Here is a 122372-nt window from a genome sequence, read left to right as displayed (position 1 = left end):
AATGACAAACCCATGGTGTTTGGTGGAGTGGAGGCATTCAGGTTAAAGTTATTACACTTTTCTTCCCACACTCAGCTGCATAACTCAGCTTTAGTGTGTCTCCCACAGGGACACTCCAAGGACGATTGTGTGTCTCCAAGTAAAGCAGCTACCAAACTTGTGTTTGAAGAACTATTCCCAAACTGTTGTCTCCTCTGTAACGAGGACACTCTTCCAGCATTCCTGGCTGCTGGTGCCATGAAACAGAAGGGAACAAAGACTGAGTGAAGAGGATGAATGAGTGAGTAATTAGGGGTGTAAGGCTGATCTTGAAGTAGCGAAGGAATGACAAGTGTGAAAGCCGACTCTTTATTTCGGCACAGAGAGAAACCTAGTAAGTGGGCAGAACACAAATCACAACAGGCGGTGTCAACTGCTTTCAAGAGACAAAGGAAAAATACATAGTATGAAAGCTTTTTTGCATCCTTTGCTGTGTCAGAATAGGGTTAGGGTTATTCCTCAGTGAACCTAAAGGCCAGTTTGAAATGTAAAGAAAACTCTACATATTTACCTTCTTGTAGAATTAAATGTGTAGAGCATTGCTACTTCGATGTCTGTATCATAGATTTGAAGCTATAAACAAAAGGGGCCACAAACTAGTCTAGCGTTACCTGTTGCTTTTACATAATATTTATGAGATTAAGATGTCCTGGTTGGTGGATGTATATGAATATTGATGGCTGAAACACAAACTCTGCTATTTGCAGAATTATCAGTCTGGTGGATTTCACTATGGATGATAAGAACAAGAAATGCTGCTCAAATTCAGTCTATCTGCAAAAAGAGAGTGCATTTTTCCAATACAAAAGTACAAATGTGAACCTTAACCCTAACCATGTTATGATTTTACAGGGCAAAGTTCAGCTAGATGGCCTGCAAGTAAGTTTCCTGTAAAGGTGAGAGTAGAGTCAGGTTTGTCACATAACAAATAGAAGTTGACGGGTTGAGTATTTATACCTTAAGAATGTTTTTTTGCAGATGCAATGGCCGTGGTAGAAAATGGAAAAAGTATTATAAAGCAACGTTTCCAAAGATCCTGTCTGGATTTTTTAGGCCGTTCTCACTCGTCTATATTTCATCTCTTGGCTAAATGAACAGAGTATTGAAGTGAAGGACACATAGTGGTTGATTGTTGTGGCAAAGCTGCTCAGCAATCCACAGTGTAAAGTAATGACTTCCAAATGAAGTGCAGCCAAAATTATTAACCGTACTTGGTTGCAAATTAAGTTGGTCTTCAGACGTATCAATAGTCTGGTTCGAATGTAATTATTGTTTACATTTCCTGGGCCTGCATGTTTGAATAGTTATCAACTGCAGTGTCAGATAAATGGCAAGGTTTGTTGCAATAGCGTAGACAATAAAAGGTCACAAGATGTAAATGTTCAAATTACTTCCCCTACTTATTTTCCTGGAGTGTATTGTTTTGAATGAGAAAATAATAATGGTCTGAGTGGCCCAGAAGTAAACTGTAGAAATTTTATACATTTCACAGGGATGCTCAGGTTGGTTGTAATATTCAGTTTATTATTCATGAATCATACATAATGCAAGTAATGTCACAATGGGTCAGACACACCAAAATTTGGAGGAGCACTGAGGATTTCACACAGTATGCATTTTTAATATAATGTAGCTTTCTGTTCTCTGTCTGCAATGAAAATGATTCTGTGACCTTTCTGAGTGAAATGGAAGTCAAATAGACTTCTGCACAGAATCAAACACAAGGGTGAGGAAAGACTTCTGGTTTAATTTTAAATGCCCAAATCTATTCATAATGAACAATTCCCACTTGGGAATGTGGTCTCAGACTCCTGGAAAACCAAATACACTAAAAGGTTTGGCAGTGCTTGCGTTGGATGGCAAATTCTGTGATGAATGACAAGAGAATGATTTTTTTTTGCCAGTTAACCACCTAGGTGTGAGAGGAAAAAGATCCCTGGAAACCATGCAGAGAAATCTATGAGAGATTTTTGTTTACTTTTAGATTCATACTTGCATTAATCTGAAGACCGTTCCTACCACACTGCTACACACAAAAACGAAATAATTATGAAATTAAATCATTGTATGTTGTATAAAATATACTGCCCAAAGCTGTATAAAAATAAAAGTGATGATATATGTTGAACACTTTGGCTGAAGGGCGCTCAGTTAAAGGAGACATTGTTGGAAGGCCAAAGGCCACATTGGGAAATTATTGGTATAACTAACTTCTATGATAATATTCAATAGCACATTATTCTGCTTCACGGCAACTTTGACCATGAAAATATTTAAAGTATGATCCTCCCAACCAAAAAATGACCAAATAACTAAATTGTGTTCACGGACAGTGGGTTTCAGGTACGGCACAGAATGAGGCATAAATAAGTTCATACTGTAGTCATACCAAGTGGCAAAACACCATGATGACACCTATTGTTTTGTGGATTGTATTATGACTCATACTAGCAGCTCTGTGAGGCTATATTTTACAGTGCTAATGTCAGTATGCTAACATGGTCACAATGATGATGCTACATGCATACACGATGGTCTGAATAATTTAGCTCGTAGGTAGGCAAAACAACTATTAGCAACATTTGGTCACTAGGCAAATGCAAAATGGGCGGCAGCACAAGAGGAAAAGTGCAACTGGGTCAATCCAACCAACTTTTAATTTATTGGCCAGATTTCTTTCAACACACAGCCATTTCATGTTCAGCTGCCTGTTTTAAAGTAAAATCAGGAAGAAAAGTAGCAATCAAAGCTGTTGTTCAAAATGGGTGCGGTTAGTAAAATTTTTTATATTCATATTTATTTTTAGTTTTGAAATGCAAGACATCAACTTCATTGCAGTTAATTCTGGTGGATAAATTACTTTGAGGTGTTTGCTACGAAGAAAACTTGAGCATAGAGACACATTAATACAAGATGAGTTCAAAAGTAGCTGGTTCTCTTACGAATATACTTAGCACCAATATCACAGTGACAAAACAGTGAAGATCTACCACATCAGCATATGAAGGCCATGATCTGTCATTTAATGGCATGATGGATGAGTGTTTCTTTGTCTCTACTTTTTTACATTTATAAGAAAGGGCGCATCATGCCCACCAGGAGCCTTTGAAGTGATAAGCTGCATTTATTTCCCAAATGATATTCTTTCTATGTACAAAGCTGCGGACGTTGTTTAAAGCTGATTACCAAAACAGACCTTTTCTTCATGCGTTCCTGTTTTTTCCCTCCCCGTGTCAACCTTTGGGATTGTTTATCGAGAAAATTATGAGCAGTGAAAGGAGCTACCCAGGGAGAGGATGCGTATGATAAAACACAGATGGTGGCGCGTCAAATTCTTGATGATGTCAGTTTGTATACTGCAGACAAGTGTGTTTGGGAAGTGAGGAGTTCACTGGCTCAGAACTAATGGACGTGACTAATGTAAAGGGCTGCATGCTGTTAATTATTTCATTATTATCCAGTGTGACTTCTCACCCAGACTCCACCCAGATTTTAACGCTTCATACATGTAACATACAGGATAATAAAATGTGAATGAACTCTCTTCTTCTGTTACTCTGTGTGTGGAAGAACACAAAAGGACATCTTTTCTCCTGTGTTCATTTCTGAAAAAATGTAAAAGCTCCACCGCTCCAACAGTTCCACATCATCTCCCCTCATTTTGGATAAGGTCTTGCAGACCAGTAACCATCTACTTTGGCTCAGTGCTGAACATTACAACAAAATGATGTTTCTTTAGTCAATCAAAATGGGATCTCTTAGATCTCTACCTTGAGAGCTTTCCAACACTCACGTTGCTCACTCATTGGATAATCTTGCCATGATGGTTCATTTGTTCTGCAATAACCTGTGGCAAAAACCCAAAAACCAAGGAGAGGAGTCATACGGTCGTACAGCAAACCTCAAAAATAATATCAAAAATGCTTTTAAATGTTAAAGGTCAAAAAAATGTAATATTTTACCATGACTCACCATCATCTTTCACTCCTTCTCCTCATCTGCTATATAACTTATCCCCATGCGACTACATGTAACAAACACGGAGGCGGGCACTGCTTCATGTTTGTGTTTACCTTACAGATTTACACTATAATCTTTTCAACAAAATTTGAACCATTTGAGTTGGATCGCAAACAGAAGATTGCTGAGATTATGTTTCACTGCTTGCAATGTTTTGTTTCCATAAAAGCAAACAATATGGACGGAGTAACACTGGCATGCAACAGTTTGTTTATGAAGCGAAGCCTGTGAGCTCATCCCAGGCTTTCAATGTAAATCTGTTAATACTTTTATTTAACATACTTCTCATACCCCATAACCAGACAAAGGCAATTAGTTGAAATGAGTTTTGAGGATTAATACCAACCGTTAAAACCTGATTCAGTTTAGTGAAAAATTATTGATTTTAATAAATTAAATATGGTCATTGAGTCTCCAGAGAACAGACATGTCATCATTTCAGTAAAAAAAATGGAGTAATTAGAATGACGGGAAAAGTAGGAAGGGATTAAATAGGGTTGATGAAAGGGGGCACGAATAAAAGTCAGTTGAATGGAGGACACAGGAATGAAGAGGGTTGAGGGGTTGAATAAAAATGTGCTGAGCCAAGGTGATAAATAAAGAGCTGAATAGAGATTGATGACACACCAGGAGGTGTGAGAGAGGAACCAAGACAGCAAGGCTCATTTCAGTGAGCTTCATGGCCTCATTTTCCACCTTTTGGTTCATGAAATGACAGCGTATTCTTATTTTTCTTCAAGGACACGTGAAACAAGTGACTGTCCTTTTGGATGCCTGCCATAAGAGTTGGAACTGTACCAATCTCCACCATTGAAGGAGCTTGGATCATTGCAGTGCCTTGGTGGAGTACTTGATCAGTGCTGTCAGGATGGTTAAGATGGTGGGTGAGGAGGTGGCTAAATAAGGCTTTGAAATGAAAAAAAAAAAAAAAAAACAAAAAAAAAAACCCAAACAAACCAATAATCAAAATGTTTCTTTTCAGTCTGTTATCCAAAGAAATAATAACTGCGATGATTAGGAGATTCGTTCAAATGTTTATGTTAAATGTTATGTTATGTTATATATGAACGAGACTGAGTTAAAGTGTTTTCTCTGTTTCTGAACCCAAGTCATGATAGATCAATTCGGGTGAGGCAACCAAAACACCTGCTTAAGGTTCAGGAAGCGTTGGGAAAACTATGTCATCATCTGAAGCAATTCCTTCTGTAATGTGCAGCATAAGGGCCATGTTGCTTTACCCAACGACTGTATCTACCACCTGACCTCTACATTTCCTGCCTTGCTGCAAATAGCGTACACTATGTCCTATGTTGAAGGTCACTTCTGCCATTTCCCAATCCCTGCTGAATTTGGCATGTAGGAACTGACAAGGTCAGAGCCCAAATGCCAAATATCAACTCTGAACGCCACATTAATAATTAATCATTCCACATGAGTTGGCTGTTGTACTGGCTGTAGCTGTGAGGTCACAGAAGCTGGAGTGTAAACAAAAGGTCACTGTGTTAACTCCCTCGACCAACAAGAAAAAGGGCAGGAAAGACAAAAAAAAGCTTGTCCCTTACTTTTTTTCATCAACCATTATTACAGCACTTTAGAGCAAAGCCAGACCGGCAAACTCCCGCTGTGGCAGAATATAAACTATGTTGTTTTTTCATCTCACCTGCACCTTTTTATTTAGCCAGTTGTGAATCACAAGCACCTCTCACATGTGGTCCCCTGTACTTGGAGCTAATGGGGAAGTCTGCCAAATATGGCCCACAGATGTTCATTTGATGGGTCATTTACTGTTGCTGTTGTATTAAAACAAGTGTGTTAGTTGACCGACCCAACTGTGATTTATGACCTCTTGGGATTTTCAGGAAATTGGGGTGAAGATGTGATGGTGGAGGAACATTTTTAGCTCCTCGCAGTTCACTGGACATTATTGTCCAGCCAGAGGTCTGGCAACCACAGTGGCAACTTATGTCAGAGAGGATTGCCGGTGTGTTCCTGAAGCCATTGATATAACCTCATTTAATTGGAGCGACCAGTGCGGTTGAAAATGATGAATGTTTACATACTGTCCAATAACTCATTCAGTCCAATCAGGGCTACAAATCACACAGTAAATCATATATAAAACAAAGAGAAACAGCTTTCAAACCACAAACCATGCTCTGCTTCTGTGGCACCTCCATCCTCCTTCACTATTTCCTCCAGGTGTCTGCCACACAAAGAGCTGCTCTGTGAATCAAACCATACCTGGGGTCATTACACAATGAAACCCTTTGTTGGTGTGCTGCATGTTTTGCTGCATTCAATAAAAGAGAAAAAAGAGAGAGAGAGAAAAAAAAAACTTCAAATAAATTAAGAAAAGATCACCCAAAAATTCAGTGGTTGTAAATTCAGCAGGAAGTCTCAGTTTCCTGTTGAGAAAAGGCGCGATTAGGAACAGAACCAAAATGAATCACAGCAGCAACACTTTTCCTCCCTCTGCAATTTTTATTTTGGTGAAATGTGAATTAAAGCTTTTAGCTGCCTTTGTTACAGGCACTTTTGACGCTTTGTGCTCCCGTCTGCAGATGACAGCTCGGTGTAATAATATTTCCTTGGTTGAGTTGGCTTATGTTTTGAACTAACAGCACTTGGACTGGGTGGGAAACAGTTTTGAACACACAATAATACAACATATCAATCATCATTGTTGTTTTCAGTATTGGTTTTAAGATCCAGTGCACAACAGAAACATTTTTCCACCTAATCATAAGCATTGTTTCTAAAAAACAGAAGGCAGTGAAGGAAGTTTAACACAGGGCCAGAAAACGAACGAGTTCTCTGTTTGTTTTACAAATTGAGCGAAAATCCACTTCCATGCATATGTGAGCGGTAATGATTTGGGAAGGTTCAGTGAATCTAAACTCCTGCTAATTAATTTCCTGAGCATGTAAGTCACCATGGACTTAACTACTATTTTTGAAGGACCTGCATTCAGCACAACCTGTTTCGTGAATTATATATATGATTTTTATTTATTTTTTTTGCCAAATGAAGTAAGGATGAGAAAATCTCATCCCACAGTTGATGGCGTAGTCACCAGAATCCACGCCAGATTGCTGGAAAAGTCCAGAAAAACAGAACAAAAAAGATATGATACAACTTTGTCTAAGAAAAGTACTTAAAAGGTTCTTACCACATGTTGCAGCCCTAATGTAAAAAAAGTGATTAGGTTATTGTCATATAAAAGTGCACTTGTTATTTACTTACAACTCCATCTGTTCATATTCAAGAGCTGGAAGGATAGAAAATAGATTTTAAATGGAAATGTTATTTGATGCCGGATTACTACACATATCTCTAAGGTTCAGCGGTCGTGTTGACACATTTTGTTGACCAACTGTGATCTGCCTACAGAGAGACAAACCAAAAAATGAAAAATGGACACAATATAAGAAATACTTACATGCCAGGCAGCTGGTTGATACAGAGGGTGGGAGAAGGTGGTCACAGTACTGCACACACTGACCAATAACAGTTACGCTCTCATCATTAAAAGCCTTCAAAACCCAGTAAAGCATTGCGGTTCAAACTGATGAAGAAATATGACTGGTTAAAAATTGACAGCCAAACGGCTGCAACAGCGAGCAGTCAACCGCCCTGTGCCTCAGCTCCATTTTACACTCAGCATCAAGTGAATATATTTTTGCCAAATATATAAACATATCCTGATTACTTCCAGATCTCTCCTTTTTGCGTTTCCCACCAGAATGGAGTAACTCACAAAATCCCCTTATTTGACAGCTGATATGACGAATGAAACATGGTTGGTGTTCGGAAACTTTGGGTTGGCTGAAGTTCACCTGACGTCCAACAACAACAGCGTCACGGTGAGATCTCAGAGCAATTACCTCTGCAAGAACAATTAAGGTGATAATATATATATATATATCAGAGGAGTGAAGGTCCAATTACTGGGATTCAATCTTTTTTACTGTATATTAATGAATTTCTACTTTAAAATCATAGAATTGTGCAGTTTTTACCTGTGAGGATGGCTTTCCTGTTGATAATGAGTGTTTGCAAAGCCTGGATACTCCTGGTGTATTTTGGTTTTGCTATTTTCTCCTCAGTCCGGCGCTGGTGTGTGCTGTTGAGGAATTCTCCTCACATGATGAAGGTCCGTGGCCTCAAGCTACAGGGTTGGCTGTCGGATGGCAAAGCTTGACACAATCAAAGGCATCAATTACAATCAGGCTGGTAATTGGGGCTGTGAGCATTGTTTGAAAAAAAGCAGACTTGGAGAAAAAAAGATTCTTCCACTTCAGAGGGGAAAAAAAAGGGATTTTTGACAGAAGACACATTTGCGTGTGAGTAAAGAGACTGAACATGTGTGAGGCTGCATTTAGGTTTGCTATAACAGATGAAAAACACAGACACATCTTGGCAAACAATGAATCAAAGTGGGGCCTTGTCCGTTAATTGTTTTTACAGCACTGAATGTATTTCAGCCAAGTAAACACTTCACCATTGTAACAATCTGAAAGTTAGGCAGCTACTTTGCTTCATTATCTAAAACTGTAACAGCATGATTTTGTTTGTGTGCTCATACCCCTTCAGGGCAGATCCAAAGACCTTATCGAGAGTCTGTTACGTGAGCTGATCCCACGAGGGAATTTATTCATAAAAAAAAAAGCATATAAGAGATCGATTTAAAAGGTGTCCGATCGATAAAATACATGCAAGCCATTTCCTCTGATCTGTTGTATAATGTTTTGATGTCAAGAAGTGAATTTAATATTCTCAGGCTACATTCAAATGTAATGACAGATATAATTTTCAGCACAAATTAATTTCATGTTTGAAAAAGCATTAAGAAGAGAGAACATACATACTGTTTTTGTAAGAATAAACGGCCCTCAGGATACTTCTGGAGCTCAGTCAAAGCCCACTGGTGGATATCCAGACCTCGGCTTTGAGAGTTTCCATTGGAATTCACATCAGTCCTGTCAGGGGACCTCCAGGCTGGAACCTCGGTGCTTAGCGTCCTGAAGCCTATTTGCAAATTACCTCCTTCACCAGAGTCCAGGGTAGAATAACACACAGCGGCCCGCCGTCTGTCCAAGAGCCAGCTACCTGGTCAGCTACTGCAGGGAGAAGAGATATGAGACAGGACCTGTGTTTGGGGGGGGGGGGGGGGGGGGGGGGGGGCAGTGGTGGTGGTGTCCAACCTGGCTAAGCGAACTGTACTGATATGAGACCTGTTGCTCCTTCCACACTCAGTCGTTGGTGTCCCATTTCTGTTATTATAAGATTTTTTTTCAAATAGGAAGTGTCCAGAGTTGTTAGCAGCAGACTTTTTACTGGTTTTTGACATAAGGGTATAATAATGCAGACTGTGGTCGACTTGAATGTGGTGTCCGTGCTCTAGATTTGCATGATGAATGGTGGCAGCGGCTGGACAGGACAGGTTGCCAACTCTAACGGGTCTCTGAGGAATTTAATCAGCCATTCCCACTCCGCTAAGGATAAATAACAAGCTGAACAGCGCTGCTTTGGGGGTGGATCCGGCAGGAAAAGAGCTGACTGATGGTACGCTTGCAAAAAATAATAGTAATAATTATAAAAAAAAAAATAAAAATGCAAAAACGCTTTAGCAAGATAATGAGCTTAATCAAAAGCAAAGGCTGAAGGAAAAACCACCCTTAAAATGCATCTTTATTTCCAAAACACTGAGCCAGATGTCTAAGGTGTTCCTGATCCTGATCTAGCCAGCGGTATATTACGTGAGGAGCTGGACACATCACCATACAGGTCACTCTCTGATTTGCATGTTCATGTCGAGTGCGTCAACGTGATCAGCAGCACAAACATAGCTGTGGCTACTTGAAATAAATTGCTGCAGCTGCCTAGGATGTATTGACAGAGTGCTTTGAAATGATTTTTAACAGATGGCTGCAAACGGCAAAAGAGGGAAGCAGAGTAGCCCTCCTCCATTGGCCAGCCTGGCCACGAGCTGCATTAATGGACCCACAGTTGACCTTAATATTTGCAGGATGAGCTGATAAACTGGGAACTGGTGCTAATCAATGACTATGCTGGAAAACAACCCATTTATTTTCGTTTTAATTCACTGGTAATAAAATATTTATAAAATATTTTGTGACAAGTGAAATATATTACTGCAGCAAGGCAAAGCTAAAAAAAGACAAGAGAAAACGAGCCACTATAAGAAGCCAACATTCACAGTGTAAAGTCAGAAACAGCCATGAAGTCACCTGCTGAGGTCACGCCAGTCTGTTGGGTATACTGCTTAGATACAAAGTAACACAAGTAACCAGGAAAACAATGTTGAGAAAATATCAAACTGTGTTTCGGAAACCACCGAAGCCCAGAGAGATAAAGCGTGAAATTTAATTGCACCGTAAACACATAAACTGGGGTGATAATTTGCTGTTTGATCTGTTGTTCGGCGTGGAGACTGACAGCTTCCTGTTCCTGTAAAAAGTAATAACAGAATTCTGGAGCCAGACATATAAGACGAGTGAGCTGTGAAAAAGGCCTGATTAATATTTCTTCTGACACAGGCCCTGCCTTTCCATCTGCCACTATCTCTTTGCTCTAATGAAGTCAAACTTCAACCAGTAGCTCTTCTGTATTTTTAACATGCTCCCGTAAGTCGGTAAGCCGGTTCGAACATTCAGATAGTGAGATGCTTGCTTGAGCTTTTAGCCGGATGAGAAACCTGCTCACTGATGTTCTTTCTTCTAGATACACTTCTAGCATATTGACCTCCATACAGTTACTCTCTTTGCACTATTTCACTGTCACAGTATTATCTGCTTCTATTATCTGCATTCATACGGTACCCTCACTCTGGACCATGTTTCCATTTTAGGCTTCATATGTATCTCTTTACGTGTTGAGAAAGCAGATTGACAACGAGGCCTGAGGAGTGAGAAGATTGCTGTGATGCGTGTGTGGTTCAGTTCATTCCTGTCAGAAACTCTCACATCAAAAGGCAAATGACGATGACAATACAGTTTGACTTTGCTTTTTTTTTTATTTCTCCCCTTGAAAGGACTAACTGCCACAGCAGCACTGCAGAACACCGTGAAAACAGCCTCAGTGGGTATCAGGTTAAAGTAAACACTGACCGAGATGGAGCGACCAACGGCAAACTTCACAGAACAAATCAATTCAGTCCGTGAAATAAACTTACCACAGCTTTGCAGTGTCAGACAGCAGTCTGACTGTCGAGCTACCATAGTGGAGATCAGCGATCAGGACGTCTTTCATCATGCTGGCTGCATCTTCATCTGGTCACAACCTAGATTTATCTGATGATCTAAGTTGAGGACTGAGTAAACGTGAAATCTGATCAACTTTATGCAACCAGCAAAACACACACACATGCCTACTGATGAAACCTTGTTTTACATTTTGATATGCAATCTGTTCACCTGGCGAAGCAGCTGCAGACCTCTGCTATGGCTGTCATTAAGTGTTAAATCACCTGGAATCACCTCTCTGTAGGTCAAATGAGTAATTCCTCTCCATCCTTCTATTGCATGACATTGATCTCTGGCAGCAGCCAGTACTGCTGAGAGGACTTATGGGCCCACAGAGTCCTTCCCCCTTTAGCATGCATGCGGCCCATGTGATCGTCTGAGGGGAAACCCAGCTGTCTGGAGAAGAGCCTGTTGTTTTGACAGTACACTGCTGGATCTTCACATCTTGTCTCTGTCTCTGAAACTAATCAATTCTGATGTCGCGTTACGCACAGGCCGCACCTGCTTCCTCTTTGGCTACCACACACACACGCACATATACATATAAGCAATTCTTCACACACTGCACTGCTCCTGCTCAGAGGACACTGCAGCTCTGCCTATCCACATTCAGTGAGGGAAGAGGGAAGACAAAGTACATTCTGTCGGTTAAGAAGGAAAAAAATGGGTCTGTTTCCTTATATGAGTCGGCCCCAGCTGCCAAAAAGACACACAGAACAGTATGTTGCGAAGGTCTCTACAGTTTGGCTGTTAATAGCGCTCTGTAAATCCTCAGGGGTGGCCTTTTTAGGTAGATGGTGATCTGGGTTGTGTCTCCGACTCCTTTTTTTTTTTTTTTTTTTTTAATACTTTAACATTGTACACCTGCATAAGCACCCACACACAACCCAGAGTGTGTGTCGACTGAGGTAGCTGGTGTATGTAGACACAAAGTCCAAATCAGGAAATAAAATAGACCAGTGCGTCTGCCAACAATTAGTCAAAAACCATAATGGGTTTTGAAACATTCTTGCAAGTCTGTACTGACATGTTGTGTGAGACCTGGCACCAAAACTCTAAGCTTGAATTCTGGGAGGCAAACTTTTCAGAAGGCCTGTGCACTATGTACACTTGTCAGGAGCCTGGTGTGAAGGCTAAAAACCAAATATAGTCTGCTGAAGCCTTGAATAGAAAATTGATGGCCCAGTGTGTTCATTTCCTCTTGTGTGCCAGCGGTCTCTCCACACACGCTAATTTCAGTGATAATATCTAAAATTCATTCCAGCCAGGTGTTACTATGTGGCATTGTTACAAGCACATGTGGTTCCGATGATATGACAATGTCATTTTTGACAAATACGTTGTTATCTTACTGGTCTGAACTCTGGATGTATGAGCAGGGAGGATTAGGACTGGAGCTTTTTTTTTTTTTTTTTTTTTTTTAGGTCTGCTGCTTGATATTAGAATAGCTGCAGAAAGCAAATGCTCCTCAAAGAACCTGAGAATGTTCCGCAGTACTTAATGTGGCGAAGGCAACAGCAGGAGAGTAACAAAACTTTTCGGTTCATCTATATCGCAATTCAATTTTCCATTTCACCTCGCCCGTTGCCGCCATTGAAAGAAAGACAATTTCCTCTCCGAACATCAAAACGCTTCAATAATTTGAAGCAGAGTTTGCATCTCATGCAGGAGCTTCATCTTAATGCTTCTTCTATCAAGTAATAACAGGGGCTACTGGGTCCAGAGGGGAAGGCTTCGGAGCATCATGCGCAGCCAACCACTCCAAAGAAGCTGGCTGGGTGCTGAGAGCGCCTGGCTCAGGCTCCTCAGATCAAAGTGCTGATAGTTCATCAGCACATACCACAAAATATTTGCTTGACAACAGCAGGAAGATTTTCCAGATCATGGCATAATAAGAAAAATTCCTTTCTTCCAGTTTGAGCTTTCTGGATATAAGAGGTCATATAAAACATTGAAGCACAGTCAGTCATGAGAGCTGAAGACTTGTCTTGCGTGCTGAACAGGGAATCCAGGTTTTATCTGGTGTCATGAGAGAAACAGGAACATTCGGACTGAGAAACAGTAAAGTTGCAAAGACTTTCTTGAGCTGTATTTTTATATCTCACTTTTGCCTGACATTTCTATTTTACATCTTTCAGAATTAAATATGCTCAAGAGCTTTATCACTTCAAGAATCATTTTGTTACTCTTCTTTGCAGTTTCCTCCTGCACATAGAAATGGTGCCAATGAAAATGGATTCTTGACACAATTCATCATTAACACTCCCAGCTGCGCAGCACGAGCAGTTACAAAAAATTATACGCTAGCGAGTGTTGAGAGGTTTAGAGGCAAATGAGGACACATAACAGCCTGGAAACAATGGTTTGTTTAAGGGCCACTGACACGGCGGTTCAAATAAATAAAGCTCAACATGTGTTTGCTTTAGGAGAGCTAGCATGAGTGTTTGAGCAAAAGTAACCTATTACTGTTGGATTTGTACAGAGAGAGATCTGGGAAATATGCATCAGTTTCCTCGGGATTAAATATCCTGAGGTAAAGGAGCATGTGTGTAAAACAGCTTAAACTTTCAACAAGGCTTATATAACAGACAAACAGACAAACTGCCACCCTGCCCCTGAAATTTTTAATCTGACTATGACTCACCAAGGTGATTTTTGGGAATATTACATTTCATGACAATACCTCCAACAGTTTAGGTCTTTCCCTCAAGACCACAACTGAGAGCTTTGTAGTATTAGAGGAAAAGTCGGGGATTACCAAAACCATTTGGGTACATGAGCCGGGAATAATGTCTGTAAAAGGTTGCACCTTTTCTTTGGGTAGACGTTGAGGTAGTGCCAGAGGAAAAACAAGGGATTTGCCAAAGTTGTTATGAATAATCATCTGGGGACCACAAATGTCTAAAAATGGCTATCAATCTTTTAGCATGGAATGTAGCAAATTATTTGCATTCATGAAAATTCCTGCTTTTCTACTGCTACACATCTTCAATGTTCGTGGTATATGTTCGTACGGGAAGAAACTTTAGTGAGGTGTTAAGCACAAAATGAGAGCACAATTAGATTTTTAGCGTGACTCTGAAGCACAACAAACCAGCAAGCTTCCCTTTTTCATTATTTCTTGACATATGTGAACTGCACCTGTTTTATTAGCAGAAGATTCAAACTCGACAGGACAGTCGAAGAGCAGCGTCGGCGCATTCCAGTCCAATAAGGAGAGCCGGGCACCATGGCGAGCTCCGATCACGGGAGCAGACCTCTCATGTACACATGTGAGAAACATCACAAGGCAGACTGCTCGGTTCTCAGGGCAGGGCCTTCTGCTTGTCAGCGGGGACTGAATTGTGGGGGTAGTTATAATCGAAACACACCAGCCACATGCACAAACTGTGCTACCCCTTCCATATGGGAATATTTATGTGCTCTTTGTTGTCCAAAGATCAAGGCAGCGGAGATCCATTTCAGTTGATTTTATGACACGATTTAGCAAATTTACAGGGGGGGACTTTAAATGCCCTGTAAAACCTGTTCCACAGCATGCAAGACCACCCCATTAAGTCTGAAGTCCCACATGGATATGAGGGAAGTCTGACTTAGACCTGATGTTTCTACAGTGTGTTTTTGAACACTGTTGAGCGTTAAAAACCCACATGAAACCCGCTCCATAAATTCATCTGAAATCTACAGAAAAATCAAAACAAAAAGCAGAACACCATAAATTTATTGTGGAGGAAAAAAGCACCATCGGGAGAAAAAAGGTCTACTCTGGCACATCATTCATGGGCTTTGTTTTTTATATTACAAAAAGGAGGAAAAGGCCTACAAATCTCCATAATTTATACAAATACAACAACTTTCAAAAATAAATCTTTAATTTAGTAAACGCTCTGTGAACAAATTTCTGCAATAACCCACCACTTGAGATCCCTGAGCAGAGACACAGAGTGAACCACTTGTTTTGTCATTTTTCTTTTTTTTTTTTTTTTTAACATTTGCACTCAAGCAATAACAATTATCAGTGTTTGTTAATAAACACATGAGAACTCAGCACATGGGTTTTGTGAGATGTGAGTGGAGTGACCGTGACCTGTGTTTATTTCACTGAACCCAACACCAGTGACTATTACAGCCAAACACAGAACAGTGCTGACACCATTACGACTGCAACACATCACACATATAGTCAATCTGTTCTGCTCTGTTGCGGGTGTTATTGTGTTTACCTACTGTGGGCCACATATCCGCACACTTCCTTCATTTTACATGTACTAAAAACACAGTGCCAGCTGCTTCTGTCGCTAAGGTAACACAATGCAATAACTTACAATGAAATGAACTAATGATACAGAGAGTTGAAGTTCGAGGCCGGTAATAAACAGCACATATTCTTACCTGTGGGAAGGTGCCGTTTCCATTTACTGTGTGCTGACAACAACAAGCAGATGTTAAGGACACAGAATATATACAAAATGAGGCCTTAAGATTCCAAACAGAAAAAAATACTTCATTTAATGAACCAAACTTTTGATCAAAAAATTGATCTGAGCTTCCACTTTCAAGTCTGGCTACTTTTTTGCTGCATGATTTTTTTTTTTTTTTTTATAATATGCACAATGCAGGTATATATTAGGATTCATTTATACAAACACAATGAAATTTGTTTTATGCCAACATAAACATTGGCGAGAAAACATTTCCCTCGAACGGGCTACGCTGTGTTCTGTGATGAGAAGTTGTGCCTCGACATAGCTCTCATATTTACTTGGAAGAACTCCTCCATCTATTTCCACTCACATGCACGTTCCTCCTGTAGATGTGGCAGGTATGTTGGCAGATGATGTGCAGAGAACTGCCGTACCCCCGACTCTGTTTTCTGTGACTTCCATGGGAAGCTAGTTTAATAAATCTGTTTATAGCTTCTTAATGTTGTCGACAGAAACAGGTTAATGTGGTGACTTTTAACAGTAGGCTGCAGTAGTAAAAAAAAAAACAAAAAAACCCCACCTGCATGCTACTGTTCACTGCTATAAGAAGATTCACACCCTTCATTATAATGCATAACCCTGTGAAAGTCCCACTTCCTTAGAGGCTATCGCTGTGCTGAAATGGCAGAAATTTTAAATTCCCTTTTTCAAGTTTTCACCAAATGTCAGAGCATCTGCTACAATTGGTCAACAAGAAAGCCTGTGAAATTTCACAAGCAAAACTGAGGAAAGTACGCAAACTCGAGTATTTCACTGATAAATTTGGAGATTTTGGATGGTGTCCACTATTTTCCTTGTTAAGTTTCCTAGTTCAAGATAGAACATCTGATCAAACCAAGAGCTTTATTAGATGGCGATGGAAAATTGCCTCAGGACAGTGCTCTGAGATCTTCCTCTGCTTTATTTTATCTTCCACTGCTCTGGGAGAGACTTCACTCTTTTGTCCTACAATTGCTTATCTTAAAAAAAAACAAAACAAAAAAAAACCTCAACTCCCCACAAACATGTGCCTGGTGTTACCGCAAGTTCAAGTGCTGTGGTTGTAAAAGACAAAAGAAGAAAAAAAAAAACAACAACCCAAAAAACATGGTTCCTGTGAGAGCACTAATTTTAAGGAGAGTTCTTAAGAGTCCAAATACTGTGCAGTGATGGCCAAACTCTGAGCAAAGCTCCTGGCCTGAGGTGTATGCAGAACTCAGACGTCATTAGGAGGTCTATGCAGCACAGTCACAGCCTCTAAGAGCAAACATCCTCCCTGAGTCTCCTCCATCTCTCCTGGAAGAGAGGAGGCAATGAGGAGCGCGTGGGCATCCTTTCCTTCCAGGTCTGGCGTACAGATGGCAGGTACTGCAGACAGGCAGGATGAACTCAGGGGCTCGTGGTCCTCAGGCCCTGTTTCTCCATAATGTTCCATAGCTTACGCAAGTTGGACTGGGTGATGGTGTCATCGGGTTTCAGTTGAAGTGCTCGGAGGTAATTGGCTTCAGCTTCTTTCAGCTTCCCGTTGAGGTGCAGGATTGCCCCCAGGTTCATCAACGCTGCAGGATACTGAAAGCGAAACAGAGATTTTAGTCATTTTAGGGCGCGCTCGGTTTCCTGCTGAGTGCACCTCGGGCGAACTCAAAGCTTTTTTCCAAAGTTACACTGCTTGTTCTCTCCGAGAATACCGATGCGGGACTCTAACACAGATATTCAGTATGTATAGGGCCGTGGGTGTAAAAACAATGAACAATGAATGTATTTACCAGGCACAGACGATCTTAAAATATTCTACACAGAAAAATTCAAGTCAAAGGCCATGAATGGACGTCGTGAACGATGCAAATTAGCTGTTTTCATTTACAAGTGGTTGTATAAATAATTCAACAAAAATGGATTTTGACCAGAAATGTTTCATATCTCTCAGCCAGATGCAATAAATTACTGCGTGGTCACTGAACTCCGAAACAGAAAAACTTTAAACACTTTTGAATACTAATCTTTCCATGCAGCCATGGAAAACATCAAAGCGGCTGAGTAAATAAAATATAGAAATAAACAGTTGTGTAGTGTTTTGAAATAAAACAGTCCAGTAACAGCACATTTGGAGATCAACTGAGAATACACTGGATGCTATTGGTTCCTGTTGGCCAGATTACCCATAGTGCACTGCAGTGTTTGGAGTGCAACCACCACTTTGAAGTGGATCAAGCTGAATATACTCTATATTGCTGCCGGTGCCTAGGGCTGAGTGGGTGAGTCATGAGGACGTAACTGTCCAGTGCGCAATTACGGTGAGACCATGAAGTATCCAGGCTAAGGGCAGGCCCACATCTGATCTCTATTTCAGTCTGGAGTGTGGAAAGGATTTCTAATCTTCTCAAGAAGCTACTGTTTTACTGCTCATGACCATTGTAATTTCTGTCATTGTTAATTCCTCTGGAATGCTGACACAAAACAATGTTGGCATCTACTGACGTGCTCTACCACAAGGCTCAGTTTCTTTCTTGCGGCCTGTTCACAAAGAGAAAAGCATTTTTTCTGTAAATGTTATGAGAAATCTGTGGAATGTCATGTGAAATGTGGAAATGCATAACATTCACATCAACAGAAAAAAAAAAGCTCATAAAAGCTCCCTTCGCATAACTGAATAAAACCTTTGATCCAATGCATTTCATGGATTTATCTTTACAATTATAATATTCAATAAATAGACATCTAAAAATTTGGTTTATTTTAGGGCTAGTGTGAAGGTTAGAATTTGCATTTTCAAGGTGTATTCATCCATGTATTTTACCTTCTCCTTCACATTAAAACTGCCATCTCGTGTCGGGCTGTTAAACGCTTGTCTTATAAAAACTCACAACGCAGCCCTCTGTTTATCCAGAGTCAAGGCTGGATTAGTGATGATCCACGTGCGAGAACTTCATTGGGAACACAGACTCTACGACAATCCTATCGTCCCTTGAGAGGAGACACATCTAAAGCATGCGACACATGCTTGGCCTGAGTAACGGCTGGCAGGACTAACACCAAGACTCCAAATGTACAGAGTACATGAAGCACTGGATACCCCTCGCTATTGTGCAATTTACAGTCCTGTAGAAAAACATTTCCCCTCTCAGTGAGTTACTCACAGGAGTTCTTAACTCCAACGGTCGGGGTAATTCTGAAGCTATTTTAGCTATAAATTACCTGCAGTCTGACCTCACCATTCGAGGGTCAAACCGCAGAAGAACGCAAGGGGATCAATTTGCAAGTTTGGGATTTAAACTAATCAAAATAAATTACTAGCCAAAATATAAGTGTTTATACATATGGACATAGTTGAAAGTGGCATAATTGCTGGGTTTGCGATGTAGAAGTGACAAGTGGTTTAGGTGTATATTGGAAAGTGAGTCTTAAAGTCATTTTGTGGAGTTGTTGAGGGTTCTATGTTAAGTGAAGAGCAATCATCTCTTGGCCTCAGTATGTTTCTAAGAGGTCAGTAAGTTCATAAGTTGGTAACGTGGCTCAGAAGGACTGTATCCAGCAGAGACACGAATGACAATTGTCCAATAATCCAATAAAATATCTCCTTGGCCTCTTTCAGATTTCTGCTGTCGGCTGATTTAGTTGCTGGCGAAAGTACACAGGAATGTTTCAGTGACAATTTATGCTTTTTGTGTCATTCTCTCTAGCCTGCAGTAATGCAGTGATCTCATAGGGTACAACAATCTTTTGCAAGTTTTCCCTTTAGAGATGACACAGGTTGTGGGGGAAGCCAAAGTCGAAAACAAAACGCCAGTTTCTTTAGTTGCTGGAGAAACAAATCCGACAGGAAAGCGCACGAGGCGCTGACCTATACGGACAGAGGGCAACACGCGTGTAGAGCCAGCTTTGTACATTCCTTCTGATGAGTGGCATAACACGTGAAGCCTCCTGGTTGGAAAAAAAAAATAAAAAAATCAAGCGACTCCTGGTTTTCTTCTCAGTGCAGCTGCATCTGAGGTTCATAAGATCTCTCTCTCCGCCCTTGCAAAATTTATCAATTCTCATATTTAGTTTCCTTCCTCCTGTCTCCCCTGTCGGCTCCCACCTTTCCTCACCCAGGCCTTTATCCCCCACTTCATAACGTTAAGGCTATTGTAATTTATTCCCCATCTTTGCATTCTTTCTTGCCCTTGCAACACTTGCAATACTCTGTAAAATGTTCTCTTGTCAAAAGCTTTAATTTTTTCCTCATTTCCTGCTGCTCTGTAACCTCTCTGCCTTCCTACCCTTCCTAAAACTGGCACGTAGCTTGCAGAGGCATGGCCAGATGTGGAGTATATTAGCCTTGACCGTAAAGAAGTATATGCTATTAAGACGGAGTGCCAGAGTTGAATGTGAAGTGAGGTTGGGGAATGACCTGACCATAATGACTCCAGATAGGCACTTAGTAAGGAATATCTACACAGAATGGGAAACTCTCAAGAGGACTGATGTGATCGGGCGCAGAAAGCAACCAAAGCAAACCAAGCATCCGGTAGGATTGAGCTTGTCTAGATAGAGGGGATTGTAAGACTAAAGGACTAAATCCCCTGAATGGAGGGAATTGTCCTCTCACTCGGAGCAAGCAGACATATGTGCTTAATATAAACCACCGGTGCCTTTGGAGAGTGAAGAGTCAAGCTGCAGTAAAGCATGAAATGACAAATGAAGACGGACAGGATACATGGCTTAAGTCAAGTTGCATCGCAAAGAACAAAGGATAAAGGTAAAGAAGACGGATGAGGATGCTAAATTATAATTGCACTTCAGATGTAAGTAATGTGAATTCCAAAAGGCATCCAGGCAAAAGTGACCAAGCAGAGGAAAAAAAGAAAAGGTTGGATGTGGATGCAAAATGTGTCTTTGTACAATTACAGACGCCAAGAATTGGTCATGTGAAAATTACATGCATTTGGCTTTGAAGTAGAGCTGTGGGAAACACAAATGTTTACAACATGTATTTTATAAAAATACATCTTAAAGACATTTCTGATGTGTTGCCTAATGCTCTCCAAATGGGCAGAAGAGATTAGGTTGTTTTTTTTTTTTTTTTGTTTTTTTTTGATTAGCTGGGCTTCATATGCTCCCAGCGATTCGCCCATATCACAAAAATAGAAAAAGAAATGATTTTTTTTTTTTTTTTTTTTAAAAAGGGTGTACACGACTAATAAAGCAGAGCTAATGGGAACATTCCCACACTTCATCTCCAAATCTATGGGCCCTTGATATTATTTATGTATGAGTTTGGAGCAATGGAAAAAATGATTTTTGTTACCTTCCATCTGGGTTTAATTAAATCTTAAAAATACACAATGCTTTGGCAAAAGAAGAGCGCTGCATCAACACTGAGAACAACAAAGGCGACAGGAGCTCAATTTCATGGTTTTCTGTGGAAATTTTAAATTTTATCCTTTTGTTGTACTCAAGTTTAGCTTGTCATTTTGTTTGTATATATATTGTACTAGGGTTTGTGTGCTTGCAGAACTAAACTGTAATGCCTGCATAACGTGGTCCAGATATATTTTTATCATTAATCCTGAGCTGAATTCTTTAATCAAGTCGCAGGAACAAACAGGGTGACCACATGCCAAACATATTTTGATCCCTCTGCGGCCTTCAGTTAAACCACCCGCCCCCTCCTGTCAGAGCTCTCAAAGGCTGGACCCCATTCATTTTCAAATGCCTAAATCCTCTGGCCGAGTGTCACTATCATTATTCTTTTTTTAATTTGCTTACCCGGGCCCCTCCTTTGAAACTGATGATGGATTTTGCACAAACAAACTTCTACGCTTCAGACAAAACCTTGGCTTTGTTTTTCTGAGTTCTGCTGACAATGACGGCTGTTGTGAGAAGGACCGAGCGGTCAGCACTAATATTGGAAAGCCGTCCAGACTGTGATTGCACAGTGCCCATCAGGGTAAACAGTAATGTGGGTGATTAGCTTCTTGTGGCTGTACTCACATTAGGTCTCAGGCTTGCTGCTTGTTCGTAGTACTTCTCAGCAGCCTCGTTTAGGCTGGCTTGTCTGCAAAGGAAAAACAGAGAGAGGCAATCATTATTCATCTTTATTGCTCCTGGCTTAGGATGAGGCCTTAAACCCTGTGTGTTTACTAGCGCTTAAGGGTCACTGAGAAAATAGCAGGAGGGAACAGCATGAGGGATGAGAACATGCGCTCCAGTTGCCTGTAGGTTTCTCTCTCGATAGCATTTCTCACTTGATAACATCTGTGCCGAGCAGTGCACCGCAAGCACTTTCAGTTCTAAATGAAGCTCGGGGTCAGGACATTTGGCTTATTGAGGACAAGACGGAAACCCATCAACAAATAAAGACTTAACTGGGATATTCATCCTCCCACTCTGCAGAGCTGATGCCATGTGGGTTGACCTACTGGGCTGAGTGGTGAAGGATGTGTAAACAGTATGGAAGCAGAGCATCATTTAATCATACTATCCTAACAAACAAGAGAGCGGAGGAGATGAGAGAGATGCACCACAGCATGGTAGAGCACGACAGAATAGGATATTGGGCAGATGGCTGTTCAGCATGAGTCCCTGGATCCAGTAATATGTTGTTCTGGAGGCCAGTAAAACCCGCAGTAAAGACAGGAATGTCCTCTATTATGCTTCTTGTCTTGCCATCATAATCCTTCACTGTTGTGCCCAAATCTGTGGCTCCTATGTCACAAGTCCTTTCCTGATATTAATATCTCTGCAATCACCTTCATGCGTCGCAGCTGCATACTTGTCATTTATGGTAACTATTGTCTCATTGCAAACAAGCTCTGACAAAGTCAAGGTCACTGACGGCTGGCTCTGGAGCCCCTAAAATTGCAATGATCAAAGTAAGTCAGGCCATTGAAACCAGTTTCATTTTGGCTGTCACAGTTTGTTAAGAGATCGTCACCGTACTGTTTCAGATAAAAGGCAAAGGTTTTATTTTCAGATTACCGGCTCATAGTAGCCAAAGTAAACACCTAGTATTTGTGTCTGGTTTTAAAGGAACTGTCAAACATGCTTCATGCTTAATTCCTCACTGATTTATTAGTCGAGAATCTTTATTTTTTCATCCAACACATTATCCACCAGCATAATAGTGATAGAACAAGAACCCGCCACTGCTGTTTTTTTTTTTTTTATGTACAAATGAATTTTTCCAGCTCTGTAAAAAAAAAACAAAAAACAAAAAAATTCCAGCATTCCAGGAAAGACACATACACTGACTCTTGTTGCTGAATTTGTCCTGAGATTATAAATGTGGGTTTCATTTCCAACCACAACCATATGTTTGTTTGCCAGTATAATATTTAGAAAGCACAGTCCTCTGAGGAAAAATATGTGCCAATCAAATTCTATAATATCATTATCACATTTATAAACACATTATCAGAGGAGAACTGGAGAACTGCCACGCCACAACCAAAGGAGCTGGAGAACCTCATCGGCTCGTCCGAGTGTGGGTGTTGAGAGTGCAGAAGACAATGGAGGCCAAGTATGTAAACCGCCGCCTGGGTTTAAACCCGAAGAAGACGAAGAGTGTGAGACAACAAGAGTGAAGGAATGAAGGGAGGGAGAGTGATGGGAAAATGCAAGAGAATTATATATAAAAGGAAAACCCCCAGAGGGAAGAATTCTTGAACATTTTTCAAATCGGCAACTCCTACGCTGATTCTTTTACCCCGACATCTTGTTGATATGCTTTATTAACCTAAGACGTGCACAAATCACAACAGTTGACAGTGCTGCATTTTAGGGTGACGCTGCTCGATGTTAATATCTGGAAGAACAAATTGCATCTCATATTTGCACTTGTATCAGTCATTCAATATTACCATTCGATTTTTTTTTTTTTTTTTGAGTAGCACCATCAGTATTAAAATGCAATACTGGACACAGGCATCTTCCCTGCATGTGCCTTACACCTCAAGAAACTGACTGCCACTTTTTCTTTTTGTTTCCCTCATTAGGCTATTAAGTCAAACCAATTTATACACTTTTCAACAGCCAAATATGCACAAATTGGTGAAGCCAACATCATGACAGTTGGAAAATGTGCAAAGCAATCTTAAAGTTATGGTCAATTATATTACCACTTCAGACATGTGGTTGTTGCGGGAAGCTATGAGGTCAACTATGAGGACACATAATGTGTGTGTGTGTGTGTGTGTCTTTTTTAAGCTTCAGGTGAATTGAGACTACAATATATGATGCCAAGTGTAATATTCACGAGCAAATATATCCTCACATGCTCTACCATTACCTGGCCTCTTCTAGTATTTAAAAAACAAGCAAAAAAAACAAAACAAAACAAAAAAAAAAAAACCTGGGGAGTTAAAGAGAAATTATTACTTTGGAAGCAAAATGATCAAAAACTCAAAAGGCTCAAGAGAGCAATAAAAACACATTTGCACATCTGAGCGCATCTGCCCCTCTTTTAATCTCTTCCCTTCCCCTGAGTAGATTCACTTATGTCCCCTCCAACCGAGGGCCTTTCCATGTCTGCATCCAAGACAAACAGCATAAAGACCGTGAGCTGTGGAGGAGAAGGGACCCCATGCCAAGCAAGCGGAGGAAAGATCAGCCCTGAACTCTGCTTGAAACTCTTCGGCTGCCAGGGGTCTGCTCCCTGGAAGAGGCTCTCAACACTGAAAGCTGCTGGTGGTGAAGATCCTGCAGGAGTGGACTGGTGGGGGGAGCACCACGCGTAAAGCAGCTGGGTAGGATTCTTAAATAGAAATGTGTAGCTCTTGGGAAAGACTTTATCAAGCAGGCGTTTCAAGATAAGTATGACTCTTTTAAAGTCTGCTGTAATTTTAATCCAAAAGCCATAAGCTACCCATGATGACTTTAAACAGGGAAATCTTTATACTGGCTAATATAATTTTGTAGGTTTATTCAGCTCGCAGTGCAGTGGACTTTAAGTTGGCACATGGGTGTATTTACACATTTCCGTTCATGGCTTGCGAAACACAACAGCTTGTGGGCTGCTACAGCTTTGCCGCTTGAGCTCATCATCAGTTGAACCCTGCACTGATTTGGAAGCTGGTTTCCAAGTAGGAGCCAGAGACAGCAGAAGAAGAGTGAGACAGAGTGGGAGAGAGGTGTGGAAAGACGCAGAGAGAGCGAGCATATGAAGATACATAGCTGCACAGCAAGCTAAGACAAACCAGCAGCTCTCAGGCTGGCACTGCAGCGAGAGAAGAGGATTACGAAGTACAGCCAAGAAAATCACACTGGCTGAGTAGAAGTGTAAGCCCCTGGATAAATTGTGCAGACAGTAGACCTCCTTGTCATACACAACCTGCCTTACTATTTGGCTTTGCAGAACTGCACAGAGACTAGCTCATCTACAGAAAGTGAAGTATACACAGGCTTTGAAAAATGATCAAATATATATATATAAAAGGAATTCCAATTAAACAGTCACCTGAGCATGTGGGCTGCGCTGAAAACCACGTCGAACTCCCCGCTGTCGAGACGTGCAGCTTTTTCTGCCATCTCTGCCGCTTCCAGCAGCCGCAGCTCTTCCAACAAAAACTGACCTGGCAGGGCAGGAGAGAACAGCAGCACAGTTAAAACGCTGAGGGATCCCCACGGAGGCACTGACGGATACTCAGCCTGGAAGTGTTTCCTTTGGCCCCAGCGGAGGGACAGCCTGATCTGCCCATGAAATATTATTCTGAAACACGAGATACGAGGTCCATCACCTTTTGGCCCATTTTCAGACACATTTGTTCCGATTAGCTGATGTTAATTGACTTGTTTTTCTAAAATGAAAATTATGTTGAATTGAGGCTTTGTGACTTTTTACAGGTGTGGCTACTTTTGCCATGAACATTTGTGGACCCACTCAAAGAACTGGGATTATGGAAGGCTGACGGGGCCATGAACTAAGGGTGGATCCCTTGCACAGGGCCAGGTTTAGAGAGGAATGAATACCCTGTTGACTTTGGTTAGCCTCACCACTGTACCAGGATGCTAACCCACCAAGTGAACCTTAACATATTTTCCTTAATAACTGTGGGTGAAACTGAAGCTGTGAGACCTGTGGAGAGACGGACTGAAAATGAGAAATAAGCACGATTGAGTGTAAAGTAGCTCCAGGTTACAAACACCTCTGCAGTTAAAGAGGGTTTATGACATTAAAGCAAATCAAATCAAAACAATAAAGGGAAGAAAGTACCTGCATCGATATGTATGTATATATCCAAACCTAGGAGTGTACTGCAATATGTAAGGCCAGGGATAGTTTGAGTCATTCTCATCATGGGGACATGTGACTTGGAAAGTCTCGCTTTGAGCACAGGCCTCAGCCCACGGTTTGTGAGAAATTAAATTCAATCAGAGAGTGCGTACATCCTTTTAATGCCACACAGAATGCAATTCAATACCTATTTCGCAATCATACAGGAGCAGAATGAAACCCTGTTGGAAATCCAATAAGGTCAATGAAGCCTAGAATAATTCATTACTGCACTTTAACAAATATATGAGAATTGTTTTTGGAAAAAAAAAAAAAAAATGCCACTTTTAAATTTAAGACCATGAAACAGTTTCATTTTTAGAACTACATTTTTTTGTGATGGTTTTATTTTCTGATGATTTATATACAGTACTTCATCAAAAAGGGCTGTCCACAATGCACTTTGTTTGCTTAACTGTAAATATATGAATCTGTATCGTACACCAAAGCCCTATTGTTTAGTCTACTGCTCTTTTATGTTTAATCAAATCAATCAAATATCAAACAATCAAATCATATTCTTTGCCTATGCAACAGTGTTGTCTGGATCAACACAGTTCCACATTAACTGATTTCCTAACCTTTAAACTGTGACAACTTAGACGTGTCTCGCTATAACACAATGCAAAAATCCACCATTGACGTGGTGTATTGACAATTTTAAATACCACATGTGAGCTGGTGCAGTGACAGTTAACTGACATGCGTGTTCATCATAAAATGCCCTATCAGACAGCCAAGGCTTTCAAAGCATTTAAAGGTGGGAACTAACAATCGTCAGCTCAAACTCACTGTCACTCTGACAGGAAGAAATCCATAAAGTTAACCCTTCAAGTCAAGAGTGAGCCAGAGAAATGTGAGACAAACGAGCACGCTGAAATTGTCACGTTCTGTATTTCTATCAAATCCAAGAGAACAATCTGAGGAAATCTTCCTCTCTTTTTGTGATCCCTGACTTCCCACGTACAGCCCAACATCACGGCCGATTAAAGGAAGACAAGGCAAACAGGGTCAGACAACACTATTCCTCCAAACAACCTGACAAGGTGTGTTAGTTCCTGCCTTTGTGCACACAAGTGCAACGTGTCTGTGTTGAACTGCCAAGTGAAACACTGGTGCTTATAAGCATAAACGTCGAGAACTGTTAGATTAAAAGTTAAAAAGGAAAATAAAAATCAGTGCTTACCATAATGCATGTAACAGTTGCCTTTTGTGGGATCAAGTTGGATGGCCTTCAGGAAGTACCGCTCTGCTTCTGTTTTCTGTCCCTGAGAATGATGGATTACATACAGCGCCATTATTGTTTCAACTGCTTCTTAGAACAACTCATTATCAAAACACCACACTCAGCGCAACGGTCGAAATACCTTTGTGTCCACCTCATGTCCAAATCTGAACCACAGACCTACTTCAACAATAAATCTTAATAAATGGACATGAAACGCATGGACCACGAGTGTTTAATGTTTTGGGGTTTTTTTTTTTTCAAGCTCGTGTGTCATTCTCTTAAAGTGTGCACTGTCATCCTTGGCATGGAGGAGCAGTCAGGGCAAAGGCTTATTCATTATGCACTTTTATCTGTGCAAATAGCACTTCCAGAGCAGAGCCGCAGCTTTCCAGTGTGTGTGGCCAGACCGCTGTGAAACAAGACAGAGAGTGGTGGACTGAAATGGGAGGGAGGGTGGGAAGGCACAGAGGTGCAGAAAGAGACAGAATCGCTCATGTGTCCATAGGGATGTTTAGCTTTGCATAGACAGAGAGAGTTACCACACACACATTCACACACATATCGAGGTACAGGGTTTTTCTGATTAAATAATCCATTGTGAGAGTGTGTGCATAGCATGATGAGGAAAAGCATTGCTGCAACCCTGTGGGCCTTAAAAGCTCCCTCAGGTCCTCAAGACAGTGACACGTAACCAATCACAGCTCCAACAGAAGAGAGCAGCTGGCCAGCAGAGGGGCCAGCTGGGACTTTAACACGTTCCCGTTCTCAGTTGGGCACCAGATGCAATCTGATCAACAATTAAAATTGGGTACTCATCTATGGAAGCTGATGTTTTAGCATTAACAATGCAGCCCATTGGTGTGTGTTTCTCTCTAAAGGAGGCCTTTGCATAAACAATACAAATAATTGAACTGGCGCTGTACCAAACATATGAAAGCTGTGGCATCAGAAAAGATGGGGGAGGATCAAACAAGGACTTAACAAGTGAGTAAAAATAATGTATACAAACTCAGTGTGAAACACAACAAATGACTTTGGTTTACTTTAATAGCTTAACAGATTCAAATCCAATCAGTCCACTCTACTATTAATGACTGTGTACTTAGGCAGTGAGCTGTAGATTCAATAAATATATAATTTTCTAATGTAAACACATGAGCTGAGGTTTCCCTTGTTGCTGTGGAAAATCAAACCTACGCTGGGTTTATGCTTAATATAACTGATGACACCCATATAGCCATCCCAGTTCCAGCCTGAAATTCACCTTCTCTGTGTATTTATATACTCTAATTCACATATGGAGGAATGCACGTGTTTTAGAGCGGACTGGGCTTATGCTGGCAGAGGCTTAGGTCTGTTTGTTAAAGCTCCAAACGAAGCTTTCACACGCTAAAATGAGTTCCAGTTGTGAGTGGACAGAAGATTTGGTTTATGTATATTAATAGAGACGTGTGCTCAGAGTAAGTTATATGGGAAAGAGTAAAAAACCCTAAAAACGTAACCAGTTGCTCATTTCTCATCGCTCCTCTTAAAAAGAAATGGTATTACAGTTCTTATACAGTTCCCTAGACAGGCAATTTGTTACACGACTTGTTATATTACTTTGCTGTTGCACTCCCTTAAACTGGCAACTGCTTTCTCTTTCATCTTCAGATTTTTGGATTATAACTCATTTGGCTCACTGTGTGCCTCTATGAATAATCCTGAAACTCAACCAGTGCTTATGTTCAGTTCTCTTGTCATGCTATTTTTTTTTTTTTTTTGGGTCAAGTCAAACGCATGTCAATGCCTCCGAGCCAAAGCACGAATGCCCCTCAAAACTACTCATAACAATGAGCAAGAAAATGTCCTGTATCTTCCTTCCTTTTCATTTTTTAATACTTGAGTACTTGTGGCCAAACTATTGCGTAAAGCTTCGGCCCTGAGTCGGTCAGGATCTAAACGAACTCTCTTCCTCTCTCGGACTGTACCATTCATCTGCCGTCAGACGCGTCGCATGCTGTAACAAGATATCTATTGTAAAAAGAGGGAAACAAACCAGAGAATAGCCAGTGTGTTGCTGAGTGGGTTTACAATTTGGCCAAACAAATCAGACTCTGCCAGACTGGGCCTTAAAGATTTGGACAGGAACCAATTCCAGCTCCTAGTTTAGGTCCCGAGCAGAAAGACTTGTACTTTGAGCCAGATGTTATAGTCTGCTAACAGTGACAATACCAGCTCACCTGATGTTCAGCCATAAAGGTTTACAATCGTCACCATCTTAGTTTAGCATGCCAACATTTGCTAATCAAACAGAAAGCAGAGCTTTGGCTAACGTTTTGCAAAGTACTGAAAGAAAGAAAATATTAACATGTGGACTGCATGAAAAGGTAGAGGATCAACAAGCTTTATTGCAGCATATAAAGATTTGAAAACAAATTGTTTAGTGCCCTCAACTTCCATTCCACTAATATTTACTTTAGTCAGCTCATTGTGTGGAGGAAATCCTCTCCTCTGTCACACAAACACACGCTATTATTTCTGTGCGCCTCACACCTCAACTCTACGCACACCATCTGATAAACTGCAGATGTAGCCCAGGCTCTGCGGGTGCTCATGTGATTATGCATTAAGCCTGCATCTTATTAGCAGCAGAAATGACGAGGGGGTGACTGAATCCAATATTTCCAGCATCGACAGCCGCCGCGTCCAACTCTGACCTATGATATGTCCAGGGGAGCCCAGAATACATCCAGCTCCCCCTCTGTGTCAGCGGAGGTGTGGAAGGTCAGCACAGCAGGGATGGTGATACGGATCTATGTGATTAACTCTTTCTTCCCTTCTCATTTTGTCCTCCCCTCATCCACAAATCACAGCGACTCTTTGGTCTTTCTGTGCCGCAGCTCCAATCGTCATCCTCTCGTCCTACTCTGACGCCGTGTCTGAGCCTTATCATGGCAGCCCCTCCGCCTCTCCTCAAAATCCCCAGACAGTACCTAACGCATCTTCATCACTTGCAGTTGTGCCACAAGGAGTGTGGAAGTATGTGAGGATGGGGGAGGGGGTCAACTTCCCGTGCTGGTTTTGATCAGGCTTAAGCACTGTTGTCATCAGGCACGCAGCTGGCCCATGGCCACAAAAGAGGAGCATGGATGAATTATTAATCTGACTGAATTATAGGCAGGAAATTTCAACAAACAGAACATCTAAATAAAAATGTGTCCACTCGAGTTTCAAATATATGTGAAATTTGATGCTTCTCAAATGTTTTTTCTCTGGCTAGAGAAGCTCTAAGGACATCCTAACAACTCCTCTGATGAATTTGTTTGCACTCAGAGGATCACAGGGGCCCAAAACGCCCATACCAGCCATCGTGGTCAGAGATCAACAGATAATTAGTCCTCCAGGTTTGAATTCAACTCTTCTCCAGGATCAATAACACTTTCTTAAATGAAATGGGTTTCTCTTCACAGCCGAATGAATCCTTACCCACGTCCACTTCACCAAGTCCTAACTATCCTCCAGAGAACTGTCGCTCCTCTTAAGCTGTTCTTACTGACAGCACTTGGCCTCAGATACTTTCTGGGGTCTGATGGGTTTTTGTTCAGCGAGGAATTCAAGTCAGTTTAACAATCAGCTTCTATCTGTAGAGTCAGCTGAACTATAATTCAAGATGACTGTCAGCCTGGGCACAGATGCAAAAATCCATCCAGTGTGGTGCAAGAGCTCAATTTAATTTAAATAACCATCATCCACTTCGCTGATGTATATGGTAGTATTTTTGGAGTAATACTGCCAGCAATTAGCTAGTCTGTCTTAACACAAAGGTTAGAAAAAAACTAGCCTGGCTCTCTGCATTGGTTGGTGGAATTTTGTTTTTAGACTGAAGTAACTAAATGTCTAATATGATTATAATATTATTAGAATTTTGCTACGCTGGTCAAAGTAAAATTTTTCCATAGTAATCAGAAAAAAATACAAAAACAAGTGGTTCTTAGAAAAAAGTACCAGAAAAATAAGTGCTGTCAGCCTCATTCAATCCTAGCCAAGAGATGTCAAACTAACATTTTAAATGGTTGAAACTTCCAAGAAGGCAAAAGTGGGCCAGTAAAATTCCTCTACAGAACTCAATTTTGATAAACTCAAAATCATACATTTTGGAGAGAGCACAAATAAAAAGAACTTGAAAAAGCCTCAGTTTCCATCAGGGAAATGAAAAGGGACGGAGCCAGGAAGAGTCTTGCCTTCCAGATACCACTGCTGAGGCATTCTGAACACATTTACGTCCTTTCAGACTGAGGGCCCTGACTGTGGGAGAGCTGAGGAGGAGGCCTTCGCCTTTCTTTTGACCTTCTGTGCTACTCTTCCTCTGCTTTGTTTATTTCTCTTATGACAGTCCTTTCCAGTGATGCTCCTCTCAGCCTTGTCTGTTCCAAACACGCCTATCTAGCTGCGATCCGTAACGGATGACTGTATGACCTGAAGACATGACCATCCCCTTGTAAGCTTGGGGACTCTGCATCTGTCCCGTCCACACAGACAGTCTTTGGTAAGTGAAACGAAGGTCAGCTGTGTGACCCTGAACGGATATTATCCCAGCAGGCCAAAAACCCAGAGCAGATGTAGATTTGTTTCTTTACACGTTTCAATTGCAAGAGTTAAACTACTTTATAAGACTGAAGGACAAGTGATATAGAACAACAACAAAAAAAGGTAACCGTGACAAGATTTATTCCCTGACAGAGAGGATCATCATGAAAACTACTGCAATTCCACTCTCTTCTCTCTTGCTCACTCACTTTCTAGCTTTTCCCTCAGCTTCATTCACCCCTACACTATCGATTAACTGTAGAAACTTCAGGAGCACATTATGACCGTCAGTAAAGGGCTGAGGAGACATGATGAAAAGCCTTGGGAGGTCAGAGAGAGTGTAATAAAAAAAAAAAAAAGAGTGTGGAAAGATGTGCACAGAAAAAGGTATATAACGAGAAGTGGTCTGGGAGGAAAAAGTCAGACATGTCCAAGTCCACACGGCAGCCAGCAGACTGGAAAGACCTCACTTCAACACACAAAGAACTTTGAATAGAGTGTAATGCTTGTCGCACCACACCAAGAGAGCTGTAGCAGCAGTGTACTGGTTTAAACAAATGTGTGCTTTCTCTCGTCTATAGTTTTAACATAATCCAAAATGAGGATGACACACACAAAAAAAGCTGAAATCTTACTGTCATAGCAAGGAGTTTGCCGTAGGTGAGGTGCGCAGGGATGTGGTCCGGCTTGGCTCGCAGGGACTCTCTGTACCAGTGTTCAGCGTCAGTCAGCTTGTTCAATCTCATGTAGGCCTCTCCTGTGAGAAGAAAAGAAGGGGTCGAGTCAGGGGTCAGAGGTTAAGGCATCTTCCCAATGTTCCGCTGAGGATTTGCATAGCAGAGCAGCAGTGAGGCTCGACCTCACACCGATGGGTTGGAGCTCATGTTGCTCATCAGCTGGTCCTGTTTTTTTTTTTTATATACGGTAACTGTGGCACTGTAGAAGGATACAAACAATACACACTACATTCAAGCTGAAGAAATTATTTATAGATCACTTTCAGCATCTTTCACAAATACAAACAAATCTCTTTTGGCTTGATTTTTTTTTTTTTTTTTTATTTGAAAATAACTTTTCTGTTGAGTTCTGTGTAGAATCAAACTGAATGGAAATAAGCCAAGTTGGATCTTTTGAGGAAGAAGTGAGTCTACAACACACACCCTCACACTCCCTGATCTGTCAGACATCATCCGATACCTCCCCCACTGCAAAATCTGACCCTATGCTAGCTAACACCTGAAATAACAATGACCTCCCTTTCATAGCTGTCCAATAACACTTGTATTATTGCAAGAATTTGACAACATCGGCATGTAATTGGAAACAACATGGGGAGAAAAAAAAAAAAAAAGAAAAAAAAAATCAACATTATAACACATTTAGGGGCAGAGACTGAATGCAGCACAGGTGGGGGATATTTCACTAGAACTAAGTTACATGTTTATATTTCAATATGCCAAGTCTTATGAGCAGCAAAATGAGTTGACACATTGTTTAGACTAGAGTGGGCTGAAACTTCAATCCTGTGGGGATTAGCACTAATCACTTCCTTAATAAGAAACAGTGATAAGCAACAGGTGACACACACATCTCAATACAACTGCGATAACGTTGTACTGTGATAGCTTGTGACACATACTGTGGGCATGTAGGAGATCCTGAATTTAAGATGTGACTTCACTTCATTGTGGAAAAAAAAGTCCCTAAAGTCCCTTTGCCTAAAATTTAAGGTAAGACATGAGCGCTTTAAAGATGATGTCCATCTGTGACGTCTCATTTCTTTGTTTTCAGAGTTCGAAATCCATGTCTCTAAAGCCAAAGGAAATCAAAATAAAAAACATCCACGTCAACAGCTAACATCAAACAGAGCATAAATGTTGGTAATCTCAATGTGCTCCCATTTCATATGGCTTTTTCATTGCAGCTGATAGCACTCAAATGAGTTAAATCTTCAGTTGGGTTACACATATTATTATAGGAAACTTCCAATGAACCCCAAGACGCTGAATCATTTCTAAATCCATACAAAGGCTTGTTTTGACATGACCTCTGTTGACGAGGTTTAAAATACTGGCCCTCTTGGCAGCAGATTAGCACAAACATCAACGTACAATTAGGAGTGACACTGAATCTGTGCAGCTGAAAACCAGAGGAACATTCCTCGGCCAAACAGAGAGAGCTGGAGCGGGACCAGTAGGGCGCAAATTACCACCCAGGTCTGCCTCTGGTGAAAGCCTCTGCTGCTTGGCTTCTGACAAACAGCATGAGAGCAGCACAGCGAGTGAAACTGGAAGGAAACAGATACGAGCAGGTGTGCCAAATGTGCAAATCAGTTCAGCGAGGAAACAACGCTAAGCTGCAGAAATCACAGCTCGCTGGCTCAGTGCTTCGGTTACAGATGCAGCGCTGCTCCTTAGCAGTGACTGGAACTTTCATCAACATTTTGACATCATCTCGGCAGCTCTGTCAAATTGCATTTTGCCAACACGGATGCAAACCTGTGGCACTACCAAGTCTGGATTACAGACGCTGCAGGTTTGAAGTGTGCTTAAGCAGCTGCACGTGTATAACAGAGAGAAAGCATGAAGGAGACTCAGAGAGGGGGAGAGAGAAAAAAGTCAAAAAGCGGAAAGAGATCTGCTATAATGAGCCTGCAGCAGCTGTTCTACAGCTGTAATCCTACAAAGCAAATGAACTCTGTAAAATGATATTGTGAAGCTGTTCAACATTGTTTAATGGCATGAACTCAAATTACGTTTTACTAAAAACATCACTTTCATTAATATTATTTCAAGAAATGGCTTTATCTGATACAGATTTTATAAATCTTCTACTTCTTTCAGATACACCCTAAAATATTTTTACATATTTTGCATCGTCTTAACCCTAACTGTAGGCCACACAAAGCAAACACAAATATCTTGACCTACAGTACATACGTTAAAGATTCACAAGTCAACCTCTCAGCCACAGAATTAACATTGTCTGAATTCTGACAGCACTACTCGTACTGGTTGCAATTAATTACTATTTAATTAAGAAACAAATCTACAAAAATCAACATTGATTGAGGGGAACTCCCGGTTGCATAGCAGATGTTAGTGAGTACAACTTCCCACATTTAAAGATGCATGTTTGGTGGGGCTGTAAACTGAGTTTGCATTCCTATTATGGACAGAAAGTTGTATCAGAAGACAGGAAAAAAGTTCTTTAGTGTAAGATACTCTAAAGAATCCAAAAATAAACTCTGACCCTCAGTGCGGACGTCTATGCTTAAAAACAACAGCTTCCATGCTTGTGGTCCTGAAACAAAAGCAGCTCTTACCCATCATGTTGTAGAGGCTCTGTGGCGCAAATTGTCTTGGCATTTTCTGTATTGCTTCTTTAAATACGGAGAGGGCCTCCTGTGAATGAGACAAATAATAAAAAAAAAAAAAAGGAAGGTGGGGGATGTTTGCATTAGTGAGCAGAGAGACCCTCGCCAGAGAAACTGGAGCTGGGGTAACCAGTCATTCCTCCCCTGCAGCCGGGGCCCTTCCGCAATGAATACACAGCGTGGAATTGGGGGTCGCCTGGAGGCTGGTTCATACAGAGACCAGCTGACAGGGTCTATCCTCAGTGTCATGGCTGTTAGGACGACCACAGTGGTGTCACATATAGGCTCCATCCAACATGTGTAGTATTTAGGTCGAGCAATTCACCTCAGAATCCCTCCAAATTAAAACGGTAGAAGGAGGTGGAACAGCTTTATTGCTGAAGCAAATGTTGTGGTTAGAGGTCGGAGGAAGTGGGACTGTTCTCTTTCACCAGCATGCCAACTATTTATAAAGGCCTTTATTGAATCTGCAGTTCTACTGCCTCATTCCTGATTGAATCAGCAGCAGCAGCATCGGTGCTTGTGTACAATTTAATGTGCAGCGTTGGAAAACCAGTTCCTTTAGCCAGCACTGTAGGTCTTTACGAGCAAAGAGAGTGAATTTGTTGGAAACAGCCTGAGGATTATCTGCACACAACACTGCGTCCCCTATGACCAAAGCAATTCTGGAACATGTCCATTTAAAACCTTTTCACCGTGTCCCCCGAAGGCTCCTTGGACATTTTATCTCAGTTCGCTATGGGTTTACATTTTTCCGCATGTACTGTATTCAAACAACTGCACCACGAATTCCGACAGCAGCTATTTCTTAGATGAAATATATCGTACAATGAACACTGTAGATTTAAACTAAAACAGGACTTAATGAGCTACAATACATGCATCATGGTTTCATCAATTTCATATTTTTAGGAGGCGATAATTTGGTTGTTATATTTGATTTAATGGAAAGAAATACATTGGTTTGCATCGAAGAATTGAAAACGTGTTAGATTTTCATTTCTTTGTGGAAAACTATTCAATGTTACCATTACCAAATCTGCTGGGATGTCCTGAATGTCCTGAAGCACACATTGAGTGATTACTCTTACCTCCTGATGTCCCTGCTCATGGAGAAGCTTGCCCAGGTTGTACAAGCAGCTGGCAACTGAGCTCTTATGAGCATGGGGGTCCTTCAGGTTCTCGTCGGGGATGTCAGCACAGGTTAGGAAGGTGCGCTTGGCTTCATCTGTGCGACCCTGATTCATCAGGATGATGCCTGTATTCAAGTACGCCGCTGAGGAAGAACAGAGCAGGAAAGGGGTGCATCAGCTGGGTAGCGTTACTTGGACACTTTTTGCTGTTACTATTATACCATGTCTTACAGCTTTTTCTTCCTAGATTGCCTTCCTCAAAATATCTGCAACATTTTTCATTGTAGATTGAGCATGGCATTGATAGATCAATGCTGCTGAAAAGGTGAGCAATGACCATCTCCATATTAAACAGGCCTTCAGGCAAGAACTATGGCCTGCTGTTCGTCCTTTCCATAATTTATTGGTCTGTATATTTGACCTTTACATGCACACTGTGGGATACTTTGAGTGTTTGTTCAACTTTTTCTTGAAAAGTTAAAGACAGCATCTAACGATTGATACCCAGCTAGACAATAAAACAGTCTTTGTGAACCAGATGAGCTGTTGGAATGAATTCACTCGATTGGGGAGATCGCAGTGAAAGGGTCTTCTATAGAATGACATAATGAAAGGGGGGTTGCTGAGATTCAAGGTGCCTTTTATCCCTGCAAGGGTGTTAACTTCTTCTTCTTCTTCTGTCCTTACATTTGTTTTTCTCATACCTCAAGTATTATCTGTCTTTAATGGTATTGCTATCAATGGTCAATTTTCTTTTCTTTGCACAGATCTACAACCTGCAGCGAAAATAGAGCAGATTAAAAAAAAAACAAAAAAACAACACATACACTCACAGACAAAGGCAAGATTTTTCCATGTCATCACCCCTCGAATTGTGATTTCCTATATGCACAAAATGTGATAGCAATCAATAGTCGCAAAGCAGAATTGCTTTACATATTAAATAAAAAGCTACAGTTTGTATCAGGTAGCTCCTAACTAGGCAGTGAATAATGGGGTAACCTTGAAAAGAACACGTCACAGTCACATTCACACACCATAGTCAACATGTCTGCTGCTTAGGATAATTAATTAACCTTGCTATCAGCAGCAACAGATTGGATAATTGCAGGCTGAATGGAAATCTTCGAGTCGAACCATGATCTTGATTGGGCCTATAATTAATCCAGAGGAAAAAAAAAGAAGAGACATTTAAGGTTCCCTGTTTATCTGTCATTGGCTAATGCCTGGAACAGTGGGGAGCTAATTTGTTTGTGTGATCAGATAAGTTCTACTCAGGGAGTACAACTGGGGCAATTTTTTATGGGAAAGAGAGGAAGCTAAGATAGACAGCAAAAAGTGAGCGATGGACGGAAATGTCTGGAAGCTAGCGGGCATAAGCCAAAACGAGTGCCACAGTCTGGATCCGTAATAAATGAGATAATGCAGTTATGTGATCAGTTGATCCATCTCGCTACAGACAGTCAGTCAGACAGCTGTTTAATTTAGCCGTATTCACAGTGCCCTTTGCCACCTATTTCTCTCCCTTCACATAACCACAGCTCATGTTCACTGTTGCCTGGACACAGCATGGCCACAACCACAAGGCCTGTAGATTGTCAATAAAAAAAGAAAAGAAGAAGCTGTACTTACAAGCCAGAGTTGGCCGGCTCCCAATGGCCAGCTTATAGTAGTGGAGTGCCTCTGAGAACTTGTTGCTCTCCTGTAGCAGCAAGCCACTGGAAAAGACAAAAGAGAGAAATGATGGCTGGAAAAACTCAAATGTTTGGAAGCCTCTGTTGTGCTTAGACAAGAACACAAGAAGCTGATGAAACTGAGGGGGAAGATTTAGATCTGAGCGAAACCCAGACATTTGAGCAGGCTATGAGCGTTGGCTGAGGAGGCTTTTCATTTTCTCCCTGCGGCTAAAACAGCATCATTAATAACCTTGTCAGACAGACAGCACTCTGGGGAATACAAGACACTTCCTCTGAAAGAACAGCTCTGATCAACACACGCAAGTAAAAGGACAGCTCGTCCATTTGTTCACACACACACACACACACACACACACACACTCTGCTACGTAAGTAAAACAGCTTGGTGTTGAGACATGCTGCAAAAAAATCATGTATACAATCACATAAGATAATTCTAACTCGAACTGTCATGTCTTAGAGTCAACAGGAGCATTGAACAAGAAAATGTAAAGCACAATGAAGGAAGACATAAACTCACAGGTTATACAGCATGTCAGCCATGTTGCTGCGGTAATACAGAGCGTTCCTGTATGCCTGTTCAGCCTCCTCCATCTTGCCTTGGCTCTTCAACACATTTCCAAGGTTTCCCCATGCTGGCAGGTTACAATAGAAAAAGTTAATCAAGCAGGTTAAATAAATAAAAGTTTTTGCAGCTATCTTAAGTATCAACTTTTTTTTCCTTTCTTAAATCTGAATCTTGCAATGCTCTCAAGTATAACACATTTCTGTGTCAAGTGAAAACTTCTTTTTTTTTTTATTCAGAACCTCATACTGACATGGGATCTGTGTTTCAGGATGCTCTGCTGTAGCTGGTACAACAAGTCATATGCAAGCATAACAAGACGACCCACTCTACGAGCCCTGTTTTGTTATTCTGCCATGCTTTTACCCCCAAGCATAACACTCGTACACCGTCAGATCCTGCTCCTTTTTGAATCTCCACACATCTTATGAAACAGAGGAATAAAATCGAAGCTCATGCTGCCTTTGTTGATGTGTTTAAAGTGCTACTATATGCAGTGGGCATCAAAGCAACATTTACTGTGGTTCAAAGACTAACATCTGTCAGATTCCAGAAGATAATTCAGCATAAATAAAATCAGGCAGACAAAAAAAAACAAAAAAACAAACAAACCCAAAAACAACAACAACAAAAAAAAAAGCTCAAGCTTCTTTCATTCAACTCTAAACTTTATGAAGTTGTTTTCATCCCAAAATTTCACAGTTCAAACAATCTGGTGGGTGTGTCAAGCGTCTGAGTTTTATTCGATTCCCATATTAGCTGTAATGAATGTGAGTCAGGACATTGCTGCTGCTCGGCTCGGCTGATGGCCTGCCAAAACAAACAGCTGTCATGCCTCAACTCCGCTACAGAATCTGAAAGGGAAATTAGCTAACACAACGTGTCCTGCTGCTGCATTTGCGAGTTCCTGCCCTGCTTCCCTTCTCGGCGGCTCTGAGAACTTTCCTTTGGATAGGGATCTGCGTCTGATGAGCTTATCTTCAAAAGCTACTGAATATTCTGTCTCTTGTTGATGATGCCAATCAGAAATTGGTCAATGTGAACTTGCAAGTGAGAGAGGGCATTTGGTTTCATGAAACGCTGCAAGCTGCAAATAAAAATATAAATAGAGAGAAAAAAAAAACCCCACAAAAAGAAATAAAAAAAGAAAATTTGTCAGCAAAAAGTTATTTTTGTTGTTGTTTGTTTCTTAGACAGAATGTGGCCTCCAGTTGCAGGATTCACAACAGTCTCCTTGTCTCTGCGGGAATGAGTTCAAAGTATTGAGCACACAAACATCCTGTGATTCAGCTGAGCGATGAAAAGGAGATGCTTTGAGGCAGATTGATTTTGAATTGGATGGCAGTAGAGTAAAAGAGAAAATCGACATAATCAAATTCAAAACCGAAAAAGCTTACTCATACTCATACAGACGACCAAATGTGATGGAAAGAAAGAGGTTTTGATGTGGGAATAGGCATAAAAGTGCATAAACGAGCCTTTCAGTTAACTTTTGTGTTTGCATGCCAATCTGAATGTTAGCGTGCATCGGGGGTCCAATCTTACCTTTAGCAGGGTTGACATAAATCCCTGATTTGTAGAGCATCTCCTCATTCTGCCAGTCTCGGTTCCTCAAAACGGTTTTGACGCCGAAAAGAAGAACAAGGGTAGCACTGCAGTACACCAACATCGTCCTGAAGGACTGGCGCCGCAGTCGGATGTACAGTGACCTCATCCCCACCGCCACCAGCAGACAAAAGCCCATGCTGGGGATGTAGAGCACCCTCTCTGCTATCACAAACCCCACGTAGAAGAACAAGTTTGTGGCAGGAAGGAAAGGAAGAGCCAAAAGGCCTAAAGAGAATACCACTACATTTTCAGTGGTGGGCAGCGGAGTTCTGCTCTCGTGGTGCTTTTTGGTACCATTTTGCGCACTATTAATGTGAGTGCCTGTGTTGGAATTGTTTGTATGTTCGTGGTTGTTATATTGGTAACTGTGTCCATTACTGTTTCCATTTCTGCCGTTGGTGTACTGTTGAGCTTTGCCGTTCATGTCCTTGCCCCTGGGTTTGTGGTGCATCCGCAGGCCAAACCAAGCCAGCACGAGCAGCCCAAGGTAGAAGATCGCTGTATAAAAGTTCCTCCAGTCGGCCACGCTCCTGATCAAAGGCATGGCGTCCATTGACCAGTCGAAGCTCAGTGTATCTGGGCAGAGGAGGAGCCAAAAGTTGATGGCAGGCAGGTAGAAGAAGGTCAACGTCCTGGTGAGGAGCGACGGGGAGTCGGCTGCAGGGTTGTCAGAGTTGGAGAAGTTTGGGGGTTTGTTGCCCATCCAGTAGAAGCGGCAACCCAACAGGACGGCTCCCCACGCTGCCAGCAAAAACACATTCAGCAGCAGGTGGACGTTCTTTCTCTGAAAGACAAAACAAACACAGAAACAGGACTGAATCTCTCAATCCACTGGAGAGGAAAATGTTCAGCAACAAGCCAAATCTAGTTTTCTGGGTGGTTGTAATATTTATGACTCTTATGCCTCTTAAATTTACTCTGAGCAAGATTATGAAGTGGAAATTGAGCAAGGGAATGTCTGATCTTACATTTCTATGTGCCCATGACAGTGCAGCTGCTTGATGCCATCTGGAGCAGAGAGAATGCTCAAGGAAAATTTAGAAATGGTTACATAAGCGATCAATTTGTGATCCATCGAGCAACTTTTGCTTTTGGCTGCTATGATCTATTAGGACATGTCTGAAGCAAGACCAGCCATTTACTTCTGTCTTGTTGTTGACATCTTAAAAAAAATTGCCACTCCTTTCACTCATGGCCTCCATAGAGGCATGACGGCTAAACTCAGTTCATTACATCATTAACTTTATACTTAAAAGATGCTCCCAAATCCTGTTAGGAAACTGGAGAGCTTATGAATGATTTATTTTACTTTGTAACTGTGTCCAGTGCCTGGACATATCTTCCCACAAGCCACTGTTAGGAACCACTGACCTTTTATTGTTTTCATGTTGGGAATTCAACTTAGAAAAATGTTGAACTTTTCCATCCACAGCAGTGTCTGCTCTTATCCTGCATTCTTCACTTGTATTGTGCTTCAAAACATACATCAAGAAAGGAATACATTTTAAAAAATAAATAATTCAGTACCAGAGAGGCCAAAATATGAGATGGGAGTTCTAAACCTTTTCATTATTTAAATGTAAACCGAAGCAACACAAGCCAACCTCTCATTACTTTATACCACTGGATGTGATCTCTCTCTTGTCTACACACATCAAAAGGCACCGTAACTCATCTGTGATCATAAAGTTCGTACCACCACTGCTTTGAGGATGTACTATTGATTTCCTGGCTGTGTCCAGTCTTATTTACGGCTTGTATGTGTGCAGAGATGCTTTGATAACCACTGGGTACATCTGACCACAGGAGAATCCTTTTGCTTCCCTTCAAAGATTACTGCTAATGTAAAGTGCTGCAGCCCAACAATTAGGCAACGGAACATTACACTGAAATGACAAAAGACAACATAATGACAATAACACGAAAATGTTCTGCTTGATAACAGGCACACCTGAAAATATAATGCAGCTATATACCCCAACACCTTTCAAACTTTGCGGCTCAGAAATCAACAATAACATCACTGAGAAGCTGTCATCCTAATTACAGGATGATACGTCTTGGGTACTGAAAGGAGCACCAACTGCACTCGTTTTAAAGTGCAAGTCTTCCAAGATAAAGGTTGCTATACAACATTCATAGCGGTTATGAAAGAGACAGAAAAACGAATAAATAAATAAATAAATAAAAATAAAAAAACAATATAAGGTCAGCTCTGTCAAAACCTTCCTGGGAGACCTGGCAGCAACCTGCAGTGCTTCAGTATGTGGTGAGGACACGCCTCGCTGAAAATGTTGTCATGAATTTCAGCAACTGCCAAAAGTGTTAGCAACAACTAACATCAGCAGCTTAAAGAGTAAATCACAAAGACATGTCATGTTAAGTGTTACACCAGAATTATGAGGAAATTACTGTCAGATGCTTCTAAATAGTACTTAAATAGGAAAAAAAAAGTCCAGGTGCTGTAGTGCAGGGAGATCGTCGAACCTCTTCAACCAGTCAGCCGTACGCGAATTTACTTTAACTGGCAAACCCGCTGAGTCCAACATAATAACAATAGCTAAGCAACTGAACACAAAACAGTGGAGTCTTTTTTCGAATCAATCCCAGTTATCTCTGAGTTATGAAAAGGTAAAAAGAAAAAGTACAAACATCTGTCAGCACATACAGATACAACCGATCAAACAGTACAAACACCCACAAACTGGTTTCAAACGTGAGACAAACATGGTTTTCGTCATGTGGAAATTCCATTTGAGAGACATAAACTTTTCCAGTTTAAGCAAACGGCCAGAACAGAAAGCACCCGGGGTCATAAAGCTAAAAGTTATGTCAAGTTTTCCTTTAAAAGTCGAAATAAACAAGCCCCACATCCTGTAGAAGGTTAATACTACGGCCATGTATCATTAGCCCTCAGTGACACGTTTGGAAGCAGCATCTGTTACTGCTGATCTTCGGATTAACCACTGATGTGTGTTTGGAGCAAAAAATAACCAAATCCAGGGACCAGATGAGATCCTTCATTCCAGTTCAAAAGAATAGATAAATATTTTGCTCAGATGTATTGTTACCCAGAGATGCCAGTCTCGTCTGTATAAACATCCGTCAAAGGGTGCATCTTCAAAAGGGCCAAACTCCATTCTTAGTTTAAAATATCCCCTCAACAGCCAACCATCTCACAACAGCCTGGTTATAAATTAAAAGATCTACAATAGGAATAAAATTATTTAACCCTGCCAACTTTTAATTACTTTTGGCATGCGTGAACATTCATTCATGTGTGGCATTAAAATTCAGCACTAACCCCAACTCTCCGACAGCCCAGCTTTAAAATCTGTCATCTGAACTGTGTACGACCTCTCAGGATAGACGGACGACTATTATCTTCTTCAAATCTCACGCACCAGGTTTCAATGTGGTATTTAAATTCATCCCTTCAAAAATTATTCAAATGGAGTAGCTCCATTCAAGGAAGCTACTTTCCAATCCATGCAGATGAGCAGGAACTTCACAAAGACACGAAGTGCCCTAAAGTGCCCTGTCGGGCCCAGGGGGCTGCACTTCACTCAGGCTTTGCCAGAGGAACTTGGCGAGCAGTGTTAATACATCTCAATCACTGCTTCGGGGAATCCAGCTCGGATTTATGAGGCTCTTCTGTAGGCTCTAAAGATGGCTCTCTGGCCCATGCGAGGGCTTATGAGGCAGTACCTCAGTGCTGACTCAGGGCACTCTGTGAGGCGGACTGGAAGAAAACTTCCTCTATTTTTAGAGAGAGCTGGTTCAAATAAAAACTGGTTGTTATGTGGACGGAGGCGAGGTGCCATGTTCCTAACGAGAAAAGACCCTGATGTCCTTGGAGATAGCTCTGTGTTGTTTACAGCTGATTTTTGTGGCTCCTTTGCTGTAGGGCAATGAGGCACGGGTGTGTATGCGCCTCTGAAGGTCTGGAAGCGCTACTGCTCCTGACAAGCTGGCACAGCTCCCACATGTAATCATTCATACCTGGCACCGTGACAGACGGATATGTCATCTTGACTCTTCCCAGACATTTCACCTACTCATACAACGTAACCACCATAACCGCATCCATATGATGATGCTGAGGACTGAGGCCATGTTTTGTTTTTAAAATGCCCCTGCTGCATTTGTAGATTTCCTTTATTTTTATGTAGAATAAAGTCTTCTGCAGTGTTGAGAGCATCACTGCAGCCCACTGATTGCACGCACACTTGTAACCGTGCCGCTTTTCCTCTTGGCCAACTTTGCCAACTGCTCCCACTTTCTAAGGAAAATATAGATTTAAAGGCAAAAATTACATAAGCATGGAGCAAATGGTAAATGTTCTGCGGGATACATTACCAGTGGAAAAAAATAGCCCCATGTCTGTGTTGCTTTGAATAAACAAACATGTGCATCCTCCCTTAATATGCCTGCTGTTAAAATGTTCACCATTCAAAAGGAAAAGTTCAATTACCGGGCCAGCAACTGCTCCCCAGGTGCTAAAGCGTTATTATTCAGCAAAAACAAGACATTCCAGCTTTGGGTCTTTTGTCCATAATCCAGTTTAGTTTGAAGTAAGTGGCGAAGCACAACTCCATAGGAGGCAAGAAGGCAGTTTTTTTCCCCTCCCTTTTCCCTTTTGTGTTTCAGGCACAATCAGTTTAGAACCGAAACAATTTAGTCTTTATAAAGCAGGCGTGTGAATAAAATATCCTTGGAGATAAAATGCAAAACAAGCCAATTAGGGGATCCCCATTTGTTTCTGAGCCTGACTTTTTTTCCCCTTCTGCACTTTGATTATGTTGAATCGACTGAGAAGAAAACTCAATCTAAAAACTTTTTTTCCCCCTCACATCAGCCTTGTGAAAGAAGTCTTATAGACGAGTAGAGTGTAAAGGGCTTTGAGAGAAATTTAAGTAATTAGTTTGGAGAATAGCTCTCTGTCCTCTGAGTACAGCCAGGCTGTTTTTTTTTTTTGGGGGGGCATAATTGGCTGAAGCACACCAAATCTTTTTTCGAGAGCATTTAACAACAATACATCACATGACATCTAACTAGCCCGTCAAACTGCAAAGGCCTGATGGGCTCTCAGCGAGCACTGCCGAGAAAATCTAGCGAAAGGATAAGTGGCATGTCTGACCTATCCCGTTCTCGTCATCATTACTGAGATCAATTGTCTGTAGAGGGTCTTTCATCAAGGTCCTGCTTCACATTGATAGACTTGTAATGGAAGCGAAAATGAGCTCAGGGTACCAATCAGAGTGCAACCACCTTCAAAGCCTTCAGACACACTCACAAAGCTCAACTTTGGAAAAAGCACCAGATCCCTGCAGCAGGTCTGCATAAATCTTTCAATGGGTTTGATGGATGGATATACACTCAACATGTGTGCTTGCTCCTTGACTGCTGGATCAACTAATCAAGCTTGTGGCTGATGAACTGCAAATTCACCATCTATCTTTTTTTGTCTTCTTATCCTTACCAGCTGTTGTGATCGCCTCCTCTGAACCGTTCAGCGTAAAAACCTGATTTTCAGCAGGCAGGACAAGATAACAGCCCATCTACTCGCTGCCTAACAACATGTTATGGACTTCCAACAGCTGGCTCATGCTTCTCGAATGTAATTAAGCCACCAATTTTTTTCTCACTCAAATAACTGTATTGCTTTTGTATTTTAATTTTCACTGATTTCATTCTTAGTTTTGCATATATTTGGAAATATTTTTTTCTGATTTAATTTAACTGACTGGAATTAATGTTTTTTTTGGGTTTTGGGTTTCCAGTTAACTCAGCCTACTGTAGCATAGAGACTGGAAGCAGGAGGAACAGATAGCCTGACTCTATTTCAAAAATCAATGTGTTCTATCTTTTTCATGTGAAGGGTAAAAAAAAAAAAATAATAAAACCAAGACAATGAAGGGTTAGTGCAAATCAAGAAGTGACTTAGACTGTCAAAGCTCCCCTACCCTCAGCCAATCATGGCGTGCTGTCATCAAGAGCACGTTCAAGGGCAGAGGTCATCGGGCAGTCGGGACGAGCAGTTGTCAATCATGGCAATGGAGGAACTTTGTGTGTGTGCGTGTGTATGTGTGTGTATAAAAAAGGCAGATGTATCTTTACCAGAGCTCCACAGATTTTTCCTCTTTGTCATTGTGCCACCGGAGAGCAGCAGCAGTGGGACATCTCCTCCTTTCCGCCATGTTCATTTTGCATGTGTGCACCAAAGATGGTGTCGTCTAATCCTGGCCTTATTTTGTACAGATTAAACACACTGTATAGATAATTTCATTGAGTTTCCCCATAATATTGAATAACCTATTAAAGGTTTAAATGATGTATAACACATTTATTCATTCTTTGTGTGGCTGCAAGTACACAGGATAGATACCCCTCGAGAAAAGGCAGTGTCTCAGTTTACCTAAAGTCAAGTGGACCAATGCTGGCGAAAGGTCATGGAGTCAAACCCCACAGTGGATATGCTCTGCACAGCTCATAACCAAAGCTTTTAACCCATGTGAACCCACCACAAAACCAACAGAGTCAGCTGGTCTGGCTGGTGGATGATTAGAGAGGATATCTGAGATATCTGCTTCAAAACCTTCAAAGGTAACAAGCCAATAACGAGTATAAATTTGTTGGTGACAAAAAAAAGACTATTAACTTTTAAAGATTAGAGTAAGAGTATTTCTATCCATTTTCTTTTCCCAGAAATATAAACGGCTCAACTCAGGAAGCAGGTAGGAGAAAATGGGGAAAGAGAGAAAGCCAGAACACAACATTATGTGAAACCTGTTTGAACAAAAGGTACTGACAAGCTAAATTTCTGTGCTGAATGTGAGAAGAAAAACATTTTCTCTTTAAAGTATCACTGTTGATCTCCAAAGACCTGATGTGAAAAAAGGAGCTGGGATTAAAATGTACGTGATGAGAGCAAATAAATCTCAGCAAGAAAATTTCCGACCAAGACATCTTAAAACACGCCAGCTCATGCTCTCTTGGTCAGTCTTTATTAACCATAATCACTGAACCAACATGGATCCATTTCTTTAGAAACCTTCACTCGACATTCCAGCTCGTTTCACTTCAACTCAGCATCCTAAAGCGCATATTTTAAATACCCCTGCAAAATGTCTTCTCTGAATGCCATGCCAGATGACCCTGGGTTAAGGGCCACAAAGGGCCAACACGAGTGGATATATTTTCACCTCAGTGGCAATCAGAGATCTAGAGGTAAATAAAAGCTTAAGAAAAGACACATCTTCTGTGTAACCAGATGAAATCTGATCTTCTCGATGGATGAAAAGGGAGAAGCGAACACGCGGGAGGACGGTGAAGGGGGGCTTAATGAAAGCAAGATAAACAGTTAATCAATGGAAAAATCATCCACATTGCCAAGTTTTCAGTGGCTATTGAAACCTGAGTTTATCAAACGCATGGAAAGCAACAAAGCCCCTCACTATGTTTTCTGACTGACAACAGTCAGACCCACTGACTCAAAACGCAGAGAAGAAAACAAGCTTACCTCATTTTTATCTTTCTGTTGTTGTTGTTTGTTTTTTTTTTTTTTTTGCAAGGAAGCACAGCCACAATGAGGTCGCACATCAGAGTTCATTAACTGAAAGGCCTCGAAAGTGAAACAACTCTAAATTCATTCGTTAGTATTCACTAAAAAGCAACTCCATATCCTGAAAAGGCAAAAAGGGTCAGGCAGACCAAACAATAAGAGCATAATGACCATGGAAAACCACCATCGACTCAACATCGACATTTCAGAGGAGATATTTATTGAGTGAAGCCACAGTCATGGTCTGAAAAATAAACTGACTCTTCCTGATTTCTGGTCTTTCGTTTCCCATATTTATTTGTACTGCAAGGGCCAACGGGACTCGGTGACCACTATTGCAAATTTGTTGTGACAAGATGCTGATTCAACTTCGAAAGAGGGGGGGGGGTGAAATTGGGGTTAGAGGTAAGTGCTCATGGTTTGTCCTGCTCATGGTCTCTCAAGGACTGCAAAAATGAATTGAAAATAGTACACAGACAGAAAATACAAAGAATTTGACCCTCTCTGAAGCATGTTGCCAGCCAGTTGCAAGTCATTACAATACATTTGGGAGAGCCATTGTATAGCTGGGTTTAGAGAGGCAGTGAGCTCCAACAGGATATGAATGAATGAGACACACAAAGCCAGAGCTCATGTCCAAAGTTTACCAGATCTGCTGTCAGACAGATTTCAGTTTCTGAATATAAAAAATTGCTCCCTTTGCCTTTTTTTTTTTTCTTGCTGAACCACTTTTTAAAAATAGTTGTCCGGTATGTGTCACATTACGGCTGACCACCACGTCTCAGTGACAGCATGCCATTCGTTGTGGTTTATACTGGCTAGTAACAAGCACGAGAGGAGCTCAGCGAGCACACAGTAAAAAAAAAAAAAAAAATGACTTGTGGTATGATGAAGAGGAGAAGCAGAGCAACCGTAAAGCAGTCAAGGTCAAAATTCAGTCTGAGCTGAATCATCAAAACGTTCCACTTTTTAACAATGCAGTCTGTATGGGTGAACTTCAAAACTTTAATGTTTCTTCTTTCGCAGACAAATCTACCTCGAGTTTGAAAATGAATTTTTTGGGAAACATGACTGCAGCCACAAGATGGCACTTAGAGCAGATATAATGAAATAATGTGACATTATGAAAGGGACTGTTTTTAGTGATGAATCATCAAAACACCATCTGAAGCTCCCCTCAGAGTAATTTTTCCCCGTTGTGTTCAACTGCTCTCATTGCATTGTTTTCTCATTTAAATATCTATTTTTTAAATGAAAAAAGCTCAAAAATTCCACTTTAAACTATCTGCAAGGCCACATACAGCAGAGAAATCTGAAACAAATTAGTGTGTGTACTGGAGCTAGCCAGATATTTCCCTTATGACTTGGTGGAGACCAAAACAGAATTATAAAAAGGCGAATTTTAGGCTGCTGCTTCCATGTGGTTAAAAACAACAGTACTTCCATTCTTGTTATCCATTAGATTAGTAAGAATTAATACTGCCTCTATGCACTACTGTCTTTGTCAGAAGCATTAAACAAAAGAGCACATACCATGACAGAAAAAAACTTTAAGGCCATAAATGATTAAGACAGTGCTGTTAATTTTCCACAAAAATGTGGGTTATTCACAGAATATACTTCCAATAGGGAGAACAGGAAGGACACAGCTTCTCATGTAAAGAAACTGAGCTGTGGATCAGACTCATAAAATCATTACAGAATCATAAAAGTCACTTAAATACCAAAGAAGTACTTTAATTTGTAGCTCTCACTGTAGACAGTAAATCACACACAGCCACAGAGGAACGAAGAGTACTACATTAAAAAAACGACAGAGCAGACAAAAGAGAGAGAGAGAGAGACAGACCCTGAAAGATCAAGCAAAAAACTGAGAAAGCTCTAATGCTGTGGGAGTATGCTGAGCTTGTCAGACATCTTTCTGTAGGTCTCTGAGCGTCCACTTGAACCTGAACAAGGGCATGATAACTCAATTCTACAGCAGTATGCTCTGAAATTACCAATGAATCCAGGGATTGGGAGAAGAATTCCCAGATGTGCTGGCACAGAAACCAGGCACCTGTATGTCTCCTTCTGCTCCAGCACTCGATCTTTCTTTGGCAGGAAGCTGAGATGCAACACATGCAATATTTCTGCATGTAATCAATTAGATTCACTGTGAAGTTGAAGCTGTATGAATAAGACACCAAAGCTTCAACATGGTGGTGCAAGAAAAAAATCATGCAAAATGAAGGGATCCACGTGGGCCTTAATGATGATGGCGTTCCCTTCTTCCCATCCTATTATGAAGAAGGAATCTTTCCACAGTTTACATCTTTACAACCGGTGGATTGTTCCTTGTGGCTTTGCTTTACTGCTACCATAATCATTCCAATGTGTCACAGTGGAGAAATTAGAATTGGGTGTGGGCCCGAGTCCATGTAGTCCAAATTTCGGCTGAACATTTAAGGACAAAAACTGCAACCCGGCAGCTAATCAAGAGAGAATGGAAAACAATTAGAGTACTGTAAGAGCAGAAATGATGAGAAAAAACTGTAGAACAGAGCTAGAGTGGCTGCATTCACCTAAAAATCTGTAGTAAAGTCCTAAGATTGTGACAGAGCAACAGCAGACCTGAAGTGAAACTCTGGGTTATAATGAGATATTTAAAGAAGTGGAGATCTAAAGAAACACATCTTTGGCATATTTTGCGAGTCTAACCAGGGACACCCTGCTCATGGATCTCATCTGAAAAATTCTAATTCCAAACAAAGTTTTCTTTGTTCCTCTCGCAGCAGAGACACCTTCTTGATTTTACACTTATTTCCCCGTTTCAGCTGATGAAGTAGCTGTCCGAAAAGCAGACACTTTAATATAGGCCGTATCCCAGCTGTACGTGTTTTATTGCCTTGGAACAATATTTGTCCTATGTATCCAGAGTCTGTACTCAGATCCACTCACAAGCCTCACAAGATAACTGCAAAAGACAACAATTGACTCCATACCTTTCTAAACATGTCCTGTTCATCTTTGCCTCTCTCCCTCTGAGCAGGGAGCGCCCAACATGATGAAAACGTGGAAACAGTGATCGTCTGTACAGATGTATAAGGATGGGTGGGGGGGGGGCAGTCAGAACAGGACTCCAGTAACGTATACAGGTAATATACTGAACCATTTTTCCATCAGCAGCACTTGGATATTATGCAACATGACTTGATATTGCAGGAGAGAGAATCTGCCGATAGCACTCGATTTGTTTCCCTTTCCAGTGTTTGTGTAAAGTGGCTGTTTGCCCATTCTGCCTCTGAATGATTTCATTTCTCTTATCCATTTAACAGTTTTGGCATCAGTTTATACAGTTTACTGGGGATCTGGTTGCTTGTTTTGATTAGGATTCTAAAAGCTGTATTTACTGCAGTAAGTACACAAACAACTAAACGTACACTAAGAAAAATTCCCAAGAGCACTTTAAACCATTCAAAGCCCCATGACAGGCTTTGGACTGTTCCAACATTCATGTTTCAGTTATTGTAAAGCTTTACAGAACAATAACTCACAGAATCTCTCCACATTAAGTACGTTTATCAACAGCAGTGATGAATGTGTTTAAAATATCCCCTCAGCGTTGTTTCTGTTTCCTTCTTATTTTCATAGTTCAAAGAAGAAATGGAAGGAGATTTACTCAAAATAACACAATGTATCCAACAAGACTGTACAACTGACTATTTTTAATACTGATATATGGTAGCTGGAAGTCTGAAGTATTGCAGTTCTGGCTGGCTGATTTTACATGCCAGTTTATTTGCTGTGACCATAAAAAGGAACCATAAATAAGAGCTATGGTCAGCTACTGAAACAGCAGCCCAACCTACACTTGAGTGCCTAACTGTAGTATGCAAAACTTTCAGTTTTAAATATCAATTGATCTTATAATGAGCTAGAAGGAATTTGTTCAAGGACAGACTGTGAAAAAAATCTCCTGAAAGATGTCTCAGTTAATTAAAAGGAAGGGGATTTCGTTTTGTCGTAATGCTTGTGGGTGAATCAATCATCCCCTGCGAAAGCTTAATGATTTAGGGAAAACAGACAAACCAACAAATCTATACATGTCTCCATTAAGCTAACTCAATGCATGTGTAGGAAGGCTACAGCGGGGCACTGGTGGTATAGGACATTCCCTTCAGGAACAGAGGTCTTACATAACGTGCCACTATCGATTCTCAGACACGCTGGATATAAAAAGGAGGAGCTTGCGGTCATTCTCAGAAAGCAGGAAACTGAGGGACAGTCTGAAAAATTTCTAACCTCATTGTGTATTTTGCATCTATTTTTATGAAAACATGGGCTTCTGTTGTCGGGATTTTTCAGTCTTCGTTTCTATCCTTTCAATGTCGGCGAAGTCGGGGTCAGTGCTGGCTGTTGCTGGCACTGTGCCTGTCAGGTTCACTTAGGGCTGATGAACGGTGAGCTGAAGCGAACCTAGCTCGAGTCACTTTCTATCACTGCGGTTGCACTTGCCTCATTTTACCCCAAAGCTATGACATTAAAGGGTTGGGAGACTTGTTCAATCATCAGTGTGTGGAATTTCTTCTCTTTTGCACTGCTGCAGTTGCATGCCGCAGTTCAGAATGAAAGAGATGGACAAAAAGCAACCTGTTTCCACTTTCTACTTGCATCCACATTTTGAAGAAACGGTTTGGTTTTCTGAAAATACAATAATTTGTTATCTTGCTAAGAAATAAATGAGAGGATTAATGACCTGCCATTATCACATCTATAAAGCGAACAGAAAGCTGTTGAAATGAACAGCCAGCCTTTCTCTGCTCAGGGCTCTCTGAAGTCCTCTACCTAAGGTTTCCTTACAACTAAAGGTTACCTTTTTTACCACTTCATTTGTCTTTAAATGTGTTTCCTCAATGCACGCCTCTGACTGCCCGTTTCCCAACCCAGACCAGAAGTGGTGGTGTGTATCCCCATGTGAGAGGCAGGTGTGTGAGGGCAGGGGGCACTTGGCCAGTCCACCAGGCCCAATCCATCACACAATGACAGGAGCCATTAGAGCATGGAGGAGCATCTGTGGAGCCTCAGGTAAGAATGTATGCGCTGGCCTGGGTTTCTTTTTACCTCATCTAATGCACAGCATGGGGATGTATGGATGTCAAATTTTTGATGCAGGGTCTATAGCTCATCATAACACCTCAGCATGCAAACAAGCACTGCACTCATATGCAATCCATATGTTGGGAGGGGCCTCCCATTTTGCATCTGCCCTCACACCTCAGTTCCATCTCTAACATCCTTGAGGTTAGAGATGGTTAGAGGTGGCCTGCATAGCTTTGTGACACCTGAGCTCATAGCTCAGGTAAACTCTGATGAATTACACACACAGTAAGAAGCGACCTTGCACTAATAACCAAACTGTAAACAGAAAATGGAGGGTGTGAACAGACTCTAAGCTTGACGTTCAGGGGGAGCCAGCTGTGGCTCATCTCAGATCTGGAAATTATTTTCCAGCAGTTGCGTCGTCCAAATTCGGGTGCGAACAAAAGCAATCACAGAGAAACAGCTCGAGTTTCCTGAAAGATATATTAGAGCGCCAGTCTCAGATGTACAGGACTGACATGAGATCAGTAAGAAAATCCCTTTTCATCCAGTTTACACTTTCAATGGCATCAAATTTCTGTATTGTGTTTTCAAAGGCTGGTTCTCTTCATGGTCATGCCAGGAGTGTCATCCCCCCCAGGCACTTTGGCTTGTTACATACATCCATGTCAACAATCAGTTATATCTCCCCAGTTTGAAAAGAATAATTTTTTTAATCATAAATATGAACAGTATAGCATTATGTGCTGGGGACTATCTCCATTCAGACAATGGACCCGTATGAGAATAAGAAGAAAATGGTAAATGGTAAATGGTAGTGAAGATGTTTGCTTAGAATTACGCAGCCAAAAAGTTCTTATTTTCGTCGGAGTGAGAACAGGCTCACTGGCCATTTCCACTGTCTACAATTCTCCAAACATTTACTTTAATGGTCAACAAAGAAAGAAGTAACATCCCAGGAGACACAATTTATTACATTATGCTATGGAATAAACACCATGAGATCACTATAAAAAGAATTCCTTCCTTAACTTTATTAAGAGCTCTAATTGTGTTTCAGTATCTGTTATTGAAAATGAGCCTATTTACTAATGCGGTGCAGGAAAAAGCATGTAAAAAGCACATTTTTCCACATAAACTGTGGTTACACCACACACACACTCCAGTGCCAACTATGTTACATTTGAATGCAATAAACTCATTGCCTGGGAGTTGCTCGATGCATAAGAACACATGACTATAAATGCTTTAATCAGGCTCAAAAGCAACTGTTGAATATCACCACTGTAAAGGTCAGCTTGAGTAAACAAGTTAATGACAAGTTTTTTTTTTCCTTCCACTTTTGAAGACTATATGTCTTGGAAAAAACGAATTAAAAACACATTGTAAACTGCAGACTTATGTTGGTAAGTGCCAGATCGGCTCGACACTAAACATACAGAGTAATGGCTGGCGGGAGGAAAAGAAACGGGTGTAATGCTTGTTGAAAGGTGTATATGAGGACATGGGTCATAAAAAGTTTAATTGCAACTTACTGTCGGCTTATTCTGTCGGAAAGAGGTATTTTCTATGTATATATTCATAGGAACATCTTTTAAAAGTCATGAGGGGTGACTGACCTATTTAAAGAACACCATTTTCCTTATAAATGCCACTCAAGCATCCAAAGGTTGCACCAGGTCTCTAAATAGGAACTTTCTGCAGAGTTTGGATGCCCGAGGATGCCAAGAGCTCTGACTGCAACCTCACTGCTAACCCATCTGTGCTAATTTAAAAGAATGCGTGGGCACTATTGCTTTCCCCACTCCGCCTCCACACTCTCCCCTTCCTTCAGCCAGCACTGCTAACATGAACACAAAGAGAAACTGTCACGTGTTTTCATTAGCTTTAATGCTGAATGCACTGCATCATGTGACAAATATTCACAGAATCTGTTAGAAAATATAAAGCTGGGACGTGCTGGTCTAATCCATTTTAAAGATTTTCTACTGCCCATGGTCAATTAATAGGAATGAATGGGACAACTAAGTCTGTGCAAGCTATGAAGCTGACACAACACAGACAAAAGCCTGCAAGAAGAGACACATGTGCAGTACACAAACAAATTACAGTTTATTCAACAGTACGTCCTGACCCAATTGAAAATTGACATGCTTTGATGTCAAATGCCTATTTTTCATAATTAGATTTTTGATTTAGCTTAAAAAAAGAAAAAAAAAATCATGTTTGTAAAGCTTTGTAAAACATATTCTAGTGTACCTCAAATGTAAAGCCATCCAACATATAAGCAACACATCGATATAATGTCCATGCATTATCTCTTCCCGATGATTTGTATGCAGAGAGGCTGCAGTTTCAGCCTTGATAAATGAGTTATGAACCTACATGGAATTACAGTGAAGCTCCCAGTTTCGACTGCCTGTAACCTTTAAACCGCACACAGAAGCCATAATGACACAAAGGGAGATTTGCAGCAGATATAAAACTCTAATGTAATTGACTGTGGGCCACAATCAGATAAGCGGGCCCATTTCACCATTTCCAACATTAAATGTCAAACGACTTCAGCTGAGAGGAGAGCTGGGTGATAAAAAAGTACGCTGGCCTATTGTGGCCTGTCAGTCAGGCAACATGCCGGCCTCTTTAGTCCAAATGAAGCAGGCGTTTCATGTTCTCAAACGAGGAAAAAGTTGAGACAAGGTGACAAGTTCCTTCTTCCTGCTTTTATGCCTAGTTTCCCTCTTATCACAGAAAATCCATGCAGCAACGGCGCTTTCCTATTCGCACCCTTCAGTTTGGGGGAGTCAGCAGCCAACTTTTCAGCAATTGATAAATCTCAGGCTTGAACTTGGTGGTGGGGGGAGGCTGCATTCATTTTCACTGTGATCATTTTCGGCTCCACACAATGTTCATATAGGCGACTGAAAGCTCAACTTGCCCTGAGGAATAACTCCCTTTGCTTATCATCAGTCAAAGTGACTGCCTCCCTCCACACAGACAGAGATGAATGAATACGCTACATTAGTGGACTGTGTGGCATGAGGAGAACAAATCGGGTCACAACACTCATATACAAGAATCTGAGATCACAGACTACCATTACGTTACATACAGAGGAGAGAGAAAACTCCATAATAATGTGATTGAAGGGATAATGGCGGCTCTCCGACGGTGCTTCCTTTTGTGTTAGTGTCCGTGAGCGACTCAGTGACAATTGTCAGCTTGAAGTTGCATGTCAAGAAAACAATGCCATGTAATGCAAAAAGATGCAATCCAAAAAAGTAAATGAGAATATGAGGAATTCAAGAATTATTAAATCATGAATCCTATACAGTTTAGCATCTCCACACACAGCCTGTCCTTTTATACCCCACACTGCAGACATTGCTGCCCAAAGTCAATGAACATTCAAATTCTGAAAATACCCGATGTTTCTGTTTTTAATGTAGTTTTCATGCTCCCTCACGTACATCACTCAACTGTGTATCTTCAGTATAAAAAGGCACCTTACAGCTAAAAAAAAAAAAATCAAATCTCGGAACTATATCACTGTGTCAAAAACAATTCTGAAACTGCAGAGCAGTCAAAAGCTGCACAGGATGTGCTGCATGAAGACACTTGACAAGTTCGTTAATTGTGATGGCAAACCAGTAAAGAAATCTATCAGGCCATGCCAGAATTTATAACTAACTGCCAGTCCATTTGTGTCCCAAAGACGTTTGAATCAGCAGGGTTTGTGGATTTTCAAAAAAAGCAGAGAATCTGTCAGCCATGAAACATCAGCTCCTTTAGCCCTGTTTCCTCACCAGTCCAGACGTGTCTGACAAGCCATTAGAAAGGCTGCCTGCCTGCAGCAGTGGATGGGCTGCACTCCAGAGGACGCAAGGAGCCCGATAAGACTTAAATCATGAGAGGACAGCATGGAGAAGACAGCAGCAGAGGTCCCTCGTCTTTATTACCTCATGAGGATGAGCATGAAGGAGGAGGGACGGATCTGCACTTCAGTTGAATCATTTCCTCTCTTTGTTTTTGCCTCGGTTCTTGCTGACACCTACCTTTCCTTGACACATAACATTTTCCTAACTTTTGGGGGGGTGCCAGATTAGCCTCCCTCTCACTGGCTTCTCTGGAGCGCTTTTGCCACATTTGTGCACGTCTTGTTGAATTTGTTATGATGGGCAGAGTCATGGATGTCACATTGCCTGGACAGCAAACAGTAAATACTTCTGACAGGAGCTGTTGGGGAAAAAAGGCTACTTAACGGCTGGACGCCTCCAAAGCGACAAGATAATATAAAATGGTCATCGCTTTTGGTTTTCGCAGCTATTTCTTTTGAAAAATGTCTTCTCATTTTGTCACCCTGTGAAATGTGAATATGAAAGCATCGAACTAAAGACATAAACAGAATGATTTGTTTCAATGCTAATATGTTAAAACAAACTTCCTTACCTTGTAGATGAGAATGACAATTTGTCGCAATTTCAGCCTGTGGAAAATGCACACATCGTACAGCGCAGATATAGCCAGGACAGTCACTCCGAGCTCCTTCCACAGCATGCTGCAGGCGGCACAGCCCAGGCTGCCCAGGAGCCAGGCCACGAGCCGCCATGGCCCTGCGTGGCCCCGCAGCGTGCAGTGACGTATGTAACAAAGCAGCGACAGCAGGAAGAAGAGAGCAGCACCCTCATCCGCCCGGCCGACGATGCCCGCCACTGCCTCTGTGTGGATGGGGTGGGAGGCAAAAAGGAGGCCGGCCAGCAGACTCCACAGGCCACTCCCGAGCAACAGGCGAGCCAGTGAGGTAAACAGTCCTGTCACAGCTCCGTGGAAGGCCACATTAACCAAGTGGTAACCCCAGGGCTCCAGCCCACCCACGGCGTGGTTGAAGCGGAAGGAGAGAGTGCAGAGGGGCCGGTACGACTTATGACTGCCACTATGTGTGAGTAAGGTACCCCAGAAGTCATCGTAAAAGATATTTGTCCAAGGGGTCTCCGGAAGCAGGTCCTGATTGGTCTTGATTGCACGGCTGCAACGAGAAAAGTAACTGTTAGTGGACTGTACCTGCAGGGATCAAAATATTAATTGATCAGTTGACAGTCCTGAACACTGACATATCAGTTATTGGCCATTTTCCCCACTCTGCCGCATTCAATATATTTCTACTGCCCCAATGGCCGCCATTCTTTACCAAATCAGATTCAGCAGAAAAAATAGACATGTGCATGTAATGAAACTTAACATTCACAAACAGCTTTCCCTCTGAGAATCTGGTCATGTGACATCAGGTCTTTAAGGTCTGGGCAGCTATGCCACCGCAGCCACAGCTCCTACAGCTGTTGACTCGCAGATTAAGCAAGAGCGCCACACCCTTACCCACAAACAAATACAAAAACACTGTCCGGGAACTCCATGTTGGCAAAATGCAGCTTTGAGAAAAGGTGACCTGAGGTGACAATCAATATGGAAGCTCTGAGTTTGTCCGCTACAGGCAGAGGATGGTGCAAAGCAGATTTAAGGGCGACACACAGGCGTGTCTACTCTCTGTCTCTCTCAGCAGACGTGGCTGCTAAGTATAAGGCCAGTCCGACTTCCTGGCTGATAGGAATGAACCTACGTGACCTAACCTGATGCTGCTACATCAGCCACAAGCTGTGTCCACCACACAGTGGTGTTGGGGCTGTCCAGCAGGGGTCGAGGATGAGGAAAAGAAAGGTGTGTTCCTCCCTACAGGACTGCTTCAATGTTTCTTTCCAATCTATGAGGTGTCTGACAGAGTGACAAACCAGGAGACAGTGGTGCTGATGATGATGATATGAAGGCGACAGATTAAGACACCTGCAGAGAGAAGTTGTTTGGCAATAGAAGAACAGAAGTGGTGTAATTAAACGTGTGATCAATGGGACATGACACGTGATAACAAGCCAAGAGCACCAGGCCCTTCAACAGCACACATAATTAACACTCAATTAGTTCTTAGAGCGCTAAGGTGGGGAAAGGATGCAGAGTCTAAAATGGTTATCATTACTTTTTTATCTTTAGCTTTAACAAACATAAAAATGAGAAAAATGAATGAAGTGAAAAAGCAGTTGATTCATGAATAATGAACTGCTTCCTCAGCCGTTCTGAAGCTCTTAAGCATAACACTTTACTTTGGCAACAACTGCCACCTCTCAATACCTGAAAGCTAGCAGGGGAATTTGGTGGGGTGCAGCTGGGATGGCGGAATTCATAAAAAAAAAAATAATAAAAAAAATCAACTATATGTCCAGAATAGAAACAGTCTGTCCTATGATGGCTCTAAGGCAAATAAATAGTACCTGGCTTCAGGATGTTGGAAGGGGCACAGAATAATCAGCTGGGATATAATAGAAATGCTTTGGATGTCAGCGCACAGATGATTGGGTTTCTCCACCTTCTCTCGTCAGACCGACGGAGGCTCCAGCCTTCCAATGACAGGCTTAAGAGCTGGTAGCCCAAGTCTCCACTTCATGACTCACATATGCCAGTTTATTTTTTCTGGCCCATTTGTCAAGTGAGATCTTCATTCCACCACAAGATGCTCACATAAGAGGCATTATGGTTCAATTACATCTCAAAGCTGCTTTGGAGGCAAGCGTGCTCTTTTTCCATTGCACACTACGGAGGAGCCAGTGAGGCCCGATACGTTATATATTGCCCTAAAACCACACTAGATTTTTTCTGGCAGAAAAGCACAGACTAACACTGGTGCCAGTCGGTCAAAAGCCCACTGCGTTAATGGCCGTGGCTTCTTGGGTCGCCGCACATAAGGTTGACTTCTCAGAATGTCTCCTCCTTACAATGCAGAAGCTGAACAAAGCTGCTAACGTACTGCAGTTAGGCACAGAGGAAGAAGGTGCTGTAACCTCTTAAGGCAACCTGCGATGCCCACTCAGAACAGATGACAGGCATACGCCACAGCTGAATTTGCACATTTGCATTACAGTCCATCTAGACACGGTTAGTCTTCCCCATCAATGGCAAGCCATTCTTTATCCACAATCTGCTGAATTTTTTCATCATCTTCATCATCATTATCATCAGACTCTGCTGCTCTACCTAAGGGGCCAGCTGGAGAGAAAGATTGAGTTTCTGCTGCTGGCCAGGCCCATTTCTCACTGAAGCTGGCGGCAGGGAGGACCTCTGTGAGCTGCAAACCTTTTCCAGCCGGGAGCACATTCCTCCCCCCCTCCGACTGCCAGTCTGTACGCCGTCTCCCAGAGGAGTGGGGGGGATCATGTGGCCACTAACACAAGAAACCCTGCAAATTATTCTACCTCCCACAAATTCCTCCACAGCTTCGCCAGATCTCAGCCGTGCTCTTCAATCTGTCCCTATCTGTTTGCTTGTCACAGTATGGACTGAGTGAACCCAGAAAATCAGGCTTTATCCCCATTTGAAATATTTTTGGATGTGTGAGTAAAGTATTTGAAGACAGTTGTAACTCTGTAAATACAGTATGGATTATTTAGTGTGAAGGATAAAGTTATTATCTGGGGATTTGTGCACATTTTACTGTCAACAGTGCGACTGATTTGAATGACTATGGTGAACTCAGAGACCCCGGAAAAGTTAACATTTCCTCAACTCTAAAATGAATTCGCTGAAACAAAGATGTGTGATCCTGCTGAGGAGAGAGCACAAAAGCGCCACAGTGTCTGTTGTTCATATCAAAACCCTGAGTGACTCCTCTCACAGCAACGCCACATCAGAGAGCATCCCGATAATAGCCCACTTCTCCTACGCTGCAGTGGCTGCTCCCAGTCTGACAAAAGCCGTCACATGTATAAGAGTCTTTGTGTCAAATTTTTTTGTTTTTGCTTTTGGACCAAAATGGAAACAAGATTCTTGCTTTTATTATTTTGCTTATTTGCATAAATGAACCCCTGATGAAGGACAATGGCTTCCGCAGAGCTCTAGACGATATCATTTTAAATGCAGACTAAAATCAATTCCCAGCATGGTTGTTGCTCCAGCCACTTTCTTGCTGAGTTCAGAAGCATTTCCATGAAAAATGCTCCCGCTATCTCCTTATCTCCTTAGCCAGGAAATCATCATGCGAGCACTAACCTCTTTACCCCGGGAACAGTCTCACTTATAATGCAGCATGAAGAAAAATAGTCCAATGACTAGCAGATCCCATGTAAAGAGGCCATCTAAAATTGAAGATTGATTGGATTTTAAGGTGGACAGTCTGGTGCGGCACATACAAGATGAGACTGGATATTAGGGATGAGATTGAAATCCAAGGACATGTTATCCAGGTTTGTCCTTTACAAGCACTCAATGAATATGAGATGAAGCTTTTTTTCCCCTTCAATCTTTCAAAGTCTGAAGGAAAGGAATGTAAAAAATAGAAAAGAACTCTCCTCACCAAAGAGCACTGGTCGCAAAGTAACAGATGCTTTACATTGCTTAAATTACATGCAAACTGATGGGCATTCAAGGAGCAAACACGAAGAATATCAACAGTCACTTTGACTGTATGATAAAGGCTCAACCAAAGGCTTGAATCAGGAAATCATGAACTTCAAATTTTTCATTTCAGCCCTCAAGAGCTCCCATTTGATTGTGGCGTTTGAACCTGTTGACCCAGAAACAAACCACAACAAAGTAGAGATACTATTGAACCTATTAATTATATGTGCACTGCTTCCACAGTGGGTGGGGGAGGGGGGGGGGGGGGGGACTAACCAGCACACAGTCTGGTTACTGAAACACTGAAGAGAAAGTCAGCCCTTTAAAGTACAAAGCATATCAGGATTTCCATTTGTGACAGCATGTGAAAAGAAAATCAAATCTTTTAGGAGTCCGGGGGAAATGATCGAAGGTCTGCCAACTATATGTCATCACCCGGCTTTAATATCTGAAAGAAGCACAGTGGTATTTTTAGACTGCCCACAGAGGCACAGGGCTCACCCGCCCAGTGTTTCCGGCACGCTCTTTTGTCTAATGTTTCTTCCCATGGGCATGCTAGCAGGTCATTAATAGCATACCTCCAGTGCACTTATGGCACCTAATATAGAAAAAGAAAAAAAAAAATGTATTTTCCTTTTGCTAAAAATATAGAACAACAAAAACAAAATGAAATGTCTGTCTGAACGGCATAATTTTAATGGGCTGCATAAGAAAATATTTGTATTTCTGCTCTTAAATCTTTTCATGGACATGGAAAAAATAAACAATGTCCTACTTTGTGCCTTAAGGGCAACGTGATTCATAATTTTTGCCAACATAAAAAGCTCATTTTCACAGAACATTTATTGAAAATTTGCTGAGGCTATAAAGCCCAAAAATAAAGGGACATCATTTGTCAAAAAAAAAAAAAACATCTTAAAGCATAGAAATGTAGATTTGGCCAACAGCTACTGGCAATGCATGTCAAATAAGATAGAACGTTATCAAATATTAACATTTTTAGACTCACTCTGCCGTGAGGGAGAAAATAATACACCTGCATTCAATTCAACATGGATCGTTTTGGCTTTGATTCAAAAACTCTATTTTTGTGTCTTTAGGGTGAAATGTAATGAATAGCTCCTGTATCAAAGTGTCACTAAACAGTTTTGAAATTTTAGATTAAGTAATGGGGCAGTACAGTGAAGGAAAGAGGAGGACAAAGAGAGAAAGTGGTTGTGGGCTAGCTCGCTGAGACCGCCGTAAAATCCCTATTGTTTAGAATGAATAGCCGCTTTCTTCCTTTTGACATATGCGATTTGTAATCCGCTCGTAAAAGCTCTTAATAAAAGAAAACAGCCTCAGGGAGCTCCGACTGCTTTTACCACAAATTGCAATTTTTACTATGGCATTTTTTTTCTTATTTAGCTAGAAGAAATGTCTCATTTCAATCCTCCCGTTCTTCAAATACTAATAAAACTGTAAAATTCCATTGTCCATTTTTTACATCAAAATAAGGTATTTGAATTAAATTTTGTGTACTGAATTTGAAAGCTAATCTATAATGAACATAAGAAGTTAATGACGATAAAGGCCAACGATAAGGTTATCAGGGCTGCAGCTGGGCAGTATTCACAAACTCCATATTGCTTTCTCTCAGTCAGGTTTGGTGTGCAGGTTTGCTTTCAAATTTTTATCACTGCCTACCCTCAGCTAATTTCTTTGTGTACAAATACATGATATATGTGGGAGGTGAGTTTTAACAGACATTTTCTCCTTTGATTATGAGCCACCACATTTACTGTTGATCATGTTGGATTTTTTTTCCTACTGATACTAAATAATTACTGCAACAACAAATTTCTCCAAGATGCAAATTATTTACTCGACTGAGAAAAATATACCCGCCAACAATTAGATTGATGGACAAATACTGAATCTATTTCCCCAATCTTTGCTGAAATTGTCTAGTGTATGTTTAAGTATATACTGAAATGTGAGTGTGTATGCATTTAAACACACAAAAGGAGATCTAGCTAAGGGCTTGTTAAAGGGGATCAAAGCGTTTTCTAGAGTGCAACATGCAACACTGTGTCTAATTCGCCCAGCAGCACTCCCTAACGAAGTGGAATAGGTCTTCCCCTCAGGGAGGGTATTTGCATTGCTCCACTGGCACAATCATACACACTCCATTTCATGGCACAGTAGACAAGTAAACACTGAGACACTGAGTCTGGAGTAAGGCGAGCTCATCCAGCTCTGCAGAGTGTTTTAGTTGGGTGAATACCCGTGCCTGCTGCCTAGCATCCCCGATCAGCTTTTTGTCCTCTGTGGGACAGGCACAGTAGGGCATGGCCTGAATACTGATCACCAGAGCTAACTGGCCAGTCAGGAAGGCAACCAACCAACCAGCCAGCGAGGCGTACTTTAATCCAGCAGGAATCCTGGCAGCCCAACAATGAATCCCACAGTGCGAGGTTGCCAGGTGCATTGATGAAACCTGCTATGTCTCCTACTGTCAAGCAGAGGCAACAGAGGTTTGATAAAGCTGTCTGCAAGTTTATCTCTATTTCTTTTAGACCAATAGATGTCAGATTCTCAACACTTAAATACTACTTTGTTTAATTTTTTTTTTTAACACCTTCAGCTCATACGGTTTTTTCTGTTAAGCTGTGTCTGATTTCATGTTGCTATGGCTGAGAATGCTGTTGCTGCTCTTTAGCTCTTTGACCAAAAACTGAAAACTGAAATAGACAAAAGCATCCTTGATTACCATGCACTAATGTATTCGTTCCAAACTGCGTTAACGTCAAAGTCACAGTTTCAGACCAAATGTAAGGTTGTGTGATGTTCATAGTCAGTTCAAGGTGTAAAAACCAATTACAGGAGCTGCCTGTGTGGAGCACTGAGCAGGGTGATATAGTACAGTCTGATGATTGTATCCAATAAATCTGTCAGCGTGTGTAGGGCTGTGGCCAGGCAGCAAAAAGCTGCTGGGTCACCCCTGTAGGCGTCTCTTTTTGTATCACACACACACACACATCCCATTCGCTCTCTAGCACTCCTCTTTTCTTGTGGCTGAACAGAAACTGTTGCTTTGTATTTGTCGCCCGCTCTATTTTCAACCGGCTGCCTGGTTGATACGACAAACTGGGCAGTCAGAGGAAGAAATTTCCACAGCTGGAGCTCACATGGTTTTCATAACAGATGGTTTACTGCTTGAGAGTGAAATTCAAAGGGAACCTCTACACTTCCTCATAGTGAGGCACCTGTCTATTAAAAAAAAAAAAAAAAAAACCCACGAAAACAAAACAGGAAAGGGACAAAACCAAACTAATGGCCATGCTTGTAGTTCTGACACATTAATTAGTACTTTGAGCCAAAAACTGGTATCTGTATACATGCTCACAGTGGCAATGCTAACCTGCTAAATTTTAGCAAATGAAAAGATAAGAATGAATCCTTTTCAAGAAGTTAAAAAAAAAAAAAAGAACACAAAACTATAACTATATCAGCACATGGTTTTACGGATGACTGCAAATACGACCATTTGCAGGTAAAAATGTATTAAATTCGAATCTGCTAGGTAGATTTCTGGAGACATAATCACTTAATGTTGCATGTGACACCATATTTGCTGTTCTAATGAACTAAGACACGTCTATACTTTGCAGAATTCCTTATAATTGCCACATAATGGTCCCCAAATTGAAAAATTCAATTTCTCAGTGTCTTCTTAAGCTTCTAGTAAGTTCAACCAAACCGGTTTTATTAAATAAAACGTCATAGCCCAACAAGAGTCAATACCAAGGCCTTTGTCCTCCAACTTGCTCTACCTCCATCTTTCCCCTGAGCCTGACCCATGTCTAATGCTGCAGCAGTCACCCAGACTCTGTTTGGATGGGGTTACTCCACAGCACTCCTCCTCACAACAGGAGGGCTTTTGTCACGCTCTGACCTTTTTGGCCATGCGGTAATAAATTACTTAGTTTTGTTCCTCCTCGTGTTTAGAGTGCGTCTGCTTCACATGGAGAGAGGCTACTCTTTCAGGGCTTGCTTGTGGCCCCGTTGCGTGCAAGACTCATCCAGCCTGGCCCAGCAACAGGCTGTTTAATCGTTCTGGTTTGGAAGATGTTGACCCATTGACTGGTTCAGTGAGTCCTGCACCAGACATATGGGACCAGCAGTGCAGGATGGAAAGATTCTGTCCAGCATTTTGCCATCTTTCATTCTCAACCTTTTTTGCATGGAGAGACTTTATACAGCGCTGCAACCCTGAAGAATGAGCCTGCATAATGGCTCATCACCGCAGAGGCCCTCCACTCACTGATGTTTATTGCATGGAGGCTTAAGTGCAGGAAGAGTCTTTGAGAATGCCAGTGAAGCAGAAAGGAGAAGACATCTTTAGTGCCCCAGCCATCTTATACGTTCTTATATGTTTGAAATAGCTCTCTCATGTTGCAGTTTTGCTCATGGCTATAAGACTCTTATATTGAAATGAAGTAGCTGGAGTGTAAGAAGCTTCAGGGAGCTCATCCCTCTCCAGTCTTTGTAATTGGTGGCTATTTTCCCAAGGTCTCTGCAATCAGTCACACACAAGCAAATATGACAGGGAACAAATAAGCTGAAGGCTCTAATAATTCTAGAGACGACATGAAGCATTGGGAGAAAAAAAAGCAGCTGATTACTTTCCTTTTCATTGAGATGATGGTGTTATGGTGTTATTGGCTCTATATAAACTTCTGAAGTTGATGTTTTCTCGCTTCCAACTGCTCACTACAGGGAGGCAACTAGCTTGAAAGTTTATTTGGTAAATTGACACACACACACACACACACCACCCACCCACACAAATACGCACAAAGAATCATTACATTAATGAATGGCAGCGTTCAAGGATGCAGCTCTGAGTAATCTCATTAGATACTATCACAACAGGCCAGTGTTTTCGCACTGCTCTCAAGTAAACCTATTTTAAACTCCCCCATTTGGGCTCCAGTTCCAGGTCTTAATTGAAGGCACATGTAGGCGGCTCACACAGAGATCGAGAGCCCCCTTGGACCGCCATGTGTATGTGTGCAGGCTGTCAATGCTAAAGTGGAGGGACGGGGTTTTTGGTTCACCTTCAGTACTGAACGCGGGCCTTGCAAAAACAGACTGGACTAATGCAGCTCTGATAGCTGATATTGCTGCCTCATTGACTTTTGCTTGTTCTAAGATAGTCAACCCTAATGTAAGCTGCTACACGATGAGGAAATGAGGTTAAGGCCTGATGGTAATCTGTTATTTATCTCAACTCGAATTGGAAATGGAAAACTGGGCTTAAGGGGGTTGATGTTTGGTGGTTTGATGTGCTACAAAAGGAGATGAAGGATCAGTTGTACTGTAGCAGCATTTAAATGCATAAGAGTGTCCCTGACCACAGAGGGACAAATGAACACAAAGAATAAAAAAAAAATCACAGAGGAAACTGCTGTCTTACGTCAGGCCCATCTCAATGGCCTGAAGCCTTGACTCAGTGCAAAGGGAACCTAAAGCTCTCAAACGTCGCCTGCCATTGCGTGAGACTGCGCTGTCTTGTAAACCTATAAACATGTCAGAGAGGAACCCAAATTGCCTCTTACATGTTTTTAAATGTTTTGTCTTCCACATGTTGTCAATTTGCATTTTTGCAAAGAGGCTCATTTACGCATTTAAAAGTTTACAGCAACCAAATCACACAAACCCTAACCGCCTCCTTAAACGGTGCCTGAGCCTTTTTACAGACTGAATTTACTCATTTTGTTTTTTTTCTTCCTCAAATTCCATTAAGAAAGTGTAGAATGTTTCAAAATGAAAACAAGTAATCCCTTGTTTTCATTTTGAAACATTTTGTTTCATTTGTTCAAATCATTAATCAAGAGCTTTTTAAGCGTTGCTGTTGCCATGTGTCCTGTTTTATTCTTGTCTTGCATTTCAGCTTAACATCTGTCAGTGTACACAATGACTAAATGAAGTGATGAGGTGAATTCAGCTAAAATCAAATATCCCTTATTTTCCAGCAGTTTGCAAGACCATTGTGACGCGCATTCCAGTGTACATGTATCTAATAATAACCCTTTGTAAAGAATTTAACAGCAATGTTTCCTCCTGTGTCTTCATGTCTCCCCTGTATAGTGTTGTCACTCATGTCTACACAACACAAAAGACTCTGCCCCAGCTAATTTCTTTCCTACAGTCAATAACACTCACAGGCAATTTTCTTCAGTTCCTATTGTTGGGGCTAAATTGAATTCTAAACTAAGATACATCATATACTGCAACAGTCAGCAGTATCGGATTTCCTAAAACTCTTCGTTCAACACAGGCAGTAGTCAGCTTCGACGCTCTACAATGTACAACAACAAATGAAAGTAAACGACTGAGAAAAAAAAAAATAAAAGCTTGGTCAGATTTTGTTTTGGCTGCATCATTTGCTTTTTATTTGCTATGGAATGAAGTGAACAGAATCAATTGCAGTTCTCCAAATGAACAGAATCAATGGGATAAAACAAGCAGTAATCAATGTGTTTTTGTTAAGTCTCCCCCTCTGAGAGCAGGTATCACACAGCAGCAATCTATAATGTCCCAGTCCTGAGGGCATGTCTGCTGGCTAAACAGACAGCTGCTTGTTTTCTTGTTCATACATATCTCCTCGGGGAGAGATGCACAATTTCAATAATGCCTTTGGAGGCTTGTGTTAAAGTTGAGAAGAGCCCTTGGCGTTGATGACGCACTGAGCGCACATGAAGTCTGTTCTGCGTGAAGTAAAATATATATTTTAAATCCTACAAGAAACGTGGAAGTAAGTAGACTGCACTGGCCTCAGAGGTTTTTTGTGGCCGTATTTCTTTGATGAGGGAATATAAAAGCTTGGCATGATCGAGACTGGATGTTACAGAGTTTGTGGCAATAAATTGATGCTGAGTAAAGCGTGTTAGAAATTTTTACACAGCTCAGACTGATATTATAAAAGAAAAAAAAAAAAAATCAAACCCAGGTCTGCAGCTGAAAGTTTTTCAACCCAGAAATACCTCAAGTAGTTACTTGGGCTTAGTAAAACCTGTGCCAAATACTACAGGCACCGTGGTGACCTGAATGACTAAGACAGAAAACACACGGTTTGGCTTTTTCTCAGGCTACCCAAGAGGTAGTCATTTCCCTTTGATGTTTCCACATACTGTATTCCTGGTTAGCGGCAGAACAACAAAGGGCCATGTGGTGCAGAGGACCAAAGAACTAGCAACTGCATGTTAGGCTTCACTTTCGCAGGTCTGTGCAGGCGGTACCAACTTATCAATGCCATTATACGCTAAAACGGACAAGACTGCCGAATAATTTTATGAGCTACATAAAAAGACATCCCTTCTACAGCTTAAAACCGTTACAGTGAAATTCTAGCCAAACAGGGATGGAGATTTCATTAAATTGACACCATTACCATCCTATACGCCTCATGTTAATAAAGTGTCAGGGTGGTACCATCGCTACAGGCCCCGACATAAGTTTTCTAAATTAGCAAGGCTGCCGATATAATGGAAGAAAGAAGAAAGAAACCTCCCTGATGTGTGTGAAAGATCAAAAAGCTCCACTCTACAGATAAAAAGAAAAAAAGAAAAACTTAATAAGCCTCAGAATATAAAGATTTATGGTTGCAAAGTCAGACATGCGAGTGGACATGGAGACGCAGGGACATATATTAAGTTTTTAATGTACTATCCAGACTTCTGACGCCTGTTTTTTTTGGCTCTTTAATTCAGTCGAGTAATGATAAATATGTCCACAGGTCGGGTAGAAAAAAAAAATTAGGCCTTTCTAGGATTCATGTGGTCTATGGGGGAGGTTATTCAGCCGCTGGGGAACTGCTGGGAATTAGGTGTGTTGAGTTGTCTGCGATGCAAGCTTGCATGAGGTTTTAATTCACCAGCAAAGCTTGCATTTAATTTGGAGCAAAATGTTTGAAACTGCACCCAATAAACAACGATCCCTCACTCAGGAAAAATGCTAATTAAGCTTCGTAGAGCAATGAATTTATCCACATCATCAGTTCAGCTAGAAAAAAAAAAACAAAACAAAACTGCCCAGATCAGTCCGTAAAACCTCCAGAGCAACATAAAATCAGAAACGCCCTTTCTCCCTTCTTTACTTAGGTACATTCATTTCTGCAAGAAAGACTTGCATTCATTGCATTTCTGGAATACTTGTTGGTGGCATATTGTAGGTGGAGCAAACAAAAATGAGGGAGTGGACGCTGAGGCACCGGGCTCCCAGACAGAAGGACAAAGGGGCCCTGTGGAGCCCAGGCTGAGTGAAAAGGACCCTGACAAAAGGCTGAGAAGAAGAGTGCTTTTTGGGGGGCATTTGGAAGGAGAGAGGAGGCAGAGCTGGGGCCTGTGCCCACGCACCGAGGCTCTGGGGTCTTGGTGAGCCACTGGAGCACGACCATGTGTGGTCCATCATCACACTCAGCGAGCAGCAACGACCACACCTCCCTCAATGGCAAGACGGATGCCCCCTTGCTGATTGCCCCAGAACCTGGTAAGAAAGGCTCAAGGAACAAAAACACCCGGCCCCGTTGTGAGAGCACCACTGAAAAGGTCGTAGGAGCATGCCTGTATGGGCTTGCTCCTCTTATGGGGGAGACAATGGAGCTGACAGGTGCTGTGAGAAGATAGACAAGAGGACCAAACCGGAGAAAGGAGACAGATGAATTTGAGTGTCGAGGTGGATGATGAACAGAAAGAAAGGAATGACACTCCTGAAAAGCTAACGGCATCCTGGGGGGAGCACAACAAGTGTTTAAGTCCTACATTTTGAGCTGGCCTATTTATTGTCAGAGCAAACAATAGAACCATGCAGAGTAAACATGGAAATGTTCAGCTGCTAAACAGTTAACAACAGAAATGTTGTCAGTTGAACTATGTATCATTTGTCTTTAACCATCTAACAATCACCCTCAAAGTCAGTTAACAAACATGTCAATATTTCTAGTCTCATGCGTCCCAGCACAGGCACTTGTCATAACAGGAGATTAAAGCTGTGACTCATCCTTCTGTTCATTCATTTGTCTTCATCCGATCTGACTGAATGCCGAAGCCTTCGGGTGCAGGAAACAGATGGAGCTGTGTCCTTCATCAGATCAAAAAAGCAGAGTTCAGGCCCTTCACTGCCTCATCTGCAGCTTCTATTTGCGTCAGCTGTGTCTGCTATGTTTCCAGGTCAGCCGCCAAAAAGGGGGCAGGGAGCAGGCCGTGACTCCTCTAAGGAAACCTTTCCTTGAGGAATTAGGGTCAGCAGAGCGGAGAAGCCGGCCTTCCAAGCGGTAAGGATCACAGATCAGAGCAGAAAGGAAAGAGGAACGGCAGGACACTTACGTCATCCCCTGTCCCCTTTTGTCCCGTCATCATCAGGGAGAAGGCCTCTTACACAAGGAGGCTTTAGTGCAGCATTATCTACCGGTAACGGCAGATAAGAAGGGCGTTCAGAGAGCAGGAGGCTGGTGATTCCGCTCATCAGACACAGCTATCCCTGTCCTGGCTGTCCGGTGGGCCATATATCACAACTGTCACGACATATCCATCAGCGCTGAGCATGTATAGCACATAAACACACACCCTTCACACAGCGTTCAGCAGCTTGTCAGTCTGTGACTGATGTCTGGGAGGGGTCTGAATGTGTCTGGGAAGCTTAACAGTACCTCTGTTTCCACGCAACAGGCTGTGTTTGAAATCAGCTCGGATAAGGTTAAATAAGCGGGAACACTGAGAATGCTTCTGGCTCTCAGACAGGGTGGTATGTTTCTTGATGCTGTAAAATATGATAGCTAATATTATGCTGCTGTAAAAAGGTGGATTTTTCTTTTTTATCTTGGCTTCTCTCTAGGTACCATTTAAGTCATGACACGAAGAATTCAGTTTTACCCATGTGTTCACGCTGTTAGTAACAAAATCAACAAGTCACCAGTGGGCCATTCATTTCTTATAGACAGCAGGGAGAAAAGAGAAACTCAAGCTTGTGCAGCAGACCTGCATGCCGACACCACGTCTGAGCCTTTTATGAACGTCAGCCATTCACCACCAAACGTCTCCATATACACCTGGGTCCAATGCAATGTTCCTAAGAAATAATTTTAACTAACACAAGGGAGATGGATAAGTTTACTTTGACTTTTATTAGAAAAACCTCAAAACGTTTTTTGGTTTTATTTTCATGTAGTTTCATGTAATTTAGTTCTTGCCAATAATTTCTTATTTAAGGGTAACCCTTTAAAATAAAATAAAATATGTAGTGGTTTATTTAATGGCCAATAAATAAAATTAATTTAATCAAGCTGAATGGCATCTTGATTTGCTATGAGTGACAATTCTTTAAAAAGACCTTTAACATTTAACATTTAACATTACTAAAGCAGAAAGAATACATTTTTACCCCAAATACAAGAGATATTTTTTCCTAGAACTACATTGAAAAGGTGGGGGTCAAATCATATCTGAGGACCAGATGTTGATGCACTTTCTTTCTTTGTCTGTGGCCATAATGTTGCTCATCTTCAGTTTTGTTTCCATATTGAGCCAGCCCTGAAACACGCCGGTTAGTCCAGCTTGTGAATGCGATTACTTCCTGACAAGTGACAGCAAATCTCTGTTTTTAAACTTAGTAATGGACATGGGCCGAATGTGTTAAACAGCCAGGAATTAGTGGTTTCTACAAAATGTCACGATGAGACATCAAAAACTACAGCCTGATAGAAAAAAAAAAAAAAAATCATATCCCTTTCTATGAGCTGGAGAGTGTGTGTGTGTGAGCAGAAAGAAGGATTGCACTGACAATGCTACACAGAGAGATGTATGTTCTGCTTTAATGGTATGAGTCTAAGTTTCACTTTCAATGCAAGAAAACTGGCTTCACATTGGAGGGTTGTCTTACCCTCAGACCACCAGTATCTCAGCGAAACTCAGCCTCACCCAGTGTTTACTATTGGCAAAGACCACTGATAGACTATTTTTGAAAAGCAGGAACATCTTCTAATCAAAACTTGTGCCGATGTAGGGATCCACTTTGTCCCTGTATTCCTGCTCTCGGGGCATTTTGCTCCACCCTCAGAAGAGAACAACATATCTGGCTCCCACTGTGCTCACAATGTGAAAACAGGCGGTGAGAGCTGATGAGAACATCTGGAAAGGAAACATAACTATGGCAGTTTAGTGGCTTCGTCTGTTAAATTGCGTGGTCAATTAGTTCGATGTTCCTGCTGTGTGCGATTGATTTGTTCCTCAAACCACCCAAACGCACGAACAATATTTGGTTAACAAAAGCAGGGCAGTAAACAGACATTGTGCAACATCGGGATGGGTGTGACCACCCAGGTCCAGCATCTGGGATCTAGTCAGGAAATTAGTTAAACACTATCCATCCCTGTGCAAAACAAAAACTACACATATGGTCTTCCTGTGGTGCAAAATTGCAGCTCTTCCCTTTAAGATAAATATCACCCAAGAGGAGTATCGCACAATCTTTCATCATCAGACCAAATGTGGAGGGAAAACAATCATTTTACAACACTTGAAAACACCATACAGACTAATTTTCAAATGGCTGGGGATATCTGAGGAAGAACAATAATGTGAACTTTGCCAAGAAGCTTTCACTGTGTCTGCTTCTAGCCATCCCAGTATCCTAGCCTCTGCTGCAGAAAATCCCTCAGCTTGTTGCTCTCTGGAAATGTTTGAATTAGCCTGGGATGCGCTGTATCGCATCGTCGAGAAGGGAACGTTTAAACAAGCGAGCTGCCGAGCCAGCTATGGGAAACACTCTATACCCGATGTGTCTGGCCAGAGACAAGGTGATAAGTTCATCCCTGCTCGGTCCCCTCCCCTCACCATCGCTCCACTCCCACCTCAGCAGCAGATAAGCCACAACGTCCATTTATAAACTGTATGACGGGATCAAAGATGTTTGAAATGAGCAAGCGAGGGGTGAAAGTTGTGTTCTGTGCATCAATCCAACTAACAAACTGTCATTTCTGGTATGTGCTACTGAATATAACTTGGCTGGGAAGACCCTCCACAAAGGTATATTATTCATCTTACAACACTTCCAGCTATATTTCATGTAAGAGTCTCAGGCATATGCAGAATATTAATAAATCAAGACAAAGCCCATCCTGAAGGCTGCATTTGGATGTTTCCTTCACACTGGGGAGTAACTTGTTATTGCAGGTGGCCCCTTACAAGCCCAGTGTTCCTTCTCAAGTGTTCCAAATAAAAAAAAATAAAAAAAGATTGGAAGTGAACGATTTTTTCTTACCTTGCTCACTACATAAAACTACAAAGTAGAGAAGATCCATCTTTGGATAGTGAAATGAACAAATACAAAAAAAAACAATATCTTTGCTTTTCTAGATTAACGCTGATGCAGGGGATTGTGTGGCACACACTTTGCATAAGTAAATTGACAGAAGTAGATTAGTCTACTTCTTCCTTAATCCGTTTGTTGCCTTGAGGAAAAGGATTTGTGGGTCAAGCCGAAGGGGGTGGGGTGGGGTGAGTGTTGACTCTGTGTCCACCTACAGCAGCAGGGAGAAAGAAGACATACGAAGCCATGCTTCAAACTGGACGAGCAGACGACACCCTCCGTGCCTTGGTCCTCCTGCCCCTCCCCCACCATCACACACCCAGACACACCAACGCATATATCCTCCCTCAGACAGACCAGGACCAAACCATAATGGCACAATGACCTAAAAAACACAACCCCATGGGAATTATTCACAAGCATTCAAATCAGATTCCATTAAAACTCAGTTGCAGCAATGCAGGAGAGAGAGAGAGGGGAGGGAGGGGGCGGCAGGGGCACAGACCCCACCCCACCCCACCCCAGGGTGAAGCCTCGCATTTTAACACACCATCATTCAATGAGCTCCCTCCGAAACAAAAGGCATGCAGTGGTCATGCCGAACACTGCTGCTTTGCTTTCCTCATACTGTACATCGGTCATTCAGCAGAGGGACTACGTACACCTGTAAAAAAGGAGATGTACAAATAGGAGACTGAAGTTGTAGGCAGCACAGAAAGCATCAACATAAGAAAATAACGGAAATATGACAGCGGGCATTATATTTTTCTGCGTAGTAAAAACTAGGGCAAACTAAACGAACTGGCTGATGACCTCATAACTAACACCCTTCCTCTTTCATTTCCAAAGCTCGTCCCTTTCTTCTCTGCCTGACTTATTAGCATGTACTGAGATATTATCATGGTAAGATATGAGGATAATTTAAGTTATTAACCTGCGTAAACCCAATTAAAACCGAGTATAATGAAAAGGAATTTCAGATAAGGAACTTGCTGTAAAAAGAAAAAATGTGGTTCCATTTAATGGTTGTGAGATGGGGGATAATTAATTATTAACCAAAGAGACAAATACCTGTGGGAGTAAGGCAAAACCTCCTTTTTCTTGTCTTTTCGGTATTTTAAGTTAAGAGTCTAAGTTAGAGTGGCTGTGCTTTGTTTAGTGGGGCTCATTGCTCACTTATTGATCATCCTGCATAGATAATTGGGTGAAGTGGTTTGGTAAAGTTCAGGTACAAAACCGTATGGAGTAACACTTAAATGACAGCAAAGGTGCAATCAATTTGTAACTTCAGTTTCAACTAGAATTATCATTAACAGCAGTAGATATGTTTAATTTGGATTTACAGTAAAAAAAAAATGTGTATGATAAAATAAACAACAGAAGTACATTGCTGTTACATGTGAGGATGTTTATGCAAATGAAGTCACAGAACACACACACAAAATAAAAAAAAAAAAAAAAAAAAAAAAAAAAAAACAGTGTTGTGTATAATCATACACTGAAATCTACAGCTCTTTTCTCCTCAGTTCTGAAAACTGTGCCCGTTTTAAAAGGTCCTCACAGTTCCACTGAACAGCACGGCCTATTCATGGTAAATTCAGAAAGTATAGGAAATCCTGACAACACCCCCAAAAATAAATAACTAAATCAATAAATCAGTCAGTCAGTCAGTAATCTACTACCTTTCCTTCTTTTTGGAAATTGATCATTTAAAATACAACCCACAGAGCCTCTTAGGCTGCAAATCACTGGTCCAAGAAATATCGTGTTTATGATTCAATTTCCTCCCTGGATGGAGAAAAAAAAGGTAGCACTGCTGTTATAAGGGGAAAAAGACTCCCAGAGCACAGAGCAAATAGGCAGCTTATGCACAAATACCCTAATTCCTCTTGTTCTCAGTGCCCTGATAGACTAACGGTTAGACGTAGTGCTCATTAGGCTGGAGGCTGGAAGGCCGCCACGGGTCTGTTCAATCAAACAGTCAGACTCATCCTGGAGGAATCCGACTATAAAGAAACACCCTCACTGGGAAATTACTCAGACAAGCTCATATAAAAAGGATACACACTAACTCTCACACACATAAAACACCAATGTGCCCAAACAAAGACATATTTGTCACATTTTTTTTTTTTTTTTTTTTAACATCAAACTGATTTCTGTTGTCACCAAAGGCAGTTGCTAGCACGGCTCCTGAAGGAATCAAAGGCCCATTATCCAGCAGACTGGGATTTGATTTTCTGTATGGGCGGCTCTGGCATGACAAGTTGCCGTGACGATACATTATCTCACCAGGGAACGAGAGATAGCTTCCTTCACACACACACACACAATAGATGATGTCTTGTAAACACTTTGCAATCCCGTTCTTCATGTTGATTGGAATTTCTGGTGTCAGCATTCACTGGTTTCCAGCACTGGAGTAATTCTATTCAATTGTATCTATGTATGTAGATACCATTGTATCTATTCAACATCTCCAGGATGAACTGAGTGCGAGTACATGAGACGGGGAACTTTACTGAAGCTTCAAATTCTTCAGTGATTATTTAATAAAAACCTTTCCTCCTTTAATATCCATGTGCCAAAGACATTATTTTAGACCCTGTGAATGTTGGGTTCTCAGTTTTTACCCATAAATCGTCCCTCACTTCAGATAATTGAACTCTATGTACTGAAGCCAGTGTTGGATAGATGCATTGAAAATAGCTGGAATAACATCACTGAGCTGGCCTTTTTATCTCCTTTGTTTAATCATAATTCCTCTCACTACAGCTAGCAGATGATGCTGATCTGACCTCAGTTATTTATATTCACACGTTTCTTTACTCGCTTCATCTGCTCAGCTGCATGATTGCGACTCTTCTCTGGAAGCGACGTCGCCGCCACCAAAATGCAGAGGATGTTAAGTCTCCTACAAACTACTCAGAGACTCTAGGATCAGGTTACATTGTTTTACATGAACATGGGAAGTTTTTCCAGCCGTAATGAGAATCTGTGCCAGCTCAGAAAAGTGCAAAGCGCACTCAGAGGGCCCCAGGGGCAGACAAAACAGCATTAAGTATTAAGGCTGCTTAAATGGAAAGAAATTCACTGTGTCAACTCAATTTCCTCCTGAAGGCGCGAGGAAGCGGTGAGCTCAAAAATAACAGGTTAACAAAAAGTGTATGTTCATCTTTCTAATGACCAAAACAGTGAGGTGGAGAAAATCCTTCTAGTCCCAGAGTTTGTGATCCTCTGACCCACAGGGGCAGATTAGTAATTATGAAATATTTACAACTACTGCGGGAATGAAGAAACCTCCATCCTTGTTCACCTGATGTAGTGGTTGTAATATTACATAATGCTCAAGAAAAAGCAGTTCACAGCTGATATCATCTGCGATCATCAACTAAAAGAAATGCTCAAAAATATTTTCAAGATTTTCTGACATGAAGATTTTCTCTAATTTCATCTTGTAAATGGAGCCCAGTTCGATTTGGATTTTTAGCGGGACAAACTTGAAATTTCACCTTGACATTTGGAGATTCTGTGAATAATTCAATTCCTAAAGATTTATCAGTTAAAAGAGTGATATGCTGGGGCCCTAAATTGTGGGGCACCTTGGTAATTAAAATATGTAAATGTGCACGTAAGCATGCTACCAGGTAGATTTTACCGTGTTTACACAGAGTCAAATGAGTCAGTATGCTAATGTATGTTTTTGAGGTATGAGGTTGATAATTGTGCTGCTATAAATCATAAATTCAATACTACTCAGAGCTTCACCATTCATCCTGACTTGAAAATTAATGTCTGTACATAATTTTACGGAGTCACGAAGTCACGGCAATCCATCCAATGGAAATTTAACTCTGGATCAAAGTGGTGCACGACTGGCTGAACTCAGGTTGGACACGAGTGGCATGACTTAAAAACATCAGAGCAGTCGATTTGCATGGTGTTGCAGTCTAGCACTGGCACCAAACTTAGAACAGATTATATTATATGATGAAGGCTAAAATGTGTGATTAGAAAAAGAAACTGAAACCTGGAAAAGCAGAAACCAGCTAAATTCCATTTACCGAAAAGAGCATTTAAAAAAAAAATGAGACATAAAACCAATATAATGTGCCAATGCTTCTGCTTAATTGTGTATTTTTTTGTTTGTTTTTTGTAAAACTTTAATAGAATTTAATTCAATGTACAGTTCCACTAAAAAGCTAAAAATCCCACGTCAGTCCAGTCGGTGTGGACATATTTGTGTTTGCACATTGTATCTGCATGCAATACAGATACTGTCATCTCTACAGCACTGGTGGAGCAAATTAGCACTGGTGAGCTCTGATGTATTTAATTACGAGAAAATGGTATGCTTAATGACACAGCGGAGGGCAGGCTGTGCTGAAGCTGAAGATTATGTGCGACACAGCTGCCTGCAGATGTGGAAAAAAAACAAAAAAAACAAAAAAACGGTGGGGTTTAATTATACGAATCTGCTAGTACGTCAGATCCCTCACAGAAGAGTTCAGCAGAGGACGAGGAAAGATTTAATGTCCTGTTTGACACAAGTCAGTAAATTCAGGGTCGAGGGGGGGGTGCGATTGATTTCACCTTACTACCTAGTGAGCCATTTACAATGCAGAAATATGGTTTGGCTGAACAATTTGGCAACAAAGCCGATTACATATAGTCCATTTCTCTCTTAGATCTTGACTTACGGCCCAGGTGCAGAGCCACTTTTTTAGCCATACTTAGCCAACTGACGTTGCTTCCTGGATGTCACTGCTGGCTGTTTAATCAAGCACTTTGGTTTAGACTGAAATATATATCGATTTCACGGGCTCTTACTGTAGTGGCACAAGATTAAACATTCATGTTTCTGAATGAATATCTTGAAATTTATTACATGTATCACTGTGAAATCTGCTCTGAAATGAAATGTGTCAGAGGTAAGGCTGAAAAATGGCCTTTCTCTGTCAGCTTCTCAACACATTATTCACCCAACTGAAAGCAGTTGTAGCTCACTTTGCCACCATTAGTTGAAAATAGTGGTGGGTGTTCGTTAACCTGTGCAGAACAATGAAATGGCTTGCAGCGACGGAGAACCTGCTTTCTCTCAGTGCATTTCTTTGAGTGCATTCGTGGAGCTCAAGCAGATATTAAAAATTAAAGTGCAGCAAACTGGGTCAAAACACCACTCAGTGTGCACATCGAGTTCAGCTCAGTAGCCATGGGTCGAGGCCAGGTCTTGCATTTGCGGTGAATAAATTCTCACTTAAGCACTTTGGAGTGTCAACTGGCAGCTGCGGCGATGCAGGCAGGGGAGCCAGCAGGAAAATAAGGCTCGAGTGTCACTGATGAAACGACGAGTAGGAAGCTTTTTATAGCGTTGTGTCCTGTCATTCCTATATCATGACAGTGAAACGATGTTTTATGGTGAAGGATGACTAAATACACCTAATTGATGAAAGCCGGTATCATCCTCTGTGCTGCCGTCCTTGGTTCTATATTCTGGCGGGACTCTCAGTGAGAGGCCTTCACCAACACTGGATGTGTGCTCACAGGTTTTTATGAGGTGAAAAAGGAGCTTTATTCCCTTTCCACCCTTCTGCTGCCGTTTCTGAAGCCAAGGAATTTTCTCTAAACCCCAAAGAAAAACACTTGTATATGGATTTTTATGACTTGAAAAGTGTACCTGCAATTGACCTATAGCCTCTTTTGGCTGCGGAAAGCTGAGCTGGAAGGCGACGTTGCCAAATACCGCGCTGCATGCAGGATTGCACACTGTGCATGCAAGGAGACGAATGAAACACTTCAGCTGGTTTCATAGTTTGAGCCGCAACCAAGGACAAAAACAACAGACTCACGCCATCTCTTGCCCTGATGCCCTTCTTGTATTATTCGTGCATTGCCAACAGATTATTCAGGCCTTCGCCAAAGCAAATGTAAGTATTTGGTGGTGTTAATGGAGATTATTTTCCTCACTCATCAGGTATTCTACACTACGGTGAAGCCTGCCTCCCACAGATACATACGAGAGCAGACCTCCGGTTATTAATGACAGCGGCACTGTGTGGTGGCTCCCCTCCTTTGTAGCTAGACTCCATGTCATGGTGTATTAACAGTTGTTGCTTGGGATTCACATTGCGTTTTATGTCCTTGATATCACTTACAGTAATGGGCAATTAAAAAGACTTATTCTTTGCCTGTTGGAAACCACATGGCCAAACATATGGCTGGTGAAAAACAAATGGCCCGTGCCACTCAGATATGTTCTTTTCCTCATAACAGAATTGTATGAGAACAAAGAGCTGCAGTACCATTTCCCCAACATGGTCGTGTTGTATTGATCTTCTGCAGGTCAGACTTTTTCCCCTTAACCCTCCCACGGCCTCACTGAGCCCCAGGACTGTACTTGTCATCTCTTTTCACCAGTGTAAAGGTGGGGGGTGGGGGTGGGGGGATTAACAAATCAATTACCAGCCTCTTGTTGGATAACTCCATTAGAGGCCACCACTGGCCCTCCATTCTGGCATCATACTTTGCTTCCCTGAAGCTTCAAACCCGAAGTACTAAATATATACTGTCTAACACTAAAAACGTGACTCTCCATCTCACAGAGGAGCATGGGCTCTAAGAATAAGGATGGAAACAGTCTCTTTCATTCATATTGTCAAGAAATCCCATGAAAAGAAGTGTCTCTGCGGCTAAAGCCTGGCAGGTTATTCCTCTGTTCCACAGAAAGCAGTTGTTTTCCAAAAGCTATTAAAAACATGGATGAGCTACACTGTTGGACTCTCTGACATGAGTGTGGGAACTGTAGTTAATTTTATTTTAGCATATATGTTGTTCTGCTGCCATAAATTCTCACCAGAGCAGAAACTGCACATCAATCCTCAACTGGAAGCAAGTGCACCATCTCTTCTATTTGGCAAGTAACATTTGCTAAAAATTACAGTATATCAAAATACAACTACATATTTGTGACCTATTTTTCATGATTAACGTGCTCAACTTTCAGAGTTTGACAGCAAAGAATTATAGTAATGAAAAAAAAAAAAAAAAAAAAAAAAACCCAAAACAACAACAACCTGGGATCAGGTTTGTAACTACCGATTGTGATGAATGCAAAATAGATGCATAGAATGCCCCATGAAGAAAGGGAACAATTTAACTTTCAGATATTGCATTATATTGTATTTATTTTGGATTCTTTTATGGCTTATGGATAAAACAGAAAGTGGATAATTACTTCGCCCTGGTCAAACACACTTACGATCCACCACAATCAGAGAGCATTTAGTGAAAATGAACGCTCTGTTTATTCTGAGCCACGTACAGTTACTCCACGCATATCCATAAGAAAGTAGGTGATTTAGCAATTACAAAAAAAAAAACTAACTAAAAAAAGGACAAGCCAAAAGCAAAACTTTCACAGGTAAACACTGCTGAACATTGGTGTTTTACACAACTCATAAATCTTACAATTATCTGACTGGGCCTACTGTATACAGGCGAATACAGACCAAATACACAACCTTAACTCCTGCTCAAATAAACACAGCTCCAACAGCCATAAACAACATCACCAACTGGGCTAATAACCCAAAGCAACTCCCCTGAAAATAACATAGCCCAAGTATGCGCTGTCAAGCCTTGTGTGTGAGGGTGTATAATGTTTTGATGAACTAATGCTGGAGAGGCGCCAGGATATTTGTCCATAGCAGTGGCAACAGTGATTAATTATTTAGAGGGAATTCAGCTATTTCATCTGAGAATGAAATAGTTAGCTGATTTGCTTATTGCATTGTTGGCTTCATTTAACAGCACCTTGGGTGGGATTTCATATTTTTCAGCTTTAAAATCCGGCAACACACTGTGTATTTCTGCTAATAGGAAAGGGGGGTTGACTTCCTTCCGTAGTTGCTCAGGAAGGCATTAGGACAACACTCAAATTTGAATCCTCTGGGAAAAAAGTCTGGAAAGTAAAGAAGGCAGCACTACATATCAAATGTTTATGAAGTCTCATCGCAGTAAGCTTAGGCAAATTTTCCAGTACAAAGCTATTGGCTAATACAAAAAAAAGCTGGCGAGCAATGAGGACCAGAGCCCAGCCAAAGGTTTCACCACGCAGAGCTGAACTTGCATCACAGCTGCATTATTGGATTGACAAGGTGAAAGCTCTCAGCTGCTCCATATTTTACATTACAGTCTTGTCATACAGCACTCAGCGTTGTGATGGATGATGTTTGCTTAGCGTGCTGAGACCGACAGCTCCAGGTTCATCACGATGCACACTGTACTGTACATTGTGCCGTTGCCGTTGGTCCCCTACACGCCGACAAGCATGCTACATTATTTGCCAGACATGAAAACTCTTGGTAAACAGCACCAAGCTTTATGAATATGCAAGCGACTGCTATGTCTCTGGGTTCAGAGCTGTCTGAGTGTATCACCGCAGTGAGGGGGGAAAAAAAAAACAAAACACTGTGCATGCGCATTCAGGGGAACTGGGTTTTATCTTTCTATGCAGCTGTGGTCACCATTCATTCATTCATTCATTCATCAAGCTTATCTGTTTCCGGGTCGCGGGTGTGTATTTCAAATCAACTGAATTTAAATAAAAATTTCCTCTTCCTTTAAAATCTTTGAGAATTTAGCTTGGAAATCATTTGGTGTTCTCCTTGCACCAAAAAAATGCCATATAAAAAAACCAACATGGATCTAAATTAAGTTCAACAGCCTCTCGACTGTGGACTAAAAGGTTTAAACTCTTAATCTGGTTTAAACTGTGGGCGTTGATGCTGCTGCAGCTGACTCACTCCTGGGAGTCCACTAACAGTTACACAGAAAGAGTCCTAAGTCTTAAATCTCCAAATAATTAAAGCTTTGGGCAGAATAGTCTGTTTTAGTGAAACGAAGACATTTAAGTGTAAAGCAGATGGAAGTGTCTTCAAACCTGAAAAGATGGACATAAGAGGAGGTCTGCCAATATTATTTTCATAGTATTATCAGAAGGGTCCTCACTGAAGAGGCTGCAGAACCACACTGGACATCTGTGTGCGATGATTGTGGACAACACCGGGACTTTGAGAAAAATCTTCAACCACAAACAGCAGAGCGGTCAAAGGATCAGCTCTGTTCAGGGTTCTACTCCCCGCAGCATGCCATTCACCATCTTCTCCTCCCGGGCCAAGATCCCCCCCGATCACAATGATGAAATCAATATGAATGAAGATGAATCGGCCATATTAAACTGAACATGCAGTATTGCAAAAACAGTGAGCCTTGATGGATTCCAAGTGTAAACAAGTGATATCTCAAAAGGCTTTTTTCTGAATCAATCGCATGCTGGACAAGATGAGACACAGCTGAGGTGGTTTGATGAAGAGAACCAGGTTTTGTCTTAATAACTACCATGAGATCATTCATGATGGTGATTATGTGATTATGGCACAGTTTTACATGTGTCCGTTCCAACAGCGCACTCACTCAGACAGTGTCCTGTGAAACTATTAGGCTTTGGCTACATGTAGTATGTCTGAAGGACTAAAACTTAAGGAATTGTTTTAGGAAGTACTTCAAAGTGCATTTGTTTAAATTTGGACTGAAAATATTATGATTTCCAGGTGAAATATTTAAAAAAGTATGACAGGAGTTTAAGAGGGCTGTGGAAACAGCTTCATCACAGCTCTTGCATGGGGACCTAAAATTGCACATAGTGAAAGCCAAGGTTGCAATTAAGTGTAAAACACTAAGTGCTCATGAAAACAACAGCCAATTACTATGGAAAAAGCACATATGCATCTGTGGCCAAGCTGAGAATGGGGTAAAACTGTGTTTGTTCAATAAATCAATTCAAAAACACTGATGACAGAAAGCTGAACAAAGACGCTGAACTGTCCAATAGCACAGGTTATAGTAATTTCACTTAGAAATGTCTCATGTCATACAGTTCCCAGTCAGTTTTTCTACAATAATATTAAGCAGATAAATTGCAAGTTTTTATCTTTAAATACTACTCACATTCAAAATGTGGTCTAAGGAGGTTTGTCTGACAGGTCTAATGATTCCAGGAGCAGTGTTTCTGCCTTTTAAATATTTAGTGAATGACTTCCTGTCAAATCATTTGTCTGTAGTTGAGAGCACCTTGAATTACAGGTATATAAACCGCTTCCTTTATTCTTCCACAGAGGTCTCATTTAGTGATTTCCAAAGACCCCTAATTTGCTGATGTCAAGTCGTTGCCGCAAATTAAAAGCTCATCGAGCAGACAAACATGCCAGCGTGTGTCCTGCCAACTCATCTGTTCACCGTGACAGCCGGTATCCATCATTCACCCACATGATTTACAGCCAAATGTCTCCCGCAGTAGAGTGTGAGATACACCATAATCTCCTGCATAAATTTGATCTTTACTGGTTGGCCACGTGTAATAGATCAGATAGAAAACAAAAGAAAAAAAAAAAAACCCTAACCCTACTATCCTACCATCTTCATGCTAAATCCAGACATCAAATACAAAACTTTTAGGCTGCCTTAACAGAAAATACATTTGGCTGCTGATGCCCTGCAGGCAGTAGACATATAAGCCATTCATTTTCCAGTATAGATTTACACTTCATCGTATTGAATGAATGGGCTCTGCAACAGTTGCAGGATGAAATAAATGAAATCCTTATTCGACTAATAAGGACCAGCCATCTGTGTGCTCACTAGGAAACTATGGGGGATTAGTCCTCCACTAAAAATCAATAACCTCTCAATGAGATGACAGTGGTAGATGTGAGCTAAAGAAAGAGCTGCGGGATGTGCAATTTAGGAGGTGACATAATCTGAGAGCCAGTCGAGGTCTGTTCATGGAGCTCTGTCCCCGGGGAGAGGACGAGCCCACGCAGCAGGTTCCCCCAGGCCTGTCTGTTTTTCTTCAGCTTCCATGATCGAGAATCATCAACTCCATCAATCAAGTAGAGTGATAGGCGCATTGCATGAGCAAATGTATAAGATGAGGGGAGAGCATTGCTCCAGTCATTTAATCAAGTGTTTAATGCTGATAATACATTTTTATTTCGTCAAAGTGAAGGAAATCTGCCAGCTTGGTATGATGATTTCACTTCTTTGCCGACAGAATGACTCGCCTTGGGAATAATCAATAATCTTGAAAGAAATGTCCTTCTCCTCGTGGTCTAATTTGTTTTCTTCCAAGATAACAGAGCTTGTTTCCAGAGTCCATGAGGTGAAAATACTCACTCTGGTCAGCATAATCTGGTAGAAAAAGAGAAAGTATGAGGTTACTGAGTGGCAGCTTGTCACGTCTGAAGTTCAGGGCCTTCGACGGTGACCCCGGCAGTCTCTCACCAATGAAAACAAAGTCAGCGAGCACAGAGGATGGATTTCCCTCCAACTGCTTCCTAATTAAAATTGCTGCTGATGTTTCTACCATGTGGTGACGGGAAATGTGTCCACTGCTCAGGCTGGACACGTTTTCAGTAACTACTTGGGGGATCCAGTGTGATTTGGGCCCTCTTAACATCTCATCAGGTAAATGTTGTAAAGCCCTTAACAGCTGGAGTTCACAGTCAGGACAATGCATGCTGCACTTGGGGCTGAAACAGATAGCTGTCGCAAATCCAGTCATATCCCAGCACCATAGTGCTCCACCAGCCATCTTTCGCATACCCTCAATCTCTGGCAGATCAGAAATGTATTTTTCTTATAACCGCATTTAAGAAGTCTCATTATTCTGTCAGAGCAGCTGACAGTGCCTCTCCCCAGATACTCAGACCTCAGGGGCTGGTGAAGGAAAAATAGTTGCGCACACTCTCTCCCAACCCAAACTTCCTTCTCGGACAAAAATAAACTTGGGCCCAATTGTGTGTATCCATCTTCTCCCGAAGAGGAAGCTCTCACAGAGCTGAAGGGGAAAGCCGCACATCCGAAAGGTCAGCGATGAGGAGGAGGAACGCCACAGCCATAGATAGTGAAGGTCAGCACTCCGCCAAAATAAACCCCTGAAATCAAGCCTGTAAACCATCATGATTCTATCAATCTGTCACCGGTGTGATTTTATTTGTGATGACAGAGAGCGAGGGGGGAAAGAGAGAGAGACAGAAGAAATGAGAAAGTTGGCTCTGTCTGCGAAATACAACACAACACAAGCTGTTCTCCATCTGGAGAGATGTCAGACTCGTCTGCCTCACCAAGCTATGACAAGTTACATTAGAAGCAGTCAATTTATGCTACATTTGACTGGGTTTGGTAATGCCCCATATGCGTATCCAAACACAAAAAAATATATGGCCCAGTACCTTAATTAATTCAAAACAAGATCATTTATTTAAACCTGCTCTGAAAACTCCACAGGTGAAGCTGTATAATGGCAAGAATGCCAATGTGTTTTTTTGGGAAGACATAAAACAGTAGCAGAAAGACTGTACCAACCGCCAGAACCTCACATACCTATATATCTGGTTTCATTCTTTCATAAGCCACACAGCCATTCAGTGAAAAGCCCCCTAAGGCTGAGATTACAGCTCTGGATTGGATTCAACTTTTGCCCTCTCTCAGTGTTGCCATTTGATGAGAGACTTGGCAAGGATCACATCCAAGTGCGGTAGGTATATTTTTTTCCCTCCACTTACTTAAATGAAACTATATGGGGACCTGAGTCAGACCGCTCGTATAGTTGTAAATAACCTGTGGTGTCCCAGAGGGTGATACACGGGAGGCTGTTGTGTTTTGCACGTATTTTACACAGCACTTCAAACCACACTCTGGGCTGCCTGGGCTCTACAGTATCAATTAGGGCAGCGTATGAAAAGATGTTCTTCCTTCAGCGGCTGTGCTCTGGTCAGAGGTAGGAAGTGAGGGAGGAGAAGGGGAAGAGCCGGGACGGTCCAGGTCCACAAGAATCCAGCCTTCAGCTGGCTCTGTCACTGACGTCTGTGGAGACGCAGCTAACAAATGAAATATGGTGTCCTGTCTCTGCAATGGTTTCGGAGGAATCACAGCATCAAAATAAATGCCACAAAGGACACATGTTAAATTGCGTCCCAGCGTTAGAGGCCAAAGGAGAACAGCAGGTTACCCACAATGGCTCGACCGGCCAGACCACAGGCCCTTCTGTGCCGCATCTGACTCACTCCCTCCACTAAGAAAACTGCAGATACTCAAATAATATCTGAAAACCACTCAAACCGCAACAACAACACAAATCAGAGTAATTTCAACATTTGTGTCATTTAAGGCATGAACCTGACACTGAGAAGACATGGAATAAGTCCTCACCAGCAATCATGTCAATTCATTTGAAAATGCTGCTTGATGGCCTGCTTTCTCGAGTTATCTGCTGCCCAGTAAATCTGGGATTTTCATTCACCGCAGGCAACAACATTTGAACTACATTTCAGCGTGTTTGGGATCGTTGCTTTCCCTGTACAAGAGAAAGCGAAGGCATTCCTCAGCACAAGTACTGAAAGCTGTCATTGAACAGATTTAATCAATTTCAGCGAGAAAACCTGTCAGCAGCAATACAGCACAAGACAGCTCTACAGTGGAAAAAAGAAAACAAACTGAAACTTCACACTTTGAAAGCCAATGCACAAAGGATAAGCACAAGAGCAGCGTAATGGATCAGCACACCACCAGAATTTAGAATATAAAATCAGTGTATCAGGTTATTCTGTAAAAGTTCCCAATACAATTCATCCATTCTCAAAAACAACAGCAGTTTGAAAAATATATTTAACTGTTCCCCATTTCTGCTCTTCATCAGTAAACTGCGGCTTGTAATTAAATAAAACCATAATTGCTCAATTTGTAAATGACTGATATATTGGAAACAAAAAGGGATGGCTGCCTTCCAACCTGGCAACCTGTCCTAAATTGTGTCAATTTTCCCAAGTGCACCACCGCCTGGCACATAACCTCTGTAGCTATACATCCATGCCACCCAAAACAAGAAGAAGTGGCTTACTCATGACACAAAGATGCTTCTGTTACCTAACAGGGAATCCTTCGCCCTCCTTCCTCTGCCTCGCCACCACCAGAATGATATTGGTTCTGACAGCTTTGGTCCACAGAACTGCAGCAATTTTCTGCTCCGTTCAAAAAAAACACTGAGGTCTTGCTTCTTTGTCCCACATAAACAACAGGCCAGAACAACTAGACCTTAATTCCCCCCACATTCAACGACAAATGGCCTCCTTCTTTGGGTCCAGGGAGAACAGAAGGACCACACAGCCCCTTCTTTTTACAATGGACAAAGGCGCTGCCCCTGAACCGGCCAACTTGTGTCATAACCTTATCGAGGCGAGCCAGTGCTCCTCGTCAGAGAATAAGGCCACCAAGATGAGGAGGCCCAGTGAAGAGGGGTAGCCTTCTCCTCTTCCTGACTGAAAAGGGCAAACTATAGCATCCCTGTTGGATATGGGGGACAGGGGAGTTTTTGTTTCTAATGGCTTGGGGTTCTCTGCTTACACGTTGTGCCCCCTCTCATCCACAGCCCCGTTAATCCCATTAATATGAAGAGGGCCAAGAGCCTGAGAGTGGCCACGGCTTAAGAGCCATCAGCCAGCATTAGCCCTCAAAATCCAAACCCTTGTCTAGACCCATTAACAATTTAACCCCATAGAGTAAAATCATTTCAGACCCACGTCTAATGATGGGAGCACAACCTATAGCAACCCATCACGAGTCATGGCATCAGTTCAAAACATTGTCTTTCATGAATAAACAGATCTGTGACATTTGGTTATAAATGCTACTAATCTTATTTTGGTGGGAAAACCAAAGCACGTTTGATGCATCATATTGACAAACAACCTTTCTCATACTGTTGAATAGATGTGTTGAACGTTTGCCACACATCACTGACCATGTGAAGGATTTACTTGTTAGATGATTCAGCCTGGTATTACACATTATTCCCCATTTAAGGCGATTATTATCCCTGTGTGTGTGAGTGCGTGTCTGTAGCTATAACCACATGATGTATTAGCAGAGTTAATCTGTTGGCTTTTAATTAAAGAGCCCAGCAAGGAGCACAGAGAATACCCAAAGTGGACTGAAGTTAACGTCTAGTGCAGTGCGGCGAAGACAATCTCCAATGCTTCAATCTACCACCAGGCAGCCCACCGGACATCTACATATGGCCCATTTCTCATCCCACTGTATACCAGCCGGGTGATTACAAAGCATCAGAGCCTCATTAATGCAGTTTTGAAGCAGCTTGCTCTGGCCTGGCTCAAGCACAGTGAGGGCTTTCAAGAACCAGCGGGCATGGTGACTGCTCATGAGCCCCTTTCAATCCCACAGCAAGAACACTGGCCTGTGACGGCAGCATATCACAAATGACAGTCAACTGAGCTGTACTCAGCCATGTATATTCAGTCCAATTCAGTTTCATCCAAAGGCAAGGAGCAGTTTCCTAAAGCAATCAGGGGGAGGCTGGGAATGCAGTTTTCTCGTCCCCTGTGTGATCGCTGCCACGTCGAGATGTCAGAGGTATTTCAGATTCATGCTTCTCAAAGGTCGAGAGGCCAAGTGGATCGCGGTAATGTGTGTCCGGCCGCTTAATACGAGCATGTTTCTATGGTTAGATGTCTTTCACAACCACTGTGACAAGATTAGTGTGGTTGTGATTAGCAATACAACATGCTATTAGTCACACCCAAAATTCTCTTTAGGCGCCATGCAAACAATGTAACTTCCATGCAATCTTTCTTTAACAAATGCCAGATCCGCAAGGTGATTATTAATTAGATGGAGAAGAAAAAATTTGCATTAAGAAGGAAATAAAAAAAAAAAAAATGGATTTGAATGAAGCAGCAAGTTTTGATTTTTGGATGGATTCACATCCTTCCGTGCAAACACCATAAGAGCTTCTGCTTTGTATTTCATTGCTGTCATATCCAATTTCAATCAGCCATTATCTTTTTGTTGTATTCTCAGACATATTTTTAGTATTTCTGCACTTTGGTTTCTTTTTATAAGAGAAAATATACTAATTCTCATGCCTGATGATGAGGTGGTGTTGGTGAAGTAACGAGATTTAAAAAATATTTCATGTTGATGAGTAATTCACTTCTGAAAAGGAATTCAAAAAGCAGCTTGGATTCCGTTTGAGAAACTAGGTGAGCCAAAATGAAAGTAGAGTAGAGGAAGCCCACAGTTATGGAAGAGGAATGTAGTGTTCTACTGCGATGTGTGTGTGTTACACTTTCTACATGTTAGACTGAAACACCTTCTCAAATTTAATCTCAAACGCATATTTTCCAAATATGCAGGTATTTCAGATTTTTTCCTTTCTACTCTCACCACAGGGAATGCAGCACAATGGCCAACATTTTCAAATTGAGTTTTGAATGTGAAATCCAATAACCAAGAAACAGCATAATGAAGTCTTATACTAGATCTAATGACAGTCGGGCAGAAAAAGGAAAATCATATCTAGTCAGCTGTTTCCCATTGACCTAAATATGAACTCCCTCTATCCAAGACTCCAGTGCTTCAAGTAATTCTGTGGGGTTTCTGTGGTCAAATGAAGCAACTCACAAACATATCATAACCCCTTATTAATGGTATTTTTAGGAACAAATGCACATCTTCCAGACTAGCTTATCTGCAATTGCGGAAAGAGTGCAAATAAGTATTTCTATCTTGATCGTCTATCTGTTGGAAAATGAGAGCTTCGGAAAATGGAGATCCAGTCTATCTGTGGTCAAAACTGAGCTGATCTTTCCGGGCTGGGGCAGCTAAAAAAGATGGTTGTAGCGGCAGCATATTCTAACACAGGAATCAAGTAGTTCTGAAATATGATGGCGGAGGAATGTTTCTGTACTATTCGGGTATCTTGGGAAACAGATGAGAGAGGAATTGGAATGAAAAATGCTAGGAACTGTTTTGTTTCTTGACAGACAACAGCTAACGTGCCTAGAATGTAAAAGGTGTTGAGTTGGTGCACAATGATTGGCAAAAATCTGCCAATTTTAATCAACACATCGCGAGCACCTCATCTGACAAAAATTTATCACAGATTATCAACTGTGGGACAAACAAGATTTGGCAGAATGCCTCCGCACATCTCCTTCACCTCTTGCCAACAGACTGTACTCCCTGGTGGTTTGAGGGAACAAAATGCAAAGCTTCATGCTCAAGATAATGTAAATAAATCTAAGTCAAATTTTCTCTCCACTTTTAGCCATATTTTGCTTTCTATCAAATTTTGTAGAAAAAAAAAATCTGCCCACTCTCTATATCTATATACTAAAATGCCTGCCGTTCGGTTGATGATGGTTAGCATAGACTGGGTTTTCTGAGCTTTTTTTCCATTGAAATAATTTCCTAGAGAAGCAAAAACAAAAAAAAAAAAAAACAAAACAAAACAGAAAAGCTATGAAGCTCAACAGAGCAGATGAGAAACTGCGTAGCTGGGTGATAATTCTCTGTGGTTTGTCACTCCGACAAGAAAGAGATCCCTTTAACATTAAAATGCCCATTTCATCTGCAGTTATTTATTAAGGTACCACTTCCTGACACTTTAAAAATAAATTATATGGGAGTATAGTCTTGAGGGGATCTTCACAGGCTCTCTTACGCACTGTCTGTGTCATCAGCAACTTTGATGTCTCCATCTTGGCAATTACAATCAAACACCAACGTCCTCCATCTGAATCCACCTCAAATCTTCCACTTCAAACTGCAGAGGGGAGAAAAACCCAAAACTGCTTACCAAAGCGGACCATCTGGAGACCGTCATTGGCCGATGGAAGCGGGAGGCCTGAAAGGCTTTGGGTGGGTTAGTTGAAGGGAAGGCAGCGAGAGAAATGGAGAGACAGTGAAAGAGCTACGTCTACAAAACCATGTCGTGAGTCCCCTCGCTGCAGGCAGGAGGGTAATTACAGGGCACAGACAGAGAAACCCTGACTGGGAGAAAAGTGGAGATGCTCAGACTACTGGGTTGCCGCCCTTGGGCCCTCAACATAACCGCAACTCTAACCAGCCCATTTTATAGTATAGGCTATGAAAGTAGGGTTCCAGATCGGTGAACTGACATACAGAGCCAAGGAAGAGGCCGCTGTGGTTGCATACAGCAGCAGAGAGTCCACGTCAGTCCAACACAGACTGGTTTCCACCTGACAGGGACCACACAGTCTTCAAATGGGCTACAATTACCCATTTTGGGGGAAGGCAGCGCACAAAGAGGACAGCATTGGCTGTCATCTCCGCTTTGTCTGTCACCTCACAAGTGGTAAAGTGAAGGGGAAAAAAAAACAAAACAAAACACACACACACACACAAACAGCAAAAAGAAAGAGAAGAGAAAGAAAAACTAAATAATTAAGGAGCCATTTTCCAAAACCCTGTTGGTATGATCATTAAACAACATGAGTCACCTGTCCTGTGCGACTCCTTTGCTGTCATCAACCTGGAGCTCACATCAAACCCCATCAGCGTAAGGAGTTTGGGTTCCCCCGGCCCCCAATCCCAGCTCCTTCCCTAATAAAGCTTTAAGGCCAGGGAGCAGCGCAGGGACTCAGCTTTAAGATTCTAAATCATCGCCGCATGCCCCAGCAGCCTGCGTCCTTCACACATCCCCACAGAGTCAAACCCTACACAACATTAAACTGAGAGAAATGAGGTGGGTGCAGTTCATCACATCCATCAGCCCACTGGCAGGGGGACGATAATCTATAGAACCGGTGTGCATTGCTTTGAGATGAAATATACCCTCAGAGGAGACCAATGCTTTGAACTGATAAAGAGAAAAGTATGCTGCCTTTCAGGCTTCTCTACTGCCAGATTCACCTTAGTTGACCCGTGGCACAAACACTTTCTAAGTTCAGAGACTTTAAGTATATGTATCATAAATTTTGCCACTAGCAACTGAACTAACAATCCACTAAGGTGTTCTCCAGGTTTTTGTGGTTTTTCTCTGCAAAGTTTCTAGCGTGCAGGCTGTCGTAGACTATTGCGCCAGTATTTCTCCGGGACATTTATCTGGGCTCTCCCATTCCTTCATCCAGCCTCTAACTGTAGATTATAGCAGCAGAGATATGAAATATATGACGCTCGAATCCATTTTCCAGTGCAGGTGTCAAAGCTGTATATGTGCTCATGATGAGTGTGTCCAGGGGAGGGAGAGGAAACACTCCCTGGGGTGATTTGGCACCATGAAGCAGGCCACTAGTCCAGGATGTCATTTTTATCAAGGGAGGGGCTGTGACTAAGTGCAAGGCCAGAAAATTGCCTTTCACTGGGTTATTTAGTTGTTTTTTTGTGTGTGGGTGTTAGGGAGGATAAAACGTCTCAGAAAAACAGTAGTTTTTTCACTTTAACAGTTAACCTCCTGATGGCCTTGGTTTCTATGGGCTAAATGCACAATGTTTGTTTAAATTAATACTTAACAGTGTGATAAGAGGAGTGTGACCAAGAGCAGCCTTTACATTTGGGTTTTGTTTTGGGTTTTTTTTGTCTTGAACACGCCCTTTACCATGACAATTATGCACAAGAGCAAAGCAACAAAATCGTTAGACGGTTATGTATTCCAGCGCTTCACTGACACCAGCAGCCAGTCGATTCAAAGTCCTCAGGTGTCTTTTACACCACTCTCTGAGACACAAACACAGACTGACACTGAAAACTTTTAATCACTAAACCAGTAAAGTCAATGCACTGTTTTCAGAAAGTGAAGCAAAAGGGAAGTTGAATCGGTCTTGTCAGATAGAAGAATCAATGCTGCGCTGTGGCAAAGTGTGAGATTCTTCTGCAGCCATTAATCATGAACATACAGTTTCTCTTAACTTCTAAATTCATACCAACAAGTAGCCCTCTTTTATTTTTGAGGATGCGGCCCTAAATTCTGATACACTAACTGAATAAATTGACATCCTTCTCAGTTAAAATAAACAGCATCATTTATTTTTTGACTTTCTTCACATTTACTTACAAATCGCATCAGCATGTTTTCTACAAAAAACACATAAGCAAATGACATAAGTCTTTGTGTCCAGGGCTGTTTTATTTAGTGAAAATGATCAATCTCTGTCGCCTTCACCCTCCCCACCCTTTCTCTATCTCCCACCCTCCACTGGTGGGGCCCAGGGCGACAGGAGATGGCTGCTAATTGCAAGTCTGAACCAAACACATGGTGTTAAAAACAGATAAGGCTGCCTGACAGATCGCCTGTGATGAAAACATGCGTCAGCGACAGAACACGTCAGAGAGAGACACAGAGAGAGAGAGAGAGAAAATGTTTAAAAAACCCCTGGCTGTCCTTCACCTGTTTCATCGGAAGCCTGTAATAACTTGGACCAAAAACCTGCACGTTAATACATAACATTATGTTAACATCCCTTCACATAATAATCAAGAGCTTGGCTTTCTGTCTTACATTAAAACTTGGAGACTGGAGGCTCCTCAGCAGCCACACAGCAGCTGACTCTGCAGCAACAACAGCAGCCTCTCACCTCTCCACAGCGCTGCCACTCCCTGACAGCTTTATAGACACAGAACACCGTCTCTCCTCCACACGACCGCCCGATTCACCTGACCTGAGTGCAAAGTGCAAACGCGTAAAGACACCACCGTAAGAAAAGGATAACACTTCCAGCAAAAAGGCCTCAGGGATCGTGCTCTATACACAGAGCACCAGCCGAGTTGTACAGGAAATGCACAGCTAATTGATTCGGTGGCTCATAATGCATCGGTTGCTCACTGAATTTTACTGTTTGGGCTTGTTTTAATGGTCACGCAAGACCTGCCATAAGCACACAAAGACACTGTAAGATTTTCTCAGCTTAACCTTCATGTTTAACTGCTGTGTCACAGTAAAACAACCTGTACTACATAGAAAAGAAACAGGAAGACGACACAGTGATGGCAGAGAAAAGATGCCTCTGACCTACATCAAAGCGTGGATGGTGCACATATGAGCCCGAGGCACTGACAACCATTCAGCCATTCAAATATCAAAAGGCCAGCTTTGAGTGAGGCTGAACCCGAGCACTGGCAATTTCACAGTTTCTGGTGGTGGACGCCAACTTAAAGCTCATTGTAAAGTGAATCAATAATAAAAAATAAGTTTCAGCAAGCTGGATTTTACAGATACGGATTTGACGAAGGGACTTTTGGGACAGCAGAGAGAGGAGGCATGTTACATTTCTTCTCCAGGGATTAATTATTTCCCCACAGCAAGTCCAGCCACTGGAGAGTGCAACACATTGCACTGAGGCGTCCCTGCAGATTGCCTGTATTTACCACTAATTCCTCTCTTCAAATGGAGATCTATGCCGCAGAAATATAGTCTGAGATCACCGGACGTGTTAAAACACTATAAGAGTGTCTGCCGGAGAACGTAACGCTGATTTAGTTAGACAGAGCAGTGTAGCTCAGCTGTATCAGTGATACTTGTCCTCAGGTTGGCTGCAAGTTGTGTTCTTGAAAAAAATAAAATAAAATAAAAAACAACAACTCATCTCACTTGAGTTAGATGTCAACAATGAGACACAGAAATACAATGAGTGAAGCCTGTCATTGTTCCTCCGGCCTTAACCGGACCCTGATAAGATATGCGTGAGAGGTGCTGATGTCAGTGCCACAGGCCGGGATGTTATTCATCCACCAAAGTCTCCTACCTGTCATCGTAGCAGAAATCAGCGCCCAGAGTGTTGACATACAGGACCAGAGCCACGGCGCCGCACAGCAATTCAGCGAACATTTCTCTGCCTCGCACACACGCGCGGAAATGATAATATTAAAAGTTGATAATAAACTAAACGGGGGGAAAGTAAGAAAGAAAGAAAGAAACAAACAAAACAGGGATGGTTGGAAAAAAAAATAAAAAGAAAAAAACGAAAAGCGAGGTAACGAGTCCCGCTTTCTCTCAGTCCCCGTCTTTGTCAGGATGTCTCTGTGAAAACCAGTCCGGCTCTGCCTCCATCATCCTCTCTGAAGCGCACAAAGTGGATAAATCCATCGGCGGCCGTCGGTCGGTCTAACCCATGTTTGGGGTGTGAGGTCCGGGAGCAGAGGTGGTGGAGGAGGAGGAGGAGGAGGAGGAGGGGGGGGGGGGGTGGCTGCTGCTGGGAGCTGCTTCTTCGGGAAGATGAGACGACACCAGCGGCGTTCAGTCGGTCAGTGACAGCGTGGCCCGCCGCTCACCGGAGGATCGGCGCTCTGATGCTCCGCGGCCGCCCGCCGCCGGAGGGACGTCGTGATTTCACCGCCGTCAAACCGCCGCAACACACCACGCAACTTCCGGTAGGACTTTCAAGGAGAAACACCCCCCCCCCCAATAAATACTGAGAGGCTTCTACTTATTTGACAATCGCTTTATATCCGATCATCATTCAGCTGAATATAATTGTATTTACGCCCTCGTGTGTGTTTTGATATGCGAATAATAAACACCTGCACGAGCAGCTCGTCTCACCTAAAACATATCATATGAATGATTTTTATAAGCATTTCCGGCCTCCAGTTTTTCTAACTTTTCATATTCACTTCCGTAGAGATTTGCTCCTTAATCTGTAAAAGTTGTGGGGTTTTAATGTGGAGGAAAGCTCGCACAACTTCCGCTTTGCCTCTTGAGTATCTCTTAGTACTTGACTCAGTTGTGATCCAAAAGCATGTGGTTATCCACTCTGGAGCGCATGCGCAGGACCCCTCCTCCAGCCAGCGTCCAGGGTTAAATCACACGGCTCATCTTCTCCCACTAACAGGAGTCCACAATATGAAGGTGAGGCTGACGTCCAGGTAGGCCTCAAAAATCCCCGAGCATGAATATGTGATTTCATTGCACCAACTGCTTCAGCCCCTGAAGGCTCAGCGCGATAATGAATGGAATATTATTGTAATCTGTGGTCTCCTTTTCCTCATTCACCACCCACAGTCGAAAATGAAATATGATTTAGGCTATTAGCTCCTGTTCCTTAATCAGGGGGGAAAAAAAATCATTAATGACTCAAAGGCTTTACAAAATAATATGGAATTTCTGCAAAATTATTCATTGTGTTGAGAGTAATTTTGGTAAAACTTTTATTGTTACACCAGCCTGGCTTCAATATGCTCAGCCTAATTGATCACAGCTGCAGAAAACAGCAGCCAAAGGAGAAACTGTGTGTCTGTGCCTTGACTTCTGTTCATTGATCAAATAAATACAGAAAGCAAAGGGGAAACGCAGAAACTAACACGTGGTATGAAATTTACCGCTTTTTATCCATCTAAAATGACTTTATAAACTGAGCACTGAGCAGAAATCATGTTTTTTTGTTTTTTTTTCCTGTGGAACCCAGTGGCTAGATTAGAAGTACAGATGACTGTGAAGTGTGAATAATTGTCTGATTTAATCAACAGGTGAAAATATATCCCTTTAGTTTTATGTGAAGAAAAGATGACGATGTTCATCACTCCCATCACCCCCACACAGAGGCCATGTCATTCCAGTAATTGCTTTCTATTGATTTAAATAGCAGTACAGGATGGGCTGCACAGTCACCAGTAGAGGGCTCATGGTGCACAATGTCTGTGGATAGATCACACCGGCGCTCATTTCAATCTGTGGTATGCAACTAAACACATTGCACAACATTATTCCAACAATTATCTAATGATTGCCTCTTTATTCCAAACTAGTGAATCAATCCTCTTTTTCTTATTGAATAGCATCAGCGTCTGCTCATTATCAGACATTCTTTTGTACTGCGTCTTGTATCATCCGTTTCAGGATGAACAGTACGGTTTTGTTTCCAAAAGCAATATACAGCATTCGATAATCGAACTCTTTCACTCGTTAAAATGTTCTTGGAACCGCATCCATGGACGATATTGCACAATATAAAGATGTAAGAGAGCAGCGGCAAAGGGAATGGAGAAAAAAAGAATAATTATAAAAAGTGCTTCACAGACAAAGCAAGTGGCCTGGCCCACTGCATATTGATTCAGGGTTGTTTCAATAGACAGACCCCATCTGTCGGGCCAGACTTCAATGTAGCCTTTCACAGGACAGCAGCAGGACACTATGATGTAACACATCTCAGGAATTAATTAGACTGATCAGAGCAACTGGCACAAGGTTTTTAGCTTCTAGTCTACAGTTTGCAAGCACTGATGAAATACGGCAACATGAAAGAGCTGATGCTGTTTTCCCAATGGGTTAAGTGCATGTGCACATAGTTTAAATGTCCCACTGTATTGCTCGGTAGTTAAAGGGGGGGGGGGGGGGGGAGTAATAATTAAACAAGTTATCCAAGTAGAGATACACCAGCCTTAAAGTATGAAAAAGATTTTACTCATTGCACACAATGGCCTCAGCAACACATCTATATCCAAGCAAAATAGTTGGATGGGGTGTAGCAGTTTTAGAAACAGTTTTAACCAATGGTGATTTATGTTATTTATCAAGCTGCTAATTATTTGCCCAATTTACTGCAATTTAAGATAATTAAAGCCAGCACATCCTCATAGTTTCAGAAAATTATTATTTAGCCATGTAGCCGTTTTTTCCGTGTTGCATTGTGGACAGTGGTTAGCACTGCCGCTTCACCACATGAAGCTTGGGTTCCTTCTGTGGGGCGTTTGGATAGTGTCCCTGTGGCTGCATAGCCTCCAGGTAGTCTGGCTCCCTCCCATGGTCCAAAGACATGCACATTCAGATTAATTGGTGACTCTTAAGTCACCCGAAGGCGTGAGTGTGAGTGATAGCTTGTCTCTGTATGTCGGCCCTGAGACAGACTGGCGACCTGTCCGGTTTGCACTCCGCCCTTGCCCAATGTCAGCTGGGATTTACTCCAGCCTCTTCTACACCCTGCACAGAACAATCAAATAAATCTTTCAGCTTTTGGTGGTGTAGTTTTAATAATTAATAGGTTTATCAACTGTTCTGAATGTAAAAACAGATAAATGTGTGACAGTTTAACAGATAATATCTGAATACGTTTTACTGTAACCATCTACAAAATATCTGAACACTTATGCAACTACTGATCTTTGAACAGAACCTGAAATGACAGTTAAGCTTGCCTTCTATTGTGTACTACAGAAATGACCAAGTAGATCACATTCACTCAGATTTACAGAGTAAAATCTTTCGTGTTGTTCAAACGTCTGTGGTAGGGAATCATTTTAACAGTACATGATGATAAGTTCTCAGCGTCACGAATGTACAGCGTCTAACCAAAGTAAAAACATGTGGGGGTGTTTGCCTGATGCTTGTGACAGAGGAAGACCTCCCTGTATGTCTTTGGATCCTGGATGGGTTGAAGGAATTACAGGGACACTCTTCTGGCTGTTAGATAATTACAGGTTCAGACCCGCGTCTGAGGGCCAAATCACTTCTGCATGGAAAAAAATCAAGGAGAAACGTAAAATGGAAAGTGATGCTTAATGCAGGCTCTGTTAAGTATATCTTTTCAAGAAGCCAAGAGGCTTAATCTGATCTGTGGGTGTTTGGGAGGGACTGACATTCTGTATCACACAAGAAAAGTTATATCAGGCAGTATATAATAAGTGATAACTTGAATGGCACCAAGAATCGCTTGCAGGAGGTGTGGTGTAATTAAGCCAAAGTGAAAACAGAAACATCGTCGCCACTTTTTGCAATCTCACTTCCCTTACATGTCTGCTTCTCAAACTGCACTCCATCAGTCAGTAAAACTCGCCTGATGGTGAGTGTGAGATCTCAAATCTGAATATTCATCTTGAAGCAGCTTACTCAGCAGTAAACTATTGTCAGTAAATAGCTTTTCACTTCAGCATTGACGGTTCGGCAGTACAGAATGGGAATGCTGACGGGCAAGCTGAGAGGAGGTTGACGAAGTATGTGTCTGTCAAACAAGCCACTTTGTCATTTTCCATTAATATAATTTGTCCTCTTTTTCACCAGGGAGCTATGTGGCAGATCCATTAACTGCAACAGAATCGAAGGAGCAGGACGTTTGATGGACGGTATTGTACAGAGTGTTGATACAATTTAAGGAAAAGGTCTTGGGACAGTCTGGCTGCCAGGCTGTGTGATGTTAGGAAGACTACACTGAACCTGGGCCTAATATACATATTAGGAGATTACTTGCGTACACTCACATACATCCTCTCTCCACCAAATCGCCGTGTGCAATGGCGCGTAGAAAACATCATTTCCAATTTAAAAAGCAATTAAATTCTGTGCAGACGAAAGGACAGATAGGAGCATCCAGTCTATAATAAAAGCTTTGCTGTTATCTTAAGGATAAGGCTTCCCAACTTAGTGGTATATAACCCAAGAATCTTTGGCTCTTTAAAAAATATATATATAAATTTCTTTTTGCCAGTAGCCACCATCTCAGGAGTCCATCAGTATTTTGCTTTAAGGGAGGGTAGAATTTTTCAGTCTCTCTCTCTCACTCTGTTTTAAGTAATATGTTCTGAGGTAAATATTTTTTATTTGCTGGGCGAGTTAAAGAAAGAGCTCAACATGTACTTTCACTGTTACACAGTACCATGCATGATGAAGCGTAGATTAAAAAAAAAAAGCACACAAAGAACAAAAATGCTGAATAAGTGGTTACGCTTTAATAAGCCAGCAAAAAGGTGATGGTTTTTGACTCAAAGAACATAAAGCCAGCAAATTATCCACAAAAATGCACATTCTCCATGGTACATTGAACCATTCTGCGCGAAACCTCTTATATTAAATGTCCACTTGAATTTTTGTAATCATTAGCAATAGAGGATTCAGTAACATTCAATACTTCTTGATTGTGCATCAAATTCTCCACAGGATGAAAACGCCAACACAGCAGCAGCCTGCTATAAATAAAAACAATAGATCCTACAATAAAGTTAAGCCCGCGCTCAGTACAGCCAAGAGCTACCATCTGTTTATGCTGTACAGACATAGGCATTGTCAGAGGAATGCTGTGGGTTTTTCTGAATGCCATTTTCCCCCGTTAACTCAGCCCAAAGAAAGGGGATCAGTGCAACCGATCAGATCACTGCGGTGGTGGTGGCACCTTGTCAGCGCCTTGCATGTCCCAGCAGCCGCACGCTGCCTGTGCCCTTTTCATCACAGTTGCAGGGACGGCAGCACTCACGCTCATCTGGATAATGAAAATACCTGGAGCAGGGTCTCCTCCATGCATGAATCAAGTTCTCTGCTCCCGAGACAAATTGCTGAAACTTCTATCAGGAGCCCCTGAGACCAGGGACTGGCAAATTCTCACCAGAGCTCTGTGGATTAATACTGGATCTTTGCTCAGCCCTTAAAAGCGTAAGGACATCTAGCTGACTGCGTTTCCCCACAGCAAAAACGACCCTCTCCTGCAGCTGGCTTTATTTTCTGCCTGAGAATATCCCTCAGATTTTCAACAGCTACACACGCTCAATTTTTTTTTTTTTTTTTTTGGAAGTGGATTTGGAGAATCTGACTGCAATCAAACAAAGAGTCAGTAAAACTGTGCCCTGCTCTATAAATAAGTTCAATGAAACTGAGTTGTTTTTTTTTTTTTTAACATAAGTGAAAAAGAAAGTTTTAAAGTCGTACACACACTCAAGTATGACTATAAGTGCAAACCGCAATCTGTTTTATGCAATAAATCTTGCAAGTGATCACTTTAATGAGGCCCAGCGGACTGTTGTAGCCAGATCATCTCTCACCTGGACCCCACAAATATGCTCACTGAGAGGCTGTTTATAACTATTTCAACTATTTAAATGAACACGTAGCTCCCTGAGCTTGTCCCAGCAACCTGAGCTGCGGCTGCCAATGTGTGTATGTGTGTGTTGAAGTTGAGGTACTGGACAGTGTGTGTGCCAGAAAGACTGGGTGTGTGTTTGTGTGCACGTGCATACCTGGAACCTTTGCACATGCACAAAGGCCAGTATGTCTGTTTCCAAGGATTGTGAGTTTGTACATCAATCCCATTCGCTTTTTGATGTGTCACATCTGAGCAGCTCTGATGAGAAGCGCAGCTGATCTCTGTTAATGTATTCAGCAGAAGATTGAAGAGGAGAGCCCAGTTGAGGGATCCTCAGAACGTCAGCTCAGGTCTCCTCGGCTCCGATCCCTCGATTCCTCCAGTAAGTGCACACCAGAGGAGGGCTAAGTGTGTATAAAAGTCCTGTTGATGTTGAGGAATTGTGTATTTTTTGATGTCATGTCCTGAGACAGAGTCAGACAGAATTATATGGTTACTGGTCGAATGGCCCAGATGCAGTTTGGCAGATGTTTAAATGAGCAGCAGGTTCACCTTTTGACCCGTCCCCTCCCCCGTCCCTTCCCCCCAGGGACTAAAAGATGTAAAAACCCAACACAGAAAACTGATTGGTTTATAAAGCCAGCCAGAGCAAGCAGGATGCTTTTTCTCTGCGATGATCAGTCACAGACGCATCACTCTAGTCCGCACTTTTACTCGCTCACTTTAGATCCTGAAATATTGTATCTGTTTTATCTGTGAGCTATAGCATCGATATGCAGGACGTTCCTGGAACGTGGGGAGATTTGGGATGTCTAAAGTAGAACAAGTACATAATGGACATGAGTTCACCAAAGATACTAATAACAGGCAATATCTTATAAAGGTGTGAATCACCCTGCTTGAAGAGGTGTAACAGTTAGTGTGCGAGCTACCAGTCAAACTTTAAATCACCCAAGACTAGGCCCATGAAAGAATATAAGTGGAAACACCTGTATCTAAGAACTACAGGTAATGTGTACGACGTTGCTCATAAACGGAACGAACCAGAGAGAATTATCACCTGACTCTGCAGTTCCCCCGAGCTCGGCACAGTTTTATAGTATCTCTGAGCTCATTGTTTTTGGTTTTCTGGCATTTAACTTCACCGCTTTTATGCACTCTCACTGCTCTCATATCATCACTGTAGGTCACAGCTGGCAGCTATTTACAGTAAGGAGCTTCCCAAACCCCAGTGTGCTCTCCATGCTCAGCACCAAGACAGCAGACAGACCCATTTAGAGACCAGAGGGTGGACATGGTGGAGCTTTTAGCAGCTGAAGAGCCAGATATTCTCAGCATGAGTTAGTGGATACCAAAACAAGAGCGAGCGGGAGAATGTATAATGGACTCAATTTACCAGATGGTCAGAAACACAACACCAAAAGGGAGCTAAAGTTGCTAAAGTCTGGTGGGTAGCCTGTAAAATGAAATGAACTGTCTGCTGACACGTTTAAAAAGTGGAACTATGTGTTGTGTCAACAGCTTGTTTACACCATTCCAACCAAGCAAAACAGACATTATTGTGATAGTTCTGCACCCTCTGAATGTCAAAGCATCGCACACAGCCACCCACTGTGTACAGACCAACCCCACACACACAGACACACACCTCTGTACGAGACAGTTTGGGCAAAATTTGGTGCCCTCCGTTTATGCATGAATCAGCTGGAGCTCATTATTTCCGTGCTTCTCAGACGCTTCCAAAATTTTTTTTTTACCTTCTCATGATGGAGCATTTTCCAACAAGCAATAGACCAGAATAAAGACCTAAGAAAGACGCTGGAACAGGCTCAAAGAGGTCAGAAATCAAGCAACAACTACACGAACAGAAACATTTTTATTAGGCCAATGTGTTGGGTTGGTGCAGGCATTTAAAATGTTTTATATAATTTTTTTTCCAACATTTATTTCTTTTGTCAGTTTGTTTAGAATACAATGGTATGATCAGCACCTTATAAACAACGATATTTCATAAGCCTTTAAGTATCTATTCGTTTGTTTACTTCAGCAGTCATTAACCTTTTTAAAGTTCCATGACCTTCTCTGCCCTGAGGAAAAAGGCAAGAGCTGCCTATTATTGTCAAGAGAAAAAACTTGATCCCCATAACTAAGAAAATCGGGTTATTTTCATTGGAAGAAAATCAATCAACACATTTTGTAATGAACAGATCATAAGTAGATATTACAAGACATAAGTGCCATTGGTAAGCGTTAAATGTGAGGCTTGTGAACTTGGTGGCGTAACATTTGTCTATGAAGGTTCTCAATCTTGGAGTGTTTAGTGTGAAGCAACTGGACTTCTTATCTCGTACGAAGACATTTCGCCTCTCATCCAAAAAGCTTCTTCAGTTCTGAGGGTCAGAGCGGGAAACCCAGGTATTTAACCCAGAGTGGTGGACCTGATTGAAGACACCTACCTAGGCATCATGAGTCGCTCAGTCATGAGCCCAGGTGTGAATCACCCCAGACTGTTTGCCCCTCCTTCCTGGTTTGTCACATGACTCCATGGAGGGTTCCCAAGACAGCATTGTAGGTAGCAGACAAATGGTGTCTCATTTTAGACTCTGTTTAGAGAAGACTTCTCTAAGTGGACATAAATGGCCTCTTTTACTCTTTCAAACCATCTGTCTTCTCTGTCCAGAACGTGGCCATTGGAGTCCTCACAAAGATGTACAGTGCTGTCCCGATGAGGTGGCTTCTGCCTAATAGATTTAGCCTGGTTGTATGAAACTGAAGCCCGCAAAGCTGGCTATTCTGCTCTCATTGCTCAGAATAACTGTACTTTTTTTTTCTAATTTCATTGGTTACGCTCACACTGCCATTGCAGCACTAGAGCTGATTCAAGATCGAGGAAGCGGCTCAAAGTTTTCGCAACATGCATGAGGTGAAAGTTGATTTTCTATTAAGTTTTGGAATCTAGTGGGAATGTCCCGAAGATATACTGGTTGATTGTGCTCGACCAGCTGGCGACCTCTGGTCATGTATCATTGAGATTGGCTCAGGTGTTTAAGAATGATTAAATATTCCAGTAACTGGGACCAAAGGATAGCCTCCGACCTGATCGTAGTGTTAAAGAAGGGTGAGATCCTGTTAACTTTTGTTAACTAGCCAAAGAGCCATAGATGCTATCAAAGAGGCTGTTTCATGAAATTGTTTGCTTGCAAAAAAAAAAACAAAAAACCCTCAGACGGAAAATCATTGAAGTGAATGCATTCCTGGCAAAAGAGCTTTTATTGCTTGTTGGTTGCCAACTATCAGTGAGATCGATTTCATCAAGTTGCTCTTCTAAATGCCATTAGCATGGAGGACAGCTTAGACTGCAAGCTCTGGCACATAAAATCAAAATCAAATGTGAAGTGCTTGTGTTCTCGAGGTGTGCCTTGCATCAGCAATAACCCCTGCACTCCTACGCTGTAAACACGCTGTTTGATTTATAGTGGAGTGAAAACAGTGGAGAGTGACTACCTACTGAATGCTAATGCACCAACGTTAAACCTTGCATACAAATGCACCCCCCCCACCACCCCCCACAACCACCACCACCACCACCAGCCCCACCCCCACCCCCGTCGCCTTTGCCAACACACTGCTTGCACTATTTCTCCTTCCATTCGCCACTGTCTCGATTTATCTTCCGCAGCCACTCTCCTCTTCCTCCTGTCACTCTGACTTACTCGCCTGCTCTCGCCGGAGACGACGCACGGTTGACAAATTGTTGGGCCCCGATCAGGCTTTCTGCACGGTGGGATAGCTTCAATGGTGAAGACAACACGCGTGCTAGCAAAGACGAGTGGCTCCAACATCTTCCTTTGTTCCTCCTGCCTCTTTTCTTCTCAGCTCCAGTGGTGATCTGAGCCAGAAATTCACATGGGGCTTCAGTGTTTAAGTGGAGCCACGCACTGGATTGATATGGAGGGGGACGTGCAGTAACCTCTGTTTAGAGCTAATAGAAGTGTACTCAGACTGTAATTTGCCCATATAACGTGGTTTTGGGGATCATGTGTTATTATACTTCAGAGAAAACCAACCTCTTTACATGGGTAATAATATCATTACATGTATGAGAGAACAAAGATGAGTGTCATTGGAGACAAGTGGGATTAAGCCCATCAAGCAAAGAAACAGCTGTTTTCCAATGTAATGCTTAATACATTTCATGTGTCTTTGGGATCTAGTGACATATTGCAATGATTTTGTCCCTTTTTTTTTTTTGCTGGCACGAATGTAGATTATTTATGTAATGCATACTGCTGATGGGTCAATTCAAACTAGACAAATTAAGATACATTTTCAATAGCTTGTTTAGAGATCAAAGAACAAACAGTGACAGTTTCAAGTGAATGGAAGTGACATAAACATATATAAAAGCATGCTCCTCTTGAAATAGCTGTTGCTCCAATGGAGTGAGTCGCTGTGTCAGCATATTTATGCTGGTCTGCTCCTCTGCAACATGCTTTGTGTAAAAACAACAAAAAAATAAAAAAAACAGGAGAATGAGGAAAATCTGACCTCTGAAACTTGAGAGTTAAACTGAAGATCTAGTCTCGATATGACCCGAGGCGTGTAACCCAGGTCCTTTTGCATTCACTTAAGAAGGCCTCTACAATCATAGCCTTGCAGACAAAGCTCAGTCCCCTGGTGCATTTTCTAAAACAAGCTGAGAACAACAGCACATGTGCCCTCGCTGCAGTCGTGTTTGCCAGCTCACGCAATGCGAGGTGAAGAGATGACAGATACTAAACAAAGGCTGAGCACTCAAAATACCACAACACCACAAGCAGTCTTCTACATATTTTCCGTCAAATGTAATGAAATTGGATTTAAATGTTTCATACGCGGGAGCGTCTGCCAGGACCAATGTACATGGGAGCCGGGACTGTGAAACGACTTAATGTGACGGGCATGTTAAAAAAATATTTCTTTTTTTGCCCCCCTTCTTCCTCCAGAGACAGTTTTTTTTTAACTGCTATTTTGGCATTTTAACTGAATGTTACAGCAGACTGTTTTCCACCATCATAATTTTTACTTCTCAGTGGAAAAGAATAGGGCGCAGCACATATTGTTTGCAACTGATTGCCATTATTTTTTTAACTGCCCAAAGCCTGCAGACAATCTCTCCTACACCTGCTGTTTGAAAATGAAAATGGGATTCAAAAGTGGTCCTATGGCAGTTTTTTTTTTTTTTTTTCCTTAACTGCTGTGGCATATGCCTAGCATGCTGATCCCTTAAGCACAGTAATCCATTTTTGTTAATCAGGATGGAATCAGTGACAGCTGTTTAAAAAAGGAAGAACGTAGTTTAAAGTGTGCAGCCCATACAGAGACTACTTTATTTTTAAAGCCTTGAAGATAATAAGGAGAGAAGAATGGAGCCGACTCTCATATGAAATTACTGAGAATGCTCTGACGCTGCAGCTCAGCAGCCTCATATCACAAATAATGATCCAGAGCGAAATTCCGCCACATGCATAATGATATCTTTTGTCCTTCGTTGCTCTCCGGGGCGCCGTGATGTTTCAAGATGTTTATATTGTCAACCGGGATCACTGCAATTTTCACCGCGCTCCCCTGTGATATAGGATCCGGTGTCATCAAACCTCTAATGGGCCCTTTAATCTGCACATCTTTTCAGCAGAGCAGCCGGGCACAGCAGACATGGGTGGGGACAGATGTGAAGCATATGGAGGGAAATATTTTGACTGGTGATAAACAGTGGCTTGATAATGTTTGGACATCATTCCGCAACAGCTCAATTTGGAGTGAGATTGTGTTGTGCAGGTCTCCGTGTTTGTTTGAGCTTATTTCTGTCATAGACATCTGGAAGTGATTCCATGAAATTTAGAATTTTTCTTTTTTGTCTACCTGGTTTGGTGTTTTTAGCTGTTTTGCCTTTTCTTTCCTAATTTGTTTTCATTTTCAGTGCAAAGTGAGCAATGCACACAACCACTACATTACAACTTTAGAATAAATGTTTTATTCTATTCAGGTAATCCCAGTGTGTACCCAGATATCATTTAGAATCATGCAACATTTACATGAGACAACCACTGAGGCTCCCATTGGGACTTTCCCTCTGGGGAATTCCCCGCTACTCAGGAGGCCTCACTTTATCCTTTTAAATTGCACAGTATGTCCAGTACTTCCAGATCTTATAGGACACAGACTCCTTTTGCTCGTATGTACTGAACCTCAGAAATGCAAAATTACAGATTTATTTTTTTTTCCAGAAGACAACAAAAGGAGAAAAGCCCTCATATTGCCTGTATCCTGCAACCAGGTATCAAAGCACCTTCGCTGCAACCTGCACTTTGTGAAGTGCTTCTTTGGTGCCTTGAGTTTGTAAATTGGACGTCAGCATCTTGTTCTTTTGAAACCAGAAAAATCCATATTTGGATAAGAAGTTAGTAATGATCAGGAGTGTGGGACGGAGCTCAGCTGCTCTGTACTCTACCCTGATTTTAAGGCAGGCTGCTGTGTGTGGTACCGGCTGTCAATCATGAAATAGCCACGCCCTAATTCATACCCAGATTTGTTTAGAATTTCAAAATATTACAGCATGCTGTAGCTGGACAAGACTGAACATGGGGAAAACATTTGCCATGTTAATATGCCAACTGGGACCTTTTTACCCCAGTGGAGTCGCACCCCACCCCATGGTCATTACATAGGATGCTGGTTTAAAGCTCTTCAGGATTGGCCCTTAATTTTTTAAGACCCAGAGTCAACATCTACTGATATGTAGTCTATGCCTGCAAGTAGAACAATTTATGACAGAATCATATCAGGTAGAAACAACATTAGTCGATCAGTTATTTGTTTGTCAATGTGAGCTTCAGGCTGCAGGCAGTAAAGCCAGTGCCCCCTTTGTATCGTTTGCCCAATGCTGTCTTTATTAAAGTGTAGAGTGGGAGAACACCATTTCATACCAGATTCCCACGGTTCTGTTTCGAGCTGGCACTGATGCTTACAGCTATAAATGTTTGGTAAACCAATATATTTCAAGATCACAGAAAAAAGGGACTGCTAACTTCAACACAGCATTGAAGCTATAGGGAACCACTTAAACTGCCTGTCTTGTGATGATGGTGGTGATCTGACACTAAACACTCGCAGATGCACAATAAATGACTCAGCGTATTAACAACCTGATGCTGCAGCATTTTTCTGAACATCCACGCTACTGTGTTCGCTGCTATTTTAGAAGCCCGCTCTGATTTCACATAGAAAGTGCAGTTTTCCCAAGTACAAGCAAGCCTATAAAAACAACTGGATGCAGCCAAAAGCTTGAAAAATGTGAATGACACAATTCAGTTGCATTATGGGAATTGTAGGACCAGGGTGTTTTGGTTTAGGTCCATTTTGGTTTACGCTCGAGGTTAAACTTCACTCCACTTCTTTTATTTTGCACCACTCACTTCCCAGCAAATGAAATTACTATTTAAGGTAAATGTGTCATCTGAACTACAAAATTTGACAACCAGCCACAGATCCTCAAAGTGAGAGCCAGAAGTGGTGACGACTTGATTTAAATGCCGAGGTCACAATTTTTATAAATGCAACTAAAACCAATTAACTGATTACTCTGGCTAAATAACCTGACACAAGTATTTGTAATCATTTACAGAAAGCTGTTTTTCATGTCTTCCCTTTTGAAGCTGGCAATGTTCAGCTTGCAGTAAAGGTCAGAGTGCCACTAATTTGTCTTTGTGTTTGTTGCTATGAACACTAATGGCAGGCTTTGATTTCCACACGCCTCCAGACCAGTGTAATGATGATGATGATAAGTAGGTGGATCAGCCTTCAATTTTTCATTGATAACTATGCAACAAGTCAGCCAAGACAAGAAAACTTTGCTGTCCTTGCTGAAATCACTGACTGCAGGTTACACAAGGTTCACGCTAACAAATTGTTTTCATGAAGGGAAGAAGAATAGAAGATAAACTTCAACAAAAGCATAGATTATTTTAATTCTACGCAAATTATATACACAAAAAGTTTAATGGTTTCGGTAATTATGAGAAAGAAAAGAATGCAGGAATGATAATGCATGATGTCTTGCCATTCCTTTGCAAATTCCTTTGCAGTCTAGGTTAATTGACGTGAACATTTCTAGGTTAGGTGATGTCACCCCACACCAAGTAGACTGCAGTCCAATTCCCGGCGTGGGTACCTGAACATGTCTAGGTTAATTGGTGACGAGTAATGGACTGGGCACGGAAAAGCAGACCACCCACCGGACCTAACCCGGACCACACCAGACTAGACCAGATCAGACCAGACCAGACCAGAGACTGGACCCAACTGAGACTACACAAGACTAGACTAGACCTGACCAGAGACTAGAGACTAGACCAGACCAGACCAGACACTGGACCGCTCCAGAGATTAGACGAGAACCCTCCAGAGGCTGGACCCACCCAGAAACTAGAGACTAGACCAGATCAGACCAGACCCCTCCAGAACATGTCTAGGTTAAGTGATGTAAATGTGTGTGGTGGCAGCACAGCGGCTTAGAAGTTAGTGATGTCGCCCCACACAAGTAGGCCGCCGTTCGATTCCCGGTGTGGGTAGCCAAACATGTCTAGGGTAATTGGTTAATTGGTGAGCACAGTATCTCAGCTCTTGTGGGTGTGTGAGCTCTAAACACAGGTCAGGTTTTCCCCAACATGCAATAAGGCTGAGAGACCCAAACGCAAATAAGTCCCTCTAGCTGCTTTCCCCATTTTTACTGGGAAAAAAAAAATCTATTTTAGAAATCATCGGTTGCTCAGAAAAAATTACACGACATCCTATGCCAGTATGTGTGCAGTCCTTTGCTTTGCATGCCTAAAATTAACTAACCCGACCACATTTATTTTGGACCAGAACTCGCCACTTTGAAAGCATGAATGGAGGTGAAAGCCCTGCCATGTAATAATGTGACACGGAAACTGTGGAGCAGGTAAATAATGTGTTTAAGATGTTGAAGAAGACCTCTGGCAGCCAACGGGACCCATTTTCCACTCTATTTGTACAACACGTTCTGCACTTTCCACTCCCCATAAAGAGAATACTTTGTGGTTCCAGCAAAACTTGTCAAGGATGTATCTTCCAATACTCCAATCCATTTTCTTTTGCTCCTGTATCTAGAGGTGGTGATAGTTTGTTTACTGCTGCCAGACCCACAAGGACAGTGCTGCCATTGTATATCTTCATATGTTGCAAATCAGAGAGAGTGCGCATGACACACAACAGGATATGACAACAGTGCAATGCCCTGAGTGGCCCCCAACCCCTCTCTCCATCTCATACAAACATCTTGAAGTGTTTAATTTCATCAAGGCTTCGTTTTGTTTTGTTTTTTTTGTCTTCATGCAGCTGCTCTCTTTTAGAAGTGGCAGGCTCACTGGGCTGAACACATTCCGCACCCATATGCAGCATCCCTGTTAGACCTGAGAGAAGCCAATTAGCTTATAACCTTTTACGATAAGGACCATTGGTCTGCCCTCAGCCCAGCAGCAATGATTTTCTTGTAGGTAGAAAAATAGCATATCCTATAGGAGTGGAGAGCAAAGAAAGAGGCTAACGAGACTAACTGCAGGTGTGTTACATTGGGGATTAAAGGGGGGAGCTGCTCCTCAGCGACACAGTAAAATTCACACCTAAAAACTACAGACAGGCTACGGAGTATGAAGGATTTATTTCTGAATGGAAACATGATTGTTGCCAGAAGTGTTTCCTTTCCTGTTCCTTGTGTCGCAGTGAAGAGCAACCGACTCATCACTGTATGAAGGCAGCAGCACCAAGGTAACAGATCTTTCTACCATACCACACTTTCACATTACAAGGCCACTGTTCGTCCATAAATCTCCACCATCCAGCCATCTGGAGCCCATCTTCACACACTCACAAACCCCTCTTACAGGCATTGACCTCATTCGCAAGTTGGCTATCCAAAAGGCCCGCGCATGATATCACTCTGACTCGTCTCATTGTACTAACACAAGCTCATCAGCGCAATTTACGCATTTATAAAACATAATGCATGCGCTAAAGATTGTGAACCAAACAGGCGGGGTCTTCCAGTAATCAGTGGCATGTCCTTGGCGTGGAAAGATCCGCAAAGCCGAGCGCCACGTTTCTCTGTTTTAAAGAGCAGTTTGAATCAATACGCGTCACCAGTTGGGTTTAAGTAACTCATCGCTCGCGTGTGTGTGTGTGTGTGTGTGTCAGACAGGTATTAGTTTACCTCAATTTCAAAGTCTTCTGCTCGAGAGCTACATTTCACTTTGACAATTCACAGTTCTATGTTTCATATTCTCAAAAACGCAAACAGGTGCAGGTCCTGGCAGCGCACCAAAGCACATGCAGGAATTTTCGACAGTTGCTCAAAATAAAGCCTGTGAACTGTCACATAAATAAAACAACCATCTGAGGTATGGGTGGTGGTGGGGGGGGGGACTTTCACAAAAGCCAAGCTGTGTTCTCAGATGAACATCAGAAGGTGCCCAGAATGAAACGAATAAATGTGGAGACGCTGGAGCTGGCACTGAAAAAAGCTGATTCACAATGTTTTTACAGATCTCACTGATGGACATAACATCCAGTATTCATTTTCTCCTGGCGTGCTTCGGATTTCTACAATTGCAGTCCAAAGTTAAGTCAAGTTAATTTATTTGGTGAGCATATTAAAAACAACACATGATGTTCCTGGAGATTAAATAAATGGAGTGAAAAATATATAAGATAAAAAGCCAAGGGTTTTCATCAGACCGACAAAAACTTGTCACAGCAAGTTCTGGATATTAACAGAGACACTACTTTTTCCTTGGATTTTTTACAAAAAACACAGAGAGTAAAGATTATGCAATGACAGCCTGTTGATGTTTTGAATTTTAAAAAAGCGGACGACATGATGACTCGTGCCAAATGTGACAGCTGCACCTCTTCTCCGTTGTGTATACACAGCAGTGATTGATTAATGAGGCCCCGACTAAGCAGTGATGCAAATTGATGGAAACGAAATGCTAATGACACTCGCTGACAGTTCAATGATGTACCTCCTGAAGCGAGCTGACCCCTCTGATCTGCCTTTTGAAAGGAAAAAGCAGTTCAGGTACAAGGTTGGATCTCACAGACAGAACAAGCTCGCTGACATTTAAAGGACACGCAAAGATGAATGTCCTCTCGGTGGTAATGAAGCCTTCACAGTGGATTCTATAATTACTGTAAATGTTATCCTGCTAGATGCATTACCTCTCTATTATGTTGGCGTTTGTGGTTGTGTGTGTGTGTGTGTGTTTATGAATTTGGGGGAATGCGAATTGAAAATGCAGGCAACCTCCAAACCAAGCAGTTTAAAGATAAAACTGAGTTTGCCAAACTCCATCAATCTATTCAGGCAATCAGTCTTGCGAGCCATGGGGCGATATATGGATTCATTTAATGAATGGTTATGTAGATGTTATTTATGGAAGTTAAATACACCCACTGTTGGCACTAAACATCCACGTCAGTAAAAATACAATACCACCGTTTCACGCCCACATTTACTTTCACACACTTAAACCATTTGAGTGCTATTGTTGAGCTGAATTTTCTTTGTTGCAAGAAGTTGGAAAGCTTCTTTTTGTTATTGCACTTTTTCCAAAATGCGTAAGCATGCAGGGATGGGGAAATGTGCTGCTCAAATTAGACAACCGATCGAGGTTCTGAGGACCAGCAGCTTTGCTGCACTGTGCAAAGGCGTTCCTTAATACATCCATAATACTGATCCCTTGTTTTGTAGTTTCTGCCGGGGGGTCTGCCTGTGAAAATCAATAGCTATTCTGCACATTTCAAACCTCAAAGGGATGATGGCAACATATCTCTCTGTTTATTTTCAATCAAAGGAAGCAATAGTTGACTAGTTTACAGCTTTATTAGGACCACAATACTGAGAAAGGAAATTCTTAGCCATCAAAACAACTCACGGCACTTAAGGCAGAAGATATATGGGAGATTTCACCTCTGTAAGGCAATGCGTCGTGTCCATAACTCACCAATCATACTCCCACACGACAATAGACTCTCTCTCTTCGAGAAAATAAGATATTGCAAAATCCTTGCGGATACACAGCTCAGACTTACCGATGCTGTTATGTGGCAAACAAAATTTCTTCTGTGCAAAAGGTACTTTCTTATCCAGTGGCCGCCAAAGCAGCAGGCTTTGAACTGTAATAGGCTGTGACTGATGTCTGCTGCTCTCCTGTGAATTGGGCTGCAGGGAAGAAAAGCAATCAATTGTGTTATGTATGCATAAAACACATATGGTTCCACATATAGCTGAGGTGTCATTGCCAACAATCAATACACAACATAAGTATTTATCCTTTATAAGGGGTTATAAGATGTCGAAACTTCAACTGACAGATCATGAATTAACCAAAATATCAAAAATAAATGTTTTAGTTGTGGAGCTGATTCGTTGCAGCCGAGCCATCTTTACTAGATTAGAGGAAATTCCACTCAATGAAATCCATGAGACCGGCGGCCATAAAAGTGAAGGATAGATTGGCTACACATTGAGCCACATCTGACCTGAGGTCCTGTGCAAAAATAAAAGAACCTGGTCTGAATGTACTGCACATAAATGAGAAACTAAAGGCTATATGACACGATCATGTCATAACTTTTAAAATTCAGCCGAGTGAGAAAAAACAGCTGTTCACGTTAACCTCAAAATTGGAATTTGGATTTAGAGATATGAGGAATTCCTGATGCACATGATAACCCACTGAGAGGAAAGAATGGCAGACGAACTGTTGACATAATGGGGGCAAATGTACCTCTGCTGTGTGAACACCAATACTATGATTTCAGTTTCTTTTATAGAGGTGAGCGCTCCTCCACCTTCCTCCCCTTGTTCGCTCCAGTGTGTTCTACCGACTGTTCTGCCTTTGTGTTTTTGACACCGTTATGACCCGTTTTTTCCCAGACAGTCGTCTTTCTTACAGTTTCTCTCTGCTCTAGACCTCTCACACAATCCAACTTGGTTCTTTTCACCTTTATGATATCTGTAAATCAACTCACCTTGCGTCCTTTCCTCTGCCAGTCCATCCTGTCACCTACGTCGCCATCCTTCAGCACCTCCTGCGAACTGTGCTGTGTTGTGGGTTGAGTTGCAGAAAGCTTTAACACAAACTTTCTGATCTTAAATATATGCTTTGTTCACTGCGTCTGTTCTCTCCTGTTTAGCTTGTGTGTTTGAGTTGAGTCATCAGTCGTCAAGCAAAATATTATATGAATTGATACTGAAAATCAGTGCCATCTAGCAGAAAACATTTCTACTTGATAAATGAAAACCAAGTCCAAAAGCTGCCACTAGATTTTTGTCAATAACTTTGGCAATAAAGTTTATAAGGGACATGAGGATTAGTTCGCATCAGCATGTGTAAAGATAAAGGATGACTTCATGGGGATGAATTAGTGCAATCTGCTGAAGCAAAATTAATTTGGCTTTAAGAATTTGATGTTAATTAGTATAATTTAGGAACATTATGATAAAAAAAGAAGAGAAAAAAAAACCCTAACCATGTAGCTGTTTCCATCCTTGGCCTAAAATACCACAGAACTGTTGATGCAGATAATCATATACTGTATGTGGGGAAGATAAGGCTCGTGACAATAAATAATAACACAACTCAGATCCCCAGATTCATTAGAAACATTTTTGACAGCATCCGCCAAATCCTTGTGGAAAAGTGTGTTTTAATAATCACTTCAAGGAATCAAAAAACATCTGCGAGGGTACTGCTGGAGCCCCAGAACAAAACGAGCTAAATTACACAAAAACATCTACAATATGGGACTTGCATGTTTCCGATTTGATTTTATTGTACAGAGTGCACAGACAATTTGTTTCAAGCGCTAATTAAACTTTATCCTCTACAACAGAGAGAAGGATTCCACCTTATACATCTTTGCCTGTTTATGTCATGCAAAATAGCAGTTTGTCACTTTAATTAACATTCTGTGGCATCGTAACCTCCCACAATGTGTTAGTACAACTCCCACCATATTCTTTCCTTGCAGAATAGTTCTGAGGTCCTCCTCTCTTTCTTCCACCGCTCATCCCTCACTCGTTTGACAACTGGATTAGAGTCCGACCCCCACAGCTTCCTATACATTTTTCAACCGGGATACATCGGGTGTGGGGTTACAGGAACAACCGAGGCCATGGTGGCTCTTCCCAACACCCCTGTCAGCAGGATCTGAGAGGATCTGCACCCCTAGCAGAGACAGACTTTTGTTTATGGCATGAGCTGGGTAGACAGTATATGAAAATGAATTGCAGAGCACATATGGAGAAAGTGATGCCAACCTGTAAAAATGCAAAAAATTTTAATTTGCACTGTTCAGCTTCTCATGTTAAACTCGATCTAAAAGGGTTTCTACTAGAGAGGACACATTTAAGGCAGATAAAGGTTAACAGTCTATATGATTTTTAAACTTGTTTTCAATTCAGAGCCAAAAGATTTTTCACTTGCACTCATTTTAGTATGAGACATATTTCATGTTTCATTGAGGAACCTTTAGTTACGTTGCTGCCAGCACGAAAATTCAAGGGCACAAAAAGCAGAAAACACAAAGATGGGGAAAAAAAACAAGAAACAAAAAATTTCAGTTGTTTAGATTATAAAAAATAAAGGATAATCAACTTTTGGATCACTGGCCATTAATGCTGCTCACGAAACAGCTGGAATGAAGCTCGTCAAGATAAGTTTTGCCTGTGTCTTGTTTAGAAGATGAAACCCTAAAAAGACCAACATACCAAATTAATACTGGGGCTGTCAGCAAGATATAGTTTTGCCTAAGGTTTGTGTACATCGCAAAACTTGTGCGGTATTATACAGCAGAAGTTACTCAAATGCATGGCACACATAAACACACACATATAAAAACAGCTCTTTCTCACAGAGTTTCCATTAATCTAATTTCAGCGAGCTTTCAGGATGCAGTTGCTGGAAACGGAGCCTGCAGACATGCTGTGGTTGTGATTTCTACATGTGCTCTGCACGTGTTAGGTTAATAAACTAGTCAAAGTGGTAAACATGAACACAAGATAAGAAAATGTCAAAGGCATCCGTGGGAACTCTCACTCTCTCGAAAATCCTTGATGCAATTACTATATGATCTGATCTGCTTTCTGGTTGAAAGGGCATTTTATGTTAAGACGATGCGTAAAGTCTGGCCTAGTTTAAACAATGTGGAGTTTAACTCATCCTGGTATGAGAAGGGGGATTGCCTACATTTCGAAAATGACTAATTCAGGCATGCTAACATCTGATCGGCCTGTGAGGGCAGGGACTATCTACAGGTGGACATCATATACAAGTACGGTGTCTGCCCATTTGGGTGGAAGCCGATCACTGTGCTGTGGTGCACGCTGAACATAATCCAGCCTGTTTTGGATCAATATAAAGCTTCATCGCTCTGCAGAGTGCAACACAAGCACCATGAGTTCATCCTGATCAACAACGTTGGGAAGGAAAACTGTTCCTGCATCTGTGGTTTTGTGTTTACGCCAACACCGAAGCACTGCTGGAGATGGTTGCTGTAGATGGATGTGTGTGCTTTCTGTGTCTGGGGAGGGGGGCCGGATCTATGAATAGATCCCGGGATCTTCGGGATCTTCGGGATCTGTGAGTATGCAGCTTTAACAGGGCCCCACCATGATTAGTGTCTAAAATTAAACATTTTATCCATTAAGTGTTTTTTTTTTTTTTTAACTGTTGATTAGCTTCTCTAGCTTACTTGTATACTTCTATAGGAGCTGTATGTGCGCGTCGCATTTTGATGACATCACACACACCCACGGCAACGCCGAACTTCTTGGATTTAATTTTAATGTACTTTCAGCCACATTGTAACAGTGGAAACGTGGTGGTGAAGTGTGGGAGAAAACTGGTGGCTTGCTTTGAGTTTATTGGTGTAGTTAGCTTCCAGTTGATCGCTAAATCAACTTCACCACATGCAGATAGTTGTTTGTGTTCAGGAAATATTCCATTGTGCTTTAACTGCAATTTGCTCAGTGCAAGAAAGCTTTTCATTGATCCCAGACTGTGGGTGGATTGTAGTGGTTGGTGATCAAAGTACAAATATATAATTTTTTTTTATATTGTCCACGGAGTAGTGACACAACAGAATACAGTTTCTACTGCTGAGTGTGTACCTCTATGGGAGCTTCCTGGGGGCGTGGCTTTCTGGTGACATCATTATTATTGTTTTGTTCATATGCGACCGACGTGTGTTCAGGGAAATGGACCCACAACCTCCTTGCTGGGTGGCAACAGCTAACTGCCATGATGTTCTGCCCCCTTAGATAATTGGGCCTCCACCACAATTATATAAGGTGCCAGCACACCCTTAGATAAGGGGGAGGACCCAACATTTGTGCGTTTAAGAATACATTAAAAAAAGGACACAACAATAACATATATGAGATGTCTCTGAAAAGGCAAGAGCAGCAGCAGTAAAACTGTCAGAGCAATAAAAAAGTGTGAGCACAGCTGAAAATAATCAATAATAGTTGCAGCAGCAGCTGTACAATGTGTGTGACTGCTGTGGCGGAAGTGTACACATGGAGGACACGGCTCTGGGAGAAAAGCTCATTCGCAGTTTGTGTTGGATTTTATTTTCAGAAACCTTCTGCCACATTGGAAGAGCTCAAACGTGGTGGCTGAGGTGTGACATCCCTGAGACAGTTGGCTTTCTTTTTGAGTTTATTGGTGGAAAAGGTTTCCAGTCGATCAAGATGGACTTGATGGTGCTTCTGTTGTACTCTGCAGTAATGAAGCCTTACACTGTGTCAATACTTTGGTTGGATTGTGTTCAGTGTGTAAAACTCCACATATTTTATATTTTACAGTTATAGCTATGCAAACAGCAGCTGTATATTGTGTGTGCCTTTTATGGATGAATCCAAGGGCGGGCCGAGGAATGCCCTTGGCTCAGCAGGTGTGCACCTCAGCTGTGCACAGCACATCTGGATCTGGATCTGGATCTCTGATGACAGACGCCCCTTCTTCCTCTGTGTGGACTCTGAGTCACTCTATGATGAGGATGAACTATTTTCATTCACCCAGGAAAGGTTGCAGTCATTAGTGACAGAGATGGTTGTAGTTGCTAAACAACCAAGCTGTAATATTAACCGCGAGAAAAGAAGAAGAAGAAGAAAAAAAAAAAAAAGTCAGCACGAAATTCTGTGTGGTTATTATGAGCCTATGTGGCTGAAATAAGTAGAAATGGTCAGATTTCCCCTCCTTCTTGCATAATTTTTATCAAGACCAAATGAAAATAAAGACACTGAAAAGTCAGATAGACTACCAGCAGTGCAGTATTCATTTTATTAAATTAAGTGGTGCAACCCACTGATAAGAGTAGTTTTTCACTTTGTTATCATGAGAAAAAAGCTGCAGATTTTTACCTTAGAAATGAAGCCTGATGGAATGAGAAAGTCAGGAATTTATATGTGGCATTAAGGAACCAATGGCACCAAAACAAACCTGACATCTTGTCAGTGCAGCGAGTTTGAATCATTTTCACTTTGGGCAGTGAGGCAGCCACTGCCAGTTCCTAACTAACAAACAGCCTTCGAACATAAAAGATCTCACTACGCTAACCGTTCTGTCAAAACACAACCCTCATCTCAGTGTGGCTGTGACTGAGGTTTAAATGCGTCCATGTTTCCTCCAAAGCTAACCATCTTGATATGTGCTACTCATTCACTGATCCCCAGCACATCAAGTGCTGCTAATCATCTTGACACTCCGCTCTTTGTTGTGAGAACACGAGAACTGTTGAACATTTAAGATATAATGCATTCATTTAAAATATACTGACTTAATACAACCAGCAAGAGTGAAGTAGACAGAAAACACCACAATCCCTCTCTCTGCAGTATGTATCTTTTCGCTTAAACTCAATATAGCAAGCAATTCATGCAGGCATCCACATAAAAAATTCTTCACCAAACCTTAGGAGGAGGGACATCACACATTTGCAGAAAAAGATGCGATGACTAATAATCAGTAGCTCCTCTATCATAAGTTACATGTGCAATACATCAGAAGGAGAACTGTGTATATATTTAATCCTGCTCAAATGATGCAATTTCCTGTGTTTAATTTCACACTAAACATTTGCAAAGTAATAGCCTTGGGGGTTTAAATTGTTTCTGTGTGTTTCTTTTACATTTTCCTATACAGCTCCTCTCTGAGAGTGGATGTGTAAACAACGGTTAACCTTTGCTTTAAAGCTTGGCTAGAGGCACAGAAAACTTCCAAACATACACGTTTTCTCTGTTCTCTATGGAGCATTCAGGACAATATCCACATGTTTCACGAAGAGCAGACTGAAAAAGTGAAAAAAAAAAAAAAAAAGAAAACCAAAAAGCAACAACCCCCAAACTCATCAGCCACTATAGACGGTATTTCATAAAAATATTCATAAAAATGTATTTGAAAAATAGAGCTGATCTCTTTTGCCCTCTCACTCTACGTGTCTGTTTATCCAAGAGTTCAGCAGATGAGCTTCTTAAGAGCCAAGTTTAACAGCAAACCCAGATGTTTAACCCACATCAGCGACTGATCATTTATCTTAGTCTTTATATGTAACAGTCCTCTCTTCATAAACTTTGGGGATGAAACATGATCGAAGAGTTCACATGTGATCCATAATTACATTGGATTTCGGTTTTGAGTGTTAACAGATAAGAGAAACTCGAAGAGAACCTATATGCCCGCATGGAGATTATTTTTTTGATCTTGATTCACTCACTTCTTGTTGTTTATCAGAAAATGAAAAGGTTGCAACTCATCTTCAGCCTTTGTAGTCAGAGCATAATAAATAGTGGAAAATGTGAAAACAAAGGGATAACTCAGAATAATTTATGCTTTCAGTAAAAAAATGTGCATTTAATTGCTTTGATCTGACTTCAATGGTTGCATGACAGTAAAAGTATTTAGTTCATGTGGACACAGAAAACCGAGGCATGTTAAATACACCCTTGTGACACTGGTTTGTCAGATAGTTTATTGTGTAAATGTTATTGTGTCACTGTGACAATCATAAATCATCATGATGTGACCACCAATCTTTTCTTATGCCTACAGTCTCAATAACTGAAGCTACAGATACAGTACATATTTTTAAAAAATTTATATTTCCATTCAAATATTGTCCTCGTCCTACATATTCCTCCCCAGCAAAGTGATTTGTGCAACATCATTTGAATTTCTAATGAGCTGGCACTGGAGCACAGATCATTAGATAAATGACGTGTTATGAATCTGTCATAACAGAGTACACTCAGGCCTAAAATGGACCCCTCAGCTGGTAACAACAGCTTTTCGAGTGAGACAACAACTGCTTGTCACGTGTAGAATGAGCTCGCACAAGCCTCATGGCCAAAAGCGCTCCCTGCTCTGGTGACTCCATGAGAAGCCACATCGTCTTAACTTTATCATCTGAAACTCATTGGCTTCGTACTGACAGAGGTTTTGTTTCCAGTGACTGGCATTTTAAAAGAGCCGAGACTTTTGTTTTAATGGTCAACTCAAGCATGATGATAGCTGCAACACAATATCCCAGTTTGGTTAGAAATGATTTACAGTACATTTGAAAAATATGAGTTAATGCGTCTGTCAGAGCTCTGTCTTTTGAACTGCTCCAATCAAACAAACCTAAATGAAGACGCTAAGCTTATTTGGCATAAAAAAAAAAAAGAGAGAGAGAGAGAATCAATTTCAAATCAGCATCAGTAAGTCTGAGCGAGTGAACATTCATGCTTTAGATCTTTAACATGCAAAAAAAAAAAAAAAAGGAATTATTCTTATACCAGTTAGACTCCCTCAAACACTGTACATGCTTTCCCCTCAACAGTGATGTCAATAATGATGAACACCCCCTCATTCCTGGGGGATCAACAGATATTTCTACTCCTATTTATTTTGATGTCAAATCTAATTGAATACCGGTGGACTTAATAGAGCGCCATCCTCAAGGGGATTTAGTTGTTAGTGTTCTTTGAGGACAGCAGACTACTCATCACATTTACAAAAAAACAAAAACAAAAGCTCATCGCAGGCCTGCGAAACAACAGGGATCCAGGAACAAGTCACCAAACATTCATTTGTGTACAATAGAATCAAAGGGGAATTTCAGATACTATGCAAACAACAAAGAATGTCTATTTTTGTTGTTTGTGCTGTATGATATTAACATTACTCATCAAGCTGACCCCCCTCCTTTAAAACGGAAAAACAGAGATTGCCAAATGGAGCCAAGATTTTTTTCTTTGTTCAGGTACAGTCCAGGGGAATTTATTGACCATGTGGTGCGCAGATTCATACCATACTTCATCATACGTTGGAAAAGAAAAGATTTGATTCATGGTTTCTTGCTCAGCTTGATGGCTCTTATCTTTTTTCTGACAGCGGTCTTGGAAAAAAAGAAAATAAAAAAAATAAAAAATAAAAAAAACAATAATAACTGGAAACATGTGGCGAGATGGAAGAAAATCAAAATGACCTGCTGTGCTCTTCAAGGCCACAAAAGAGCATTGTTTTCAAATGCCTTCTTAATTCATTCATTTAACCAGCATTGTGTATGATAGAGGTGAGGTAATCGTTCGCTAAAGGCAGACGGCAGTAAGTCCAGTGGCCCAGTGCTGATGCTGACACAGTGGTCATAAAGGGATTTGGGGGAATTAGTTAAAAAAAGGGGGATGATGATTAGATTTCATTACAGGTTTATTTCGACACAATGATGAATTAAGTTCTCCCACTTCAGAAAAAATAACACCCAGTGACGCGACCCCGTGGCCCCTGGGTCTTTGGCAGTCGGCATCTGTATGGACAGTACACTTAATGTAGAAAAGACACCGCTTTCTCTACAATTTCACTGACCTACTTGAATGTGTATCAACTCTCCAATGTTAGTGAGACAGCACATACTGTGTTTATCTGCCAAAGCAGGAAACAAACGTTTATTTTCCAGCTCATATAGCATCA

At 41.6% G+C, this 122372-nt stretch overlaps 1 protein-coding gene across 1 annotated transcript; it reads right to left on the bottom strand.

Annotated features, from left to right (window-relative positions):
* Positions 1-15288: 15288 nt before the first annotated feature.
* Positions 15289-95696, bottom strand: tmtc2b (transmembrane O-mannosyltransferase targeting cadherins 2b). The gene is made up of 12 exons (XM_029522861.1): positions 95266-95696; positions 57311-57887; positions 40153-40999; positions 38563-38677; positions 37978-38063; positions 36304-36488; positions 35162-35240; positions 32472-32593; positions 27226-27307; positions 25224-25338; positions 21761-21824; positions 15289-17356 (listed from the first exon to the last, which is right to left on the bottom strand). Exons 1-12 carry the CDS (start codon positions 95346-95348, stop codon positions 17177-17179), a joined length of 2535 nt encoding a protein of 844 aa, XP_029378721.1. The 5' UTR covers positions 95349-95696; the 3' UTR covers positions 15289-17176.
* Positions 95697-122372: the final 26676 nt, after the last annotated feature.

Source organism: Echeneis naucrates, chromosome 16 (genome assembly GCF_900963305.1).
Source record: "Echeneis naucrates chromosome 16, fEcheNa1.1, whole genome shotgun sequence".
NCBI classification, from domain to species: domain Eukaryota; kingdom Metazoa; phylum Chordata; class Actinopteri; order Carangiformes; family Echeneidae; genus Echeneis; species Echeneis naucrates.
Note: the sequence above shows the minus strand (reverse complement) of the source record. Positions and strands in the feature narration are given on the sequence as shown.

Coding starts and splice junctions, on each gene's coding strand:
- tmtc2b (XM_029522861.1), bottom strand. CDS start 95,348: ATGTTCGCTGAATTGCTGTGCGGCGCCGTGGCTCTGGTCCTGTATGTC. Junction 25,339..27,225: donor CAACTGTTACATGCATTATG/GTAAGCACTGAT, acceptor CTGCCCTGCCAG/GTCAGTTTTTGTTGGAAGAG. Junction 21,825..25,223: donor AGCGCAGCCCACATGCTCAG/GTGACTGTTTAA, acceptor TTTCCTTTGCAG/ACAAGCCAGCCTAAACGAGG.